General features: G+C 33.4%; 7 protein-coding genes, 2 long non-coding RNA genes and 1 pseudogene across 10 annotated transcripts; 9 read left to right on the plus strand and 1 right to left on the minus strand.

The window, feature by feature from the left end:
* Nucleotides 1–86: 86 nt before the first annotated feature.
* On the plus strand, nucleotides 87–6,152 carry LOC111385801 (phenylalanine--tRNA ligase, chloroplastic/mitochondrial-like). Its single transcript, XM_023010217.1, has 6 exons — nucleotides 87–365; nucleotides 4,093–4,272; nucleotides 4,366–4,410; nucleotides 4,678–4,782; nucleotides 5,594–5,707; nucleotides 5,811–6,152. The coding sequence occupies exons 1-6, from the start codon at nucleotides 189–191 to the stop codon at nucleotides 5,859–5,861; spliced, it is 672 nt and encodes a 223-aa protein (XP_022865985.1). The 5' UTR covers nucleotides 87–188; the 3' UTR covers nucleotides 5,862–6,152.
* A 1,865-nt stretch (nucleotides 6,153–8,017) lies between these two features.
* On the plus strand, nucleotides 8,018–8,888 carry LOC111378295 (annotated as a pseudogene).
* Nucleotides 8,889–18,766: 9,878 nt separating this feature from the next.
* Nucleotides 18,767–24,066, plus strand: LOC111385808 (nucleolin-like). 2 transcript variants are annotated; one of them, XM_023010230.1, is made up of 12 exons: nucleotides 18,767–19,134; nucleotides 19,966–20,522; nucleotides 20,606–20,695; nucleotides 20,788–21,027; nucleotides 21,468–21,689; nucleotides 21,768–22,068; nucleotides 22,140–22,456; nucleotides 22,559–22,668; nucleotides 22,772–22,875; nucleotides 23,226–23,302; nucleotides 23,389–23,482; nucleotides 23,676–24,066. In XM_023010230.1, the coding sequence occupies exons 1-11, from the start codon at nucleotides 18,915–18,917 to the stop codon at nucleotides 23,479–23,481; spliced, it is 2,331 nt and encodes a 776-aa protein (XP_022865998.1). In that variant the 5' UTR covers nucleotides 18,767–18,914; the 3' UTR covers nucleotide 23,482; nucleotides 23,676–24,066. The 2 variants fall into 2 exon arrangements, with proteins under 2 accessions (XP_022865998.1, XP_022866003.1); XM_023010235.1 differs by having other exon boundaries at nucleotides 23,389–24,066.
* Nucleotides 24,067–25,421: 1,355 nt separating this feature from the next.
* LOC111385828 lies at nucleotides 25,422–26,331 on the plus strand. Its single transcript, XR_002701114.1, has 3 exons — nucleotides 25,422–25,563; nucleotides 25,650–25,743; nucleotides 25,937–26,331. It is a non-coding gene; the product is annotated as an uncharacterized LOC111385828 (long non-coding RNA).
* Nucleotides 26,332–30,691: 4,360 nt separating this feature from the next.
* On the minus strand, nucleotides 30,692–32,517 carry LOC111385820 (cyclin-U4-1-like). The gene is made up of 2 exons (XM_023010245.1): nucleotides 32,133–32,517; nucleotides 30,692–31,317 (listed from the first exon to the last, which is right to left on the minus strand). The coding sequence occupies exons 1-2, from the start codon at nucleotides 32,465–32,467 to the stop codon at nucleotides 31,035–31,037; spliced, it is 618 nt and encodes a 205-aa protein (XP_022866013.1). The 5' UTR covers nucleotides 32,468–32,517; the 3' UTR covers nucleotides 30,692–31,034.
* Nucleotides 32,518–57,966: 25,449 nt separating this feature from the next.
* On the plus strand, nucleotides 57,967–69,244 carry LOC111385833. Its single transcript, XM_023010259.1, has 8 exons — nucleotides 57,967–58,357; nucleotides 58,789–58,856; nucleotides 66,166–66,232; nucleotides 66,366–66,496; nucleotides 66,586–66,653; nucleotides 67,346–67,414; nucleotides 68,227–68,327; nucleotides 68,725–69,244. Exons 1-8 carry the CDS (start codon nucleotides 58,091–58,093, stop codon nucleotides 69,019–69,021), a joined length of 1,068 nt encoding a protein of 355 aa, XP_022866027.1. The 5' UTR covers nucleotides 57,967–58,090; the 3' UTR covers nucleotides 69,022–69,244.
* A 10,864-nt stretch (nucleotides 69,245–80,108) lies between these two features.
* On the plus strand, nucleotides 80,109–85,580 carry LOC111391513. Its single transcript, XR_002702123.1, has 3 exons — nucleotides 80,109–80,357; nucleotides 83,512–83,612; nucleotides 85,113–85,580. It is a non-coding gene; the product is annotated as an uncharacterized LOC111391513 (long non-coding RNA).
* Nucleotides 85,581–85,982: 402 nt separating this feature from the next.
* On the plus strand, nucleotides 85,983–93,134 carry LOC111378303. Its single transcript, XM_023001477.1, has 7 exons — nucleotides 85,983–86,138; nucleotides 90,183–90,806; nucleotides 91,240–91,894; nucleotides 91,994–92,094; nucleotides 92,247–92,336; nucleotides 92,421–92,545; nucleotides 93,029–93,134. Exons 1-7 carry the CDS (start codon nucleotides 85,983–85,985, stop codon nucleotides 93,132–93,134), a joined length of 1,857 nt encoding a protein of 618 aa, XP_022857245.1.
* A 250-nt stretch (nucleotides 93,135–93,384) lies between these two features.
* Nucleotides 93,385–98,209, plus strand: LOC111378312 (micronuclear linker histone polyprotein-like). The gene is made up of 10 exons (XM_023001487.1): nucleotides 93,385–94,063; nucleotides 94,163–94,263; nucleotides 94,416–94,505; nucleotides 94,590–94,714; nucleotides 95,658–95,799; nucleotides 95,835–96,180; nucleotides 96,280–96,380; nucleotides 96,533–96,622; nucleotides 96,707–96,831; nucleotides 97,775–98,209. The coding sequence occupies exons 1-10, from the start codon at nucleotides 93,535–93,537 to the stop codon at nucleotides 97,917–97,919; spliced, it is 1,794 nt and encodes a 597-aa protein (XP_022857255.1). The 5' UTR covers nucleotides 93,385–93,534; the 3' UTR covers nucleotides 97,920–98,209.
* A 549-nt stretch (nucleotides 98,210–98,758) lies between these two features.
* On the plus strand, nucleotides 98,759–106,647 carry LOC111385839 (RNA polymerase II-associated protein 3-like). The gene is given in 11 exon segments (XM_023010270.1): nucleotides 98,759–98,848; nucleotides 99,345–99,443; nucleotides 99,740–99,954; nucleotides 100,058–100,182; nucleotides 100,261–100,382; nucleotides 100,472–100,554; nucleotides 102,166–102,324; nucleotides 102,873–102,968; nucleotides 104,632–104,812; nucleotides 105,236–105,333; nucleotides 106,258–106,647. Coding segments are annotated over 7 exon segments (837 nt in total). The 5' UTR covers nucleotides 98,759–98,848; nucleotides 99,345–99,443; nucleotides 99,740–99,828; the 3' UTR covers nucleotides 104,758–104,812; nucleotides 105,236–105,333; nucleotides 106,258–106,647.
* Nucleotides 106,648–124,350: the final 17,703 nt, after the last annotated feature.

Raw genomic sequence — 124,350 nt, forward strand, 5'->3', positions numbered from 1 at the left:
CTTTTTCTCACACACAGAAAAAGGGATAGAAAGGAACGTGGGAATGAAGAGAAAAATAGAACTGAGAAGAATGGTTTCCAAAACCTAAATGAATATCTGTGCAATTATACGGCCACATGACGAGAGAACCAAGTCTAGAACATAGCTCACACGACTGAATTCCTAGCTCTGTCACAGAAAAACCATCAATGTGCCTCCAAATTATTAACATACTACTGTGCCTATTGGCATTTGTTGGATTCAATGGTTTTCAATTCCTCTTCAGCATTGATGTTTGGAATTTTCCAGGGGGTGTGGAAATGCGCTGGATTGACACTTATTTTCCCTTCACCAACCCATCATTTGAATTGGAGATATATTTTCAGGTATTATTCTGGATTACAGCCATTCATTAAGATTATTGTACTTTCTACTGCAATTGGCACTTGGTAAATTTAATGTTTCTTCTTGGAGGCTTATGAAGTCATATGCTAAAAGTGATACTATTATTTGTTACAGAATTGCAAATAAAGTCATTTTGGACCTGGTCTATTGCATAAGCAAACTAATGTGCACTGCTAAAATAGGCTGAAATTTCTAACAAGTGTGAAGTCATTTCAATTGCCCCAAATAATTGAATTATTGGTGTATGGAGGTCTGCCATCATCTATTTTTCCATTTTGGTTTGTCCAGTTCTGAATACTATTAATGCTTGACATCAACTTGAATATGTTCTAAAATTGTATGATAGTGTAATAATAATTATAAGAAATAGTTAAGAGTTGAGCTCATTCAAGTATATGGTGTTTAGAGAAGCTACTTAGAAGTTGGAAGATAGACGAGTGACTGTTCAAAGAAGACAATGACTGAGGTTTTAGGAAGAACTGAAGGAGGAGGGCCCAATGCTAAGGAGCTATAGTAGTACAGCAACAATGTTCTTGGTGTAATCAAGACACTGAGCTTGTATCCAGACATAACAGAAGACTGGGTGTCAATAATCTTGAAAACTATATTACATATCAGCAAGAGAAAGCTAAAAAGTCAGTCTAAGAGGCAATGTTAAGAGCATATGACAAGTTCTATAACTGTGTAGACATTAAAGGAGAGAAAAAGTGCATAGGATAGCTACAATAGTGGGATGGAAAATGAAATGAGACTTTTTATGTGTCAAGCGCATTAAGGACAAGGACCGAGAGTTTTGATAAATGATGAAGATATACAAAAGAGGTAAAGATGCTATTTTGGAAGATTGTTGCATTAACATTAGGTCACAATTATTGGATAGGAGAACCTATTAGGCACCTGTCAGTAATTCTATTGAATTTCGGAAGTAGTTTTTGGGGAAGTTAGCATATCTTGTTTGGCAATGTTATTTAACAAAATCAGTACAACTGAAAAGATGGTGCGCAAGTAGGGAATGGATGTCAATATCCATTTATAGAAATAAAAGAGCTGTTTATAATTATGCTAACCAATAAGGAAATAGGTTAATGAGTCACACAATGATACTTTTTGGAGAGATTGAAAAAGGAACAGTTCAGAGATTCATTTCGGATTTATGCCAAAGAGAATAAACCATGGAAGCTATACCTTAATCGTAGAGCAATATTTTACCATTAAACAAAAAACTACACAGTATGAAGTTCTTGGTTTAATTTTGAGATGACTATTCACTGCTTCATCTTAAATTTTCTTTGATGAGATGGATAGGGACGAACTGGTATTGCACTATTTCTTAATTTTTTTGGTAAAAGATTTACCTATGTGTTTATAATGTAGAGGTAGGTGTTCGAATGCGGAAGCGGAATTATTTAAAAAAAAAAAAAAACTTCATTAATTTAATAAACAAGATCGTTTAGATGTTCACGTGTGTGTTATATCAAAAATAAAGGATTCGAATTTTTACCCAAATTCGATGGTCAATTCTTGAATTAATTTTGAATCATGAATTTCTAGCTTTTTGGATCACGAACTTCTAGTTTTTTAATTCCAAGAATTTGATGCTTCAAACATCCAAACCTTTTATGGTATTCTCCAAAGCTAAAACTACACCCGTGGTTGGCACCTTCTTTTAATTAAACTAAAAAATAACTCTTGAACTAGACAATTGAATAAAGCAAGAAAAATAATTTTCTCTCTCCAAATTTGAATACTATGGAATTATGTATTATGATTATTGTACAATCTCATAGGATGACTAGTTTCCAGTTAATCTCTATTTATAGAGATGGAACAGTAACAATCCTTATACAATAATAATTTTACATTCAAATAAGAGTTCCAACTAAAATCCAAGTAGGAATTTTAATTAAAGTTCAAATCCAATTAGTTTACATTCAATTACAAGTTTAGTTTTAGAACTTCAATTACAATTATAATTAAGTTTACAACTTTTATAATAATTACAACTAAGTACAAAATTTTATTATAATTACAATTAAGCTCAAAACTATTATAATTATTGTAATTAAGTTCTAATACTTTATGGAGCTACCATAGAGACCTGATCGTACATATATTATTCAAGTTTCAATTATTAGATCCTATCTAGTCGACCCTTGACCACCCAATATAATTATTGGTCTCTGCTTTTTCCACTAAAGGTAAAAGACTGAACTTGTGGAATATATAAGATCACAGAAGTCAATAAATCTATAATACTTTTCTCTGACCTGTCGTATATGTATTTTATCTCCGTCCGATATCCGATAATTAGGTACGAGTGTAAATGGCCGTTTTCTTGCTAATTATTCTCACTAACTTAAATATCATTTTCTTCAACGGTCCTATAACCTAATAACAAATATCGAAATTTAGCCATCACTAAATACTGAGCTCAGATTTTAACTGTTCAACATAAAATACTTAAGTAGTCACTTTACCCATTTTCAAGGTGACGGTTCTTGACATGAATTCATGTTCTCTACTCGATTCATTCTCAAGTTCACAACTCATCGAATTTGACCAATCAATTTGATCTCACCCATTGATGAAAAAATAAACCATTAAAATCATGAGAAGACATACATAATCTTGTCAAGGGATTTAGATGAAATACACTTCAGTCAAGGAGAATTTAATTTTTCGCACAATCATGCTATAGAATTAAATTCAACACGTGGTTTGTTCAATACACTCCAAGTGTACTAGCTTCACCTTTAATTATTTTTTTGATAAGGACAAATTACAAATTTTTGTGAATCGATCAATACTACAACCTTTTAGTACCAGGTGCCAACCCTTATAAATCGGTTGTGAACAAATTATTTATGATCGAACACTGTACTTCTCAATGCAAGTATCCAACTTATATTATCACGAGTGATCATAGCACTTTAATTCGCATGCTCAATAATAAATAAATAGATCCACAATTTATTTATTATAAATTATTATTTTATCATAGTAAAAAATACTATCTGGGCATACAACAACCCAACAGTAGGTTCAAAATTCAACTTGAAATGGTATGTTCAATAAGAAAAAGGTAAAATTGATCAAAGAAACCTAAATTAAAAACTATATAGACAGTTCTGTTATTCATATTCCAATTGAAATGGTATGTTCAATGGAAAATCACAAGGTTAATTCAAAAGAAAAGGAAACAAATAAAAATTAGATGTACGTTCTTCATTCTGTCAGCAAACCCTGGAAGCCATTATCTTTGAAATTGTCCTGAAACTCCGGAGTTATTTCTGGTCATTAAAGATAACAAATGAACCTGCATTTATTTCCATGTTTATTCGTAACTCAGTGTCACTAGCATCTGGTACTTGGAGTGTGTATGAATCAACACTTTATGAAGGAGCAAAACATTTGATGTTATCTTGTTGCTTGTTTGAACATATATCTTAACTCTTTCTGAGTGATCTTCTGATTTTGTTTTCTTTTTTAGCTTCCTTTCCCTTTATTGTGCATAATCTATGGGAGTGAAAAACAAGAAGGATGTGTATTAAATATTTTCTGGTTGTTGAGTGTTATACTTATGTTTCTGCAAACATGTCCTTGTTTAATGAGTTTTAACTTTGTATTATATTGATTTGGGGCACTTTGCCAGTCATCTTGCCAAATAACAATTTTGTCACATTTGATAAACTATTAACCGGTTGCCAGGACGGCTGGTTGGAAGTTCTAGGTTGTGGAGTGACGGAACAAGAAATATTGAAGAGAAGCGGGAGGGTGGACAACATTGCTTGGGCCTTTGGGCTTGGACTGGAGCGATTAGCAATGGTTTTATTTGATATTCCAGATATTCGCCTTTTCTGGTCGAACGATGAGCGGTTTACTTCTCAAGTATTTTCTTAACGTATTTTCAGTTATTGTTTCCTTGGCTTTATGCATCATATTGTATTCAACAATTTTTCCATTTTCTTAATTTTTGTCTAGTTCTCTAAAGGGCAGCTTGGTATCAAGTTTAAACCATTTTCAAAGGTATGACTTGACGTGTTTCACAAATATGTTTAGGCTTGCATAACTATCTATTCAAAGAATGCAATTGTTTGTGGGAGTTGGACATCACAAGCACACATTTTAATTCTCTATCCCGTTTCTGGCCTAAATATGATGGCTGTACAAATTTCTTTCTATGGAATGTTGTTTTTACACTCCTGTTTCAAATATTTTATTTGTTTCTAGATCTATAGAAGTAGCTCTAGTGACATTTTATATAGAAACTCAAATATTTCTATGATTTTACAGTACCCTCCATGTTACAAGGACATGAGTTTCTGGATCAGCGATTCATTTACTGAGAACAACCTCTGTGAAGTCGTTAGAGGTATTGCTGGGGATCTTGTGGAGGAGGTATGTTCATTTAATATTTCACTATTATACCCTTTTCCCCTGTAGAAGCTTGGTAAGACAGTGATTCATTAACTGACGTGAAAAATCGTGGTAGTGATAGTAATCTCATGACTTTTAAAGAGCTTGGGACCGGCTATGAAATATATTTAGGGCCATAAGTTCATGTAGGTCAAAAAACAAACCCTTGACGATGACAAAACGTTGACAATCTAGTGTAAAGATGTTCAATGTGGAGTGATTGCCATATAACTATCATCAGGGTTATTCTTTAAATGTTTCTAGGACCACAAAACTTCCATTATGCTTATCCTCAGCAAGACTATGCCGCCATGCTGAGTTTGCAGTAGATTAGCTTGATTTTCATTTCAAATTCAATTTCTAATTTGAGTACCACATGTTTTAGATGACAGATGAATTTGCAGCTTGGTAGTGATGATGATCTTGTAAATGTTGCACATTTTTTGAAGACTTGAGGTTAACTTTTTTAACCGAAGAAAAGCTAAATTTGTCACGTTTGCGTTATTCGATGTTTACTTTTTTCCATTTCTGGTGCCTAATTACTGTGCTTGAGAGAAGAAAAGTGCATGTATGAAGTTAAGCAATGCACTGTCCTTTCACTTTCACTAGATCTTATTCATTATCATTAGAAAGGAGCCAGCCATATGGTAGAAGCTGCTAATAAAAATGTTCTGATGTGTATTTGCCAAAGTATACAAATTTGGAGTGTTGATATTCCTCATCTGCTAGCTGAAGGAAAATTTTCTTCTCGTAATTTATTTAATTCACCACAACATATCAATTTTCTTGCCAGGTGAAATTGATAGACAACTTCACTAACAAGAAGGGAATGACCAGTCACTGTTATAGGATAGCATATCGATCAATGGAGCGTTCACTCACAGATGAGGAGATAAACGACTTGCAGGTAGACCACTAAGGAGATATAGCAAATAAATTTCTTTACTATGTATCTCATCTTTGCTTTTGTTCTAATATAGATGAATTTTTTTTATGATTTTGGTTGGCAGTGGAGGGTACGAGAACAAGTTGAGACCAAGTTGCGCGTTGTTCTTAGATGAATTTCTCTTGTCCCAATTGCCAGCATTGTTAATTTACACTCATCTCATTTTCCAAGTTTCTGGGAGTTGGTTTATAGGATCAAGGAACAAAGGATTTGGTCAAAATGATGGATTTGATATGATGTTCGATGAAGGATTCGTGTTATGTATCCTTGTGCATTCTGTATTTTTTTTAATGATGATCTTACAATATCTACTTTCAGAAAGCTTAAATCCCGAACGTTTTGAGAGAGAGAAAAGAATCTCTTTCTGGGTTTTAGATCATAAAATGGAGTTCAAATATTTCAAACACACATATACAGAAAGAAATTGAAAGTAATATTCATCATGACCTTTAAACATTCTTTTTTTCATCTCTGCTAGGTCATGCTTCTGGAAGCAAATATTTTTACAGCACTACGTTGGTTTCCAGTTCAAAACCCAATGTGAACAATGGCATTTGTAAACAAGATCACAGTGCTAGCAATTAGGCTCAGAGAATTTGATTATTTAAGATTTATTGTGTCACTTTAGTATTTTTGGTGCTCCATATTGCCACTGGAAACAAAAACATTGTGGTAGTTTCTAAGGTTGGGGCTCCAAGGTGTGCTCTATTGTCATAATTTGTTGCAATAGGTTTGAACCATCTCATCCATAGATGGTTTGATATAGTATCAGGGTAATTAGAAGTCTTGAGTTTTTTAAGTCTCCCAGGCACCCTTTATGAAAAGTGTGTGTGGCCGGTATTTGATGAGAAGAAAAGATAATCTGGCCTGCACTTCAGTGGCAAAAGCTGAATACTTTGATCACTTTATTGTTTTCTAGGAGGAGCTATTTTTATTACATGTTATAAGTTGTGTTTCATATTTACAAATTTATGATTGTTAATGAAATTCAGCATGTCGTCCATAAAATTATAAATGTAAAGTTTCACGATTGCATAATATGTTAATAGCGTGTCCAAATGACACACACACACACACAGATATATATATTTTCTTTTTCTTTTTTTGTAAATTTCACGAGTATTAAGTTTCATTTAACGTGATATATTTTACTATAATTTACTCTTTTACGAAATCCACTCTAGAATATCTTTGAAATATCCACTTAGAATATAATTTATCCATGTGTCTTTAGGCCTTTGACGCTTTCATTTCCTGCACTATAGTTATCTGTTTAGTTCTTAAGAACTCGTATTAGAATAAGTTTAAATAGAACTTTTTTTACCGTGTATTTTATTCCTTTCCTAAAGTCATGTAAGCTAGGTAAGTTGCTTCACACTAGTTTTCTGACTGAAATTCCCAAGAAACTACATAGTATTCCATCCATTTAACTAGCTAGATAAGATGAGGTAAGGTTTTTCTATATGTGAGCCTGTGAGATTATTATATTATACATTTCTTAGGTTATATTTGCAATTGAGTGTAATTTAATAAAATAAAATAAATCTTAAGAAGATGGTTTTAACCGCTACAAATGATAGTGAAATTTGGGCAATTTAGTATTGTTTGAGTAGGATCAACCTGGGACAATGGCAGGTGGATCTCAACAAGCTTGATATTAGCCTTCATCAAGCTTCTCTATTTGTTGTTTCGATTGTTTGCCTTTTATCACTAGTTCTTTTCTATTTTGGAAATGTAATTATTTGATCTGAAGAGTTCTTGTCTGATGTCTCGCACACAAGAACTGGACTTGATGAATCCTTAAGCAACAGCCTTTTTCAATAGCAGTAATTGGAAGATGGATAGTCGAGATGAAATATAGGTGCTTTTGTTTATTTCTAGTGGAGAGAATTTTATGTGGGTGCAAGTGTTGATAAAAGAAACTGTACGTTTTCAGTGTTATATAAGTAGTTTTGAAGCACAAAAAAACTTTGGTGTACTTAGCTTGACTGCATGTGATTGTTGTTTGCTTCGAATGAGCTCCTAGAAATCAATGGTGCATTTGTTTGCACTTTATTTATTTATTTTTTGTATCCCATAAATTGGCTGTTTTTGTTTGATCCATGCACCTTTTCTTTCGTCGGATTTCACAGGGTGCAACTTCTCTGAATGGTGCTTTCTTAGTTGATTTGGTAAAACAATATTCTAGGTAGTTGAAAATGAGTTTGATTGGACGACTAAGGCACCATTTACCCTACGGATACTTTAGAAAACCCATTGGAGCTCCTGTGACTACCTTGTTTGATCAACTTATTTGGGGTGATCAGGAACTTTGCTCAACCTGCATTAAAAGAGGAAGAAGGGGAGGAGGAAGTAGAGATAGACCAAAGAAAACTTCCTGCTGATTATAATCCCGAAACTTTTGATCCCACAGAGCATCGCACTCCCCCAACGGATAGAGTATGGAGACTTGTTGATGAAATATCTGGCCTCACACTGGTTGAAACTGCAGAGCTCTCTTCCATTATGATGAAGAAGTTGGGGATGAGAGAGCTGCCAGTTGTCGGGGTCATGAAGCCAGGTGCTGCTGGAGTGGCTTCGGTGGGAATGAAGGCATCATCGACAGCCAAAGAAGAAAAGAAACCGGAAAAGACAGCTTTTGAGCTGAAGATGGGAGTCTTTCGACTCAGCTTCAAAACTCAAGGTAATTAAGGAGATTCGGAGTTTTACTGATTTGGGACTAAAGGAAGCGAAGGACTTGGTGGAGAAGGTGCCTGCCGTGCTTAAGAAGGGGTTGCCAAAAGAAGAAGAAGAAAAAATTATTGAGAAGATGAAAGTAGTTGGGGCTGTTGTCGTTATGGAATGACGTGAAAATAAGTACCGTGATAATTTCATCGTTGACGTCTTTTAAATCTAGTAAATTTTTTCTCAAGGAAAAGCAGCGTTCTTGTACTTCTAATTTCATATCTAGATCTAGACACAGAGATCTCAAAACAGGTATTGAGTCTTCCAGAACTTGGTTTAGGTACTTGTATTTTCTACTTTTTGTTCTCTGTGTAATTGATTATGTGCTTGCAAGCTCAAAATTGCCTTGGAAGTACAGCAACTTTAACACACATTGGTAATGGCATCGAGCTTCAGCAACATTTACACAGCCTAGCACCTATGGGTTTTTACTTTTTATTTTGCCTCCATTTCGGAAATTTGTATATGGTTTATAAAGAGAAATAGTAATGGATCACATGAAATGTCGTGGACAATAATAAATAATGTGTGGTTCGAATTAAAATTTGATTTTGACTGAATTTATTCATTCATAAATTTGTATCGAAACGACTAAAATAACTAATTTGAATAATACACTTTTAAATTAATTAAATCTTTTAAATAAGTAATTAATTCGTTCTAAACTATCAAAACCCCAAACCTATATAAGTAACCTCGATGGAAAACCTCCATCCTCAACAAAACCCGTTCCAGAAGGCTTTAAAGAACAAACCTTCCTCGTCCGCTATTTCTCTCGTCGTCTCCTCTGACTTCTCTTTGAGAAACTCTGAACCACCGAACCTCTAAAAGCCCAAATCGTAACCTTCAAAATCAGAAACTCCCAAATGTTGGTGAAGAAGGAAGTTCAAAGAAGAAAAAAATTTCTTCAAAAGCTTATAAACATAAGGTTGGCCAAGATTGTTCACCATTTAAACTTTTTTTTATGGTTTTTATTCCATTTTATGTTGAAATGTTTAGTTTTTTTGTTTACTATAAGTTGTGTTTTTGTGTTTTATAAGAGCTTTAGATATATTTTGAAATGTTTATTGTCATAAAATCAAGTTGTGATGATTATTTTTTAAAAAAAATAGTGCTGATTTATTCATTTGAGAGCACCTTTTAATTCAGTAAGCTCTTTTAACAATAACAATGGTATGTCATTGAGTTTATTGAGCTTAAGTTGTTAGTCTTTTTAATCAACTAGCAAAACAAGGTCTGATGGCAAATTTTGTATGAGAAAAATAGATTATTAGGAAAACATTTGTGCATTTACCATTAGGAAATAGTTGTTTAGTTCCATCTTAAATAATTTTGGCACAAGATCATTTCAATCACTTTCGGAGTGGTCTCTAATGGCTTTCAACTTAAAAAACCTTTTGAAACATCTAATTGTGTACTCAAATGCTTTGTAGGTAACTCTGAATTTTGAATTACACATGCTAGCTAGCCATATTTTCATTTACATAGCTACTAAGTGAGTATATAGAAAGTAGGATTCTGTTTTCTAACAGTTGAAAGAAATTTTGGTAATAGTCATAAATTAAGCCTTTCTATTTGACCTTTGCAACTCAGTATCTTATACTTCTGTCAATTTTCTATTATGATACAAAGGATATAACCCAACCCAAAAGAAAGTTGGTTTCTAAAAAATGAAAAATTTAGCCTAAATTCATGATGAAATCAAAAAGAATAAGAGATTCAGCCCAGTCCAAAAACTAAATTTAGCTTAACTAACTTCATTCTCAACCCAAACCCAATGTTTAATTATTCAAATACATATTTATTTTATTCACATTCATGATACACAAATGACGCATTATCAAATTAGGTATTTTAATTCACATATATTTAACTAAGTTTAAAGAGTTCACTTATAATCGAATTAGTATATTATATTATAGATAAATTTTATTGATTAAAGTAAAGATTAATGACTTATTTTGACAATATGAGATGCCACATGTTTTATTAAGTTTATAAATAATTAAATTTTTTCTAATTTATTTTTTCATATATTACTTATTTATACCTATGAGTTAAAAATTTATTTATTTCAACCATGAAACGGATCTTATTATCAAAATAAGTAATATAGTCTATATTTAATTTTATTAGTTAAAAATATATTTGTTAGAACTTTGTCACAAGTGTCCAAATATATATTCCAACGCACTTTGTTATGAGCGTCATGAATTTAAACTTTTAAACTAAATCTCATCAGACGTAGAGTATCTTTTATGGTATGAGTTTATTGAAAAAAGAATAAAAAAAATTAAATTTCAGCCCACCCTATTATATCGTTCTGGCTCCGCCCACGATACAACATATACTTCAATTTCAATTGAAATTACTTTTCCAATTTGGTTTATTTTGAGCAAAACATGTTTCATCCATCTTGTTATTTTGGTAAATCAAATATCCTCTTCGAGTGTTGTTATGTTGGGGATGCAACCTCTCTATCAATTTGAGTCACCTGCCCTATTTTCTCTTCAAGTGTGAGTCTTGTGTATTGCCAACTTTTTTAGTATTTCTCACTTTTTAGAATTTCTACCACTCCCAACTAATAGGTTATTGTATTCTTAAAATGAAGTTATGTTGTATGTTTAATTAACAAAATAAAGTATAATAACAAAGAGACAAAGTGTAAAAGAAAATTAAATTTTCCCTTGACTCTATTTTGAGTGTTTGATTTGTGGTGTTATTTTTTTGAATTTCTGACACTTTTTAAAATTTTTGTCACTTTTTTGAAAAGGTAAATGAACGACAAGACAATAATGGTGAAGGCGATTAGAAAGGGGGGGTGGGGTTGTTAGCTTGTTCTAGCAATAGAGATTGAAAAAACAAAATAAAAATAAAAATTCAGCTTGTTCTTCTGTTTGGATCCTCATTAAGTGGAGGTCAATGGATTGGTTGAGTTGGTAGATGACAGTAGCTTGAATTGACTTAATGATGCTTAATGCTGAACGGAGAAGGGGAGAGACGATGGTTGTCTTACTTTTTTTTTTTTTTTCCTCCTGTCACTTTGAATAGATTCAAATGTTTTAATTAGTGTTTTGTTACTTAAAAAATAAATAAAAAAAATTATCATTTGTTTTGAGTGTTTGTCACTTTTTGAATTTCTGTCATTTTTTTAACGTTTGTCTTTTCTTTTTCTTTTTTTCTTTTTAATTTTCTGCCTCCTTAAAATTTCTTTCACTTTTATTAAAAAGTGAGATGCATTTTAAAAAGTGATACTTAACTTCAAAAAGTGTCATTGTGTCGCTATTTTTTTAAAATTAAAAGGTGACACTTGTTTAACACAATATTTTTTACTTTTAAAATGCTTTTTAGATAGTCCCTAATTTGAAGGGTATTTTTATAAGTTGCACTTATAATTTTGTATCCTTTTTAATTGCCTATTTTATAATCATATATTCTCCCAAAAAATCGCTCACAAAATATATTTTTAAGAAAGTAGGGTTCAAATAGTAACGTTTCTCCTCGATTGAAATTCAACGTTAATGTCAACTATGTAAATATACCAACTTCGTTGCTGTGAAATGCATGAATAAACTAATTAATTATGTTAATATTAAGATTAACACAAACCAATGGATGTTGGGCAAACGTTAGTTAGAACCATCATTTTCTATGCATGCTTAGGACTTGGGAGAGATGAATTATACTAATAATTAAATTTCAAGTCTCTATTAGATGTATATAGGTACGTTCATGAATACTTTGAATTAGATTGATTAAGGTCCCAATAAATATTAAAACTAAAGCATTAGGCCACTCCACCGCCTAGCCCAAATAGATGGTAATTGGTACATCAATATATGTGATACCAATATTTATATGAGGGGTAATTAAAACAAAAGGTTACTACCTTTCAATGTTATTATGCAAAATATCCATACATTTTATTTTTTGATATTTTTGTCTTTATTTCAATGTTTTCATTGCAGAAAACGTCATTTTCACCATTTTTAATGTAAGATTACCAAAATATCCTCCCATTTAAATAAAACAAAAAAAAGAAAAGAAAAATAAAAAATTAATTACAATCTCACTCCTAAATGTTTTAAAAAGTGCAAGTGGGTCCAAATAATTATTAAAAGACCTAATATCACAAAACGTCTCTACGTTTGACCGATAGTGTGAAAAATATCACTACGTTTCAAATTAGTGAAAATGACGTTTTTCACAATGTAACGTAGATATAGGAATGAAAACGCAAAAAAATTGAAACGTATGAACATTTTACATTTGTGATCAGCGATGGTATCATCCTTAACATTCAGATTTATGACCTTAATATTTGCGACTAGTATTGTTATTGGTGACATTCTTATATATATTATATTCAATTCGTGACTAATGGTGTTATTTGTAATATTGACATGTGTGATGTTCATATTTGTGATCGGTGCTGTTATTTTTACCTATGCAATTATTTGTGACCAATGCTATTATTCTAATATATCGAGTAAACGTAAATTAACATAACTATTTAATTGTGATGAGAGTTCTGCATGTTTATTGCTGTATAAAAATCACTTCATTATAGTGTATGTTGAGTTAGTTGACCTCTTTATTTTAGATTTGGTGTTAGGTTATGCATTAGTTGCAATTATAATGATGTATACATAGAATTCTACATTGCCTTCAATCTGAATATTGAGTAACAATAATGTTATGACACACTTGAGGTTAAATTGATGGCAATCCTTCAAGTTATCCTATAAAGGTGACTGACCTTCTTAGAGAATCCCTTTTCGAGTGACGGTAGATTAAAACCAAACATGTACTTTCCCTACAGAATATCTCAATTACATCAAAGTCTTCTACTAGAGCAAATATTTAGCGATCCACAATCTTGTTGTAAGACGCAAAAACAGGGTATGATGTAAGTAGATATAGTATTCCAAGCCTCACAAAGTCATAATTTGGATCACTAGACTCTATAAGAAAAACATCTTTGACATCTCTAATTGTGACTACGGTTGAATCATCAAAGTATGTAGTCTTAGTTTTGGATGGTAATGTTTCCAACTTCTTTCGATAATCAACCCCGAAGTATTCAAGTCCTATCACTAAGCAAAATTCAGGCAATGATAATGAAATATCTTCCTTAAATCTTGAACACATTTCAATGCGTTCCATTGTTTAACCTCCTGTAGCAAGACATAAGGTAATAGTTTTGGCTAGACAACAATCTTGTTGTGATGCATGTAATATGAGAAACATGTGGCAGTTAATATCTCCTTCTGGACATCATTGAATTTTGTCAAAATTATATATGTGTGTGTGTGTGTGTGTGTGTGTGATTGCCATGTTATAGAGCTTATAGTAATTTTTCTCAAAAACAAATAGTATTCTGGAATCATGTATATCCATTTTTGTACAAATAAAAACATTAGACATGCCATCAAAATTCACATAAAATTAAGGTCAGACATACAAACATGAAATATTCAGTCCCCTTCATATACCCAAACATGGAACACCCAACTTGAGCAAAAGGTCACACAAAATAACTGTTAATGATTATGTGAATTTAGTATTAGGTCACATTTTATCAAAATTAGGTCACATTTTACCAAAAACTTGTGAATGATCAAGAATTCAATATTATCAGAAATTAGATCACATTTTACCAAAAATTTGTGACCTAATATCATGTCATAATATACAAATATTATATTTCATTTTATCAAAATTAAGTCACAAACACCTCATTCACATCATATTCAATATATCCATATGTTGGATTTAACATTACAGTGCATCTAAACAAAACATAAACTATATCCACAGGATTTACTTTATTGGGTAAGGATTTGCCGCATGAACCAACTTTTTTTTTCAAAGAGGTTCTTGAGGATTTTCTTTCTTTTCTTATATCTTATACTTTTCGAGGTTCTTCTTTCTTATTAGAATGAGAATCACGTCCCACACTTCTGGTCAACACTATTTTCTTCAATACAAGTTTGTGAATGTTTGAATAGTAAAATTTTTCTATTCAACTTACTGACCCTAAAAACTCATCTCCAAGCTCGAATTTGTGATTCAGAAAAACCCACCGAAATTCTTAGCTCCAATTCGAGGCCTATAAGACCAATATCATTTTCCACTGACTTCACATTCTCAATTTCACCTCATAATGGGGATGGGTTGGCTTTTTTACTCATGCCCATGAAGTTTATGCTTATTTCATCTCCTTCCCACAAATTATATAAAAGATTTCTTCTAATAAAATTTTTGGCCTAAATGAAAGATTTTAAGGTTACTGAGCATTCATGATTTGCTCCAATTAACTAGCCAATTCAAATTGGCAAACCTATTTTTGAAAATGGGGGTTAGGGGTGTTCCCTTGAAAAGGGGTTTTGGTTTTTTGCTTTTGGTATTTGTGGGTTAAACTTGTCGATGAAGGGAACATTTTTTGATAATTTAGGCGGTGGTGGGTGGTGGTTTGAGTATGGACTGTCGGTGGCACCATTTTCGAGGAAGGGTGGTGTTTTTCTTCTTCTTTTTTTCTTTTGATTTTTAAGTATATATTTGTGACTGATTTGTAATTTTTTGAAAATTAAATGTTATAGTTGCAATTAACTCTTTCTTTTCTTTTTTATTTTTTTTATTTGAATATGGGGTAAAATCGTATTTTTATTGAAAAATGGGTGAAAACGACTTTTTGAACAATGAAAGGTGAAAATAGAGATAAAAAATCAAAATATAAAAGGTATGGATGTGAAACGTTTTGTGCTATTTACTCTTTTCATTTACAACTCAGAGTCCAAAATATTTCATCTGTGGACAGATTCTGTGGGCTTACAGGAGAGCCCATGATAGCCAAGTAATCCTTAAAATCTCTCTCCTATAACCACTCAGCAACCAGAACTACTGCCATGGCATTCACACTATTTCAATCCACACTCTTCTCAAAGCCATCTCTTTTCTCTTTTCCTTCAGACAAATTCCAGCCCCACAAGAAGTGGAGGCAACCAGTGGCATCAGTTCTCGAGCTTGGTGGCGTCAAAATTGCCAAAGATGGGAACATGCCCACTTCTAGAAATTACATTTTTCTTCAATTGCTTCACTTTGTGATTGGCTTTTTTTGATGTAGTATATGAATTTACTGTGGGTGCTTTATATTGTTACAGTTTGGATCGCATTAATTTCTTGTTGTAATCACTATGAAAGTTCGTATCTTGATTGTCCTACTACGACTTACCCTATCAGATTTTTTTTTTCTAGATGGGTATTTATGCAAATCCAATAATTGGATTGATTATTGTTTCGGAAAACTTGAATATCTTTGACTTAAAAAGGCGGGTTTTGTGCAATTGATAGTGAATAATGGGTAAGCACCACTTACAAATAGCTTTACTCATTAAAGCAACACTTACAAATAGCTTTACTCATTGTTATTTTGAAGTGAGTGGAATAACAACCAAAGAGAATGAGCACCTTTTATTCTAGGATATGTGTTTTGTGTATATGCAGATTGATTATGGCTTAATGGAAGGTTTTGCTTCTTGTGTTGAAAGTTTTTCAATTTATGCATGTGCTGAATTTGGGGGTTGTCAAAAATGGAGTAGATTTTTTCATATATTAATATTTGTTCCCATTTATTTAATGGTTGTGTGATCATGCCATATTTCTCGAATCATCGTTTGTCAACTTATGGAACTTTGAATGATTAAATTTGCTGAAATAGTAAGAGATGACCCAACAAACAATGTTCCTGATTCAATATTCTCAAAGCTTGGAATGCAACTTCACAGGAGGGATCAGCATCCCCTTGGCATCCTGAAGAATGCAATGTATAACTATTTTGATACTAATTATCCCAAGAAATTTGACAAGTTTGATGATTTGTGCCCAATAGTTTCGACTATTGAGATAGGTCAATTGGTCCATAAAGGAATTTGAAGCTTGCTTTTCTTCTTCTTAATTAACATGGCATATGAACTGGCAATGCTCCTAACTATGATTTTATTTTGATAGTGGTGATCAAATGTTTGGTATATTCTCCCTGTGAAAGTTTACCATTTTCTTATTTAATATATTATTTCGGTTTTAATAGGGTTCGTCAATAAGTCCCCCGCTGTACTGATAGTTCTTTAAGCTTATAACAATCAAACGCCAATTAATGCTATAAAGGAAAAAGCTCTTAAAGGTTTAGGTGATTTTTTTGTTCCTTAATTAATGCTAGCATAGAAGAGATGAGGAGCTAGGCAGCAGGCAGGATATTTAGAATGTGGACACTCTATGAAATAACTATGTCAATTGACTTGAACAACACACATTAGACTTAAGTATCTAGGGGACATAAAATCTCCAATATGACTTTGCTTGCGTACCAAAGAGTCTTGGGAACTGAGTAAACATTTTCCAATTCATGACAACTGGACTTCATCTCTTTTGAAGTGAGTGGAATAAAAGCCAAAGAGAATGAGCACCTTTTATACTAGGATCTGTGTTCTGTGTATCTGCAGATTGATTATGGCTTAATGGAAGGTTTTGCTTCTTGTGTTGAAATTTTTTCAATTTATGCATGTGTTGAATTTGGGGGGTTGTAAAAAATGGAGTAGATTTTTTTTCATATATTTATATTTGTTCCCATTTATTTAATGGTTGTGTGATCATGCCAGATTTCTCGAATCATTGTTTGTCAACTTATGGAACTTTGAATGATTAAATTTGCTGAAATAGTAAGAGATGACCCAACAAACAATGTTGCAGATTCAATGTTCTCAAAGCTTGGAATACAGCTTCACAGGAGGGATTAGCATCCCCTTGGCATCTTGAAAAATGCAATCTGTGACTATTTTGATACTAATTATCCCAACAAATTTGACAAGTTTGATGATTTGTGCCCAATAGTTTCGACTATTGTGGTAGGTCAATTGGTCCATAAAGGAATTTGAAGCATGCTTTTCTTCTTCTTAATTAACAAGTCATATGAATTGGCAATGCTCCTAACTATGATTTTATTTTGATAGTGGTGATCAAATGTTTGGTATTTTCTCCCTGTGAAAGTTTACCATTTTCTTATTTAACATATTATTTCGGTTTTAATAGGGTTCATCAATAAGTCCCCTACTGTATTGAAAGTTCTTTAAACTTATAACAATCAAACGCCAATTAATGCTATAAAGGAAAAAACTCTTAAGGGTTTAGGTGATTTTGTTTTTTTCGTTAATTAATGCTAGCAGAAAAGAGAATGAGACCAACGGTTTTCCCAAAAATTATATAGAATTTATAAAAAAAGGGGTTTATATTCAAGTCATAATTTTTTTATAAATAGATCAAATTTAGATTATATTAGAGGTCCTTGACATTTATTTATCATCACACTTATATTTTTAAATTTTTTTTAATTACGTTCTTATTTTTAACATTTTATTGATATTTTTCTCTATCCTTATCATGATTTTTTTTTTCAAAAATAATTTTAATATTTTTAAAATTAGGGTAAAATATTTAATCACAATTTAATATTATTGTTTGTTTTGCTTATTTAAAATAAGAATGGACAAATAAGTCCGTTTTAATCTATCTTAAAGAAAATTTTGAAGAAGAATCATCATCAGGAAAATTTATAGAATCATATTACAATGTTAGAGAGGTTGACATAATTCTTGACATAATATTACATGTCATTCTACCATTAAACTGTTTAAAAGACAGTCAATTTTTTCATCTAATTATATATTGCCAACACTAATTATATCAATGCATCTTTTAACATCGTTCTGATAAAGTAGTTTTATCCAAATTTATATTAATTTGAGAATAAGAATGCGATAAAAGAAGGTTTGAAACATAAATATGATAATGTGTAAATGTTATAAATTTTTAAAGTAATTAAATTTTATCTAGATATGAATATACTCTTTCTGTCCCATTTATATAAATTTTTTACACGAATTAAGAAATATTATTTATGTTATTTAAAAAAGTAATTTTTGCCAATAACTTGCCTAATTTACATTAATTTAGATTTGTATAATTTCAAAATTAAATGAAAAAATTAATTATAATTAGACAAATTAAATAAGAATATATTAGTAAACGAATAAAACAAAGCAAGCTTAATAAAAAAAGACTATATAGTTGAAAGTTGCGACAAGAAAGTAAAGAAAGTAAATTTATATAAATAGGATGGAGAAACTATTTAAAGCTATAAGAAAATAGTAATAAAATTTATTTGTTATTGTTATACCGTCTGTAGAGTACCCCACCCGCGGAAAATTATTCTACACGTAAACACCTTTATATAATACACGGGTATTCCCTGATGACAAATGTATAATTTTTGGTCAGATTTAGGGTTTCTCACTTTACCTCTGTGCGCAGGCACGTATATGCAATAGTTGAATTTAGGGTCTCAAAATTTTAGATAGTTTGTTGGATAGAGGTTAATTTTGATCGGAAGATGCCCCCGAGAACCGCCAAGAAGACGCCGCCGGGACCAGGCACGAAGCGGGCTGCGCGTGCTCGTGCAATGCAGAAGACCCAGGTCCAGCCCGATGAATCGAACGTGAAAGCCAAGGAGGTGGTGGAGGAACAGAAGACCGTGGTTGTGATAGAGGAGAAGGTAGCAGAGCCCGAGAAAGAGGCGAAGGCGAAGAATACTGGAGAGGCTTCCGCTCAGAGTAAGTGAACGATTTTGATGATTGGTAGAATGTGCAAGTTGTTTTTCTGATAGTTTATTTTAGATCCATATAAGTACAAGATGAAACTTTGTTTAATTAGGGCAATATGTACAAACTTCAAATATCTTTGTCAGGGTCGCCCAAACATTCATCGCTTTATTTGTTAATATTTTGAATTAAGAGTATCTTGAACCCAGTCAAGAAGCCTCTTTTATGGGTGTTGGTCTTTAGGGTTTCTCGTTCCGTCAAATTGTATGCTCACAGAGGTCCGTTAACAGGCTATAAGTTGGTTAAAATTGGGGAATCAGGATGGGTTTTTAGATTTGTACTGTAAAGGTGATATTTTATCGGTTGGGTTTGTTGAACGATAAGAAAATGTGTCTTTTGGTGTCGGACTGGTATCCTTCTTTTTTGGAAGTTGTCAATCTGTCTTAAACCTTGCAAAAGTTGTATATAAGAGGATTGTCTAAAGATGGTGGGTAAATTTGAACTTCGCCCTATATTTTTCACATGTAGACTATGTTATTTTGGCAGAGTGATTATTCTAAGCTCCATAAACTTGCCAGATACATATTTTTCGCTCTTCAGCTTGTTTTTCTCCTGTTCCTGAGCTAGGGTGCGGTTTCAGTTTATAAAATTATAGGTTTGGTCTCTTTCTGGCTTACGGGAAAGGAGAGAGATCATAGCTGCAGTCATTTGATTTTAAACACCTTTTCTCTCTGGATTTATGAAACCCTACTGTAGAAAGTTGGTTGCAAATGGTCCTGAACATTTCTGCGGTTTCAGTCAGTTGACTGTCCATTATCTGTATCTCTTTTTCTTGCCTGGCAGAGGATGACGAGGTCAAAGAATCTGTTTATGAATATGAAACGGGTGAACGATTAGATTTGGAGGATAATGAGCCTGATTACGAACCTGAAGAGTACAGTGGTGTAGATTATGATGAGAAGGAAATTGAGCAAGATGCTCAGGAAGAGGGAGACAAAGTAGGTGGAGACTTTGAGGAGGGGGATATTGGTGAAGAAGAAGAGGGTGATATGGTTGAAGAGGAAATGGAAGGTGTGCAGGAAGAACTTGAGCCTGAAGAAGGAGATGAGCATGCTGGAGATGAGCATGCTGAGATGGTTGATGCTGCTGAAGAAGAAGAAGAGCATCATGAAGTTTTTAAAGAAAGGCGCAAGCGGAAGGAATTTGAAATTTTTGTTGGGGGATTGGATAAGGATGCCACTGAGGATGATCTTAGGAAAGTCTTCAGTGAAGTTGGTGAGGTTACTGAAGTCAGACTTATGATGAATCCTCAGACTAAGAAGAATAAAGGATTTGCATTCTTGCGTTTTGCAACGGCAGAACAAGCCAGACGAGCTTGTACTGAGCTGAAGAACCCAGTGGTACTTTCTTAATCATGCTGTTCTCTTAGCTATTTTTTTTTTTTACTGTATTGAATTGTAAATTCTTGACAACCATATTCCAGGTTCATGGAAAGCAATGCGGTGTTACTCCAAGTCAAGACAGTGATACCTTGTTTTTGGGTAACATATGCAAGACATGGACGAAGGAAGCAGTAAGTCGATTAGGAATCCGTAAGCATATTTATGTGCTTTAGATTCGGGGAGTTGCTTAGTCTCTTCTTACTTATATTTGATGTGCTTCCAGTTGAAAGAGAAGTTGAAGCACTATGGTGTGGAGAACATTGACGATTTGACGTTGATTGAAGACGCTAACAACCAAGGGGTGAATCGAGGTTTTGCCTTCTTGGAATTCTCCTCACGATCTGATGCCATGGATGCTTTTAAGCGTCTGCAGAAGAGGGATGTCATGTTTGGAGTTGATAGACCTGCTAAGGTTTCCTTTGCAGATTCCTTCATTGACCCCGGTGATGAAATCATGGCCCAGGTACATACTTGGATGAGCTTTTCTGCTTGGTTGAAAGGATTATGATGCCTGGTTGGTTTAGATCATATTGTAGATCATTGTACACTTGAATTGTGGTGGTAACATTTTGAACAGCTTGAACAACTAGAATTATTTTCTTTTTGATATATTGTCGTTACTTCTATTTGTATGTTTTATAGTAGTTGATTTATATTTTACTTGGTCTTGGTATGAATAGAAAAAGAGTCAAGGCCGAGGTTTAGAATGTTCTGTTTTCTACCTTGCTCTGATATCCATCCACCATATCACCACCTTACTCTTACATGCATGTATTTATTTATTTAAATGTATTTGCAATTATTATTTTTCTTTTGGGAGGTAATAAAGTAGGTCTTTAATTCATATCTCCTTTTGATGCAACATACCTTTTTATGCTGTTGTTACTCATAAGCTTGGTTCAGGTTAAAACTGTGTTTGTGGATGGTCTCCTTGCTTCTTGGGACGAGGATCACATTCGGAAACTTCTTAGAAAATATGGTGCAATTGAAAAAGTCGAGCTAGCCCGCAACATGCCATCTGCTAGGAGAAAGGATTTTGGATTTGTCACGTTTGATACACACGATGCAGCAGTTAATTGTGCTAAAAGCATCAATAATGAGGATTTGGGTGAAGGAGATACTAAGGTTTTGTTCCTAACGATAAGATGTTTCTCTATGTTGTCGTGCCTCTTGCAGCAAGTGCTTAATGGTTATGTATTGCAGGCTAAAGTTAGGGCCAGGCTTTCCAGACCACTCCAAAGAGGTAAAGGTAAACATCCTTCTCAGGGAGATTTTCGGCCTGGCCGTGGGCCGATACGAGGTGTTCGGAGTCCATGGAGCCGTCCAGTTCCACGTAGTATCCCCTTGCACCGAACAAGAGGCTCTGGACCACGTCTGCCACCTGTAGTCGAACGTGGTTTCAGAAGGCCTGCTAGTATTCGAGATAGACGACCAGTTATGACAATGCCTCCAAGGAGCAGACCACCGGCTCCCTTACCGAGGTCCTATGACAGGAGACCGCCTGGTATTTATCGTTGTAAGTTCCATTCAGCTGTAAACTTCTGTCACAGTGTTGACAAATCTTTTTCTGTTCAGTTCCAGTTTATCCCAAGAGTGGTTTGAAGAGGGACTATGGTCACCGTGAGGAGCTTCCCCCTAGGAGCAGGGCTGCCACAGACTATAATTCTAGAGTTCCACCAGATAGACGCTCATCATATAGGGACGACTATTCTCCTCGGGGATCCAGTTACCCTGATCTGCCAAGAGGGGGTGCATCTCGCACTGCAGCAAGAAGACCTTATGTTGATGATACTTACAGTCAAAGGTATGCAAGGCCACCTCCAACTTACCGTGAGGGACGAGGGCGTGAATATGATTCTGTATCTGGGTCAAAACGTCCATATGCTGCAGTGGTAATTTCTCTTTTGGAACATATTTCTGTATAATGCCATTTTCAATCTCATACTTCTGAAACTTCCATCGAAGTGAAATTTGACATTGACTATGCTTGCAAGGACGATGTTCCCCCACGCTATGCTGAGGCAGGAGTGCGCCATTCACGGGCTCGTTTGGATTATGATCTTGGTGGAAGCACTTCTCAATATGGGGATGCTTACAGTGATAGGTCTGTTATCATGTATATGCTTGAAGAACATAAATGTAACTCTGTTTCCTTCTTGGATCCTGTGCCCTTGTTTTTGACTTCACCTTTCTCATATGATTTGCAGGCTTGGTAGATCAAATCTAGGATATGGTGGTAGCCGAAGCTCCCTTTCCAGTCAAGATTCTCATGGGATTTACAGTAGTCGTCAAGGAATGAGCTATGGTGGAGGTACATTCTATAATGCAAATTAACAAGTTTATTGGTTTGAATGAACTGCTTTTGATCTTATGTTCTAAAAAAAAAAAAATATGATTTGCAGGCTTGGTAGATCAAATCTAGGATATGGTGGTAGCCGAAGCTCCCTTTCCAGTCAAGATTCTCATGGGATTTACAGTAGTCGTCAAGGAATGAGCTATGGTGGAGGTACATTCTATAATGCAAATTAACAAGTTTATTGGTTTGAATGAACTGCTTTTGATCTTATGTTCTAAAAAAAAAAATGATTAATTCTTTGGAATATTTGATATGCATGGGTGGTCATTCACGTGACATGTTGTGCATGCTTGTCTTCACTGCAGGCTCTTATGGTGGTAGTGATGTTAGTGGGATGTACTCATCAAGTTATGGTAGTGATTACATGTCCCGTGGAAGTGATGTATGTTTTATTATGATCTTACTTTTCTTCAGAGTCATTACTGTTTTCATGTTCTTTCTAATGCATGCTTGTTTCTGGAACTTTAGGTTGGTGGTAGCTCTTACTCATCACTCTACTCTGGACGGAGCATGGGTGGTAGTAGTTATATGGGTAGTGGTGGTTCCGGGTCATACTATTGAGGTATGCCCTTACGTTGTTTCATATAGTCTTTCTGCAATAGTTAAATAAGGCAAATGGAAGCTTTGTTATTTTATCTATGAATTGTTTTCGTCTAAATCACAATTGCCCAAGTCGTAGCTTACATTTCTTAGTGACAAGAATCGTGCTTGATGGAAAAGGAGCATTGTTGTTACCTTTGATTTGTCTATGGCAGAGATTGGATTGAGAAGAGGCTTCTACAGAATGTAAGATTATTGGAAGGTTGGGAATTTTCATATTCAAGTTTCGGATGAAGCATTGTATGAGTATAAAGCCTCTCTGTGGTTCAATGAGAAGAAACTCAAAGTCAAATTTTAGTAGTACTGGTGTATTACAGCAGACCATCTAAGATCTGCATTTAGGATATTTTATCTTGGTACTTCTCTGCTGTAATGGAACTCTGAGATTTTCAGAGGTTAATAGACTTGTTCAATATGCGCTACCTTATAAATGCATGTTTATTAGTGCTCTCTCCTTGATTTGCTTGTAAAAGAGGTGGTATGTAACATTTGCTTCAGAAGGTGAGCATAATGGAAAACACTGCAAGCTATGTTGCATTTACTTAAGGACCATTGTTTCCATTACCAGATGGATTTTATTGGATGAGCAAGAACTTCCAGTTACAAAGCGTTTTTCTTTTCAATTTATTTTCAAGGTTCTACCCTTGATAATTTGGAGATTCTGGGAACAAGTTGGCTAAGGGCATCTATGAAGCTTTCGCCAAGTTTTCTATGACATTCTCTGATGATTAAGCAATTGTGGATTGACCTTCTTTTACAAATTTTAGACATGAGATGAGTTGGCTTTGTTTTATATATTCAATAAGAAGTTAGAAGATGGGATGTCCTAAATTTGGATCCTTGGGACAACATTTTTTTTTAAGAAGGAACTTGCGTCTTGCTCATTTGAATTAATATGATAAAAGGCTTTGTTCTTCTGGACTTTATTCTATGGCCAAAAGTGTTTGAAAAAGGCAAACTTACCAAGCTAATGGTAGTGATCAGCCTTTTCAAGATCACATATGTTGGGCCTCCATGTGATTTGGCAGGGTACCAACTCTTCTGTTCTTGGTGGCACTGGTTTGTTTAGGTGATTTTACTGTACTGTGCAGTTGTTTCACGTCTTTCTTCAGTACTCATCACGGATCTGTGCTGTATGGTGCTCTTTCCTCGGAATCATTTACGTCAGTGCTAAAGAAAGTATACCAGATTCTACTTGAAATGAAGTTTAAATCCATCAAAATTGTTTGCATCAGTGACATGTAACCGAGTTTCTGATGGACCTATAGTTTCGGTTCACCTGATGATAGGCGTGGACATAGAACATGGTTTTTGGTTTACTTACTGTTGGTGCTGGGCAATTGTGATTGATATTATTCTCCTGTTTAAAAGCTCTGAATGCCTGAAATCTTGTCCCTAAAAACATCGCTCTATGGAGTGCTATATGGGACTAGTAGAGGTTTTCCAAAGGTTACCTGAATTGCAGAGGAACATTTTCACATAAGTCGAACTTCATCATGACCCTTTGGTTTGTGTTGATACTTCATTGCCTAGGATTGTTGAAAGAATTGGGACAAAACTCTCTAAGTAGTTATAATACATCTATAATTTATTGGCCTGGGGGATACGACAATACACTGTTGTACAGTACTGGCTTTTTATGGCTTGCTTGACTAAGCTTTTAAGTAGTGTGCCCCTAGGAATGCATGGTTAAAAATTAGTTAAAAGTTGTGGGTAGTGCGGTTTGTGGATAGGAATAGAGTTCGACAAGCTTGCAAGCAATAGTAAGCTTTCCAAATATGCCCTTAATATGGATCTCCAGATAGGATGTTTGTGGCCGTGTTCATGAGGCTAATATCCGTATTTTACCTCATACTGAAGGTTAGTTTTAGTATAATTAGTTCCCTCATGATTAATTCTTTGGAATATTTGATATGCATGGGTGGTCATTCACGTGACATGTTGTGCATGCTTGTCTTCACTGCAGGCTCTTATGGTGGTAGTGATGTTAGTGGGATGTACTCATCAAGTTATGGTAGTGATTACATGTCCCGTGGAAGTGATGTATGTTTTATTATGATCTTACTTTTCTTCAGAGTCATTACTGTTTTCATGTTCTTTCTAATGCATGCTTGTTTCTGGAACTTTAGGTTGGTGGTAGCTCTTACTCATCACTCTACTCTGGACGGAGCATGGGTGGTAGTAGTTATATGGGTAGTGGTGGTTCCGGGTCATACTATTGAGGTATGCCCTTACGTTGTTTCATATAGTCTTTCTGCAATAGTTAAATAAGGCAAATGGAAGCTTTGTTATTTTATCTATGAATTGTTTTCGTCTAAATCACAATTGCCCAAGTCGTAGCTTACATTTCTTAGTGACAAGAATCGTGCTTGATGGAAAAGGAGCATTGTTGTTACCTTTGATTTGTCTATGGCAGAGATTGGATTGAGAAGAGGCTTCTACAGAATGTAAGATTATTGGAAGGTTGGGAATTTTCATATTCAAGTTTCGGATGAAGCATTGTATGAGTATAAAGCCTCTCTGTGGTTCAATGAGAAGAAACTCAAAGTCAAATTTTAGTAGTACTGGTGTATTACAGCAGACCATCTAAGATCTGCATTTAGGATATTTTATCTTGGTACTTCTCTGCTGTAATGGAACTCTGAGATTTTCAGAGGTTAATAGACTTGTTCAATATGCGCTACCTTATAAATGCATGTTTATTAGTGCTCTCTCCTTGATTTGCTTGTAAAAGAGGTGGTATGTAACATTTGCTTCAGAAGGTGAGCATAATGGAAAACACTGCAAGCTATGTTGCATTTACTTAAGGACCATTGTTTCCATTACCAGATGGATTTTATTGGATGAGCAAGAACTTCCAGTTACAAAGCGTTTTTCTTTTCAATTTATTTTCAAGGTTCTACCCTTGATAATTTGGAGATTCTGGGAACAAGTTGGCTAAGGGCATCTATGAAGCTTTCGCCAAGTTTTCTATGACATTCTCTGATGATTAAGCAATTGTGGATTGACCTTCTTTTACAAATTTTAGACATGAGATGAGTTGGCTTTGTTTTATATATTCAATAAGAAGTTAGAAGATGGGATGTCCTAAATTTGGATCCTTGGGACAACATTTTTTTTTAAGAAGGAACTTGCGTCTTGCTCATTTGAATTAATATGATAAAAGGCTTTGTTCTTCTGGACTTTATTCTATGGCCAAAAGTGTTTGAAAAAGGCAAACTTACCAAGCTAATGGTAGTGATCAGCCTTTTCAAGATCACATATGTTGGGCCTCCATGTGATTTGGCAGGGTACCAACTCTTCTGTTCTTGGTGGCACTGGTTTGTTTAGGTGATTTTACTGTACTGTGCAGTTGTTTCACGTCTTTCTTCAGTACTCATCACGGATCTGTGCTGTATGGTGCTCTTGCCTCGGAATCATTTACGTCAGTGCTAAAGAAAGTATACCAGATTCTACTTGAAATGAAGTTTAAATCCATCAAAATTGTTTGCATCAGTGACATGTAACCGAGTTTCTGATGGACCTATAGTTTCGGTTCACCTGATGATAGGCGTGGACATAGAACATGGTTTTTGGTTTACTTACTGTTGGTGCTGGGCAATTGTGATTGATATTATTCTCCTGTTTAAAAGCTCTGAATGCCTGAAATCTTGTCCCTAAAAACATCGCTCTATGGAGTGCTATATGGGACTAGTAGAGGTTTTCCAAAGGTTACCTGAATTGCAGAGGAACATTTTCACATAAGTCGAACTTCATCATGACCCTTTGGTTTGTGTTGATACTTCATTGCCTAGGATTGTTGAAAGAATTGGGACAAAACTCTCTAAGTAGTTATAATACATCTATAATTTATTGGCCTGGGGGATACGACAATACACTGTTGTACAGTACTGGCTTTTTATGGCTTGCTTGACTAAGCTTTTAAGTAGTGTGCCCCTAGGAATGCATGGTTAAAAATTAGTTAAAAGTTGTGGGTAGTGCGGTTTGTGGATAGGAATAGAGTTCGACAAGCTTGCAAGCAATAGTAAGCTTTCCAAATATGCCCTTAATATGGATCTCCAGATAGGATGTTTGTGGCCGTGTTCATGAGGCTAATATCCGTATTTTACCTCATACTGAAGGTTAGTTTTAGTATAATTAGTTCCCTCGTCAGAAAGGGTAGCATACTTTTCTCCTTTTTTAAATATGTTTTGCATGTCTAGGAACTGTATGATATATGCACTGGGTTGAATATATTTTCTCCCATCATGGAGCTATTATCTTTGTTAAGCTTGTTTGGATGAAGCATCACTTTATGATGTGTTTTACTTGTATTAGGTCGAATCCTACTTTGCAAATCAATTTCTGTTGCGTAGTTAGGAACCAAAAACATGTTTTCATTTGATAAGAATATAATTTGGCTTGTCTTGTGGTGAATTCTGCTTTGACGCATTTCGACTTGACCTCCACTTCCCGTATTTGTTTTACTTTTGCATCCTGTGAAATCATTATTAGCCTGTTGTACACTTGATCCTTTAATGTCTAAGCTGAAGGGTTTAGGAACTCAATTTCTCCGGGAAGCATGGAGGCTTTACAGCATCACTTTTGCTATAGGGTTGTAATTCTTTTATTGTATTAACTTGTGCTTGGGTTTGTAATTCTCTTTGCAACAGAATATAATGAAATGAAATTTATCTTCCTTTCTTTTTTTTTTTTTTTTTTTTAAAATTGAGTGTGTCTAGGTTAAGAAGCTATGATTTTTTGTCATGCTATGATGATTTACTCATTGAAGAATGTGCATGCCTAATTTGGTTCTTGGAAGGTCGTAATTGCTATACACTTTTCGGATTACTTGTTTGGTAACCAATTTAATAAAGAAATATTTTTATTTAGGCAACTCTTTACCAGTATTTGTAAAAACCATATGATTAAACAAGTAAATAAAGAATATGATAAAAAAATTACAAAAAAATAAATTGAAAGCCATGCCACATAACCTCCACAACCTTCCCTCAAAATCACTGACCTGGCATTTATCCTCGAAAGACCAAGTGAAGAACATAAATCTTTCAGTCTAGACATGCAGGTGTTTTTCTGTAATTTACAAGGTTGTGTTGATGACAACTCGTGTTTTCTCCACTTCAAATGTTGTTTTGATTTATTTTTCTGGTATCCTTTTTGTTGATTTCTTTTGGGTTAAGAAGGATTTTGTGGATTTGGTTCTCACATGAAGGGAATGCTCTTAACATTTGATGAGTGTTGTATTTAGAGCTCTGCTTGTCAACAAGAAAAAAATTACAGAACAATGTTGTTTCATCTCGTTGGAGCGCTGGTGGTGGTGGCTGCTTCTACTGACACGGCTGGCGTGGCAGCGATATCAGGGAATAACACCAATCCATGTTCCAGAATTAGGCTAGACTCCACCACTACCACCAGGCCCAATGCAATGGCGGAATTTTAGATAATTCCTGTACCTCAAATCTCTTTTTACTGTCATGGGAAAATGTTCAATGAACGTGTGTGTATTGCCGGAGTTTGTAGCCACCTCACCTAGCCAAGAGCACTCCATTTATGGGGATATGGACGATCCTTCAATGGGCAGCCTGAACAAGGTTCTCGAAATTGGCAATGGCTTGTTGGCAACGACAGCTACAGAGTTCAATGGTGGGTTTGGTGTTGTGCATCAAACGTTTGGTCTACCCAATTCGTTATAGTTTGATATCAATTGGAGACCTTGACATTGAAATAATATTGTAAACCAAAGGGAGCTTTACGATGAGGCGCAAAAGGGACAACTTGGCTTTTCTGCTTTGAGCGAAAGGAACGACCTAACGGTGACGGCTGCCATAGATGCAAGTGACATGGTGAGTACAAATCTTGTGCGTCAATCCACCATAGATTGTGAGTGGGAAGGCGTTGCCTGGTTTTCCTTGACGATGGTTGGAGTTCATGGGTGGCAGTCGAACGAATTGAGTGATAGATAGAGGGAGAACAAATGCAGAATAGATAGATAGATGGTAGAGAGAGAGAGAGCGCGCGCGCCGGGGGGGAGGGGGTGGGTGTTCACAAACTTAGGAATTTTTTGTACTTAATTTTTGAAATGAGAAGTTAAAAAATAGTTTTGTAATTTCCTTTGTAGGGAAGTACATCCAAAACCAATTATAATTTATATTTTGTAATTATATTTATAATTAGTAAATTAAAATTAGGCTCTTCAACATTTTACGTAGAATAGTTATGACTCGTCAATGTCAGTCTATTTTTGGTCTCAACCTATATGAATTTGGAAGTTTGGGTTCCCATGTGTATAAAATCGTCAATTTATTTAGATGTTAAAATTGTTCTCGACTTTAAGTTGAATTGGAGATAAATGTTAAGTGATTTGATAGTTCGGCCGTCTACTACAAGTCATTTGAAAGTCATGCGATATTCAAGTCTAAATTTTCAAGTCCACGACAACGATGTTTTGTATAAGTATGTCTAAATTGTAACATAAATCCATTAATATTTGGGTACATATTATCAAAGATTTTAACTTCTTTTCTTGTTAATACTAATATACAATACTTGCAAATCATTCATACCAAACATGTCATGAATTGTAATATATATGTATATATATATGTATACATAAGTATATGTATGTATGTATGTGTGTGTGCGTGTATTAAGTATCTATATATGAATCTAGATCAAGAAGGATTATTTTGTTATTTCTTGTCTCTGTCCCACTTGGGGTGAAGCTGTCACATGTCCAAGTACAGTTGCATATATGCTTGCACATGCAATGTGTTCCCCGCCAGAATCAAATTACAACTGTCCCACTTGTCTTCACCAGCAAAAACTCAAACCATTCACTTTTCTACAATCAAACCTTTTATTAGAGCCCACTCTCACCATTCATGTCCCTTTCCATATACGGTCTTAGCATCACCCTGTGAATTTTTAGTAACTCTACTGATAAAAGGAGTATTAGAATCTTGCTAGGATAAGAAAAGTTTTTGTTTTCCTTTTTCTTTTTGGGCAACAAACAAGAAAGAGTAGATCGAATCCACTTCCTAAAGTTTTGGCTTTCGTGCTTTATGCCGAGCCATTGAAAGGCGAGTAAAATGCCATAGACAAGACTACCTGGGGGCGGGTCGAGCATTATCAAACTAACTACAATTGTGACGAATCGCTAGATCTAGGAGTATAGCACATAAATTCAAATAATTTACAAAAGAGACTACAATATATGTATATACATATGACTCACTTCCAAATATACCCCAAAACATGGCTAGCTAAAGATCTTAAAAATATAACAGAGAGAAAATAAGGACATGGTACAATTATGGGCTTAAATTGCCAACCCAAAGAAAGAGGAAAAGAAAAGAAAAACTACTACCTCTAAGGCACTAACCTACCTGCATCAAGAATTCAATGACATTGTATGATACATAATACTAGACAATGCAGTAGACAAGATTTTAGCTTCTTCTTTCGTTTGGTACTTTATAGTTGACATTACCAAACACGCTAAAAATGCATTAAGCTTAAACAGCAAGTTGCTGCTGCTGTTGTTGATGGGACGATTCGTCTTCATTGAAACACAAATGGAGGTTTGATGATCTTGCTGTACATAAGGAGGATTCTGCCATGTCAACTTGAGGCTGCATCATTATCATCTCTCTTTGAAGATAAGAACAATATGCATAAAAAGTGTTGGGTTTCACATTCAAATTGAATCCCAATCCAAATAAAAAATCCACTTCAAGAATGTTCATCTCATTTGTGTTGATTCCTCCAACTTTAGCATAGTAAGCATTGTTGTAATATCTGCACATTTTATACCCCACAAATGATATATGTGAGTCATGTTGATTAAATACAAATATCATATTTCGAAATGCTGCATCATAGAAATCGGAAATACAACGAACAAAATAAAAACTAGTTATTTATCTTGATTTTACACAATACACACCATGTCTCGTTGTTTCTAAATATTGTCTAGTACGAAATAGTCGACTTTTCTAAACATACCCAAAAAGAAAATCATTGGTCCAATTTTGCATGCGTTATAGTATTGCATATACTGTTAAATGAAGTATATGACTTCTAAGTCATTGTTGGAATGTAGCTTTCAGAAATGAATGGAAGATTGAGACTTTGATGCGACAATTAGTGGCTGTCTAATTTGAAGAACTGAAAGTATATAATAATAATAATAATAATAATAATAAAGAAATTAATGGAAAGTTGTATTAATCTCTTTGATTTCTGGATCTAACTTATATCTTCTTGAGGTAATCAAGAATTTAACTCAGAAGAACTTAATCACAAACCCTCTAAATGGAAAATTTAAACATTGCTTTAGTTTACTATTTGGGTTCTTGTACAACAATAACAATAATTTAAGTCGACTAAATAAATAATCAATTAAAAAAAATCTTTTTCTGGAGTTCGAGGCGAATTGATGAAAATAAAGAACTAGGATCACAATTGAACACATCAAGAAACTGCATTAATTCCAACATACAAACTAAAATTCCCAAAAAAAATTCGTAGTCCTCTGGATCAAACTGAATTCCAGAAGCATCTACAAGAAAAATATCATAAAAATAACAAAATTTCCTTGAGAGAAAACTTACATGTCATCCATGAATTTTGCAGCAATCATAACACTAGTGATGAGCAGGCGATGAACATTGAAAGAATTGATTGGCAAGGTGGGTTGGCGCTGCGTGAACCGATCAAGATACACATAAGCAACAACGTAACAACAAGGGCTGCAATTTGCATATTTGAAAATTCTGTCCAAATAAGTTTGAATTGAGATAGTTGGTCGTGTTAGGCCGTGAAAGACAGATATTTTTTGGGTTTGGAAACTTGGGTTTAGATCGTTCGACTCGGCAACCCGGTGGAGGAGAGAAGAGAGGAAACTGATGAGCTTAGGCATCACATTTGAGCTCTCTAATTCCGCCATTGTTGATTTGAAGGTGAATCTTGAAAGAGGGATTAATTTGTTATGATGTTGATTATATAAGTGTTTGTTTTTACTGTGCGTATATCTAACAACCTGTACGGTTGTCGTTGGTTGGCAAGGTAGTTGAGTTTACGAAAATGTCCTTGGAAATTTAAAATATGGCTAGAACGTCCTTGTCCATAGTGAAATGATGTGTTAATGGTACTCTTTTGGCTTATTTCACGGTGGTTGCTTAACTTAAAATTGAGATGTGAAAGGGTGAAAAATTGATTATATTGGGCTATGCTTTTTGGTGAGAAAACGAAAATGAAAAAAGTTACATAATTTTAGTAGAGATGATAAAATATTTTCTCTTAGTCTGTTTACGAATTAGGCCAGACGATGGGAACATGTTCTCGACTTCAACTCCTACTCTTATTTTTATTTTTTTCTTTTCTATTTTAAATTTAATTATATTTAAATATAAATAAATAAGTAAACAAATGATAAATAAGGACATTGTTGTCATCACCTTGCAGCCATCCCTAACTTGAAGGATAATAAAGTAAGATATAGTTGGAAGATAAGTATAAGCTAATCATATGTTTATACATGAATCACGGTGAATATGAGGTGAGGATCCACATGAGTTATCTAGCACGTATTCTTTTTTTTTTTTTTTTAATACCCAGGTGTCCACCTTACAGCGACTAATCCTGGGATTTATGATCCAACCCCTCTTCATGCAAACCAAGTAAATCGCGGGTTGTGCCCCAAACAGGCTAGGGTTCAAAAGCCCCCTGAACTGAACTGCCAAAGTGCAGAGCGAGTCAAACCCATGTATGCGCCTTGCCTTCCGAGAAACTCCTGCCTTCCAAAAAATATCCTGCCTTCCTTCTTATTTTAAGGCATGTTTGTCATACACATGGATGACATTGTATTGAATAACTCACAAAGTTTCGACATCTTATTTTTTGTATTAATTTTGCTTTTCTATTAACCAATCTTATTAAAACTTTCCCCGACTTTGTTTGTGAGAAGTCGGTCGAATGTCAATCTTCCCCTTTAAATAGAATGATCGTATCAAAAGAAAGATATAATCAAAACCTGAGTCGTTCAAATGTTAATCTAAGGAAACATCATTTAAACTCATTGGAAACTCTATGAAAAAAGAGCATGAGTTTTGGGCCACTAGCCTGGCTAATAACCAATCCGATTGAATTTTTGACGTATGCTTTCCTCCAAAAGATATTAATAGCAAGCAACACTAATTTTGGTTCGATAGGATCCCATTTTGGGCTTCAATAAACATTTATCACCAGATCGTGTAGAATTTCGCATTCGTAACCACAAATCCGACCAATTAAAAAATTCTTCTTGCTCAAAGCTCGATATAGTGTCATTTAGTACCACGTATCAACATGACACTAATGTACAATTATGTGACACAAGGAGGGCTTGTTTCAATCCACCACAGCATTAGTACATGATTGACTGTAATTAAAATATAATTATTTAGCAGAAAAAATCCAAAAAAATCATAATTATGAGTTGTATTTAGTGATTAAATCTATTACCAAATCCTCAAGCTCAAATCCAAAATTTGTGTTTTAGCTTCAACTTCAACTCCACATGGAAAGATGCAACAAATTTTTTTAATTAATTCTCAAATCAATAATGTGGTTTAGGGCCCGTTTGGTAGCGATTTTGAGAATTGATTTTTTGATCGTTAGAAGAAAAGTGGGGTCCACATGTGAGAGAAGAAGTCAAAAATTACGGCTTGAATAGTAAAATAACGATCAAAAAATTAATTTTTTGGGGCAAAAAATCCCTACCAAATGGGGCCTTAATCTAAATACAATTTTTAAAAGAGAAATTATTTTGTATCAGAATAATATCTTTATAGTGATGTTTTTAATGCAAGAAAGTTGATTTGGCCTTTTCGAGTCACGTGTTCGAAGGTGACTCCTTGAAGAAATAAGAACTTTATATCAATATCTATCTTTATCACATAGTGCATAATAGAGGATATAGTACTAAAAAATAATATATTTAGCCATGTTTAATTTAGTTAAAAATTAGACTTTTAGTATATTTTTGATAAAAATTAGTAAAATGTGTGACTAAAAAGTTGATAAAAATTACAAGTCCCCGTAAAACGTGTAGTTGTAAATGAGTATGAAAAAAAAAAGGAATTTCAAAAAAAGGGAGCCAAATAGGAGCTTAATGTGCAATGACGTGTTTGATAAAGTAAGTGAATATTGGTATACAAAACAAAAGTAAAATTTATTTTGCTCATAAAGTGTACAAGCATGGATCGAGGGCTTGTTTGGTACGAGTCATTGAGTCGGACAAAATTAGATATACGACTAAAAACTTAAATAATATGAAAATTGATTTTTTGATCGTTAGAGAGAAAAGTGAGCCCATATATAAGTGAAGAAATAAAAACTTACAGTTGAAATAGTGAAATAACGATAAAAAAAATCAATTTTTTTGGATGAAAAATTGCTACCAAACAGGGCTATATATTCTCGGAGTTCCGAATAACTAGCTAGGACTTTTAGCCCCCGTTTGGTCCCCATGTAGAAATGAAAAAATAAGTGGAATAGCGTTTTTTTTTTTAAAATGAGTGGTTGAAAATGAAAAAGAGTTTTAGGTTTACGTGTAATATTATTTTATGAAAAATTATGTAGTTGAAAATATGAGAGGGAAAAATGTAATTAAAATTAATGAGGGCCAAACGGGAGCTTATTTTCGGGAGGTATGGCTTGTGCAGTGCCAATGATACAAAAAATTACTATTTTCGCGATCCTTATATTTATGAATTGTTCAGTTTAATTTAACGTACTAGATATGGTAAAAATGTACATGTACAAAGTGTGTCGAATGACAGCTCACTTCAGAATGGATGCAATTATTGGTGACACTTAAAAAATCATGAAATGAAACATAAGTACAAAAAATATTAATACATAGACTTTACAGTAAGTTGTCTATTTTTTTTTCCATATATATTATGTCACTTTAGGACTATCAAGAGGTGAAACTTGAACATGGAATATCATTTTCTTGATGAAGGACCAATTATTGGATGAATTATGAATAATAAGGCGACTAGTCATCCTTTTGTAATAGTTACACTTGTATTGAAAGCTAAGAATTCTGAACATTTATAATTATAGTTATTAAACTTGAATCGGACCGATTGGTTTGATTAAAAAATTGATAAACTAGAGCATGGTTGGATCCGATTAGTATACTTGCATCAATTAACAATCAAACCGACTCATAGACAGAGTCACCCCAGATATTTTGGGGGCTTTATGCCAATTTTAAATACAAGGACTTATTGAAGAAAAATCATCGTATTCTTACTTGAGCCTTCCTATAGAAAGTTTTAATATAATCATGAAGAATTTAATACAAACAACTAAACTTCAAAATTTGAATAGGAAAAAAAAGAAATGTCAAAAGTTAACATACAATACAAATTATAAGTAAGTTTGGTATACTAAACCCCCGTTTGAGCCACATTATTGTAAAAATGAGAACGAAAAATATAGTCGTTATGGACCTCACGTAAGAGATAAAAAGTCAAATACGATGGTCTAATGTGATGGATAACGGTCATATTTTTTATTTTAATGGGGAAATAATGGGGCTCAAATAGGGCCTAAATTATAATGCAATAGCAAAGGGATCTATTCGTTTCTTTGATCATTTTCCCACTGCAACTAATTTAAACAAAATTGAATGTGCATTTCAATGATTTACGTACAAAATAAAAAAAATGTTGACGGAGAGATATTATATAACAAAATAATGAAAATGACGATTAAATACAAATGAGCTCCTGGTTTTATACTAATTCATGCTAAATTAACTTAAAACGAAGAAGTATGAGCACGAACAAAGAATTATTAAATTCAAAGTACCTTTAACAAGCATCTAAAATGTTATTATCATGAGATTAAAGCAACACAATAATGATAACAGCCTATAAACTTTGTTATATATGTTTTGAAGATAAATGATAAATTAAAAAACTTGTAAGGCTACGTAGTGATACTAAACTAATCTGTTAAATTGAATTTTCAAAATTTTAATTCCACATGAGATAATTTATTTCTTGTTTGTTTGAAAAAAATTATAATGGATTATTGTTGGACGTCGAATTTGAGATCTTATGATTGTTTAAATGCTCTTCTTTTTTGATACAAAAATTATTTTGTTTTGATTTTTGATGTGACAATGATCTGTCGATTAATCAATTATCCATAAGTTAAACTTCTAACCATGTGACTGGTGCTTGCAGTATGATAATATACTTCCAACATATTTAATACGTTCTTATCATAATTAATAAGTTCGTGTTACTATCAAGTATCAACAACCAATTTCCATTTATCTGTTTCTTTTATTTATTTATTTGTTTTTGTCATAATTGATATATTTCCGTTATCCATCACATCAAATCGCTAAATTTGAATTTCTATCTTTTGTGTGGGATCCGTAACGATAATTGAAAGTATCGTGGAAATTAAGGATCTGTTCGATAGTGATTATGAAAATTGATTTTTTAATCATTAGAGAGAAAAGTGGATCTCACCTGTAAGTGAAGAAGTAAAAAATGACAGTTAAAATAGTAAAATAACAATAAAAAAATTGATTTTTTAGAATGAAAATTGTTACGAAACGATGGCTAAGCAACATGCCAAGCTGGCTAAAACTTGTTTTTTGTTGGAGTAAAACAAAAGAAAAGCATGTCAATGTCTAATTCAATTTCTGTACGCAACTCTTTTGTTCACTGTATTCACCTCTCAAATTCGTCATCCATGTGCTCTCCATGTGCCTACTCCACCCCGACCATTCGTGTAGAGATGTAAAAGTGATTCGAACCCTCCAAATTTTAATTTTTTTAATATCTTTTATCGTATAAAAATATTTAATTTCAACATTTGATATGACACATGATATCTTGTAGAAATAGATACCCTTTCTTTCCTAATTTTATTCACAGCAACATAATATAACAGCAGAATGGTTAAGATACCACTTAAAAGTAATTAAGGAAAAAAAATAAGTTAAAATTTTATTCATTATCTAATGCAACATTAAATGTGACTGATGCAATGGAAGCATCGAGAACGAAGAATAACACCTTAATCTAAATCCTTTGATTCAATAGAATATCGAAAAAGATCTCATATTGGAGAAATTTAATATTTTGTATTAACTTATAAAAAAAAAAAAATCGATGACGACTATATCTTAATAGAGTTTCAATAGTACAAAACCTTAAAATGAATACTCGGAGGCCAATATAAAAGCAACCACATAGAGGAAATAAAATATCACATTTTATACAGTTATACTACATCATTCTCTTCAAATTGAAGAATATTCGTTCTCGAATCTCATATTGCGTCTTCAACCGATACCTTGTAATGACAATAAGTTTATCATCAACCAATATCTTCAATTGAATTGTTCTCTTCATGCCTCCACATTAAAACTTTTATTTCAAATTTATCACAAGAAGTAGGAATGGGCAAATCTCCCGAACCGAACCCGACGGTTCTTGTCAAATTAAATACCCGAACGGGTATCTGAATTGAGAACCGACGGGTACGGTTCGATTCTCGGTTCTAGACCTAGAACCGAAGAACCGAATCTTTCTACTTTTATTTTTTTTTTATATTGAGTAAATCAAATTATTTTAATTTTTTCTAAACAAATTAATAAATTAACAATTTCTAAATCCAAAATTTTGGTCCAATAATTTGTTTCATTTCTAATTTTTTAATTTTTGGCCCAATTACCCATTTTATTGTTTCATTTCTTAGCCAAGCAAGATCAAATCCACTAAATAACCCTAAATACCAACACCAAAGTGCATAACGTTGTCTTGACTCTCGCACTCACTCTCGCAGCCTCGTTAATAGCTCAAAACCTATACAATTATCGATCGACACTATGACCTCCGATCGAAACTGTGACATTCACCAACCGAAGCTTTGATCGTAGCGATCATTTGAACAAGGTAGTTTACTAGTCCCTGACATTCCAAAATCATTGAATGTATCATTAGTTGTATTTATATAATATTTTTATAAATGTTAAAAAATTTAATTATAGTACAGAACCGAACCGAACCGAACCGAACCCGAACGGTTCCATAATTATATTTGGACCCGACGGTTCCATTTACTAGATACTCGAAAAGTTCGGTTCGGTTCGGTTCTCTTTAGAACCGAACCGACCCGCGCCCACCCCTAACAAGAAGCGGTGGAACATGTATTCTCTCACATGCGGGGTGGAACATGTTTTCTAAATATTATGGCCAAAATTATTTATACATTTGCTCATTTGAATCCAAAGTCCCACATCAATGTGATCCCAATAGTGAGTGAGCCGAAAATAGCCTAATTTGGTACCCAAAATAGTTAAATGTTCCTTTCCTAAAGAGGACCATACTTGTTGAAATAAAGGCATCGAATGGTGCATGAGTGGACTCAAGATAGCCCTATAATTGAGTGGGATAATAAATGATCACATCAAGCACTAGTTCATTAGCCCTTCGACCATGTTTGTCTCTGCTTTATGATATAACTTTTTTCGACAGTGTCAAGCTTATAGCAAGTTTTTTTTTTTTTTTAAAAGATATTCTTGTGATCCAAATATTATAGGAATAGATGCCCAAAGATGTTTTTCTCTAACATTTCCGATATCATTGACATTTGACTCAGCCTTGCTGTAATCTTTAAGGTCCATATAGAGTGTCATCATCACATTAAATGGAAGTGCATCACAAGCATAATCTCTCTTTCCCATTTTCTGAATCGTTGATTCAGCTTTTTCCCTTCACAATTAGTTTATCTATTTTCTTAAATATTCCGAAAAAATAGTTTAAACTTCCATTACCAAATCTATTCAAGCTACCCAAGAACTGTAATGTGCTGTTAAAATTCAGAAGCAAAAGTGTCGCACAAACAAGTTTAGCTAAAAAGCAAGAACACTTTAGGCAGAACGTACACTACACAAGTAGTCGAGGACTTCAAATCGTACAGGTTAAAGGTTAAAACTGTTGGATAATTTAGTACTTTAAATCACCGGATCTTTCATGTTAAATCATCAAAAAATTGAAGAATTAAAGCGGAAGCGTACCTGCATCAGACATGGTTAATGCAATAATGAATTTCGCAGTATAGTCTTCCAAATCTACACGCAGTCTCATTTTCCTCTCTGTGATAGGATGCAGAAGAGAATGAATAATAATGTGCGTGTGATCTGGGGACCATAATTTATTTATATAGGGACGTCCTTTGACCTAATTTGGCTCATCATAGAATTAGGATTTGGGCCCGATCTCTACACATATGTAAACTCACACTTTAATTTGATACATTAAAGCCCAAAATCGAAGCCTTATTAGATCACTTTAATTGGGCTCAACCGAATTCGATAGCCCTTAATTTAACACACAATTATTCACCCATATAAGCCCATCTATTGATTAAAAAATCCTCACAATCTCCCACTTGAGCTATATGTGTCACCTTATAATTGTGCATTAAATATAATCTTATGAGTACTCAGAATTTTGCCATCATTATCGAATGTATCCCCAAACAATCACATCCATCAATCATATCAACATAGGATCAAAACGGCTTTCGCTACTTTCACGTAGCTAAACCCATCAATAGTCACGTATATTAATATAACCGAATGACATGGATCAAGTATGGATGTGTAGCATGGAAATTACATGTAATGTGATATGTAACATGCCTATTTCCAATTGGTTCATCTTAATACCTTAGTGAGATCATTTTAAACAGTTCAGAGATAATAAACCAAATAACTTTATAACTGAAAATAACTTTAACTTCAAACAGTATCCAAAATAACAGTACATGTGTCCAATATGAAAAGCAAAAATACAAACTCCCACTGAAACTAAATATCCTCAAGATATATTATATACATATGAGCAGTGTGTTTATGAAAGACCTTGGGTATCAATCCCTTAGTAAGCGGATCCGCAATCATGAAGTTTGTCCCAATATGCTCTATTGACACCTGTCCACTCTGAACTCCTTATTTAACAGCTAGGAACTTGATCTCTATGTGTTTTGACTTTGTCGAGCTCCTATTGTTATTGGAATACAGCACTGCTGATTTATTGTCACAAAATATCTTAAGTGATCTTTCTATATTGTCCACAATGCGCAGCCCAGTGACAAAATTACGCAGCCATATTCCATGATTTGATGCCTCATAACACGCTATAAACTCCGCTGCCATGGTGGAAGTAGCTATGAGTGTCTGCTTAGCACTCTTCCAGGAAATAGCACCTCCAGCAAGCAAGTAAATATAGCCTGAAGTGGATCTCCTACTATCTTGGCATCCCGCGAAATCGGAATCAGAATAATCGATGATCTCCAACTGATCCGATCTTCTGTATGTGAGCATGTAGTCTTTTGTTCTCTGTAAATACCGCATGACCCGTTTGGCTGCTTTCCAATGATCCATTCTCGGGTTACTTAAATATCTCCCTAGCATTCCAACAATGTATGCTATATCCGGACGCGTACAAACCTGAGCATACATCAGACTCCCTATAACTGAGGAATAAGGAATCTTCTGCATTTCTTTAATTTCCAAATCATTTTTAGGGCACTGACTTAATCTGAACTTGTCTCCTTTAGCCACGGGAGAGTCACTTGGTTTACAATTTTGCATGCCATATCTTTTAAGTATCCTTTCGATATAGCTCTTTTGTGATAATCCAAGAATACCTCGAGAACGATCTCGGTGTATCTGAATTCCTAATACAAAAGAGGCGTCACCAAGATCTTTCATCTCAAATTTTTTTGCTAAAAATATCTTGGTTTCGTGCAATAAGTCTATATCGTTGCTGGTAAGCAATATGTCATCGACATATAAAACCAGAAAAATATACTTGCTCCCACTGAACTTGTGGTATATACAATCATCGACCAAATTCATCTCAAAACTAAATGAGATGATCACCTGATGAAACTTGTAATACCATTGACGAGACGCCTGTTTGAGTCCATAGATGGATTTCTTTAATTTACAAATCATTTGCTTTGCATTGTCCGATACAAAGTTTTCTGGTTGTACCATATAAATTGTTTCATCAATGTCACTATTGAGAAATGCTGTCTTAACATCCATCTGATGTAGCTGAAGATCGAAATGCGCTACCAATGCCATTATAGTCCTGAAAGAGTCTTTCGAAGAAACCGGAGCGAAAGTCTCTTTATAATCGATGTCTTCTTTCTGTGTAAAGCCCTTTGTGACAAGACGAGCCTTATACCTCTCTACATCATCTTTCGAATCCCTCTTGGTCTTAAATATCCATTTGCAACCAATGGATTTCGCACCTTTAGGCAATGGAATGAGGTCTCATACGTCATTGTCCTTCATGGACTTTATCTCTTCATTCATGGCATCGAGCCACTTTTGAGAGTTAGAACTTTTCAGGGCTTGACAGAAGTTGATCGGATCATCTTCCACCATTCCAATGTCAACTTCATGTTCTTGGAGAAATACGATGTAATCATTCGAAACTGCACTTCTCCTCTCTCTAGTGGATCTTCTTAACGGCATTGGTTCTTGAGACTGTAGAGTTTGTTCTTCTGGAACAATTTGTTGATCTTGAGAGGGAAATATGACATTGTCTTGATCCAGAGTTGCTTCTTTAACAATATCAGGGATAGAAACCTAATCATTGTCAATGGCAATTGAAGGAATTTCAAAATATTCCTCCTCAAAGACAAAGCCTGTAACCCTTTCTCCCCCCGCAAACTCAATATCCTCAAAGAACCGAGCATTTCTTATCTCAAAAATTGCCTTAGTAGTGGGATCATAAAAATTGTAACCCCTGGACCTTTCAGAATATCCAATGAAATAGCAACTGATGGTCCTTGCGTCCAGTTTCTTTTCATTTGGCTTATAGGGCCTTGCCTCAGCTGGACACCCCCATATATGTATATGCTTCAAACTAGGTTTCTTGCCCGTCCAAAGCTCATATGAGTTTTTATCAGTGGCCTTAGTTGGAACTCTGTTAAGTATATAAGCTGCAGTCTTTAATGTTTCAGCCCATAGAGATTCTGGTAAGGTAGAATGACTAATCATACTCCTCACCATATCCTTAAGCATTCCGTTTCGTCTCTCAGCAACACCATTCATAGTGGGCGAACCCGATATAGTGTACTGTGGGACGATACCGCATTCCTCTAGGAATTTAGCAAATGGTCCTGGACACTATTCACCTGAACCGTCATGTCTGTCATAGTATTCACTCCCACGGTCAGATCTGACGCTTTTAATCCTTTTGCCGAGTTGATTCTCAACTTCAGCTTTATAGTTTTTGAACACATCCAGTGACTGTGATTTTTCATGAATGAGATATATATAGCCATATCTTGAAAAGTCGTCTATGAACGTTATAAAATATTGTTAACCATTCCAAGAATCCGTAGGGAATGGTCCACAAATATCCGTATGTATAAGTTCTAAGACTTCCGAAATCTTATTGGCTTGAAATCTACTTTTATTGGTTTGTTTTCCCTTTATACAGATGACACACAAATCATAATCTGTGAAGTCAAGAGGGTCGAGAATCCCGTCTGACACAAGTCTCTCAATTCTCCTTTTGGAGATGTGACCTAATCTCTTGTGCCACAACGAGGTAAAATTCTCGCCAGTTAATTTTCGCTTTACACCTCGAGTACTTACATGCAGGGATTCATTAAAAGAAGCAATTGTATCAATTGAATAAAGATTATCGTAACCTGATAAAGAACCGAAACCAACCAATTTTGAATCATGAAACAAACTAAATTTTCCATTTCCAAATGAACAAGTATAACCAAATTTGTCCAAAACAGAAATAGAAATCAAATTCCGTCTAAAAGACGATGCAATAAATGTCTCAACAATATCCAAATAAAATCCAGTCTTTAACAATAATCTAAATTTTCCTATTGCCTCTACTTCCACCTTATTGCCGTCGCTAGCATAGATGTATCTTTCACCATCACTTGGTTTTCGGCAACTCAGACAATCCTGCATAGACATACTGATGTGAGTTGTTGCACCAGAATCTATCCACCATGTATGTCTAGGTACCGAAGTTATATTAACCTCAGAACAAACCAAATGAAGAAGAGTATCTTTCTTTACACGTCATGCGTGGTAATTGGTGCAATTCTTCTTCTTATGACCTGCAGCTCCATAGAAGAAACAACCGCCTTCAGTTGGTTCCTTATGCTGTTTCTTTTGAGGTGATGTACCCGCATCTTCCTTATTAATTTTTCTTTTCTTGTTCCTTTTGTCCTTAGGTGGTGGCCAAATGAGCATTTTCTATTTTCTCATGCTTAGTCTTTCCTTTTCCTGAACACAATGTGAAATCAGCTCATTAAGGGACCATGAGTCCTTTTGACAGTTGTAGCTCACCTTGAATTGATTGAAATGTGCCGGAAGGGATATCAGAACCAAGTGCACTAACAAGTTTTCAGATAAATCCAACTTGAGTGCCTTTAGTTTTGAAGCAACGTGAGACATTTCCATAATATACTCCCGAATGTTTCCTTTCCCTTTATACCTCATTGAGACAAGATTTTCCAAAAGTGCACTTCTTTCAGCTTTTTCATTCTTGGCAAACCTTTTCTCAAGGCTCTCAAGGAAACCCTTAGCCGTAGTCACCTTATCGGACATAGTACCTCGAAATGCTTCTGGAATAATACGCTTCATGACCATTAAGCTTATGCGGTTCGATCGTTCCCACTTTTCCATCTCCCTCTTGTCAGCAGAGGTACTCTTATCAGTAAGTGCAGCAGGTTGATCGACCCGTAAAGCAAGGTCCAGGTCCATGACTCCAAGAACAATCATAATGTTCTCTTGCCATGCTCTGAAGTTTGTGCCATTTAATATTTGAATTGAATTGATGCTAGCAGAGATATTAGCAACAGAACCTGAAACTGAATTAGAGAACGTTTATTATGAATAGCTCACATGAATATCTTTAATATGCAAATAATAATAATCTCAAATAGTGGTAGGGCCCATCACAAGATACCAAGTACAACATCAATATCTAGTCTTTGGACAGAGATATTGACTTGTAAGCGGTACTCTTGGCGTAGTGAGCAAACATTGACGATAAAACGACGTGGCAATCAATAAACCTTTCTTTTGATCGATTTATTGATCATATATTAAACCAAATAATCATCACACGTTTATCACCACAGGTGCACATGTATTCTGCTAAATATTGACATTCCTTGGGCCGACCAATATTCACATGAATAACACATGCACAAACACTTTTTAATATTCTAAGTTAGTCAATTTTCACAAGAGAGGTTGTTTTGGCAACATGTTGCTTCAATTAACCACCTTTCAAATATTATATCTATTAAAAGAGTCCTTAGTACCAAAACTTGAGAAAGAGAATCACCAATTTTGCATATTTTGTTTAGTTTTAAACTTTAGGGGCCTTAGGATTAATAATTCAAAACTTTAAGGGGGGCTAAATTAATTAATTCCAAACTTTAGGGGTTGAAATTAATAAACTTGAAACTTTAGGGATCATAATTAATTAATTCAATACTTTAGAGGATCAATTAGAACAAATTTTAATACTTTAGGGGCCAAAATTGACCAATTCCAAACTTTAGGGATCAAAATTTAAAAATTTGAAACTTTGGGGATCAATTTGAATTAATTATGAACTTAGGGGCCAATTTGAATTAATAATTAAATTTTGAGGGCTTTAATTATAAATTCAAAACTTTAATGGCGCGAATTAATTAATTTTAAACCTTAGGGACTGAATTATTAAATCCAAAACTTAAATGCCCAAATCTTAATATAACTTAAAGATTAGGGACTGAAACCTTAATTTTATAACCCTAACCCTAATTGCAACCAGGGGCCTCAACTTATTTAATTTACATGTGAGGCCCCCGCTCTCAAATCGACCGAAAACTTGAAAGACCCTAAAAAAAATTTCTTTTCTTCCTTTCTGGTGGTGGCGCACTCCGCGCCGCCCGGAGTAACGCACCTGTAGCACCCCTCGGTGCTGCTGCCTGCACAGGCAGCGGCTTCACTGCTCGCTACCGGAATTCTTTTTTTAATACAAAATCGAAATATGAATCTCAAAAAATCTGTATTCTTTAAAACCATAGGAAACCGAAAATTCTAGAAAATTTTAAACTCAAAATCTGTAATCTTAAATTCCTCAAAGTGAATATCAACGATTTATTCCAGATCTATGAAAATAATCAAGAATATCATGCAGTAGAATTTTCAGATTCAACAAAAATTAATTCCGAAATTGTTAAATCTATAAACTTCAAATATATTGCAAGAACCAAATTAAATTATTCGATTATCAATGATTCAACATGAAGAAGCTCTGATACCACTTGTTGGATAATTTAGTACTTTAAATCATTGGATCTTTCATGTTAAATCATCAAGAAAATGAAACATTAAAGCGAAAGCATACCTGAATCAAACATGGTTAATGTAATAATGAATTTCGCGGTATAGTATTCCAAATCTACACGCAGTCTACTTTTCCTCTCTGTGATGGGATGCAGAAGAGAATGAGTAATAATGTGCGTGTGATCTGAGGACCATAACGTATTTATATAGGGACGCCCTTTGACCTAATTCGGCCCATCATAGAATTAGGATTTGGGTCCGATCTCTACACATATGTAAACTCACACTTTAATTGGATACATTAAAGCCCAAAATCGAAGCCTTATTAGATCACTTTAATTGGGCTCAATCGAATTCGATAACCCTTAATTTAACACACAATTATTCACACATATAAGCCCATCTATTGATTAAAAAATCCTTACAAAAACGCCTCTGAGTAAACCCCCTTCAGTCAAAGAGTATTGTGGAAGTGTAAGTCGCGAGGTTTGGATGACACCACAATACAAAGTATTTATGAAGATATCTAAAAACTCTAAAAGATCCTGCAATACTTAAATAGAAAACAAAGGTACTGTTACAACTTACAACGTTATCAAAATCAAATCGAGATTATCATTTGAAGATCAACATTTTTATCCAATATCAAGAATGAAGAAATATAATTTCAAAAGTTAAAGAAAAGAAACTCACTAACTGAATCAAAGCACAAGAATCGACAGAGGAAAATACATTGGATTAAGTTCTTTGTATAATATTCGATGACAACATTGTTCACAATGTATGAGTTGACAAAATACTATTGGTTAAAAAAATAAGTTGTTCAAACTATCAAATGACAATGTGGCATGTTGTCAACAAAATTGTCATCCAACATTATGCACCAATCATGAACGGAAAACGTCATAGTATTGAAAAAACCCATAGCAATAAAATTCATGCTATCACAGACTCGAACTTCCCTTGAGAGCCATCCAATTGATATCAAACACTTCAATTATTTTTTTTAACCTCTAGATCATGTTTAAAATGTGTAACTTCCTGAGCTCCTTGACCACTTTACAAAGTTCCCATTTGGAGAGTTTCTTTAGTTTTAATTTGTCATTTGGGCCATATGTAACTAATTGTGTATAAGTAGGTCTTGACATAGTGTTTGGGTCGGTTTCAACTCCAACCCGAAATCAAATTAATCGGTTTGAGTAGTAGGCCTGGAAGCGGTTTGGTTTGGATCAGTTTCGATTTCGGTCAACTCCAATCCGAAACCGAAATAGAAACCATAACCAACTTAATCATTTTTGGGTAAATTTCAACATAAACCAACCACTCTAACTCTTAACCAAACCAAATAGTCAGTTTATAGTTTTTAATTCAAATAGTGAAATTTTAAAAAAAATATCAGAGTTTTGGACTCACTTCGATTACAAGAACTAAAATAACTAAATAACTTTACATTACAAGAACTATTGACTAATAAATAAATACAGGTTAATAGAGACAAATCAACAAAAAACTTAAGAATTTTATTGCTTTTTTATGTATTATGTAGCATGACTGTTTAAGTAGGAAAAAGGCAAAGCATAACATAATGAGCATGGGCCTGCAGGCCTTGCATACGCAAGGTTCCAAAAATTCACTCCTAAGATCAAATCACATATATTGTGCTTACTCACCACGGTTCAAATCTGAAAAAAAAAATTTGTTTCCTTATTTTGTTTTGGAAACTTTTGATATGTAATCTTTTAGCATCCTATTTATACCAAAAGCCATCCAAAATATGGAGGATGTAATTTTTATCATTGAGAGCCGACTTTTGGGAAAAAAATAAAGAGAATATATATCGAAAAACGAAGAATTCATCGCTTGGATCCAGATTTGAAGGCGTTAATTAAAGATTTTCAGATTTTCTTCATAATTTAATGATTCGGGTGATGACTTTCTTTTATTTTCCTTTATTTCTCGCATTAATATGCTAAGCTAAAATTCGTTGTACTGGATGGATCACAAAATTCTTTGATTCTTAATTTTTAATTTGAGACTATGTCTTTTTATCTTAAATCTTGCGTTGTGATTCTATTAATATGCATAATTACATTGTTTTAATGTTAGCACACCTTTAGGACAAAAGTTGCTTATTCGTAGTGTTGAAAAACTTACGGTAAGTAAAATACTATTTATCAAACACACGGGCAATAAATATTAGGAATAGTATTTATGACATATGCGATCATGTGTGATAATCTTAACATTAATGCATGTTTGCCATATGAATTCGGATTCAAAATAGGATTATTTCGTGGTAATCATAGGTTTATTATATTTTGGGAAAGAATAGTAAATAAAAGTAGAATTATTGATAATCACAATTGCATGAATTGAATTAATTATCACTGGTTGAAAATTAGAACTAAGAGTTGATTAGTAAAATCGAAAATCTAATATGTTCACCCACATTTGATTTTTAAACCAATTTTTATTGATTTCACAGTTATAAAACGTAGTTAGATACCAACCATCTTTTGTTACAATTACTAATTTAAATATATCAAATACACTAGAATTATGCCATATTCTTTGTTGGTCGATAACTCACTCATCACGATTATTACTTGTACAACGAACTCATACACTTGTGAAATTTTGTCGAACAAGTTTTTGACACCGTTGTCGAGGAATAACGGTGTTAATTTTAGTTATTAGATATTTTAGATACGTTTCAATTTTTTTTTTGTTTTTAGGCTATTATTGCATTGCTTAATTCCCGTGTCTTGACTTTTTTCAAGCGAATTTGATATATACAAAATCCTAACGAGCCTGATCCAATTCTAATAGATCACAAAATCAAAAGGAAGTTCATGAATCACAGAAGAGTGCAATGTTAAGCAAGGAGAATGGCTGACAATATGAATTAACCATAGAATTAAGTTCAAGTTCAGGAGCAACTATGGCAACCAAATCAACAGAGAGCTATGGTCTTATTTTAGTTGGGATTATGTAACTCCAATTCCTGCACCAGTGCAACCAGTCAAGTATATCATTCATTCGAACAGCCTAATTTCCACCTCAAATCGAATATCATAAATCTGTTTCAAAATCACCAAGACATCATATTATTTTGGAAAAGCACGAAGAATCCTCATGAACATATTTCGACTTTTCTCATGTTATGTGAAGTAATCAATCATGAAGGGATATCAGCAAATGTATTCCGAATGTGATTATTCTCTCATATCTTGAAGGATGTTGTAAGAGAATGGTTCATTTGTTTACCTCCAGGGAACATACAATCATGGAATGATATGGTTTAAAAATTCACCTTGAGTTCTTCCCACTTTTTCGAGTACACCAAATCAGGAATGAAATCTACATTTTCAAGTAGAAAGATTTCGAGAGCTATCCTGAGGCATGGGAGATGTTCAAAAATTTGCGTAGAAAATACCCTAGCCTTGACATTCCTAAGCAAGCTCAATAGTACCTCTTCTACTATGGACTACACCAGGAGTTTAAGAATATGATAGGTGTTTAAGTGGGAGGATCAGTAATGAAACTTGATGTCGATAAAGCCAATGAGTTGTATGATAAAATAGTTGAAAAATCAATTGATGTGGCTAATTGAGAGAAAAGCTCCAACAAAAATAGCAGGGATACACAACGTGGATACAGTGATAGCACTGGCTGTGCAAATGGAAGTTCTTACAATGGAAATGGACAAATCTATCTCAGTCAGTTAACATGGTACACCAATCACCACTTGTTTGCAAAGGTTGTAGACCTGATCGTGCTACTATACGCTGGCCTTTGACTTCTACACATGTTAATCAGCTTGGGAAGGTGAGCTACGTGCAAAACTTCCAGAGACAGCAAAACACTCCAGCACATATAATTCGGGTTGGAGGAACCATCCAAACTTTTCATGGTCTAACAATCAAGGATAAGCTCAGGGAAAAAACAATCAAAATAGACCATAAGGGTTCCAGCAGCAGCAATAGCATCAGTAAGAGTGAAGGCCGTCACTGGAAGATTTGTTATCTTAGTACACCATAAAGACTAACACCAATCTCCAAAATCAGTAGGCTTCCATTAAGAATTTGGAACATCAGATTGGACCAATAACACCTGAAATAGTCAACAGACCACATTGTACATTGCATATAGATACAGAGAAAAATTTTTGGGAATAGGTAATAACAGTTGAGGTGGTGAGTTCTGATTCTCAAAAGTTACCATCATATCCCCGCCACTCTGGTTTAGGCTATCACCACTAGAAGTGGTGTTCAACTATTGAAATCTATACTAAGAAAGATCAAGACTGAGGGCATCCAAGTATCTACAAAAGGCAATAAACAAGTGGAGTATTCGAAGAATCAACAGAAAAGGATCAGCAAATGTCCTCGGACAATCCACAGGTTCATGTAACAATTTCTATCAAAGCACCTGTATACCCAGTCCGATTTCCTGAAAGATTGAAAAATATCATGCTAGATAAGCGTTTATAAAATTCCTGGAAATCCTCAAAAAGTTGCATGTCAATGTCCCTTTTATTGATGTGATCATTCAAATTTCAAACTACTCCAAGTTCTTGAAGGAGATGTTGATTAAAAAGAGGATATTATCCAAGCATAAAATAATAGCTTTATTTGAAGAATGCAGCGTGGTCATTCAGTGCAGGATCCCTCCCAAACTTAAAGATCTAGTGTGTTTTACTCTACTTTACTCCATAGGAAATTTACTTGATATGAATTGTTTAATTGATTCAGGAGCGAGTATTAATTTAATCCTCTTGTCTCTTTACAAGAAATTGGGATTAGGAGATCCTAAGGCGACATATATTACCCTTTAGCTGGTGGACCAATTATTGAAGCACTCTTACAAAATAGTCGAAGACATGCTTATCAAAGCTTAGGAGTTCATTTTTCCAGCTAACTTTATTAGCCTGGACACAGAATAGGCATATCAAATGCCAATAATCTTGGGAAGGCCATTTTGTCTACAAGTCGAGTTTTGCTGAATTTTGATACTAATGAGATAGTCGTGAGAGTGGAGGATAAATAACAATGTTTCATCATGGAGAATCCAATCAAGCAACCCCAATACTTTGAGAAATGCCAACAAGTAGATCATTAGGAAAGCTATAAAGGTAGGCCAAACGAATGTGGAATTGTTGGCAAGGACAACAATGGAAACTTTATTATGTGGAGGATGAAAGATGAAAAAAAGTGCAATCAATGCATAAAGTGCAGGGGTGAAAATTCCCTTTTCAAGTCACTATGAAGAGCCTAGAAACAACACGTGTCAAGCTCAAGACTTTAAACAAGCGCTTGGTGGAGGCAACCCAATATTTCTATCAATTTTATTTATTATGCTTTCTAGACTTAGGATAATTTAGGGTAATTTATATTTGGTTATTAGGAACTCATCATCAATTTCTTGTTTTCCCTTAGGTTGTCAAGATATTAGTCGACGTACTAGATGTTTGAGCTAAGTAACATATGTTCCAGGTTTTTCATCATTAATACTTTATTTAATTGCATCGTGCAAGAACATGACATCGTGAAATACTCAAACCAACACTAACCAATGAGAGAACGGAGCAATAGGACTACCTCGCCATTGAATTTCACACCATATCAAGAGAGTTTTTTCTTCCATTTCTTTTCCATCCTTTTATATGTGGACTTAAGATTTAAGACATTGAGGACAATGTTTTGATGTGAACCTCGTAGCAATGGAAACTACGAAACCCACAACGAGATTGATGTGGAACCCAAGCACGCCAATACTAACCCGATTTTGGATCTTGAACCCCAAGAATTGAACCAAAAAATCCTAGATTAGCGAAAAACCTAAAACCCCTTGATTACAATTGAAAGAACCCACAATCCGATTGATTAGAATGCCACAAGAAGTTGATTCTTGATAAATTCCAAGATTGTTCAAGAAGAACAATAAATTGAAAGAAGAATTTTCTCTCTCTATAATATTAATTCAAAAGTCAAAAGTTCAAAGGTTCTTACAATCAAAAGTAATCTCCTATTTATACTAATGAATAAAAACGTCCAAAACCATCAAATTATGGTAATAATTTGATTCCATAAGAATTCTACCGAAACTAGGAAATTCGGCCAAAAATAGAAAATCGCCAATTTTTTTGGCATGTACGGCCACATGGTGTAAATCCATGCGGTCGCATGGTTCAACTAAAATTGCACTTTTGATTTTCGAGAACCATGTGTGCGGCCGCATGGAATTTTGCCTGTGCGGCCGCATGGTGTTGTTTTCTGCCTCCGCTTTCGTCGTTTAATAATAAATTGATCCAAGTCGATTCGGCCTTCGACTCAAACATGAAAGTTGCTCCATTTTGAGTCCCGAACATGGTTCCATCAATGGTTTCTTGAACGAGCAATCCCATCGCTTGTTTTACTTGCTTTTCCCTTGATCGCGTCATTGGTCGGCCATCGACTATCAACGGGTCTCGTCTCGCGCTTGCCTTCATCGGGCTCGACTCCTAGATCATATCATGTTTAGTTGAAGTTTAAGGGTGAAAAACATGAGGTTTTTTATTGTGTGTTTTATTGCTTTAATAATTAGAAGACTACAAAAAAATTTTAAAAATTTCAAAAACTCCAAAAATATTTTATTTGTGTGTGCTTGTATAAGTTAGTTGGTCTGGTTGACAATGAAAAATATATTGAATTAAAAATTAATTTATAAATTGTGAATAAGTTTCATGCTCAAATTAATTTTTACTTTTCCATGTAAAATTTGATATATATTGAGCACGTGAATTAAGTTAAGTATTGTGTAGGAATAAGTTGATTTCATAATTGGATAGGTTGAAATAGTGGACCATAAATGCTAAACTTAAAATCACTATATTCTACATCCTTGAACCAAATTTAGAATAGTTTGGTGGATTTCACTTTTGTAGGAAGATATTGAGATAGATATGAATTTTATGTACGAAATTAAAAATCTTTTGTGGACTGTCTATGGTCAATAGGATGAAATCGGGCAACAGTCTCAAGTTAGAGGTCGATTTAATTGGATAGGTGTATAATGAGGGATATTGCACTAATTAAAGCATAAAAAAATTTATTTAAAAATTTCTCTTCGTAGTCTAATGACTCGAATTAATAAGTCTGTAAGGGTGTTAAAACCTGTTACTCTAAAATCAACTGACTTGAGAGTCATCGACCTAAAGCTCGTTAAAGGGATCTTTAGAATGGTTAAGGGAAAGAATGCTACAAATAAAGAAAAAAGTGTTGAAATAAAAATTGAAGTAAAAAATAGAAAAAGTATGTGAACGAAACAGAATAAGCACTTAAGGCTTGATTAAGTCCTAACACTTGTTTAAGAAAATTTGAATTTTAATAAGGGATTATTAGCCTAGTTGAGTTCTGGAGATTGAAGCAATTAAATTATGGAGAATTCTTGTTTATTGACATATTAACTTGCAATTATTGAGATTTACCTAAACTAGAGAGGTGGGGATAGTATAAAAATTCAACTTTAGGTTACACACTTGAAAAGAGTGAAAATAATAAGTTTGGAGTGGGAAACTTATGAGGGATGAAAGAACATAGTTGACCATCGAGGGTAGGGAATTGAAACTACTAAAGACGATAAGTGTAGTTTCTACACTTATTCTAGGTCATAAAAGATGATATTTTACTCTTTTTTTTGGATAAAATACTATCTAACTTATGTTATATTAATATTTATAGGTAAAACTCAACGTTTGATGAGGAATTGGAGAAAAAAATACAAAAATAGTGAAAAATGGGTTAAATTCAAAATTTGGGGACTAAATTACAAATAATCCATGCCACGAAATGAAGATTAAAGATGCCAAGAATCGAAGTAAATACAACTGGAAGATAAAGGAATAAGATTACAAGAGAAAATAGCTGAAATGAAGGAAATTCAAAGTTTTGGACTAAAGTGCAAATATTTATAACTTGTGCTGAACCTTAAAACGATGATTTGAGAATGCCAAAAGTCAATGGGATGAGAAATTTTGGAAGATGATCAAAATACATATGTGAGAAAGTTCAAGGAAAATTGTACCATGTGTATGCATGAGCCTACAGGCCATGCGTTCGCATGGTTCCAAAAGTCCACTTTGGAGACCAAATCATATGTATTTTACTTATACACCAAATGAACCATGCTTAAGTATTGTTCAATTCCTAAAAAAAAAATTATTTTCTTATTTTGTTTTGAAAACTTTTGATATACAATCTCTTAGCATCCTATTTATACCAAGAGTCGTCCAAAACATAGAGGACCTAATTTTTATCATTGAGAGCCTACTTTTGAGAGAAAATGAAGAGAATATATATCGAAGAACGAAGAATTCATTGCTTGGATCTGCATTTGAAAGCGTTCATTGAAAATTTCCAGATTTTCTTCATAGTTTAATGATTCAGGTGACGACTTTCTTTTGTTTCTTTGTATTTCTCACATTAATATGCTAGTCTAAAATCCGTTGTATTGAATGGATGATAAAACTCTTTGATTCTTAGGTTTTAATTTGAGATTTTATGTTTTTATCTTAATTATTGCATAGTGATTCCATTAATATGCACAATTACATTATTTTAATGTTTAAGCACCATTATGATAATAAGTTGCTTATTCAAAGTGTTGGAAAGTTTAAGCTAGGTAGAACACTATTTATGGAATACATGGACAATAAATATTAGGAATAGTATTTATGGCATGTGCGATCATGTGTAATAATCTTAAACATCAATGCATATTTGCCATATTAATTCGGACTAGGAATATGATTGTCGCATGGTAATCATAGGTTTATTATATCTTGAGAAAGAATAGTAAACAAAAGTGAAATCATCGATCGTCACAATTGCATGAATTGAGTTAATTATCACTGATTAAAAATTAGAACTACGAGTTGATTAGTGGAGCCGAAAGTCCAATAAGTTCACTCACATTTGATTTTTAAACCAATTTTTATTGATTCAAAGTTATAAAACGTAGTTAGGTACTAACCAACCATCTTTTGTTACAATCACGAATTTAAATATATCAAATATACTAGAATTGAGCCTTATTCCTTGTGTGACGATAATTCTCTCGTTACGATTATTTCTTGTACAATGAACCCGTATGGGATTTTGTCAAACAGGGCGACCATTATTTGAAATTATTGATCGTCCAATACGATTCCCATGTGAACATGTCATTTAAGTTTAGGTTTTCTATTCGGTTAATTCATCTATTTCTGCAGTATCTGCCAATATCAATTCAATCCATGTGCTTAGACCAAAGTTCAAGGACTGGAAAGAGAACATTTATATCGTTTTTGATGGCATGGATCTTGACGTCATGTTAAGGACTGAACAATCCACTATTCTTACTAATAGGAGTTCTGCTAATAAAATGGGATTCAAATAAGTAAGGTCGTTCAAACTGCACAAGTCTTATGATGATGAAGCGTAAAATTCCATCAACATTCAAGGGCACTGTGTTCAATAAGGTAATTGCCATTGAATTTTTTAAAGAAATATTCAAAAAACGCTTTGCAAAAATGGGATAAGAACAAATTAAAGAATAATAAAGCTGCATCTTATCCTGTTCGAAAGAAACAACAAACACCTGAAAATGATAAAATCATCTAACTATCACTTTTTTGAAAATTTGGGACAAATGAAGAGAGGTTGTACTAAAACCACGCTTGCCATGTAAAGTCAAGTACGCATCTCATTTTTGTCTATTATGATGTTAATTTAGTTTCAGTACTTTGACACACTCTGTAGATAACACTGTTCAATTAAGCGTGTCTATGTGAGGTTGTCTAAACAGCCTAAAACCAATTGATGCTGAAAGATTCATTTATGTGGGATGATGACAAATCCATTAAAGTTAATGCTATAAGAATTTTTAGATTATTATTAAAGATTAGTTATTATTTGGATTTGAACGAGACATTTGCGGTACGATCTTTTAAACAAAATTTGGTTTCTATTTCTATATTGGAAAATTTTGGGTATTCTTGTTCAATTGAAAATATTCACTTTGATATTTTTCTTAATTCAAATATTGTGGATACCAGTTCTTATCTGGTTATGATAACCTAAATTTTCTTAATACGATTACTTCTTATAAAGAAACCTTACATGTAAATTCATGTGGTATTAAATATCAATTAACCAATAAGAATTTTACTTTGTTATAGCACAAGCGATTATCTCACCTCTCTCAAAAGAGATTGAAAAATCTTGTGTCAGAAGAAATATTAGATCCCCTTAATTTTTCAGATTTAAGTGTTTTTGTTAATCACATTAAAGGAAAAACATACAAACATAAGGAGATTGTGTGCCAATAAGGCTTCTTGGACATCTTAGAACTAATTTATACGGATATCTTTGAGTCATTCCCTTTGGTATTTTGGAATGGTCAACAGTAATTTTTTATATTCGCAGACGGATTTTCTCACCATGACTACCTATATCTCATTTATAAGAAATCTCAAACCCACAATCAAGATCCACAATAAAAAATCAAGAAGAAGGAATTTAAGAATCAAGACTATGGATCAAAAAGTAAAATCAAGAATAAGAATTAAATAATCAAATAAGACAAAATTCAAGATTAAAGTGAAGAAGCCAAAGATGAAAAAATTGCAATTCAAGTTTCAAAATTCAAGATTTGGAGTTAAGATCTAGTAATAAATAATCATTCCCAAAAAATTAATGTATGTTCCGCATTATCAATTTTTTGCATTATCAATTTTTTTGGAAATTTAAAATTTAGGTTTTTAAGTTTTTAAGTTTATAGTTTTATAAAGTTTAAAGTCTCTACATCTTTTTCGAATCCATTAGCACTGATAGAGGTAAGTCACACATACACTTGTAAGCATAGTTATTAAAATTGGCCCAACCTTGACGGTCGGCACAGTAAATCGGTGACTCAGGCCCTTGATCGGGCCGGGCCAACTAATTTTATATAAATGCAAGTGGCCTGGTTAAAATTCGGATTTGACCGAGCCAACGGGCGGTTTTTGAATAATTTTTGGGCCAGTTTAGCCCAGTTCGACCCGGTTGATTTTTAAATCAAATTTCAAAACTCTTTTATATTGAAATTGTAGGTACCAAAGATTTGAACCGTTGACCTCTAAGTAAGTAGAACACAACCTTACCATTAGTACAAAGCAACACTTTATCGTCTATTGTTTAATAAATTATATTTAACCTATGAATAATTTGCTACTTCTAGAAACGTTTAAAAAAATTAGTCCAACATTTTCATTCACTTTGTATTTTCAAATAATTATTTAGTTTGAAAAAATTTAATTTTAACTAAGATAAATTGAATAGATAATACACAAAATTTTTGTCAATAACTAATAAATAATTTGTAAATCACAAAAAGGGAAAAATATATTTTTTTAATACAATATACAAAATTATAAAATCAAAATTTAACCTTTATCACTGATAAATGAGTTCAAAAAATCATTAATTTAAATGTATAGAAAAATTAGTGACAAAGTACTTGAAAACTTTAATTTTGTCTCAAACAAAAAAAATAAAAAAGTATACTTTAAAAATTATTAAATCCTTATTTGAGCCGCATTATTGGAATGAAAATACATTTTTTAATAGTGTATTGATGTGAAATATATGATTAAGAAATAAGAAAAAATTTTGAATTTGCGTATAATATTATTTTATTGAAGAATGTGTTGTTGAAATGATGTCAAATCACTGTTGAAAAATATATATTTTTTTAAATGTGACTCAAACAGGGTCTAAATTATTTTTAAGTAATGATCCACTGGTCCGACCACTGGTTCGACCAGTAACCTAGTGATCGGGTCGATGTTCGAGTCAGGTCTGATAACTATGCTTGTGAGGTTATCTGTACAAATCCTCTTACATGTAGCACAATCGACGTTAAAAATGTGTTATTTTAATTTATTTTATTTTATTTTTAACACTATTAAACACTTCTTCATGTCGTGGTTTAGGCAAGATTACTTGAATAATAAATAACTGCCGCTTAGACACAAGTCAACGGTCGTCGTTCCTCTTGGGCGGCTCCAATTTTCCTTCTAGTGTCCAAATACCAAACTTCTGGTTTTTCTACCTGGTTTACTCTTTGAAAACGTTGCCGTTTGCACCTATTATGTCGCTTCTACTTCATCTTCAGCTCTTCACATTCTGTCTCGCCCTCAGCCAACTGCGATTCGTAGCTTCTCACCAAGAATCAGGTGACTGGCACTGCGAACCTGATGCCGAGGCCCGAATTGTGGCCGAATTTAGGCCCGGATTTGTCACTCTTGATGGACATGCTGATGATTGGGCTGATATAGATGGTTTCGATTTTCCACTCCGCCCAGCTCTCGATCCGGATGAAGATAAGGAGTACAAAGCTGGAAAAATGACCGTTAAGGTATCATTGGTAATTGTTGAAAACAAGATACAAACAATATAATTGAATAGACGATATGGAGAAGAATAAAAAACCTAGATTCAAGTCCCATTTAAGAAAAACTGCATAGGAAAATGAATTCGTTATATCTTTTAGATGAATGGTTTTGAGGGAGCCAATAGATGGATATGCATGTTATTGAATTGGAACCAGATTTGAGAATTTGTACTGTATGATCCTTTCCTAAGTTATTTTATTTTATTTTATTTTGTGAGAATAATAAGAAAAATCGAATAATACATAAAGCCCTGGAAAAATTTCAATTGAAACAGGAAATATTATAGAGGAAATTGAATTTATAGAGGAAATTGAATTTGAAATAGATACATGATATAAGTAAATGTGTGAGTTTTGTGTGTTGTGTTAATAAGTTTCTTGATAATGAATTATAGGCTTTGCATGATGGAAAGGATGTTTACTTCATGTTGCAAGTAGATGGAGATTATGTGTACTCAAAAGGGTGAGTTTTCCCCCCATCCAATTTCAACTTCTTTCTAACTATGGGAAATCAATCCTGCCATTTCTTCTTCATTTTTTGCTCCTTTTGGAAGCATTCCTTTTTTTTTTTTTGTCCGAGTTTTTATTTGAAGGTATACTCTTCATTGCAAATCCCAGTAGACCTATGATTGTATGAATATTGTTGGGATTTTTCACCCAAAATGCGGTTTCAATCACCAATCGATCAACCACAACAATAATAAAACCATGCAGAAAATTAAAGAACGCAGAAATTGTTCACCCAGTTCGGCTAACCTAATCTGGGGGGTTCAGTGGCAAAAATCCAAGCCCTCACTATGCAAGAACCACACAAGAGAGAACATGAGTTCGTTTACAAGAATTAGATTACATCAAGAAATCTACAGATCATCCATCTGTAAAAAAACCTCACAATAATAGCCCTAACCGACCCTGACCTGGATTCAAATGTAGTATCAATTTACAGTATAAAATCTGACCAAAATGGACAAAAAAAACTTGCTGCCGGAAACACACAAAATACCGGCAACCAACTGTAAAATAACCAGATCACTGGACCCAGAATATGGGCCTCACAATAGAAATATGGCCGGAAAAATGTACAGGAACTAATCTGAAGAATATCCCTTGGTAAAGGCTAAAAAATCACCAAAATAGAGAGAGAGTGGGAGAGAGAAAGAATTTTCCATTTGAAGAAAATGAAAGAAGGAAAGTGAAAAGTCTAGTCACTCTCTCTCCTGCCGTCTACTTCAAGAATGAGAGAAAAGTGGATGCAAATCTCAGCCCTCCATTTTAACTCAATGATCCACATTATTTCAAACAAACACAAGTCCACGTGAAAGAGTAAGTGGCCAATAGTAGGCTGCCATGTGGCCAACAATTTAAAGATTCTTTTTTTCTCCCTCCAAAGAAACGTTTAATTGGGTTTTTGGAAACATTTTCACAATCTACACCTTATTTTTACAAACCCCTAGCTCTCTCTAGTTGCTACAATTCATGTGACGGTAATATTTTTGCCCTACATCATCACCCTTAGTACCTGCAAAAGAAATTAACCCGTATCAATATGTAGTAAAGATAAACAAGACTTAAATTTACCTACATTCAGAATTTTGCTTCCCATATCAGATGGGTTCACATCGGTATGAATTTTTTCAAATATAACATCACCACAAGCAATTTTTTCACGTATGAAATGGTACTTCACCTCAATATGTTTAGATCTTTCATGATAAACCAGGTTTTTACATAAAAGTAAAGCACTTTGACTATCGGTGAAAATAACGGGTGACATTTGCAAAAAATTCAACTCTCTCAAAATTCCTTTTAACCAAATACATTCTTTTACAGATTCGGTTATTGCCACATATTCAGCCTCCGTGCTGGATAATGTGACGATAGATTGAAGTTGTGACTTCCATGTAATGCAATTATCCCCAAACATGAAGAAATAGGCGATAGTAGATTTTCTTTGGTCCTTATCATCGGCAAAATCGGAGTCTACATAACCCTTTAAAAAGAGTTGTTCAAATCTTTTTTCAAACATCAATCCCACATCTAATGTCCCAGCAATATATCTTAGAAACCATTTTAACCCCGTCCAATGAGGTTTCCCCTGATTAGACATGAATCTACTTAAGAAACTTATAGCATAAGCCAAATCCGGCCTAGTGGTAATCATAGAAAACATGACTGATTCTATGGCATTAGCATATGGGATATTTTTCATTTCTTCCATTTCACTTTCAGTTTTAGGAGATTGAGATGATGATAAATTCATATGGGCTGCAAGAGGTACATTAACTTTCTTAACTTCTTTCATGCCAAATTTGGTTACAACTTTGTTCAAATAAGCACTTTGTGTGATAGTTAAAATGTTCTCTTGCCTATTTCTGTTGATAACCATTCCTAAAATTTTCTTGACATTTCCCAAGTCCTTCATATCAAATTCTGATTTTAGAAGCCCTTTAGGTCTCAAAATTTCAGCTTTACTAGAGCTGGCCAATAGTATGTCATCAACATATAGAAGTAAATAAACTTCACTACCAACTCTAGTGTTATTATAGTACTAACAGTGATCATATTCACTCCTTTTGAAACCAATTTTCAACACATATGTGTCAAACTTAATGTACCATTGCTTTGGACTTTGTTTGAGCCCATACAATGGCTTCTGCAACTTGCACACATAATCTCCATTCTCCTTCACCTCAAACCCTTGAGGTTGATTCATATAGATCTCTTCATCTAATTCACCCTGTAAGAAGGCTGTCTTGACATCTAATTGTTCGAGTTCCCAATTGAACTGAACAACTAGTGCAAGCATCAACCTTATGGTCTTATATTTGACAACCGGGGGGGAGATCTCATTGTAGTCAACACCCTCCTTTCGAGTAAATCCTTTGGCTACTAGCCTCGCTTTATATCTCAAAGGGTCAGATGACCCAATCCCGTCTTTTAGTTTGAAAATCCATTTACATTGAACAACTCTTTGATTTTTAGGTTTCTTTACTAATTTCGACGTGTTGTTTTCAAGCAAAGATTTCATTTCTTCTTTCATTGAATCTTTCCATTTTTCAGAGTTAGAGCTATTCATAGCCTCTTCATATGATGAAGGTTCTGAATACTCTAAAGATTCACCCGAGATAAGGGCAAAGTCGGTCAAATTATTTATTTCATATCTTGGATTTGGTTTGACTTGCCTCCTCTCCCTATCTTTCACCCATTGATAATCTTGAGCATTTGTTTCAATAGTGAGAATATTTGGATTTTCAATTTCAGTTTCGACTTCACTTGGACCTACTTCACCTTCATCCGTGTCAACAACATTTTCATCATATTGTTGTACACCCTCTTCAATATTTTCATGTTGAGTGGGGTTTAGCCTTGCTACTTCACCTCATTCCGTGAAGTAGTCTCATTAGTCTGTTCTTTAGAATTATCAATTTTGTTCTTTAAGCATGGCATTTCAGATTCATTGAAAACCACATTTCTACTATTAATGATTTTAATGCCTTGAACGCCCAACATCCACAACCTGTACCCTTTAACACCTTCCGGGTACCCAAACATCATACACGTAGTAGCTCTAGGGTCTAACTTTTCTTCAACTTGATGTGCATATGCCGCACATCCAAACACCCTAATAGGAGAAAGGTTTGGGGGTCTTCCCGTCCAAAGTTCCTGTGAAGTTTTAAATCCAATAGAACTACATGGAGATCGATTTATAAGATAAGCAGTTGTAGATATAGCCTCTGCCCAAAATCCTTTCGCTAATCCAGAACTGATTATGATACATCTTACTTTGTTCATTAGAGTTCTATTCATCCTTTCCGCGACCCCATTTTGCTCTGGTGTGTGCTTAACGGTTCTGTGTTTTACAATTCCCTTTTGCTTACAGAAATTATCAAACTCAGCATTGCAAAATTCTAATCCATTGTCAGTTCTTAGAGTTTTTAACTTCTTATCAAGTTGATTTTCCACCATCTTCAACCAAGTTCGGAATTTTTGAAGAGTCTCAGATTTAGATTTCAATGGATAAGTCCAAACCTTTCTAGAGTAGTCGTCAACTATAGAAAGAAAGTACTGATTCCCTCCAAAGGTAGAATGACTTTCCGGTCCCCATAAATCTGAGTGGACATAGTCTAGAGGCCTAGAAGTCGTATGTGATCTAGTCTCAAAGCTCGCCCTATGTGACTTGCCCAACACACATGTTTCACAAAATTCAAGAGGCTCAATCGTATCCTTCCCAAGCAACTTTTGATTACTTAGATACTTTAAACCTTTATTCCTATATGTCCCATTCTTTTGTGCCACAATTCGGATTTATTTTCCGTTATGGTCAAAGATTTAGAGTCTTGAGAGGTAACTGTCTCTCCCAAAAGATAGTACAATCCATTTCTTTTTGGTCCCTTAAAGATTACCAAAGTTCCCTTCATAACTTTCAAGGTGTTATTTCAGACTTGAAAGAATGTCCCTCATCTTCAAGAGATCCCAACGAGATTAGATTTCTTTTCAAATTCGGGACATGTCTCACATTCTTCAATTTCCTGACAATGACATTATACATTCTGATGGCAATGTCACCAATACTGAGAACACTTTGAGAGTTATTATCCCCCATATATACTTTCCTGGGCTTAATTTATTTGTAATTATTAAATCAAGATTTATTAGGATACATGTGGAATGTACACCCTGAATCCAAGGTCCAGTCTTTTTCAACTCTTCATTAGACACAGTCGTTACAAGAAGACTGTCTAACTCAAAACCAATCGCAGAATTATTCAAATCTTCATTATTATGATCTTTTGATTTCTTCTTCCATTCAAAACAATCACGTTTAAAGTGTCCCAATTTCCCACAGTTGTAGCACTTCTTATTGCTTTTACTTGTGATTTAGATCTAGTTTTTTATTTCGATTTGAATTTTCTGTTGTTTGAGTTACATTCCTTCTTTTTGGTTTTTCCTGTCACAAACATACTTTCCTCTCTTGAACTTCTAGACTCTCTCTTAATTTTCAATTCTCGAGATCTTAAAGCATTGATGACAATAGATTGCGTTAAAGCATCTCTTGAATATTTTATTGCATTCTTGATATCCCTTTAGGAATTGGGGAGAGAATTAAGAAGGATCACCGCAAGGTCCTCATCTTCAAATTTTTTGTCGTTATGGGAAAGGCTTTTAACTAAAATGTTAAAGTTACTCAAATTAGTTTCCAAGTCCTTTCCAACATCCATTCTGAAGCTAAACAGTTTCTCTAAGAGGTAAATTTTATTTGGCAACGTTTTAGTCAAAAACAAAGTATCTAATGCACTCCATAATTCTCTAGCGGTTTTGTGTTCTTCAACTTGTCTTACAATGTTATCATATAAGTGCAATATAATTGAACTATATGCAATTTCATTCATATCTAGAATTTTATCAGGCTTAACTTTCAATTCATCAGAAAAATTTTCAGGATCTTCAAGGGCTTTAACAACACTTTGTTGGATCAATATGACCCTCATTTTCATTTATATCTAGAATTTCATCAGGCTTAGCTTTCAATTCATCAGGAAAATTTTTCAGGATCTTCAAGGGTTTTAACAACACTTTGTTGGACCAATATGACCCTCATTTTCTGCTTCCAAACCGAGTAATCCCCCTTTCCATCGAATTGAGACAATTCGACCTTCGAACCCATTGCAGGTTCTATAAAAGGGTGGCTACTACTCGCGGACATAAATGATTTTTAATATATCAGATCACTTAAGTTGCAGAAAAAGTTTTGTAGATCATTTTAGATAAGTAGATGACAAAATGAAAAATACAGTTATATAGCATGTACAGATTGAATAACAACAAGATTGATTTTAGATTTCTAACAATTGGTACCAAACAATCAGATTACAGAAAACTGAAATATCCTAATACGTGTTTCTATTTCAATTAAACAATTTATCCAATTCTTGAAAAAATTCAAACCACAATAATATTCATAGGTTCACATATGATTCAAGAACACATGTAGGTCAATACTGTGAACTAAAATGGAACAATCTCACCAAATACTGTCTACAACAGTATTAAATCCACTCTTAAGATTTACTGTAGAGTCAGAATCCAAAACCCTAGCTCCAAGAACTTCTATTCAAATTACTTATTGTATTGCACAGATCAAATGGAACACATCAATACGATAAAAAATTAAACTGTATTCGCAGATCCTTACCCACGCCTTAGAGGCTCTGATACCAGTTTTTGTTGGGATTTTTCACCCAAAGTGCGGTTTCAATCACCAATTAATCAACCACATCAATAATAAAACCATGCAGAAAATTAAAGAACACAGAAATTGTTCACCTAATTCGGCCAGGCCTAATCTGGGGGGCTCAGAGGCAAAAACCCTAGCCCGTCACTATGTAAGAACCACCCAAGAGAGAACACGAGTTCGTTTACAAGAATCAGATTACACCAAGAAATCTACAGATCATCGGTCTGTCAAAAGACCTCACAATAATAGCCCTAACCGACCCTAACTTGGACTCAAATGTAGTATCAATTTATAGTATAAAATCTGACCAAAATGGACCAAAAAAACCTGCTGCCAGAAACACACAAAATACCAGCAGCCAACTGTAAAATAACCAGATCACCGGCCCCAGAATATGGGCCTCACAACAGAAATATGGCCGGAAAAATATACAAGAACTAATCTAAAGAATATCCCTTAGTAAAGGCTAAAAAATCGCCAAAATAGAGAGAGAGTGGGAGAGAGAAAGAATCTGCCATTTGAAGAAAATGAAAGAAGGAAAGTGAAAAGTCTAGTCCCTCTCTCTCCTGCCGTCTACTTCAAGGATGAGAGAAAAGTGGACGCAAATCACAGCCCTCCATTTTAAATCAATGGTCCACATTATTTCAAACAAACACAAGTCCATGTAAAAGAGTAAGTGGCCAATAGTAGGCTGCCATGTGGCCAACAACTTAAAGATTATTTTTTTTCTCCCTCCAAAGAAACGTTTAATTGGGTTTTTGGAAACATTTTCACAAATATATTTAGGAAATTAGTTTTGATTGTAAATAGGGCTATTGCAAGAAAACCTTTGAAAGTTTATACATTTATACCCAATTTCTTTACTGGCGTTTTTCTATCTAAGCAGTTGTATTGCCAGTCATATTACTGATGATCACATGAATATATTTAGAATATTATGGCAGTCTTATTTAATGCTTCGCCAAAACTTTGATATCAAAGAGTGAGAATAGGGAACCTATCATTACCTGCTTCTTAGACTGTGTCAACGGTGCAGGATAAAAGAAACTTTTGTTCAATTTCTTAAAATAATAAACCTTGGAAATAATATTGTTTGTGGACATCATATTAATTTATTTGATTATGTTTCCTGGTACTATACTATTTTTCATCATCATATACTCAATTATATAGATCGTATTCTATCTGTGCTAGAGAACACACTGTAGAGAAATTTTCGCTATACAAGTACCATATTGGGGAGCATGTCATCTAGGTACTTCAGCATACACGATTGTCAATAGAATAACTAAACTTACAATTGAAAACTATTCATCTTTAGCACAGATAAAAATGAAAAATAAAAAAAAAAATCAAACAAACTTAGGGTTAACCACTGTGAGATAACTACCTCAATAGTCAATAGTATACATTGGTTTGTTCAATTTCGCGAGTACATGTTTGCTCATAGTTTCATTCTCAATGTGGCCTTATAAATTAAGGCAAGCTTACTTGCATAAACAATTAATTCAAATAACTCTGTTCTTTAATCATGCAGAGATAACTATAAATGCCCATCAGTAGCCCTGATGTTCCAAGTTGGTGAGAATGCTTCATATCATGATGTAAGTTGTTTAAGGAAACTGATTTTTTTTTTTGGTAGATCGTGACTTCATTTAGTTCAATCTTCCGCTTTCCTTTTTTTGTTCTTTTTTGGGTATCTTCTCTGTTAAAATGGGTGTGGCTTTGTTTAACAAGATGGGTGGGTGTAAAGAATTACCTGGTAAATGCAACAACAAGACATGCCGTGGACATGAAGTTGACATCATGCATTTCTCCATTGGAAATTCTATCCCAGGAAGACTGTATGGCGGAAACAATGCTGACAGGTAAACTATTTGGGTTGTCAATCATTGTGCAGAGATTCGTAAATTAATTAATAGTGGATGTCACATGCTATATGAATTCTCTTTAACAGGATTGGTTTGGTTGATATATTTGCTTGGAATCCACACTGTAGGAACGTTGACGGCATTGGTTCAGCAGGTACTTTTATATTTCATAACATTTTAGAAACTGAACTTCAGCTGTCAACTGATTAAAATCATTTAAAAGCTTGTTTGGGTTTCATTATAAGTTCCTCTTATTTTAAAGGTCAAAGTCATACTTTAATTTTAACCACACATTTCATAGGATCCACGACTACTACCCACTTATCAACCACTCATTTCTATCACATTACAATTTTAGCAACATATAGAACGCTGAAACAAGCATTTAATCTTGTAATCTGATTTAGGACTAAACTTTCATTCTTATGCCACGGGTTATTGAATCAAGAGTTTGTTGCTTGTGTTTAGTATGGTTTTGATCTTGTGCTTTCTGACAACCTAGTTAAAACATAATGAATTCCAAAAAATATGTATGAATCATCTCATGATGCAGAACCTAGATGCACATGTGGACAAGTTAGAGTTGTCAGAAGTTCATATTTGATATTATTATGGGAAGTTAATTTCTAAATTTCTGCTAGAGAAGTTGGTCTCTACATATTTTTAGGTTTTCAATTGGTATTAGTATAAAAAATATGCATTAAAATCTTGTGTTAGTTCACTAGTTAGAACCATATGGATTCATGTAGGCACAGCTTTTAAAATTGTCCTATCTTTTGTCTCGAGCTGACTATATGTGGACCGAAGCATGTAGTAATTAAAAGCTTTTGTTTTCTTTACTTTTAGGTAATGAATCTACAGCTATGAATGACTGGAAAGGTGCATGGTGGCATAGCAGTTTCACCACCCATTCAGGTGAATATTTTGCATGTTTCTGAATGAATTGTTAATTCCTTTTTCCGAACACTGACTGAGGTGCACAGGAGTATCTTGGGTAGAGGGACTTCATTTCACTACCAAGTAGCAGTCCTACCTTTCTGCTTCCTCTTTTGAAGTTTATTTGGTTATCTAGACGTTTTTCATGTCTAAACTATTGTTGAAAATTATTTTTCTCCTCAATGCATCACTATCTTCTTTCTGTCATAAAAGAATTTCCATAACAAAAATATAGTTTTTGTATATTTTTCTCTTAGTTTAGGAAACTCTATTGAAGATAGAAATGTTGACTATACATGAAGGATCCAAATTTCATATCTAAGAGGGGACTATGAGTAGGGTGGTGATTTTTTTTTGGAGAATGTGTGGTTAAAAAAAAAAAAAGGTTTTTGATTTACGTGTAGAATTATTTTATCGGAGAATATGTGGTTGAAAATGAGTTTTAAAAAAATTAATTTTTGGAAAAATGGGACTAACAACTTTTAAGTAGCACGGAGTTATTAAACTATTGTGTTATACTATGGAAATAGGGCCTTATGGGACTGCGTGATCAAGCATGGACTAAATTACAATTGAAAGAGACCAGAGAATCAATTTGGAATTATATAATATAAGTGGTAAAAAAGGACGCACGTAGTGCCGAGTTTAACTAGGTAAGGCCTAGATTGTTCTTGAAGGTAATTCTAGACAGTAAGATGATAATTCCAATGTCTGTGATAAGAATTCCTTTGATGTTTTTAGTAAGCATGGAATCTTTTCTTCTTATCTGTCGTAACAAACTCGCTTGACAGGTTATGTTGAGGAAGATAATCCTTATGCATCATCTGGTCAGAAGGGTACATACTACTTTGAATTCACTAGGTCTATGAGAACCATGGATCGTCATCAGCAGGTTGTTTTATCTTTTCAGTTGCTTCTTTTTTCCTACTTGCTTTCTTGTGCACATTCTTTGCTTGCTCGTTGCAGTCACCTTGCAAATTGATATTAGAATTATGAATTCTCAATTGCTGGCCTTTCAACATTATTTGACAAACTTGATAAATGGTACTAAAATATACGATTTGTGGTTGCTTAAAAGAGGCGTACCTTTTTTGAAACTAGAATATTCAATTTGTTTTGGGCAAGAAGGATGAAGCAATCTGAGACTTTTGAAAAGAAAAAAGGGAATGATGTTATTAACTTCCTCTGACTAACAACTTTACCAGTTAATTAAAAGATTGACTTAGTGTCTTGGCCAGGCTGTCAAAACTTTGAAGACACTAACAAATAACTTCATTTACTTTATTTAGGATGTACAATTTACAATAGGTCAATCGAGCAAATTTTCAGCTGCCTTCTGGTATCCTATTGATGGAAATCCATGGCATGGTTCGGGGCATTATACCGTGAGCTGTGATTGGGTACCATTGGACGTAACTCCTGGTTCCTCTACACACGTCAAAGTAGCATCTGGGAGCTCTTGGGATGCTGCCGCTGGTTTTGCTTTCCTAATATCCGTCGTTGCCTTCTGTGTATCCATTTTTGTTGGGTATCGGGTTTCTAAAACAAAAAGAGCTATACCTTTTACCCCTATTGATCATCTTTAACTGGTTTTCTACATTTTTGAGTTTGCCCTCCCTCTCCTACATTTTTGGTTTTCTACATTTTTGAGTTTGACATGGATTTAGTTGTGAGTTCCACACTTGCAGTTTTGCTGTTGTTGGAGAGAAACGTCAAATTACATACTTCCTCTTGACTTTGTTTTATTTGAACAGATAATATATCATATTAGAGATTTATTTTGTTCTGCAGTGATGCTTCCCATTTGAATTGCGAACTGATGTTCTAGTTTTAAAGCTCAATAATTTGGAAGAGGATATTTTGTGACTGTTTTCATGAGTAGAAACGGATATAGATAGGGTTGATGTCACGAAATTGTTAGGAGCTCTACGCTTAACCTTAAACTTGATTGTTTTATGCAAAATAGTACACGGCAAGTTTGCTTGGGCATTTACCTACAGAGATGTCAAAAAGAGAGCGATTTTTTTTTTTATTTGGTTGAAGAAATTCTGACACAATCATATTTCACTATATCATATGTATGTAAATAATTCTGTAAACAATTATGTACATGCAGTACAATCGGTTTATGATTGGAGAGAACTTTATTTATTTTCTTGTATACTTTGTTTACGGCGGGAAATACATAAAAATAGCCTACAGAAAAGGGCTACTTTTTTCATTTTAACCTTTAACTTATTCAAGTACCTGAGATACCCTTATATAAATATTATACATAAGTCTTTATTTTATTGAAACTTTCCATTCAAGTCCTTAAAAATTTTAAAGAATTTAGTTTGTAAATGGATAGTTAAAGTTTTTAGTAGATTTATAGATTTATTTGATTTTTGTTCGTTCAAAGTAGCACCCCTTAATTGGTATCAGAGCCATAGAGATTATAGAAATTAGATTAAGAAAAATAAATAATTATTGATATTTAGAAGAAGAAAGAGGAAGTTATATATTTTTAAAATTTATTCATAATAAATTAAAAATAATGACATTAACGATAATTAAAGAACTACCCAAAGAAATAAAAGAACAAATATTAGAAAAATTAATAATAGAAACAATAAAGAATAAATATATATGTGAAAAAATTGCTAATTTATATGAAGATGAAGAAATCAATTTATATTATAAAGAGAAGTATGAGTGCAAGTAATAATACAGATTTGAAATTAAATAGATTACTTATAAAAATGAAAAAAATACAAGAAGAAATACGAGGTATAATATTAATACCAGAAGGAATAAGAGTATCAAATAAAAGACAATTAATAAAATTAAAATGTGAAAGATTAAGACTTGAGAGCAAATATTTTAATATAATAAAAGAAAAATTAGTAAATACCGATAATTCTACTAATAAAAGATTTGAAATAATAATAAATAAAAAAGATGATAAAAGATGCAAATTAACTTATATGTTATAAAAATGATTTTAATATGTCAATAAGTGAATATATAGAAGAATTAAAGTCATTAATAAAAATGTTAATAAATGATATACAAAATTTAAGAAATAAAGTTAGAAAAACAAGAAATGATATAAATATATTAAAAATTGAAATTAGAAAAATAAAGAAAAGAAAATAGATAAAAAAATTAATAGAAAAATAAATGACTCGAATAGAAAATAAACATATTGAAAAAGAAAGTGGAGTAATAGAAACAGGAAGTATTGATGATGAATTTAGAAAAAATATTAGAAGAAGAAGAATCTAGAGAAAAAAATATTAGGAAAATTAAAAATAGAAGATAAAGATGAATGATGAATTAGATTTACTAATATAAAATTTTGATCAATTAAGTGTAACTGATATTAGTAAATACCAAGTTTTAATGAATACTGAAGGATGACCTAATCCCATAGGAACCTCTAAACAAGAATTACAAGATTCAGATGAAAGTTATGTACCTATATATAATAAACCATATAGATAATTTTATGATAAAGTAAGAGATAGACAACCACCTAAAGGAAATAAATATAGAGATAAGTTTGAATTAAATGATAATTATGATAAACCTATTAACCATGGACGAACAAAATTAGATTTAAATTGCAAAATAGATACTAAAAAAATCTTATTAACTTGGGCAGATTCAATGATATTATTCTTTTTATATAATAAAGATGATACATGGGAAAATACTGAAAGAAGAATAAATTTCTTAATACCGTCCTTTGAAGGAGATGTTAGAAATTGGTAAGAATGAATAAGTAATGATACGAAAACATTAATAAAAAGAAATGTACAAACAGAGATAATAAAATTAGATAGACAAGGTATAGAAAAGTTAGTAGAATATATTTTAGATGATTTTTTTTAAGAGAAAAGTGGATAAGAAACGCTGAAAGAAAAGAAATAAGAGAAAAAGACAATACTAGAATTAAACTAATAAATTTAACAATATGTGATATATGTAAAATTAAATGATATATGTAAAATTAAATAATACACTTGTGAATTTAGAAATTATTATTATGTCCAATTTTACAGTAATAAAAAATAAGAAGTATACCAAGATATGTACTATAATAAATTACCAAGTTCATAGGAAATATATTTTAAAATATAATTTGAAAAATATGTTAGAGATAATGTTAGAATACCTAGAACTTTAGGTTCAAAAATAAAAATTTTATTTGTAAGACTTGCATATATATATATATCAACAAAGACAATTAATGAAAAAATCAAGAAAATTAACTAGAATATGTTGTGAATATATGAAAAATCCTATACATTGGGAATGTAATCCTGAAAGAAGGGTTAATAAAAGAAAATTTAAAAATAAAAAATTTAGAAATTTTAATAAAAAATATATAAAACTTAGAATAAGATATAATAAAAGAAAAAATATCTCATATGGTCAACAGAAAAATAAAAGTTATAAGAAAAATAAAAGTCAAAGTAAATGCTGGAATTGTGAAGAAATATGTTGTATAAGCCCTGATTATGATAAAAAGAAAGTTAAAATAATACAAAAAGAATATTTGGAAATAAAAGATGAATTAAATGAAATATTAGATATTGAAGAATATTATAATCAAGAATTTTATATGAGTGAAGCAGAGAATGATGAATTTGAATCTGAATAAAGAAATAGAGGAAATAGAAAGCAATAATATAAATATATAAGAATATGAAAGAATAGAAGGATGTGGATTAAAAGTTACTTTTAATAACAATAAACTTAGAAAATTACAAAAATTATCTTTAGATTTAAGAATAGGGAAATGGGAAGTCTGAGATAGAATTTGGAAAAAAGAAAGGATATCAATAAATAAATATCACAAAATAGAAAAATTCATAGATATAAGAACAACATATGGACAACATGAATTAAATCTATTAACAAAAAATAAAATTGAAGAACTATTAACAAAGGTTAGTAAAAAGCAAAGTGAAAAAAATTCAATATGTTTATTTAGTAGGAATACAAATAATGTTTAAATCATTATTTAGAGAGGGAGTAGATTCACCTTTAACTATAATCTTACATGATGGAAGGATAATAAATTTAAAAGATAGTTATTTAGGAACAATAGAAGGAAATCTGGCATATCAAAATATAATGTTTACATGTTACCCAAAATATTATGTTTCATTAATAGATAGAAATCTTAATGAAGTTTTAGGACTACATTTTAAATTGCACAAAGATGATATCATGCAACCAGATGATCAAATTATGATTATAAAGTAGAGAGCTTTATACACATTTACCTATTCTAATTATGGAAATATTTATTCCAATAAACATTTTATTGAAATACATAAAGAATGTAAAGATATTAGCAAAATAATATAATCAAATAAACAAATAAATTTAATTCCAGAAAAATATGAATTTAGCATAAAAAAAAAATAAACGTGAAATAAAAGAATTAAATGAATGAGAATGTTATAATAATATAACATTTAAAGATGGAAAATTAATTAAAAGATCAAAAAGTTTTAGAATACCTAATAAAAATTAGTTATGAGAACTTAATAATATAAAATAAGTAAAACTATATAGGAATGCTGGAAATATAAAAATAGAAGGAAAATATTATAATGAAAGAGAAAATATAAATGGACCAAATATATTAATAGATACAGGAGCTAGTGAATGTCATATAGTTTCAATTAGAAATAAATGAATAATAACTCATAGAACTGATTCATATAGATATGTAAATTTTGATGGGCAGGTACATATTACAGATTTGGAAGTTAATGTACCAATAAAAATAAGAGGAATAAATCTTTTAATACCATGTTCTATTGATAAAAGTATGGATATAAACTCTCATATACTTTTAGGAATGAGTTTTCTAAATGGATTAGAAGATTATCATATAAAAAGAGAAGGATCATACATAATATATGATGGACAAACTATATTATGTAAAAATAACTAAATGAATAATCAAATAAGTTTTCCATTAGTTGTATATACACAAGTTACTAATACAGAAACAAATATAACAATTTGTGTTTTAATAGATACAGAAAGTGATATAACAATATTTAAAAGTTTTCTGATAAAATCATGGAATAATAATAGTAATATAAAAATCACTGGAGTAATAGGAGAAAGTACCCAGATAATAAATAGTGCTGATAAAGTTAGTATAATTCTTGGAATTAAACAAGTTACAATAAATAAAATTTATAAATATGATGAATTAGAGTGTGATATATTATTAGGAAATGACTTTATACAGCAATTTTAATATTATAAACAAAATAATTATATGATAACGTTACAAACACTTTGTGGACACTTATTAAAAATTTCAAGAAAATTTAAACCTTATATAGTTCAGCCAACCCAGTGTGGTGATAAATGAGAGAAAAACCCAATCATGTTTAATGAGATAAAAAATAAAAGAATATTATATAAAAAAATTTGAAAACTGGAATAGAAATAAGTATAGAATAAATTATTGAACAATTAGAAAAAGTTTATGGGAAAAGTCCATTATTATTTTGGAAACCATATCACCCTAAAGCCAAAATAGAATTGACAGAAAATATTATAATAAGAGTCAGACCAATGATGTATACTATAGAAGATACACAAGAATTAAAAAATCAGATAAAAGAATTATTAGAACAGAAACTTATAAGACCAAGTAATGGACTTCATAGTAGTCCAGCATTTATGGTTATGAAACATTTTGAACAAATTAGAGGAAAAACTAGAATGATCATAAATTATAAAGAATTAAATAAATATACTAAATTTGATGGATATTTTTACCAAATAAAGAAGTTTTAATAAACTTGCAAAATGAAAACAATATTATTCTAAATTTGATTGTAAATCAAGATTTTGGCAAATAAAAATGAAAGAAAATAGTATACAATACACTACATTTAGTACACCTCAAGGAAAATATAAATGGTTAGTAATATTATTTGGATTAAAAAATATACCACAAATATATCAAAGAAAAATGGGTAATATATTTAAAAAGTTTAATGAATTTCTAATTGTTTATATAGATGATATATTGATATGTTCTAAGAGTAAAGAAGAATATAGAAATTATTTAATCCAATTCATAAATGAATGTAAAAAAGAATGAATTATACTTTCTAAAAAGAAATCTATAATAGAAAAACAATAGATAAATTTTATTGGATTATCAATAGATAAAAGAGGAATAAAATTTCAGACTCATATATCTAAAAATATAGAAATTTTTTCAGATAAATTAGAATCTAAAGAACAAATACAAAATTTTTTAGGATATTTAAATTATACAAAATGATTTATTGAAAATCTTTCTAAGAAAAGATATAAAATACAATTATGAAAAATAAATACTAAATGATGGAATGAAGAATATACAGATATAATTAAATAATTAAAAGAAGAATACAAAAATTTACAAAAATTAAGATTACCAGATGAAAAAGATAATTTAATTGTTAATACTGATGCCTCTGATAAATATTGGGCATCAATATTAAAAACAAATTTAAATGAGATTTGTAGATATTCAAGTGGAACTTTTAACCAAACAGAAATAAATTATACCACTCATGAAAAAGAATTACTAGCAATTATTAGAGGGATAAAAATGTTTTCATTATTCTTACTATCCAAGAAATATACTGTTGAGACCGATAATTCTCAAGTTGCAAGATTAGTCAGGAATAAATTACCATCAGAACCTCAATACAGAAGGCTCCATAGATAACAAACTTATCTAGCATTTTATAATTTTGATATACTTCATATTAAAGGAGTTAATTATTTTCTTGCAGATTTTCTCAGCAGAAACATAGAATTTGCTGGGATAAAGCTGAGGTCATGGAATTATACCAATCTATTCTACATATACAAAAAAGAACAGATTTTCTTAAAGAAGAATCTGAAGATATAAATACTGGAGCAACACAGATATCAGAGATGTTCAACTCAAATATAAAAATATTGTTGAATATCACTACTGAGCATCATAAAGAAGTCATAGAACTCAAAAATCAAGTTGATGCTATTGTAGCACAATTAAAAGATATATTGTTCGAGACAGCTATACCAAAGAGCTCAGAAATGAGTTTTCCAAATCAATACTAAACAGGAACAGCTGGAAGTAGCAGTTGACCCAGACGTGACAATATACCAACTGATAAAAAATCAGATTTCATTTCAGTATCATCAACCGAAAAAGTAGTGGTACATGGAGCTAAAAAAGATTCCAAAACTATTAGCATCATAGACCAGGATGATACAATCCCGTTAAATCCAGAAGAAGAAGAATATGCAAAAATAGTCAAAATTGCTTATGAAATAAAAATAAGTTATTCATATTTCATCTCTCCAGAAAATAATGTTTGTCTTAGGATAACGGCCATGGAAGGAGGAGATCTTTTGTTTATAGAGATTATGGCAGATTATGGACTTATGGATTTGAATCCAGGAAAAGATTTGATTGAAATTTCGAAATTTGATGACATATTCATAAAAGAAGTATCAAGATTTGCCAAGGGACGAAAAATATATTTAAAATTTTATTCAATAAGCCCTGAATACGATGGAGTTGTTTATTATTCAGTTGAACATATAATATCAATTGAGTATGTAGCAGCTAACTTCCAAATAGATGTGGTGGAAAATCATAGAAAATTTTCAACAATAACAAAATCATGGATTAGACATAGAAGAGTACTTGGAATTAAGGCTGTGTACTATAAAAATTTGTTTGATAAAAAATTTTCATGCTTGTGTCAATATGAAAACTGGATGCTGGTATCAAATGGAAGACATGGAAAATCAGAAATCTTGAAAGACTACATTACAAGATTCGAAATACATTAATTTTCAGGATGTTCTATCACTATAAGAGAATCCTGCCAGTTAAGGGAGTGCCCCAGCTGCATGTGAAAATATAAAAGATAAATGACAATAATAGAGAAAGATGCTCTTTGAATAAAAAGTTGAAAAAACATGTGGAGACATAAGAAAAGGAGGACAATAATAGAGGCTCCTTTAATAAAAATCTAATGCTGCATGTGAAGATGTAGGTCTAAGGAAGACAATAATAGAAAGGCAAGTGTGCCTTTGCTGATGTATTGAATGATGTAATAAGATCAATAATAGAGCCTCATATATTTGTATAAATAGAGGCATTATAATGGATAGAGATCATCTTATCTTGAAATCTCGAAATTGTAATCAATAGACACTTTTAAGCCATCCCCAGTCTTAAAAATCAGTTTTTCTGGAAATTCTTGTATACTAAATAGAAATCTTGTAAAAGTTCTTATACAAATAAAATTTCAATATTTTGATATCAATATGAGTTTCTAAATCTTTATTCACAGCGATTCTTAAAGGATCTAATAGAAAGTTTCCTTCTTATTTTAGCAAAAAGAGAGTTTTTTTTAACAGAAGTCTATAATTTTATTCTTTAAAATTGATACAGTGAGAGCAAGAAACTAAAATAATAAAAATTTCATGAAGGCAGGAGGTCATTGAAAGAAGTATTTTACATATTCAGAGCTCAAAAGTCACTCGATTCTAAGAATAAAGATCCAGATCAAAACTAAGATAAAACTATTAAATTTTTCCTAAAATTAGAATGAATCTTTTTTAGATCTTAGAGAATCAAAGGGATTAATTGCATGATTTAATGATTATTTGTATTAATGTCAGGATATACAATTGAAGGATTACATAATTTGTTAGAAAAAATATTAGAAGAAATAAAAAATATTATTTCTCAATTAAAAAAATTGAATGCGTCTTTTGAAGAATATAATATATTTAATGAAAAATATGAACAGTATGTTACAGATTATTCCAATTTACTTGATCAAAGAATGGATTTATATGCTAAAATTCAAAATAGAATAAATATAAAATAAAATAGTTTTAAAAGATTGGGGTATATGTGACAATATAGAAAAAATCATTTCATTAAGGGTAATATAGATTTTTCTATGAAAAGAAATAGTAATAGGCTACATAAAAAAATCCCCCGTTTACGGCAAACCCCTTTTTATGTTGAGTTTAGCGGTCAGAGTTGAGTTATTTTGTTTATAAAAGTGAGGGCGGTTAGAGAGCGGAAATTTGACTCTAGTACCAATATTTGAGATGGAAAGAGTTAGTGGACACGTTAGTGTGTACGAGGAAAAATATAATCGAATACTTTTAATATCGATTTTTCAGATTTAAAGACATTCAACTTTTCTAGTAATTTTAATGTTTTTCTTTTATATTAATAATACTTTAATTAATCATAATTTTACTAAGGTCATCACCTATGACTTATAATATTTACTTGTTTGAGCCCCAATTGGGCGAGGAAATTGATTTTGAAATAGTGATTCTTTGAAAAAATATGTAGTTAAAAAAAAGAAAATTTTTTCGATTTACGTGTAAAATTATTTTATGGAGAATGTGTGGTTGAAAATAAATTTTGAAAAAAAAAAAGTTTTTTAATAAATGGTGCCAAATATAGATAAACTTGGCAGCATTAGCCCCTGTTTGATCCCCATTACATTAAATTCTATTACATTTCATTTTTCTCTCTCCTATTTTCAACCACGCAATCTTCTATAAAATAATATTATACGTAAATCAAAAACTTTTCATTCTTTTTCAACCACGCATTTTTCAAAAAAGCACTATTCCCCTCATTAATTTTCCTACGTAATGGGAATCAAACAGGAGCTAAAATCTATAACTATATTATCATAAGATAATGTTTTACCGGGATTATTTTCTCAACTTTTTCTAAGCCTGGAACATTTTAAAATATTAAAGTATCTAATGTTTAACATAATTACTCCATTATACAATTAAATATTTATGGAACGATGCGAGCTTGTGCCCAATCCAAGCGTTCTTTTAAGTTGTCCACTTTAAGAGAATTTATCTATCTTACCCCTCACAAACTTTTTATCACTTCTTCCGTGATTCGAACCCACCCTTGACATCTGAGTTGAATTTTAATACCAATTCGAGATTTGATCTACTAACTCGCTATGACAAATTCGAAATGTATGTAAAGTTCAATATTTTATGTTGAATTGTAAACCTTAAATTTTTCTTTGACATGTCAAACCTCAAAATTTCAAGAAAAGATGCCAATTAGTGTCTTGACTAAATTACCTTTGGCAAATAACATGAATGGACTGCACACGACCATTTGAGAGGAAGCAAATGGACGAAATGGGCGTGGTGCCCATATTGTTTATATACTCTTTATTTGAACTTTGTTATTAGATTCCCTTTATGAGTGTTCTCTTTGTATATGAATTTCACATATTCGTATGATTTATACTTGTGACAGAACATTTGATTTTAATAAGGTAAAAAATAGTGCAATATTTATCAGTGTCGTATACATAAATTCGTCGTTTGATAAAAAATTGAGATTTTTAATGAGTTCCAAATCTCGACTCCCAAGTTTCACCCAACTACCTAGCATTTTCGAGATTTCTTTTTTTTATTTTTAAAAAAATCAACATTGAAAACTAGATTTCCCATTTTTATTTCGATGCTACATTGCAAGTCCACTCAATTTTGGCTAGTAATCAAGATTGCCAATTTTTATTTCAAAGCATGCTTGGGTTGTTCCTTTTCTATTACTTATAAGATGACAAGCTAAATTATCTTTTAACTTTAATTCACTCAAAAAAAAAAAATTGATTTTAAAATTTGTATATTTACTGATATTCGAGATCACCTCAATGGAACCTAGTTCTTTTCATTTTCTTCTTTCTTGTGCACAATCTTCAAGTAGGTGGCAAAAATCCCACATACAAGAAGTATTTGGGTAATTTATCACAGATTTTACTCTTCTCAAAACACCATTCTTCTTATTTATTATTATTTTTTTTCGAGCCCCATTTCAGCTCAAGATATTTCTAAACACCTACTGCACGGCTAATTTTTTGTAAATAAAATTAACCATGATAAATGTAATTGAGACTTCTGTGAAGATGCTTGAACAAGAGACTTTGAGGGTAAAATAGGTATATTAAATGGGACGAGCCAAGGAGCAAAAGTGGCTCGCACGAATCGGACACGTGAGCCTATTTGTAATTGGTAAGTGAAATGTGACCTTCATTGAAAAGAATAAAAATATTGTTGAGTAGCTATACCATCAAGGGGCAAGTTGAACCCACATTTGGTGAAGCGAGCTGACTCGCGTGGTAGGTTGAATCGAGTTGGAAGGTAGAAGAGTCGAGTGGTTTGACTTGACGCGATCCATTTAATACTTCAATGATAAATATGTGATTAAGAAACAATTTGACAAAAGGGTAGATGATGTATTGTAATTGGGCCATTCAGTCGTCTCTTCTGTCTTAATTATAAATTTTGGCCCTTATATTTGAATTCAATAAACAACAAAATAAGTATAGTGGAATTACACTAGATGTCAAATTCTCGATTTGCATTTACAAAAATGTCATCTCTTTGAAGTCATTGCAAATTTGGCGGCAATTTTGGACAATTTGCCCCTCTGCATAATTTGAATACCTTACCTATCTTCCATTAAATGAGATGATAAGACTAGACAAAAGGTTGTAAAAAAATTGTGCCAGGATAGTCATTGACGAGTTGTGGGGAAAAAAAAAAAGAAAAAAAGAAGGTTAAAGCCAAACGAACTCAATCACAGATTCGTCTCTCACTGCAATCGCCCGCCCTCTCTCACTGGAATCGTCGAAAATTATTTTTCTGCATCTATGATTCTATTTTTGCTTTTAAATTCTTATTTATGAGATGGGTTTTCTGTTTTTGTTGAAATTTTCAAGTGTATCCAAGGGTGAAACTGAGAAAACAAGTGGAGGAAGATGATCAATGTTTATGAGAAAATTTCTTTGCAGTCCGTGAAGACCTTTGAATGATTTCTCTTCGTCAGGTACAAATTTCTTCCCATCTCTCTCTCTCTCTCTCTCTTATTTTTTTATTTTCCTTTACCCTTTGAATATTCTTATTATTTTGATTTGCATGATGTTCTATGTGCAATTTTATTTTGAATATGCAACTTTTCGATGCTAGGGCAAATTTGTAACCATACTTACCCAACCATGACAAGATTTGATTTTTTTTCTTTGCTTTTATACTCTGATCAGTTTGATTAATTGTTGTTTATGAGTAGACTTGTGGATATTATTGTACATGGTGAGATATAGATAGTGATGGCAATGGGTCGAGCCGAGCATTTAACCCACGAGCTCGGCTCTTTGCTCGGGCCGAGCCGAGCTCAAGAGCAGCTCGTGAGCTCATGATTTTAAAAAAAAAAAATTTGGTAAATTTGCACATTTTGGACATTTTAAAAAAAAAAACTAATATTTTTTGGCGAACCCACGGCTCGTCAAAATGGCTCATGGGCCGTGTGCCCACGAGCACGAGCCGCTCAACCTGTTTGACATCCTTAGATATAGAATGAGTAATCTGCTACCATGGAAGCATTTTTCTTTCCATTTTTTTTATTTGCACACTGTTACAATGAAATTGTAATCCTTCATAACTGCTCGTGCAAGAAAACTATTTCCCTAATATAAATTAGCTTTGGTTCGAAAAGAAGAATTTAGAAAGGGGTTTAATTTATAAATTGATAGAAATTAGTGCTAGATAAATGGATAGTACTTGAATGTCCATTGAAATGGATGGTTGAAAATGTAGTTTGATCATTTATAAATGATTTATAGATTTTAACAATAATTATTATAATTAGAGTTAATTGTTCCAATGATCACTGACTTTAGGTCCATGTCTTTGATTGATCACTGAAATTTAAAATGTCGAGTTTTGGTCACTGAATTTAGGTTCATATCATTGATTGCTCATTGAAATTTAAAATGTAGAGTTTTGGCTACTGAACTTTGAAAAATGTTGTACATTACTCACTAAATTTCGAAAAATAGAAAAATATTGTACATTACACACTAAACTTTGAAAAATGATGTATATTACTCACTGTAAACTCGATATTTTTCAAAGTTTAACAGTTATGCTAGTGAGTAATGTATGACATATTCTAAAGTTTAGTGATCAAAACTCGACATTTTAAACTTCGATGAGCAATCTAAGACATGGACCTAATTTTAGCGAGCAATCGAGGACATTGACCTAAGTTTAGTGATCAAAACTCGACATTTCAAATTTTAGTGACCAATCAAAGATATGAATCTAAATTCAGTGACCATTGGAACAATTAACTCATTATAATTATAACATGTCTCGCCAACACCTCTATGGGAATTGTCATACATATGAAAATACATTTTCATACTAGGATATTGTGTGAGGATATGTTCTCTACACTGAATAAGCTCGAAATCTATAAGCCCTTGTTTGATTTTAATAAAAAAAATTGATTTTTAGAAAATTTGGATAAAAGTTGATGAAATGTTTGGTTAAAAAGTTGTGGTTCCCACGAAATGCATGGTTAAAAATAAATTTGAGGAAAATAAGTTTTAACAAATGTGGACCAAATAAGGACTAAATCTACATCCATTTGTATCGCCCTTGTGATGTGCTTGATGATTACTTTAACCATAATGGCTTGTAGTTGAATATGCCCTTTGTTTTTTTTCCACTGGAATGGTTTATTAGGGAAGAGCCCTTTTGTTTCACTTTTTCCTGTTATATAAGAAGTTTAATATCTTATTTCATTCTACAATAAGATGCACCGCGTGTTCTTATGTTTCCATTTGGTTGGTTTAGTAGGGAAAATTCCTTTTTGTTTCACTTTTTCTCGATGTATGAGAAGTTTAAAATTTTCTTTCATTCTATAACTTGCATTCTTAGTTTTCTAGAGAGAAAAAACTGAGTAATTGAATATATTGGATTTCATTCATTGAGTATAATTTGTTGTTAGAATGTAAAATGTGAATATTAAATATGCGCCCAGGAAATTATAACAAAATAATATGAAAGGGAAATGAAACTTGCGGTATTTGTACGTCCCTTGTGCATTAGAATGTGGGTTAGATTGCATCACACAATTGCTTTCTCAATAACTCACAAAAAACACACAACTTCATGCTACAGTCTTTGTTTTGCTCAGAATTTGTTATTACCATAAAGAGAAAAAGTTTTGTTGCTGTTTATTGAATTTGGCACAGACAAATGTTCATCGAAACTGATTTAGGTTTCCTAACCAATCAGATGATTTTATTTTAACTTTGTTTTATTTCGTGAGAAATCTCACTATGTGCACAGAAAACGTTACATGCAAAATGTCCCAAAAGAATACTATAACAAAGTAGTTACACTATTCGATTTCATGCTGATAAACTTTAACCATATTTAGTTGTTCGAGGGAAAGGGAAGACACAAAAACCACCAATTCTACTCAGGAAGAGGTGGAAAACCACGTTCCTAATGTGGAGGGTTGTTTCACATGTTCCACACTGGAATCAATCTTTTTCAGCACATACCATGTAGTTGGTATCTAAGTATATCAATTTGGCATCCAAAATTTTGTTGATAATAGAAAATGCCACACTTGGCTGGCATTTTACTCTTACACGAATAATGTGTTGTTTACTATTCAATACGTTAAATCGAACAAGATAAATAAAATAATATAGATTTATGCTATTTGTACATTGGAAATGTACACCTATGTTGATATTGAATGAGGTGTATAAAATTGTGTCATCGATTGTTTTAAGTATCGTTAAATTAAATGAGGTGTATAAAATTGTGTCACTAATTGTTTTAAGTATTGTTAAATGAAATGAGGTGTATAAATTTGTGTAATTGATTATTTTAAATAATGTTAAATTAAATTAGGTGTGTGAAATTGCATCATATGTACTGACCTCTAAATTGTTTTCATTCAAATCACTTGCACAGATGTCATTCACTGTCTCATATTGAGACTCTATTTATGGTTACTTGTTTTAATTTATTGCTTGTCTTCAAGAGTAAGTACGGTAACTTAAATGGTTAGAAACCCGTAGCTTCTTTTTGTTTTTTTTCCTATCTTCAAGTTTAATGTAAGTAATGATCATCACAGTGTTGCTGACATTACGATTTTGTTTGATGTGAATAATGTTTAGGGGATCAATTATTGAGGTGTGTTTCAAATTTCGGAGCTGTGGTCATCGTCTGCACACATTGATAACCATTCTATTCCAAGCCTCCCATTTGGTTCTACCCGGTGAGGATTTGAACACTTTCTTTCATTTTCAAATGGATTAGACACGTTGTGATTTTATGTGTAAAGTACATAACAACCTATGCTTGTTATGGTGACATATGCACAAATACGTTTGTCTATTTTTCAGTTTCTAGCATGCGTGTGTGCCTTCACACGATAATGTAATTCATGCTTGTTACAAATGGCTTTACACAAAAATCACAAACTCATATCTGTTGCATACCAATTTATGTGCTGAAACTTGAAGTTGACATACTGTCAACTGACACTACACAGAAATGAGCACGTGAATTTCACATTTCGTAGGGAGGAACATAGTTGCGATTTATGTCTATTCAAATTTAGATTTCTTCTTGATGTTTCATCCTCCCTAAACTGTTTTATATAGAGATCGAAAAATCTATAGGAATTACAAGTTAGAGTCATGAATGTCTTACCTTGATACATGAATGTTGGTCAAACTTATTTATTAGTATGAAGTCAAAATTGAGGAAATTGCACTAGATGTCATTTTTTGAGCTTTTCACTGTGAACAATGTGGTGGATAAATTGTGTTTGCGGTATAAGGATAAATTGAACATAGAGGATTGGATGACATGACCAAAGTAAAGTACTTGAATGAGTAGAGTTTTATTCATAATCTGCTAAATAGATACGCCCTCAAACAAATTTATATTTGTCATCCACTGTTATGTTCATTAATTAAAATTGTCAAGTGTTCTAGAATCGATTACATGTTCATTATTTAAATTTTAAAATTTTTGCTCGTTGTAGGCATTTGGTGGAAATCTTGATTGATACTAGACATATCTTTGGTTCGAATGTTTAAGTTACTCGTGTGATGTGAACAAAACCTTGTTTTCACTTGCAATCCATCTGTTGTAGGTGCTATTCACTACATTCGGGTGGAACTCTCGATAGACACTTGACAACATACTTGTGGATTTAATTTTTTATTCTGCTCAAATATGGAGTGAAAATCTTTTGTATAATACCTATGTGGGAAGGTTTTAAACTAGATTTTTCGTTAGTTCATCCGTCGACAAGTTGTTGCTAAACTTAGTTCATCTGTCGACAAGTTGTTGCTAAACTTCGTTTTCGACAGTAAGCCTCAGTAATTCTCGACAGATGAAGTTGTCGATAGATAAAATATCGGAACAACAGTTCAGTCCTTGCCTCAACTCAATGTATTTCACATTAATTTCAATCTTTCATAAGTAAATTTGTAAAGGGCGACTTGAAGTAATGTGGGTGATACTTGTTTTATGCATTTTGTGGAAATCTTAATTGACACTTGACATATCTTTTGTTTCAATGTATATGATACATGTTTCATAACCTTGCTTTCACTTGCAATCCACTTGTTGTGGGTGGTACTCGTTGTATTCAAGTCAAACTCTTGATAGACAATTCACAGTATACTTGTGGTTTTTGGTCCATATGCAGCTAGATATATTATATTATGGTCTGATGCATTCATTTCTTGTTTTGTCTTTGCAGAGAATGCACGGCTGTAGGGCCATATTTTGCAGAGTAGCAATTTGCGGTACGTAAAAACAGTCATCGAGCATTTTGTTATTTTGTGAGGTGATTGATGAAGATAGCATGGGCCTGAACGGTATTGCATTTCTTCCCCTCACTTTCTACCTGCTTTGTCTCAAAATACTCATTTTACTGATGTATGACGGCCTATGTGCAAATTCATACTTATGACCTGAACAAGCGTCAAAGTGTTGATCGACATGTTCTTGCTATATTGGGAGGTGGAACCAATCGATGTCCCCGTCAAAGAAAGAGCGACGTTGACAATGTTCCACTTTGGGTGATTGCAGAGAATGCACAGAAGAACATTTTGTTTTACATTATTGTATACTTATTTTTTGGAAAATGTTGGTTATGTTCAAGTGACATTCATTGTCAAAGAAACTGTGTGGATATAGTACAGAAAATGTTGGTGCGCAAACTATTTTTGGCGCATTTTCTAAGTTTCTTGCTTTTTGAACTCATTCGACCTATAGATTAGAACTAGTATCCAATTGGAAAATGAAAATTGGTGCATTTTAAAAGTTTCTCTTTTAAAAAGACAATGAGAAAATGATAGTGAATGTCACACCAATACAAGTGCATTTAGATCTTCCAGGCATCACACCAATTGTCTATCAAATTAAATTTGAGATGTGGTGAAACAGGTTGGTCGTTGGGAACTAATTGACCTTAATTAACCATCCTCCAACAAGTTCATTATAAATAGCAGTGTATGAGCACCTTGAAGGACTAGAGAAGCTTTTGTGAGACTTCCATATTGAAACAGTTAGTTGATACGAGATAATAGGTTCATCCACTTTCAACAATGAACCATTCAACCCCAATATGCATCCGTCGATACTGGGTTCGTCCGCTGAATTTTTCATCATTTTATCCTCGGGCGATGAGGAGGTAAACGTTGAGCACCATGGTTCCGAGTTCGTCGAGTGTTCAAGTGCAGAATCTAAGTCACCAAATAGCGTGCTTGATCAAGTCTTCGAGGTCAGGGTCTAATCGAATCACTGTCCGACTCAGATGAGTGGCCGACTTACCTTCCACCTCCAGAAATAATTGTCATAAGCTCAGACGATTTTAATGGAGAAAGTGGGGGAGAAGCTTAAAATATTGATAGCAATGCAAGTGTATAATAAATGGTCATTTTGTAGAAAATTATGTATAGTATTTTGTGGTAGGGATGATTTTCGTCACTTCCTCTGTGTACGTGCAGCAACAGCATGTCCATAATGGGTAACCGCAATAGTGTATTTTTGGAAGCTGTTATTGTTCCCAACTGTTGAAAATTATAGAGACCATTTGTTGGAAACGACATATGAACTGTTGGGACGAAATGTTGGTATTTTGCTTGTGAATTGTCGTCTCATGAAAATCAATTTTCTATTTCGACGAACTGTCAGTCGAAACTAATGGAACCATAATGATCGGCTAAGTTTATAATAAAAATAATGTATTCATCCCGTTTGTGCGAATGGAACCGTAATGATCGATACTATGCTTGCGAAACATAACGATCAATTTTTTGTTGGCATGTGATAATAACAACAAATTAATAATATAAGTTCGGAATGTACATTGCATAAGGGGGAACATTTTCAGGATTATATTTGACAACCACTTTTATACATCACGCTTGTTCACATGGCTTGTGATACAATGGGGTTTGAACATGTGGTCCGATTATAACCAATTCTCCCACATTGAGTGCATTTTCTGAGTTGGGAGAATTTCAAATGATTACTAATACCTGAAATATTGGGATTGCAATGATAAGAATTCTGCAGAATCAATATGTTGGCATTTAATAGCATGAAAGTGACACTGCATAATACGTAAATTCGTACAATAGCAAAATATCAAATCAAGGGTTTTCATCGTTTTAAAGTGTCGAAATTGACAGTAAAACTATATATCCCGACAGCTTGTAAGTTTCGGGTTCAACATTTCAAACGTTTAACCCAACAGTTTGTAAACGTTAAATTCGACAGTTGAACTGTTAACAATGTTGGGAAGCAGATGGCAGTGGATGGAACTCAGGCTTTTTCAGCACAACACAGTACATTAAGTGTGGTCATTACTATTGAGCTACCAAATGACAAAATAAAAAGGTCAAATTGGCCTTGTCATTAAAAAGACATTCAATGAAAACAGTTTTTGGTTTGAATGGAAGAAGTTACTCAAAACCTTAATGGTGATAATAATATTTTGTGAAGGACTCCAAAACGAAACAAATCAATGCATAATAGTTTCAAAAACTTCAAATAAATTTGCCCATGTTGTATTTAATGTTTACAAAACAAAAAGCTATAAAAGTAAAATATAAATAATTGCTAATTGCTAACCTCTCAAAATGGATGAAGAATGTAACAAAAATGTCTTCTTGATCAATAAAAATGAAGAAGATGGAGAAAAGTTAGGGTTTGTGGTTCGTAGTTTATGTTTCATTTTTAAATTTCTTTTACCCTTTTTATTAACAAAATTCATATTAATCAATAAAATAGTAGCATTGAACCAACTCTCATATACCACCTGACTATATTTTTATGACGGATGCAAATATATAAGAATGCATGTGGTTTCGTGAACACTTAAAGATTCACGCAAGGTATAGCGGTATATCTCTATCCCCTATCGGATCTTACGATGATTTATACCATGTCGAACATATTCCACTTCTTTCGAAAGCAAGAACAAGTCACCAAACTCACACAAATTACGTGAACAATAATTGTGGAGAAAATAAGTGCATATAAATCATTCAAATTTCAAACGCATATTTTAATGTCAAAAATCTAAAACTAAAGATTAAAAATTCATATCAAAAAGCTCATTATTTTTCTAGCACAGAAATATTTAGCCTAACATGGTGGGAAGAAGAAAACAAACTAAATCATAAAGAAATGACATCACCGCTTTAAATCTTGAATTGAATATTTGCATCTTGTTGTCAATTTTCACGTTCTTGCCTTGTTCTCCTTTCTAAAAACCCTTATGAATGTGTTATAATGCGTGGTGTAAGTTTTTGGATGACTCTAGGGTTGCAAAATATCTCTAAAGATTTGTTTCCAAAAGAATTTTGATTAGATAGGAAATCAGAAATTTTTCGCCGCGATTGGCTTCGGCGATATCCGAGCAGTCGCCCAGGTCAAAGTTTTCTTCTCAGTAATTGATTTTTGACGTTAGGCGGTTGCTCACTCTAAACAATTGGGTTGTCGCTCAATTATAAAAAACTTTCGAATGTTGCATTTTAGTCCCCTGAAGTCGATTCTTGATTCTTTCAAGTCATTTCTCTTTGCATTTTCAACACTTTGACTTTTAATTACATCCAATTGAACTCGCAACATCTTTAGTCTTTATTTTGTGGTCCGAATCAAATATTGAAATGTTGCAATTTAGTCCTCGTACTTTGAATTTCCTTCTTTTTTTATTCTTTTTCATTTTTTTCTCTTGAATTCCGCCACATTCATCAATATGGTCATACAAAACATAATTATATAAAATTAAGCCACAATTCAAACGCTTTGATCAATAATTAGTCATATTTTGTGGTCAAATAAGTGTGTAAAAATACACTTATCAATAAGCCACCTACATAGTGCGTAGTTCCTATGCACTCCGCATGGGATGCCACGTGGCTTTGTCATAGGGCTTCGGTGAATCGGCCACATGGGACATCGGGTGGTGAAGTGCTACACAATTATTCATACTATTATGTACTTTTTTAATAAATTAGTATGTGAAATATAAAATTTTGATAATCATTATTTCAAAGTTTTGTTAGTTAGATTGATGAATGATGTGTAGTTAAAAAATAAATGAAATTTTTGTGTTTGTTTATAATATTATTTTAGGTAAAGTCTATATGTACATAATTATTGCACACAATATTGTTCATAATGTAATGTGATAATCATCTTATTGTTGATGTAAAAGTGTGAGATTTAATTTAAAAATTAAATTTAATATCATATATAATTATGAACACCATTGCATAAATATTTATGTACACTTAACACTTCTTATTATTTTATTGACGACGTGTGATTCAAAAAGAGTGAAAAAATGAATAATGAAGAACAGGGGCTAAATATGTGAAAAACTCACTCTGATCTAGTCGCGATCAACCGGTAGAAGTCGCTTGATCGACAAATTACATCTACGCCTTTCACCCTTACACCGTTAACGTCTCTGTGTAATCCAGCTCTCTTTGTGCTGTAAGCAGATTTTCTGAGGTTACTGGTGAGTGGTGAGTGGTGAAGATACACCAGGTAAAATCTTCAACTCTGTTGTCATTTGAGGGTTATTTATATATTTATTTTTTTCCAACATTTTTGAAGTTCATTAGAACTCAAAATTCAACTTTTAGATTTGTATCCAACTTGTAGATTTTTATTTTCGAGTTTCTTGCTTTTCCATCCTAACCTTTTCGATGGATGACAAGACCCAGAAGTATACTTCTGCATATTTGTTCATTAGTGGAATTTTTTGTTGAACTTTTAGTATTTCTCCTAGAATTTATCTTTTTTATTTTATTTTATTTTATTTTTTTGCTGTGGGCTCTTATCAAAAAAAATTATTTTTAGTTAATTTCATTGTTTGTTGTACTGAGATTGTTTCATGTTTATGTTTTTTCTGATTATTTCTGTCTTTTTCCAATTGTTTTCCGGATATTTTTGCTTTCAGTATTGTCCTCAACTACTAGTTCGCTTTCTTCTCTGTGAAAGGAATTTTTCATGTAATTAGTATCTTTAGCTGATTTATTTATCTAAGCACATTGAAAGTGCATATTAACTCTCTTTCACGTCACCGTGGTTTATGGAGCTTGTTCTTGAAATATCTTTCTTGTTTTGCATTAATGTGCTCTTTTTTTTTTTTTTTTTTTTTTTGGGGGGAAAATATCCATATTAATATGGGTAGTATTGTTTTCACTGCATATATGTGCAAATTTGAAGTTTGAACGTCTTTTACTTTGCGTTTGTTTTCACGAGAGTTTTGTCTGTTTTGATATTAATTAGGTCATGAATTTTTTAGGTAACTCAGATTTCCAAAGGAGTGTTTTTGGCCAATATGGATAACATTGGAGGTTTCAGGCATGGTAATATGTCCAAAACTGTAAGGAGGAGGAGGAGTAATATGAATCGTCGTCCTTCAAATGAATCTCAGTCTCCTCAGGATGACCATGATTCTCTGCCATCAGATCACCTCAATGATGCCCCAAGTGATGACAGTGCTGGTCATGATGCTATTCCATGGAGGAAGAAACTTAATTTGAATCATTGCATTTCAAGGGCATCGTATACTAGCCTTACTGAAGCTGAAACTGTCCTGAAAAACAATGATGAATATGGAGGATTTGGAGACCTGAAAGAGCTTATGAAATCTAGTGAAGATGATCTTGCAGCAGCTAACAACTGGAAGAGCATGAAAATGAAAGACAAGAAAACAAGTGAAATTATAAGTGGTAACAATTCCGGGGTATCATCAGATGGAGCTGGAAATGAAAACAAAGTCAAGAAAGTAAGACTCAAGGTTGGGGGCGTTACACGTACAATTCATTCAAAATCTAGTTCTGATGGATCCTCTGTGGCTGGAACTTCTTCAGCTAAGTCTTCAAACACAGATGCCATATATCCTCATCATAAACTAAGTCTTCAGGTAACCGTTCTCTGTCAGTGAAACTATCGTTATCATGTTCAATGGCTCTTAAGCTTCTCGTTATTAAAAAAGAATACCAATGCAGTTTCTAGCTCCGACCGGGTTTTTATTCTTGCTACATTCACTGAATATGTTCTCGAGACAAATGATGCTATCTGATTTGATTGTTTTCGTTAGTTTTTTTAGTTAGAATATTTACCGCTGTGAGTACTTTTTATTTTTTTAATTTTTAATTTATTATTATTTTGTCTGTAAAACTGAATTTTCTGCTCCACGTGGATTTGGGATACTGTACTGCATTACAATATGAAGTTTCTATCATGGCTTCTTTTGGCAATGCCCCTTGTAATCAGAGCAACTTCCCTTCTAGGTGGTACATTTATGCCTAAAAATGTTGGGTTTGTACTGATCCTAGCTTTCTTCATTTGTACAGGACAATTTATTAAAGGACGGCTCGCCTGTTAGAGATGAGAAAGGTGGCTTGTTGGGGGTGCCATGGAAAGATTTCTCTAGAAGTGGTTTTAGTTTTGGGAGAGTGGGTACTTCCCAAGGATCGATCATGGAAGCTGATAAATATGGGCGAACTCGAGAAAACAAGTATGTCTCTAGAAAAAGTTCATTTGATGAAGCATCTGAAGAAGAAGAAGACGATGATGAAATTCGGTATCTTCAAAAGCTCAAAACTTCCCGAATGTCAGCTTCTCATAATACAGAGCATGGAGTCGAACCAAGGAGCCAGAAACTTAGGAGGATTTCTGGGGTAATGGATAGAGACCTTGATGGGTATGATGTAGGTGTTAGAGACTATAATATTTCGAGTTCAGGCAAAGAGAGTAAGAAACCCAGACCAGATAGAATATCCGAAGACACTGACTATGCAGAAGATGAAGAGTCGGTATCTGATGGTGAGCTAGAAACCAAGAATAAGAAACAATTAAAGGAGTCATTTGAAGTCTCGGTATCCTCTAAGGGGGAAAGGGCAATAACTACACGCCGGCAGGCCCTTCAAAAGGGTAGAGACATCTCCATGAGTTCGGATGCGAATTTTATTGAGTTTCCAAACGGGTTACCTCCCGCCCCTCCAAGAAGTGAGCATTCCTTCCTGTTGAACTCATTAAATGACACTGGGTCCATAGATTTCTGAGTCCACTTCTTGCTTATGATAACGTGGTTGGTTTGGTCCACAGAGCAAAAGGAGAAACTTTCTGAAATGGAACATCAACTTAAAAGAGCTGAGGCTGCTCAAAGGCGTAGGATTCAAAATGAGAAGGCTGCTCGTGAGTCTGAGGTTTGTACTTTCCATTTACTCCATATTCTCGTTTGTTTACTTTTATATGTATTTTGTGACAATTTTTACCTTAAAGAATCTATGTTTAAATTTACTGAAGGATGGATTATATGATGATATGATTTACTGATTAGCATTCCTGGAATTGACAGGCCGAAGCAATTAGGAAAATCCTGGGTCAAGATTCCAGTAGAAAACGACGAGAAGAGAAAATTAAGAAACGGAAAGAGCAGTTAGCACAGGTGACAAGATGTACATAGATACCATATTTCATATGGCACAGTAGATTTTCCTTTTGTTTACCCTAGTCATGTAAAATAATGTAGGAGAGGGCTGCCAATGCTACTGTTGCATCAAATGTTGTTAGATGGGTCATGGGTCCTTCAGGGACAACTGTGACATTTCCCGACGATATTGGCCTCCCAAGTATATTTGAATCCAAGCATTCCAGGTAATAGAGCAATATAGAGTGAATGATTCATATGTATTATACAGTGGCATGATCTGGCACACTATTATTATCTAGAGCATGTTTCACTCAGCTTAAAATGTTCATTTATAAGTAAATAAACTTTAGAATATGATATTTTTATAACACGAAATAAAAAATAAGTTAAATTGACAAGAAGGTAAAAATTACTTAAAAATAAGTAACTTTTTTTTTATAGTGAGCTTGTTTGGCTAAGCTTAAAAGTTTACTTATAAGTAAACAAGTAATTTAAAATACATAATTTGTTTTATTGGCGAAAGTTAGAAACAAAAGTTACTTATTTTAACACCGAGTAAAATTTACTTTCAAAAATGTAATTTTTTTTCTTTAATTGACGAGCATGTTTTGGGACAAAAAGTTACTTGAAAGTAACTTTACTTTAAGTTTAGCCAAGCATACTCTCTGTCAGTGAAACTATCGTTATCATGTTCAATGGCTCTTAAGCTTCTCGTTATTAAAAAAGAATACCAATGCAGTTTCTAGCTCCGACCGGGTTTTTATTCTTGCTACATTCACTGAATATGTTCTCGAGACAAATGATGCTATCTGATTTGATTGTTTTCGTTAGTTTTTTTAGTTAGAATATTTACCGCTGTGAGTACTTTTTATTTTTTTAATTTTTAATTTATTATTATTTTGTCTGTAAAACTGAATTTTCTGCTCCACGTGGATTTGGGATACTGTACTGCATTACAATATGAAGTTTCTATCATGGCTTCTTTTGGCAATGCCCCTTGTAATCAGAGCAACTTCCCTTCTAGGTGGTACATTTATGCCTAAAAATGTTGGGTTTGTACTGATCCTAGCTTTCTTCATTTGTACAGGACAATTTATTAAAGGACGGCTCGCCTGTTAGAGATGAGAAAGGTGGCTTGTTGGGGGTGCCATGGAAAGATTTCTCTAGAAGTGGTTTTAGTTTTGGGAGAGTGGGTACTTCCCAAGGATCGATCATGGAAGCTGATAAATATGGGCGAACTCGAGAAAACAAGTATGTCTCTAGAAAAAGTTCATTTGATGAAGCATCTGAAGAAGAAGAAGACGATGATGAAATTCGGTATCTTCAAAAGCTCAAAACTTCCCGAATGTCAGCTTCTCATAATACAGAGCATGGAGTCGAACCAAGGAGCCAGAAACTTAGGAGGATTTCTGGGGTAATGGATAGAGACCTTGATGGGTATGATGTAGGTGTTAGAGACTATAATATTTCGAGTTCAGGCAAAGAGAGTAAGAAACCCAGACCAGATAGAATATCCGAAGACACTGACTATGCAGAAGATGAAGAGTCGGTATCTGATGGTGAGCTAGAAACCAAGAATAAGAAACAATTAAAGGAGTCATTTGAAGTCTCGGTATCCTCTAAGGGGGAAAGGGCAATAACTACACGCCGGCAGGCCCTTCAAAAGGGTAGAGACATCTCCATGAGTTCGGATGCGAATTTTATTGAGTTTCCAAACGGGTTACCTCCCGCCCCTCCAAGAAGTGAGCATTCCTTCCTGTTGAACTCATTAAATGACACTGGGTCCATAGATTTCTGAGTCCACTTCTTGCTTATGATAACGTGGTTGGTTTGGTCCACAGAGCAAAAGGAGAAACTTTCTGAAATGGAACATCAACTTAAAAGAGCTGAGGCTGCTCAAAGGCGTAGGATTCAAAATGAGAAGGCTGCTCGTGAGTCTGAGGTTTGTACTTTCCATTTACTCCATATTCTCGTTTGTTTACTTTTATATGTATTTTGTGACAATTTTTACCTTAAAGAATCTATGTTTAAATTTACTGAAGGATGGATTATATGATGATATGATTTACTGATTAGCATTCCTGGAATTGACAGGCCGAAGCAATTAGGAAAATCCTGGGTCAAGATTCCAGTAGAAAACGACGAGAAGAGAAAATTAAGAAACGGAAAGAGCAGTTAGCACAGGTGACAAGATGTACATAGATACCATATTTCATATGGCACAGTAGATTTTCCTTTTGTTTACCCTAGTCATGTAAAATAATGTAGGAGAGGGCTGCCAATGCTACTGTTGCATCAAATGTTGTTAGATGGGTCATGGGTCCTTCAGGGACAACTGTGACATTTCCCGACGATATTGGCCTCCCAAGTATATTTGAATCCAAGCATTCCAGGTAATAGAGCAATATAGAGTGAATGATTCATATGTATTATACAGTGGCATGATCTGGCACACTATTATTATCTAGAGCATGTTTCACTCAGCTTAAAATGTTCATTTATAAGTAAATAAACTTTAGAATATGATATTTTTATAATATGAAATCAAAAATAAGTTAAATTGACAAGAAGGTAAAAATTACTTAAAAATAAGTAACTTTTTTTTTATAGTGAGCTTGTTTGGCTAAGCTTAAAAGTTTACTTATAAGTAAACAAGTAATTTAAAATACATAATTTGTTTTATTGGCGAAAGTTAGAAACAAAAGTTACTTATTTTAACACCGAGTAAAATTTACTTTCAAAAATGTAATTTTTTTTCTTTAATTGACGAGCATGTTTTGGGACAAAAAGTTACTTGAAAGTAACTTTACTTTAAGTTTAGCCAAGCATACTCTTATGGCAGGAAAAATAAATAAATAAACAATTGATCCAAATGCATTTGGAAATAAAAAGTTACTTTCAAAGTGGACAATACTGTTGTTTTCTAAATCTTTTTGATATATGCTCAAATCTTATTGGACACTATTTATTTCCACTTAATTTGGTTTCAATAGGAGGGAGGACTCTAAGACACATGATTACTATTTATTTTAAGATAAAAGCGAGCAATTTGTTTATGTTATGTTTGTTCCTGAAGTAGGAACTGGTCCATTTGTTCCTCAGTAGCTCTTTTCACAAAGGCTTAGGCTTCCTCGGTAAAGTCTAAGTAGAAGACATGATTTCTTGGAACTGATGTTTACTAGTTTTAAGTATGTTGAGCAAGTCATGTTCTCTTATTTTCTAGCTTAACCAAACAGTGTTCCATGATGGATTTAGTAGTGCAGCCTCTCTGTGCGAGAGGTGAAATCCAATCTTATGTTTTGCTTGCTGATTTGGTTTTTTGATGTGGACTACCAGTTATCCTCCCCCACGCGAGAAATGTGCTGGTCCTTCGTGTACAAATGCATACAAGTATCGAGATTCTGAGTCGAACCTCCCTCTTTGCAGCCTTCAGTGCTACAAGGCAATACACGAGAAGACACGACCTCTGTCTGCTTGTTGATTTTCTCCTGATTCTAATACGAGCACCTGCAGCGAGTTCTTGTTTCTGGGGTAATGGATAGAGACCTTGATGGGTATGATGTAGGTGTTAGAGACTATAATATTTCGAGTTCAGGCAAAGAGAGTAAGAAACCCAGACCAGATAGAATATCCGAAGACACTGACTATGCAGAAGATGAAGAGTCGGTATCTGATGGTGAGCTAGAAACCAAGAATAAGAAACAATTAAAGGAGTCATTTGAAGTCTCGGTATCCTCTAAGGGGGAAAGGGCAATAACTACACGCCGGCAGGCCCTTCAAAAGGGTAGAGACATCTCCATGAGTTTGGATGCGAATTTTATTGAGTTTCCAAACGGGTTACCTCCCGCCCCTCCAAGAAGTGAGCATTCCTTCCTGTTGAACTCATTAAATGACACTGGGTCCATAGATTTCTGAGTCCACTTCTTGCTTATGATAACGTGGTTGGTTTGGTCCACAGAGCAAAAGGAGAAACTTTCTGAAATGGAACATCAACTTAAAAGAGCTGAGGCTGCTCAAAGGCGTAGGATTCAAAATGAGAAGGCTGCTCGTGAGTCTGAGGTTTGTACTTTCCATTTACTCCATATTCTCGTTTGTTTACTTTTATATGTATTTTGTGACAATTTTTACCTTAAAGAATCTATGTTTAAATTTACTGAAGGATGGATTATATGATGATATGATTTACTGATTAGCATTCCTGGAATTGACAGGCCGAAGCAATTAGGAAAATCCTGGGTCAAGATTCCAGTAGAAAACGACGAGAAGAGAAAATTAAGAAACGGAAAGAGCAGTTAGCACAGGTGACAAGATGTACATAGATACCATATTTCATATGGCACAGTAGATTTTCCTTTTGTTTACCCTAGTCATGTAAAATAATGTAGGAGAGGGCTGCCAATGCTACTGTTGCATCAAATGTTGTTAGATGGGTCATGGGTCCTTCAGGGACAACTGTGACATTTCCCGACGATATTGGCCTCCCAAGTATATTTGAATCCAAGCATTCCAGGTAATAGAGCAATATAGAGTGAATGATTCATATGTATTATACAGTGGCATGATCTGGCACACTATTATTATCTAGAGCATGTTTCACTCAGCTTAAAATGTTCATTTATAAGTAAATAAACTTTAGAATATGATATTTTTATAATATGAAATCAAAAATAAGTTAAATTGACAAGAAGGTAAAAATTACTTAAAAATAAGTAACTTTTTTTTTATAGTGAGCTTGTTTGGCTAAGCTTAAAAGTTTACTTATAAGTAAACAAGTAATTTAAAATACATAATTTGTTTTATTGGCGAAAGTTAGAAACAAAAGTTACTTATTTTAACACCGAGTAAAATTTACTTTCAAAAATGTAATTTTTTTTCTTTAATTGACGAGCATGTTTTGGGACAAAAAGTTACTTGAAAGTAACTTTACTTTAAGTTTAGCCAAGCATACTCTTATGGCAGGAAAAATAAATAAATAAACAATTGATCCAAATGCATTTGGAAATAAAAAGTTACTTTCAAAGTGGACAATACTGTTGTTTTCTAAATCTTTTTGATATATGCTCAAATCTTATTGGACACTATTTATTTCCACTTAATTTGGTTTCAATAGGAGGGAGGACTCTAAGACACATGATTACTATTTATTTTAAGATAAAAGCGAGCAATTTGTTTATGTTATGTTTGTTCCTGAAGTAGGAACTGGTCCATTTGTTCCTCAGTAGCTCTTTTCACAAAGGCTTAGGCTTCCTCGGTAAAGTCTAAGTAGAAGACATGATTTCTTGGAACTGATGTTTACTAGTTTTAAGTATGTTGAGCAAGTCATGTTCTCTTATTTTCTAGCTTAACCAAACAGTGTTCCATGATGGATTTAGTAGTGCAGCCTCTCTGTGCGAGAGGTGAAATCCAATCTTATGTTTTGCTTGCTGATTTGGTTTTTTGATGTGGACTACCAGTTATCCTCCCCCACGCGAGAAATGTGCTGGTCCTTCGTGTACAAATGCATACAAGTATCGAGATTCTGAGTCGAACCTCCCTCTTTGCAGCCTTCAGTGCTACAAGGCAATACACGAGAAGACACGACCTCTGTCTGCTTGTTGATTTTCTCCTGATTCTAATACGAGCACCTGCAGCGAGTTCTTGTTGGCCTTGGTGTGTAAAAGGTCAATGGATGAGACATGTTTTTACTATGTAATAATGCTTTTTTAATGTAGCAGTAGCAGTAGCAGGGACTCAAGACCAAGATTTCATATTTAGACAAAGCATAGTGGAAATATAGCAGTTTAAACCGTGAATTGGATATTTCTACCTAAGCATATGTAAATTATATGGTCTAAAAATGGGTTTGTGGATCTTTCCTGTTACTTTTGAAAAATTCTTATGTTGAATCATTTGTTTGCTTGAATGGTTATCAGGCTAGTTGGCCTCGAACTAACACGGTACAGAAATGTTCATTTCTATGAGTCCAATGGGACAATTAACAAGTTCGTCTGGCTCACTCAATATTCAAAGCGTTCAATAGTTAAAGTGGGGCCATTTAAGAAAAGGAAGTTTTTCAATCACCGACTTGAATCGATTATCGAACAAGTTTTGAGAAGTTAATTCATATCCATGTTGAAATAAATTTTTATTAAGGTCGTAAGCCTATAAAGTTAAACTTAGTTTTTGGCTCTCATTAATTTTCATTCTATTACATTTTATTTTTCTTTCTCCTGTTTTTAATCACATAATTTGTTATAAAATAATATTACACGTATATCGAAAAAAAATTCTTCTTTTTCAACAACTCATTTTAAAAAAATATTAAGTTTTATCCTATGCGGTATGGCGATAAATCGTGCTTGCATTAATAATAATTATAATAATAACAGTGTACACGGCATGGCTATAGATCGTGTATGTTTCATTTACCAAACCGCGATTTTAACAGGAGTGCAAAACTCTTTAAACGGTCTTTTTGTACATTCTTTTGCTAGGAAATGGGATCAATGGCGAAAGTTCCCGCCAAGCGTACTCGCGATCAATTTCAAGTAATCTCTCTCTCTCTTTCACAATTTTTTTTTTTAATTTTTTGGCCCGTGTTGCTTTTTTTATGTACTTTTTTAAATTTGTCCAGTTTAATTTTGGCTTCATAGGTTATTATTCCGTGCCATTTAGTTTAATGGAACTAGGTGGATTTCTTTCTGAAAGTCTGAAATTTTTTATGAGTGAATGTATCAATGGTTAAATTTTTCAATTTGGTTCATTCGTTTCCAGTCCTTCTGGAATTAAAAAATTAAATCTTAAAAATTGGTCGTAATTTTTTTTTTTTTTTAATTCCTCCTTCCGTTTTCTGCTCTGTTTTCCATGTTATTCCATTTTCTTTTCTTTTCTTTTCTTTTCTTGGTTTTCATATTTTTCATTTCTGATCATTCAATGATAAATTGACTTGGAAAAATTTTAGATGGTTCCTGTTTATATTGGCTTGGGCACTGAGTTCACTTCAGAGTAATTTTATTTCTTTACTGGGATTTTTTGTTTTATCAGGACTTCGAAGGGCTATTGAATAACTTACAGGATTGGGAATCATCGTTCAAGGACACAGACAACAAATTGAAATCACAATCAGTTGGCAAGAACAAGTTGGTAATCTAATTTATATGCAAACTTGCATTCTTCAACCTATTCCATTTTTTTTCCTTCTTTTTATCATTTGATTTAATGGGTCAATAATTACTTCACATCAACATTTTCTAGAGAAATTGGTGCAAAGTCTGCCTTTTTCCTTTTAGTGTCTTCTGGATAGAATTGTTATTTATGTACAACTAGGTAATTACCACTCTCAATATAGTTTCTTTAGAAGTTTAATCGGTTTTCTTTGGCCTTTTGCACTCCTTCTCTAATTGCTATTTATCTCACTCCATGAACTTTTCTTTTCCAAGGATCTTCCAGCTCAGAGACATAGCATGAATAGTGCTAGTCAACATTCTAATGGCACTGGAGTTAATGTGAAACAACCAGTGGTAGAAGTATGGCTTCTGATAATTTAGGTTCTGGCAGACAATATGATTATTTGAAAGGCTACGACGCAATCCTTCATTCATCAGGTGGTTTAACGGTGGAAGAATCTGTGGATGCCAATTCAGAAAACGAGTTGGTATGCTATGCTGATTTTGAAACAGTTCAGTTATTATTGTACAGGATGAAAGGGTGCCTAGGTTCTTCTTGATGTTCATCTGGCCTTCCATGTTACTTTTCAGGGTAATGAGTTTTTCAAGCAGAAGAAATTTGATGAAGCAATAGCCTGCTACTCCCAAAGCATTGCTTTCTCACCAACTGCAGTAGCTTATGCAAACAGGGCTATGGCTTATATCAAAATCAGGAGGTCTTTTCTATTTATTCTACATATGATTTATGAATTTTGCAATGAAGAAGACAGTTATTTTTCGTATTTATTTATTAGATTCCAGGAGGCTGAGAATGATTGTACGGAGGCCTTAAATTTAGATGACTGCTACATAAAGGCATATTCTCGTTGAGCAACAGCTAGAAAAGAACTTGGGAAACTGAAAGAATCCATTGATGGTAGAGCCAAATTGATATGTTAAAACTGAAATATCTTTTCAATCACTTTCCTCGTATGCTCTGGCTGAAATAATTATAGCCAAATGCAGATGCTGCATTCGCTTTGAGATTGGAGCCACACAACCAAGAGATCAAGAAGCAGCATGTGGAAGTCAAATCTTTGTTGGAGAAGGTATAGATCATATCTTAGCAGGGTCTGAATGATATTGTTTCATAGTTTTGATATAAGATATATTTATCGGTTCATGGTAGAAAGTTTAAGCATGCCCCTCATGGCTGGGTCAAAAATCAGAATTGTTTTTACTGCTTGATGTGATGGTGCCCAAGGCACCTCTGGGCATCTGCTGGGATTCTATGGTTATGGTGCATGGCTTATTTTAAACTGCATGGGATGTTATAGTATGTTGCTAATTATTAACATGAACAACTGCAAGTTAGTCTACCTTATGGCATCTACAATTATATCTATAGAGGATAGTGGAGAAGCTCGAAGAACAATCTACATCTTATTTGCAACACTAAGGGGAAACATGCCTTGCTAATATATTGGATGGGTTATGGATAACTTATAACTGCGTTGAGAAGATTAGACTAGGAACTAGGATATTGAATTCTTTTTTGAGCTTGAGAAATCCATACATTTCAGGAGTTGAAAATCTTGGCTTCTATTAATAAGTAATCTAGCAGATGGAGAATGAGGTCATAAAATTCATTGCTCGATTGGATTTGCATTAAGATCGTTAAATATACATAATCATTACGTAAACATAAGAAGGTTCTTTTTCTGTTCTGAGTACAAAAGAGGAAAAGAGAAAAATATCTATGGCCTCCTTATTGCATTTTGTATAAAAAAATTTCATAACTGTAGGAATCAATTATAAAGTTAAAAATTGCTGATTCTTGGAAACAGTACTTTGAAATTGGAGTTGAGGAGAACTAATCTACAAGAATAATATGTCAGTTTCTTGGCTCAAAGTCGATGAAGACTTTTTGTGCACAATTATGCAACAAAATTCAAACAAAGGCTGAAACAAGTCTTTGAACAGTTTGCAGATCAAATCCAATTCTCTGTGCCTAACATCTGAGACATTTTCATAGAAGAACATTTCATAAAGCATGATATACATGTTTCACTATTTTGTTTCTGGTAAAACTTAGAAAACATAAGTGTTCTCAAACTTATGTTGGTTAAGCATAAGGCTAGTATCTTATAAGCCTTATAGCATACTGTGTATGTATATATGTAAGGCAGATGCATCTAAGCCCCTCAATTGTAGACAGCAACCAGAAAGGCCATTTAGGGCTGTCCACGTCAAGGCCTATCACTGAAAATATGGGTAGGTATGGGGTTATGAGGCTTCAAAGTGGTTAACTTTTGATGCTCAAAGAGGACGAGAAGTAGAATTTCTTGGTAGTGAAGAAACGGGAATAGTGTTTGTGGATATTGGGGTGTCCTGAGGTTGTTGGATGAAGGAAGAACATGTGTCGTGACTGTTATATTATGTGAACTGTGAAGTAAGAAATATCTATTATAATTGCTTAGATGCATGTGCCATAGTTTCTCTTCGTTCAACCTTTACTGTTCCGGAACTTCTTTTTGATCATATGGCAGGCTGTAAAGCTCCAAGGTATTCAGTGTGGTTAAAATGCTTAAATATTAAGGCTTCATCTCTGTACCCATTGTTTTTGGTTCTTGCTAAAGTCTTCTTCTAGACACTTTATGTTGCTGCTGTTTCTTTTTCCATTCCTTCTATTATCTTTTGTCATTGTATGTATTCTGTAGGAGATAATTAAGAAGACTTCTAGAGCAGCGGCAGACTCTTCATGGGGAGTACAGAGAGCGGGAGAGTTGAAGGTGGACAAGAGCAAATCTATTCACGAAGTCGAATCTGTCTCGACAACTTCTCCTGCTGGAGGAGTGGATGACATGGATAATTCCCAGGTCTGAACAATTGGAGTTCAACTTATTTTGGTTCTTGATTAACAGTTATCTTTTGAAGGATTAGTTGACTCTGAAGCAAAGTATCATGACTTAGGTCCAGTTAAGGCTTCTATGGGGTCTAACTTTTGATTAGGTGCCTGAAAGAATATAGCCCATTTGGTTCCACTAAAAAGTGGATTGATTCCCAATTCAACCACACATTCCATCAACTTTTATCAAAATCTAATAAAAATCTGATTTTTTTCTCTAAACCAAACAGGGGCATAATATCTTTGTCTTGTTAAGCAATGTCCTGATGCTACTTTTTGGTGATAAGAATTTTGGTTTGCCATGAACACTACAAATTTGGTAGCACATCTAAGGGCAATATTTTGTTATTGTTTGCCTGTGAAATATTTAAGTTATGAGAAGGTTTATTTTTGACTGGTTGGTTCAGGGACTAAAATATAATTATTATTTTTCCATCTTATGCTTTGTTATATCTTATGGCACTGCTTTTCTGGATGATGTCTATTTTATTTTCTTGAACTTTCAAAATTGGTAAACAGGATAGAGAACAACCTTCAAAGACATCTCTGGAAGTCGAAAGCAGTAGTTTGAGAACCCTCGGATCTGATGCGGGCACTGGTTTGGGGACTGTAAAGGTTTATTATGAGATCCTTGCTATGAGCTTTACTTATTGTATGTGTCCTGTGTGGGTTAGGAGTGATATACATAGATACGTTTATACTTTACTCAGAGACACTTTAGTCCTCCACTTATTCTGCTCTTTGACATGTTATATGGTCAACCTTTGGAGGACTATAAAGCTTAATAAAAACTCTCTTGCTTTTTCAGATCTAAAACGAACATCAGGCCCCTAGTTATTTTTTAAGTTACCATATTTCTGTTATTTCACTGTATTGTAGGAGTGTATCTGTACCAGAAAGTGGAACTTAGGTGGAGGATAGCAGTGGCAGGGAAAAATGGAAGGGGGACACAAGGTAGAAAATTATTCAATACAGAATTTTAGGAGCGTTGTATGACATTCAGAGTGACCAGGTTAAGGGCATTTTAGACAATTATCGTAATTTATGTAACTTTCTAGTTAGAAAGCCAAAGGGGTTTTGAGCTTTGTTGCAATAGTACGGTCTTACCCATGCTTGCTGTGTTCCGGGTATGAGGATAAAACATTTTCTGTCATAACATTCAGTAACTTGTACGGGCTCCCTCCTGTTTTGAACAGTGATTCGAAATTGTTTTCTTGATGGATGCTCAGAAATTTACCATTGTGCCAAAGAATACCCGTGGATGGAAAATTGGTCAAATTTTGCAAATTTTACTACAACAGGAAAAGTGGAAAACTGACATGTATACACTCATAATCCAATATATTTAGATGTCTGGCTGGATTGATGGGATGGTGCATTTCGACTAAAATGATTGTGTTGAATGCCCACAGATCACTATTTTAATGATTCATTCCCCTTCATCTTCCAAAAAGGAAAAGAATACAGAATAATTCGATGGAACCAGTTGGCTGTAGGTTAAAAGTTTTAATGAATCAAATCATTTGCGTAAAAGGCAAATGCCTCTTTTTCTCTTGAAGTTGTTGGGATTCATTTGTAATAAGAAGTCGTTGACAATTTGAAAGGTCTTAACATAAAATTTCCTTCTATCTGCAATCTGTGATTTGGTGGTAATCCATTCTATAGTTATTCTCATTACTTCTCCTGGGATAATGATGGATCCCATGATCAAGTCATTCTTTTACTAGCTCAAGAAAAAATATATATGGCTATAATGCAAACAGATAATAGGTCCTATTCTGTGCAGTTTTCATGGGAAAAAATGTTGCTAGACAACAGTATGGAGACTCCCTGTTTTTCATTTTGAAAACTCGAAGCTAGCCTTTTTAATTTCTTAAAAATTGAGAACAATAACTAAGTTACATGTTTGGAATTCACTCTGTACAAGCATTATAGAGATTGCAATTCTTGGTTTTTATTTTGATGAGCAAGTAATCTGTCCATAGGCAGAAAAAATATGGTGAGATGCCCGTGGAGAGTCTTGACAGTTAATGTCAGAAGTATAATATGATGGGGCATCATTGATTGGTTAGATTCTATGATCTTTGGGATTGGATTAAAGCATTATCTTGCTGTTTTTATGTGATATTCATGAATAGAGATTCTGATAGTGAGGACTATTTGTATCATATTTGCTTTTAGATGTAAAATATCACGGTATAACGTGTCTTGGTCTTAAATTTGCTGCTTCACGCTCGCTCTCTCTCATTGTAATCTGTTCTGATTGAAATTTTTTTAGAGTAAACACAAATATGGAAAGCAAGAACTGAAGGCATCCGTGCAAGAGCTTGCTGCCAGAGCTGCTAATCTCGCCAAGGCAAGCTGCAAAACATATTGCCGTGGCAGATTCAGCTTATCAGTTTGAGGTTTCTTAGCGGGGACTTTTGGGTGACCGTAATCTACAGGCTCGCTTATTGAAGGTCAAATTCATTGTCATTTTCTCTTCCACTCTTACTTTTTTTCTTTTTTAGTTACAGGCAGTTTGTCAAAAAATTGAATATAAGTTTAGTTGTTCAAATGTGACCTATTCCATTTATGACAAAACGGAAATGGATAGCATACTATCAAAGAAGAAAAAGATCATTTGATATGTGGCTTCTTATCCTTATTTTTTGTATTTTATTAATTTTGAAATATAAATAAGTGTTGCCCACTTATCAGGTGACACCAGCAACTGCATTACCAGGATATTTAAAAATGCACTGTCTGCTTCGATGCTTATTGACATGATTAGGTGTATTGCCACCTTTTTCATGTAAGTTATATAGTTTTTATGATATGTGGTGGAAATTTTTATGCTTGTAATTGAATGCTAACATATATTTAAATATTCTGTTTGGCAGGGCAGATATGGATTTAGGTGTAAAATACTTGGAGAAGTTAACCAAGGTCCCCAGATTTGACATTGTCATCATGTGCCTTTCACCATCGGATAAGGCTGGTATGTCTAAGCAAGCATTTTAGTGATGTAATTTCATGGATTATATGTTGTCTATACTTCTACTTTAGCAGAGATCTTGTCTAAATGATTAATTTCGTCATAAATGTATTATAAAGAGGGTTGAATTTCACTGCCTTCACATCATAGCTTTTGATATGCCATTAACATAATTGTTGGTTCTTGGTTTTATTATCCATTACATGCATTTAATACTTAATCTTACTAACCACCTCACTAGGGATTCATCTGTTGTTACAGGATTAATGCTGGCATTTATTTTAAATAAATGATTTCTTTTTAGTGTAAAATAAATTGAACTTTGTTACCATATTTAATAAGACTTGTAATTGGGGTTTGACTTTTGTGAGAATGCATTGCTGGATTAACATTTTATCAACCTGTAATATAATACACATCAAATTTCAGAATGGAGACATGTTAGGAGTTAGGAGATAGTACCAAAGAAAATGGTTCATGCATTAGGAAATAAAAATAAGGATTTTATCTTTAGCTGCTTTCTTTTTACACGACGCAACCTTTCTTGTCTCCCTAAATTTCTTTCAATACCCAGATCTTGTTGGTCCTACAATACTTTCTTGGTTAGTGAGAGCTTTTAATTGGATGCTGAATTTTTACGTCTCGCTGACTTACTGCACATCTTCTCTAAGTTTATCGCATCCCAATACTTGCAGCACTTCTTAGTTCCAAAGCTATTAATTGGACAGAAATCTGACTTTCATTATCTTTAAGGTTGATGTCTAGGATTTAGTCCCATGTCAATAACTTTGTTTGCTTTAATTAAGGGTGGCGTTATTGAGAAGTGGATTATAGACAAGTTTTGCAAGTTCAGCTTCTTTTGAGAGTTGGTTTGTACCATTATCACTTCAAATCCTTTTAACCGAATTGAATTTCCTCTGAAATCAGATCTTCATAAGATGTGGGACGAAGTATTCAGCAAGGGAAATCTAGACTGCAGAGAATCTTGGTAATCTGCGCTCGAAGTTTGGTGTAAAACAATGATGGGAATTGTGCTTTGGATGACTGATTTCATTCCAAGTTTTGGTCAATTTCTTTGAGGCAAATCTCTTAAGCGTTCGAGCTGGAAAACAAGTTATCGTCGCTTAAAGTACCTTGTTACTTGCAGATGTATGATAAAACTACTTGAACTTCTTTGGTGCAGAAATCACGAGGCTGGTACATTTTGATGCACACTTAGATTTCATTTTAAATTGATCTATGCGTCATTGTTGTAAATGTCTTATTTCTACATTTTTTCTGAATTTGTCTAATGGGAACTTCTTTTCTCGGGCTGAATGCACTGGCTCGGGCCAAAAACATATCTGGCACCGGCACCGGCACCGGCACTGCACAACTACTGCACTCTATCGTAAGTCATCTCCTTAATTCATGGAATTTCCTTAATTGATAATCAGCCATGCTAAATGGTCAGGACCACATCTAGACAAACCTCCCACCAATAGAAGGCACCACATGGCCAGGGCCCTATCTTTATCCATTGATAATTATGCCGTAAAAAGATGTTTCTTGGAAACACGTCAATCTACCGTCGTGGTGATGAAATGTAAAATTAAATTAAAAGTTTAGAGATGATTAAAATTTTGCTGGAAGATCAATGACCACGGGAAGAAAATTACCCTAATGATAATTAAAATTTATGCATTGGTTTTCTGTTGAAAAGGGTGCCCGAAGAAAACTTTATCCACTTAATATTTGACTACGTAAATTCAATGTTTCCTTCGGATTTTTATTTATTTATTTTTGGCGTTATATTTTTACATATAATCATTCAACAAAATTGAAAATACTAATGGTGCATAATTAGCTAAAATAAGTACTTAGAAGTTGCAAGTAAATTGAATTATAATTATTTTTGAAGATAAGAAAGAGAAATTATTTATTTGGAAAGTCACATTTGGAAGATTCAAAATAAATAAAAAAATTCATGCAATCTTAAATTCATCTCCCAAAATCAACAAAAATAAAGAAAACTCGGAGAGGAAAATAGGAATAGACTAATGATCGTACAATTAGAGGATGATAAATAAGTGTAAAAAATTATAATTATTAGAAACTCTCCCTCGTTGAGATTTCTGGTTTTCTGTAAAATTTGTATAGAAAATTACAAACATGCAATCATTACCAATTTTTTAAAAATAGACTTATTGACATTATAAATAACAAAAGTTTTTAGTTTTATTTAAAAACTGCAAAGTTGGGATATGATTAGATAATTGAATAGCCTTGTAACATTTCTAATTAATCACATCGAGCTTTAGCTGAATTACTCCTCGATGCTTGATTCACCGTGGGTTCGCTAATACAATTTCAATCGTCATTCTTGAATTTCCGCTCTTCAATTTTCCAAATCTCCTTTGATATTTCCAAATTACTTATGACACAGGTGAGTATATATCGAAAAACAAAATATAGACTTAAGAGACCGAAATCACTTCTCTCTCACAGTATATGGTAACTAGGGTAGTCTAGGATATGTCCTAGCCTTCCTCCCTACGTATGCTTATAGATTTTTGTAGGATAAAATCCCCTGTCCCGGCTTGGGGATAGGGTTGAAGATAGGGGCAGGCGCCCCTCCAATAGGGGGACGCCATGTGGCGCCCCTGTTCCTAACCCTGTCCCCAAGCCAAGACAGGGAGCAAACTCCATTTTTGTAATGAAGTCAAATACATTTTTCAGAGCTATTAAAGGGACTTAGTCGGGCCTAGAATAGTTTGAGCTCCAATACTTATATGTTAATAGAACAATCTTACTACGTGTTCAGAACAGGGTTTCACAGAAGCTCTACAGACAACATACAAGGTGGGAGGTCGACATTTTTTTGCAATTTTTTATCGCCCATGGATCCCGACCTCATGTGTCTTTTTTGGAGGGGTTCTGTCTGTACAAATGGTATTTCCCTTAATAGAACAAATTGTCAATATTTGGTCACTGGTATAAGAGAAAAATTCTTCATGAAATACAAGTAGCGTCTCACTGTGCTTCTCTATGCAAACGCTCCATAGTGTTATAACAAAGCGATTGAAAGCAATTATCGGTTGCTTAATAACATGTTTGCAATATCATTTCAAAATACAAATAAATATAAAGCACTTATTTAATAACAATACGAAATGTAAAAATTATAGCACAGTCGTCTTATTACTTTTGGACACATATCTCGATATAAAGTCAAAGAAGCCAAAAAATATATATGAAAAAATAATAAAAAAATCTCTGGTGCCTATCATTGCTCGATCATTTTCAATCCAATGAGTTCGAAATAGATACTTCTATGTAGTCAAGTTTGTGTTGTGCCAGAATAAGGTGGTGAAAGAGTTGTTTAGTAGTGAACAAACAAAGACGAAGTTAGAAAGTTTAAATCGGAGGAGCGTAATTAAACTTTTTTAAACTAGAAAATAAAGAAGAAGTTAGAAAGTTTCATGAAATAAATAATGTTAATCCCCTTTTTTGTCACCAATGACAAAGGAAAATATGCAACATAATCATGAATAACAAAGAACAGAACGCACTACTTATGCACATTGAGAAACCTGACCTAGAGATACACATACATATGTTGATTGATAAACTATGCAAAATCTGTAACAAAAGAATTATTATTATTATTATTATTATTATTATTATTATTATTATTATTATTATTATTATTTTCCTTTTAAAAATAACACATCTTTAAACATAACTTCATGGTATGAAAATTCAAATGACATGACCACATGAACAATTATTTGATTACTTATATAGGTATAATTCATGAATAATGAACTATTCCCACACAGCTAGTCCTAAACTTAAATGGATTAAATTATATAAGTGATCTATGTGTGAGAAGTGCCACTAATATCTTGTGAGCAATAATCAAAATTTTAAATTTGTGAAAATGGACATGCATAAGAAATCACAGGTAAATTAGTATGTCAAAACCAGTTCTTCTAAAATCTTTTAAACAAAATAATTCAAAACTATTTATGTACGACTTTTTCTCCTCCTAATTGTGAGCACATTTTTTTTTCACATCTTATGTACAGACCTTTTTCTTAAACATTTTAAATGATGATTGTATTGGGTTTTAGATCGATGAATATAGAGCACCAGGTTTAGATACCCGAGTAAGCCTAATCACTTGAGTGATAAAGAATACGAAGATAAGTATAAGATGTATCACTTTCTTTATTGACATGGAATTCAAATCTTTTAAAACACATTCGTGTTTTCTTTTATGGGGAATAAACTAAAACTTAGGTCAGCTAGTTAAAAGTTAATCCATATTCAAGGTTACATCACTACACCGATAACCGGTATTCCAAATCTCACTTATGCGATCAAAACTCACTTACAAGAGCTTAGTGTGGTACACTACAGATGATACATGAAGCTTTAAGTACTCTATACAAGTTCTAAATTGAGTCGATGAAAACTTTATTTACCGTTCATTCTTATTACTAGTACTTGATTACATGATTTCAATGACATCAAAGTGTTATAACTTCCAAAAATCCTTTTCTCTCTTCCTTTCTTTTTCATATTTTTTATTATTAAAAATGCAAAAATGATATAAGAAAAAAAAAATTAGAGTGCATGCAGGAATATGCATGCACCCAAAGACCTACTCAAGGAGGTATACAAACATTTTTATCTTTAAGATCAACGTGAGTGACTCCATAATTCATCACTCTGACCTGTGAATTCACTTTTTTTAATCCAGACTTTTCTAGAAAAAGAGGTCATTTAGTTATGTAACTCATCATATCAGTCAAGTGACTAACTTGATTAGTTAATAACCTAACCTAAGTAGTGATATCCTATTTGTTGTTCCTAATCAAGAGATTGCGACGCCGAAGTCTTGTGATCTAACTCACAACAGTTGTGACACATGGAATGAGCTCATGATTAACTCTAGGTTTCAAGTTTTTAACCTTACGTTGAGGAATCTTATTTTATGTTGAATAATTGACTTTCAATTGGTGGATTTTTCGGGCTCAGAATACCAATCTCAACATTCATAACACCCAACCAAATTACGACCAAAACTCAAACTTTCTTCCACACTCCAGTTGCTTTTACCTTGTACCCACTAAGGACCCAAAAATGACGGTGTTTTCAGCCACAAAAGTTATGAAGAAACAAGAAGAAAATTGGTTAAGAGAGCACAAAGCAAAGAGATAGAAAGTTTTCTTCCAAGACAAGACAAAACACACGTGAGTTACAATAGCAAAGGAGGCTAGCTTATATAGTTTAGGTTAGGTCAAATATATGGGCTAAGTCCAATACAAAGAGGTTAAGTGGGCCAACATATATAACCCGTCCAATGAGTGTGGAAGTCGGGTTATGAGCAACACTAATTAATTAGATCGCTTCCAATGGTCCAAATAATTTTAAGGTCGGGTCCTCAATCTTGGGTGTCGATAATTAATTTATCCAACATCGATTTAACATCATCGTCTGAGATTATTGGGTATCAAAAATCCAACAATTTCCACCTTGATGCCCAATAATATGCAAGTAACCAAAGCACAAAGTTTAAACTTGCACAGTCAAGGTAATCCAATAAAATTGGTATCACAGACCTTACCTCGTGTTTCGAACCGAAACACACACCATACTTGCTCCATGTACTCACCAAGGCTAAGGTCCAAAAACACCCAAGTAGGAATAAGTATCACAGTGACACAAATAATCATGTGATGAAGATATTATATAGGATAATATACATATCTTTTCAAAATCACGTTCATACAGAACCACAGATTAACACAAAGTTAATCAACACACGGTCAAACACATATGCAACAAATGCATAAATGACCCCACGAAAGATCTCACCATACTTATCCTATCCCATTTCATGTTACTCCCACCTCGAGAGCACATACCTCCTCTCATCGCCCACCATACTCACTAAACAAACCACTCAATTCATGTCTAATTGGTAAGTCACAATAGATCCTAAGACTTTAGGATAATCCTCTATCACCACATCACTTCTCCCAACCTACGTGGATTATGGGCCTTCACCTTACAGAAGTGATAGAAGTGCCTCTCGCCTCTCTCACACTCCACCTGTACAGGGTCTCTTTTACAAATAAATGATTCTACATATTTGATCGCATCTCCAATTGTGATCCCAATGTCACACTCTACATCCCTCAGTACAAATCACCATGTACCCCTAGACATCTATACTCTATCTTACCAAAAGACATCTAACACACTGCTAATGCATCCTAGCCCACTATGCTGGCAAACGATCACACCAAGTAATCACATTACCTCAAATTTATGCAAACACACATATCAAACAAATTGAAATGCAACGTATAACCATGCAATAATTAAGCAATCAAACACATGTAGAAAAGATCACACACAGATGCATACGCAGTGATTAGGTTTACTCTATCAATAAACCTCACTGGGGCCATAGCTCCACCCGTCAACCACATTCATCTCATCTCTCACATAACCCTTCTATTTATCCTTCTTCTTGGGACAATCCCTAATAAAGTGTCCAAAGTTTCCACAACTATAACACCGCCTACCACTAGACTTGTCATGTCCCTTGCCCTTCATCTTACTACCTTTATTACTCGAGTCACTACTCGAATCACCACTATTTTGAGTTCTGCCCAAATTTATTTGCTTAAACTTCATCATACTCATCATCTCATATAACTCGCCACTCCTCTTATCCTCATTTTTCAACCTTAATCTCCATCTCTTTACGCCTAAAAGAATCTATGACAATTCCAGGTGTCAACGTATTCCTACCATACTTAATTGCATTTTTAACTTCCTTATTAGAATCAGGAATAGCGTTGAGCATGATTATAGCCTTATTAGTTTCAGACACAGCTTCATCACAATTAACGATATTTTGCACCAGTTCGTTAAACACGTCTAAATTGTCATCGAGATCCTTTAAAGGATCCATTTTAAAACTGAAGAAACGCTCAAGAAGATAAAGTTTATTGGGAGTAGATATAAGCAAATGCAGATCTTCCAACTTTTTTCAAAGTTCTTTGGTGGTTTTCAGTTTACCCACATTTCTTAAAATGGTGTTAGAAAGGTGTAAAATGATTGGGGTATAAGCAAGTTCATCGACTTCTTATTTTTATTCTTTTGAAAAATTAGCTGAAAATTGCTTTCAATGGCTTTTGAAACTTTTTGTTGGACCAAAATACCCTTCATTTTTTGTTACCAGATTGAAAAATCACATTTTCCATTGAAAATCCAACTTTGAAATGTGAAGACATTTTTGGGAAAAATGAAGCAATCAAATATACAAATAAATCACACAAAGTAATCATACGATCGTAATATACATTGTTCTATATTCTCAGGATTTCGTAAGACTCGCGATCTTAGATCAAGGAAATGTTCAAACGGGTAAGGTCTAGGTATTCTAACGGAAGTAACAACACAGCGAAATTTACGATACAACAAAATATGTATATCCAGTCAAACGAAATTTTACGGCAATTTTAGCACAAAGCACAATATGCTAATTTATCCAAAAATAAGTACTCAATCACAAAAATTAAGAGCAAGTAATCCTAATTTCTAGTATAAGCAATGGTTGCCAAGCAATGGCAACCTCTAATCCAATTGATCAACCCACGATGATTTGCTAGTGTGATAATGTAAGGATTTCAATCAATTTACCAGAGCGGACGTATTTGAGTCTGTAAATTACGAGGAATGCGAATTTGTTACTTTTGGACCTTTGTTATTCGCCCCAAAGTCACAGCAACCAATTGATCAAAATTGAATCCCAAACACGTAGGGGCAAAATCATCCAAATTTTACAGCAGCACCCAAAATTGAAAGCTAACACCACGGCAGGGTCCATCTCGTTGTTCGGAGAAAACTGCCTGAGGACACCACCGCCAAAGGATGCCCACGCACTTGCACGCTCCTATGTCGGAGCTCTATACGCCACCGATCTGGCCACTTCCCATCCACTTCGGTGCGCCTCAACCTGCTAAACACACTAGTGGTTTTGGTTTGTCCACCAGGTAAGCCGTTTCACAATAAATCACCAAAACAGGTTCGACCAAGATTGAACAAAACTGGACCGCTTTCTTCTTCGATTTTCTGCTGCGTTTTTGGTCAAATTTTGGCCAAAAATTCCACCCAACCTCGCTCTGATACCAAATGTTGAATGATCGACCTTTAATTGGTGGATTTTTCGAGTTCAAGATACCAATCTCAACCTTCACAACATCCAACCAATCACGACCCAAAACCCAAACTTTCTTCCACATTTCGATTGCTTTACCTTGTACCCACTAAGGACACAAAAAGGACGGTGTTTTCATCCACGAAGGTGGAGCCACAAAGGCTATGAAGAAACAAGAAGAAAATCGACTGAGAGAGCGCAAAGCAAAGAGGCAGAGAATTTTCTTCCAAGACAAGACAAAACACACGTGAGTTACAATAACAAAAGATGCTAGCTTATATAGTTTAGGATATGTCAAATATATGAGCCAAGTCCAATACAAAGAGGTTAAGTGGGCCAACGTATATATGTCGTCTAATGAGTGTGAAAGTCGGGCCATGAGTAACACTAATTAATTAGATTGCTTCCAATGGTCCTAATAGTTTTAGGGTCGGGTCTTCAATCTTGAGCGTCGATAATTAATTTATCCAATATCGATTTAACATCGTTGTCCAGGATTATTGAATGTCAAAAACCCAACATTTTGTATAGATGATCTCGAACCTAGGACTCCTACACTCTTGGACTTGATAGAGGTAGGTACAAATGTGGTTTTAGAAGATGTCGCGATGTGAGAACCTGTTTCATTAAAGCCTAAATCCCTCCTAGCTTCAGCTGGATTGTACAATCATAAGATGTTATCAAGTTTCTCAGATCCACTAGAAAAATAGCGAAGTTATACATTAGATTTCTCAAGATCACTTATGTAAGTCTGAACCTTATTTTCTAATGACTCTTTCACAATTTTCAACTCATTCAAACTTTTAGTTGACTCCTCAAGTTTGACTTTTAATTTTCTCTATCTAACTTACGATCATGCAGTTTTATAAAAGCTGAGGTATTTACCTTCTACAAATTAAGATTCTCCTCAAATAACTAGTCATAAACCTTATATATATCCCTTTCATCATCAGGTCCTTCCTGTAAAAAGTCAGATGGCTTTAAGTGTTTCTCAACCCATTCTTCACAAATTGAAACTCTAGGCACCTCTCCCGATCTTCAAAATTCTTAAGGCTATTTGTTAAGGGATTTTATTGGATTTTTTATCTTTTGGTATTTTTGGTGTTTGATCTTGTAGTTGAGTCAAGCAAATTATGAAATTGATGTTTGTATTCTACATAATGTTTTCTTGAATAAATAAAAGCTTAACCCCCAACAGGGATGAAATATGGCTTGGATATGTATAATGGTTACATGCCCCGCTTCGAGTAACGCTAGTGGACCCGGAACGTGACATGTGTCGATAGTAGATACCAAATAAAAGTTGAACCCACCATCAAGGCTACTACAACTACAATATACAACTCCTTATAAATTAGTTTTAACAAAATTTTGGCATTATCTCCCTTGTAAATGGACAAATCAACATGTAATCCACTGTACACAAATCTCGAATATAACAAAACACAATAGAGATAAATTGAAATCTCATCTTTTACCAAGGAAATAGCATGAAATGTACATAGTGGTGCCAATGAGCCGAGCCAAAACTCGAGACTTGGACTTGGCTCGAGTAAAATAGCTCGAGCTTTTTTGCAAGTCCGAGCGCGAGCCAAGCAAACTCGATTTTTTTTTTTAAAAGGTAGCACCATGCTGCCTAAAAAGAGACAGTACTTGAAGGCAGCAGCCTGCTGCCTATTTTAGGTAACAGCATGCTGCTTTTAATTTTTTTTTTCAAAATTAGGCTTGTGAGCTGCTGGCTAGCCCAACACCCCAAGATTGCGCTCGGCTCGAGCCTCGAGTTAGGTCGGTTAGGGCTTTTCTCTGGTCGAGTCACGAGCGGTCTGAGCCAACGAACTCGATTGCCAACCCTAAATGTACATATGGATACAAAATACATAGTGAGCCTCATAACTATTTAAAAATAATGCAAAATCATATCTAAACATGAACATGAGTCTCAAAACACTGACTACATGTTCTATGAAGTGAGCCATATTAGCAAACTATATCATGTGGCTTTGACTCTAAAATCACAGGCTCAACTCTGGAAGATGCCTAGATACTCAACTGCTACCTGATAAAAAAATGAAAAAATATATGAGTTAATAGCTCAGTTAGTAGAGAAGTTCGAAATAATTATACATTTTCATTTATACATTTTTATCGAAATTCAAGTTCATATCATTTAATAATTCACAAGATAATATCATATAAATATAGCCAAAATGTGAGACATTCTCATAGCGTCGTAAAATATCATCTCAAAGTCATGATATAAATATCAACTGGTAATCATACTATAATCTCATCACATCAAGCGTATTGAAAAATCTACCAAAAAGATATCCTCTGACTGAAATCTGTAATCCGCCTCTCGGGCCAATAACTTTTGCCATGGGCTTTTGGCCCCCTTCGTGAACGAAAACAGGTCTCAAGACTTCTAATAATCAATTATAGAGCACGATCAAGGCTCCTATGTGAACTATATGTACACGGTCAAGATCAATGTCCGATCCAGATCCCTCCGTGTAGGATAGAACATGGTCAATGCCTCTCTATGAACGAGAAGAACTATGTAATCACGAGTACTTTTCTGGTCAATTTGAAAATCACATGTCATATTCCAATTCATAAGTAATTCACGTACAACCTTAATGATTTCACATATATCATAATGAAAGAACCTTTCATAAGAAAAGTGTACTTGTGGAGAAAATTCACATAATTGCATATAAGGTAAAAGTACAATTAATATATTAATTTAAATTGTCCCGATATCTATATCACTGTCTGAAATATAATATAATTTTAAAATTAACAGTTAATTATTTTAAGTAATTTCAATAATTAAATAGATGATACCCAAACTTATTCTTTTCTCGTTTAAACGATTTCTAAAGTTTCTTTAATCCCTTAAACTAATTTTTCTTTCATTTAATTAAATTACATAGCTTATTATATTAAATTACATAGTTCCCTTCCAATAAAATTGAATTTTAACTAATTATCTAGCAACTATAAAATTAAACATAATTATACAGTAAGTAACTTTTTACTTACTTTTCGAAATTGAGGGATTCAAGCCTAATAGAAAACATAATTATACAATAAGTAACTTTTTACTTACCTTTCAAAATTGAGAAATTCAAGCCTAATAGCATAAATAACTTATTTTCAAACAACTTGGCGAATTTTCTATATATATATATATATATATATTTTTTTTTTTTTTTTTTTTTTTCCTCCTTTCTCTTTCTTCTCTCGCTGCCTTGTTCTCTCTCCCTCTCTCTCTCTCTCTGAAATGAAATGTGTTTTATAAATAATCGGAATGATATATACCAAACCAATCCACTGCCTCTTGATTATTTTATTTTTATTTTTTTGTTTAACTTTTCAATTACTTAATGTATTACAATAATGAAGTGCTTGAGGTTGTTTATGATTGTACGATGTCATGAAATCGGGTTTTAGTGTTTGGCCAAATGTGTCGTCGACTTGAGCGGTCACCTCCTGGACAGCTAGCGGAGGCCTATTTGCCTGAATGCTTTCTTGGCGAACATCCAACTCTCACTTCACTGCTAAAACCTCGAGCGCTACTCTTAGTGGACTTCGAGCATTTTTGCCTTGACTTGGTCTTGATTTTGACTCCTTCCAAAGACATTGTCAACTACCGACAACTCGACCATAATTACAATTCAATTAAATGAAAGTTTGGATACAGAACTTGCCAATACACTATAGACTTATCAAGCCATTATATTTTTCTTTAGAAATGAAAAAAATCGAGACATTCTTTATTGTATTTTTGGGGTTGTAATAAAAACATCTTAAACTTAATGTAGTATGGAATGACAAAATTCCACATCCACACAACGCCTCACATTTGTTCCATCCCAAAACCATCCCGGTTATTCTTATTTTCTTTTAATTTATTAATATTATTTAATTTAAATCTTATTTAAAATATGTATACTAAAAATTAAACAATATAAGTAAACAAATATATGACCAAAAATGGAATAGGGCAATTTTCTTGGTCCATGTCCATGTCCATGTCCAGGTCCCCATCTTGTTGAGGACTTTTAGGAGGTGGGATGAGCAGGGGATAAATATTCCCATCTAACATCATGTTTAATTAATTAATTAATTATTTTAATATTATTTTTAAATACAATTTAAATTATTTTTGCTAAAGAGAAATATTAAAACTTAAACAAAAAATCTTAAGAAATGAGTAAAAAAAAAGAACGTAGGATAGTAAAATATTATTCGATAATATATTCAATCAGTACCTAAGGGCTAAGGGTAAATTAGAAAATAAAAATATAATTTTGACTATCAAAAGATGAATCCATTATTCAAAACAAACCTTTTATAACCAAAAGAGCTGCCATGCAATAATTTATGAATTATTTAGTACTTATTCTCGGCATTTATTTATTTATTTATTTATTATTATTATTTTAGTTGAAAAAATGTTATCTAACATCAATAGTATTACAATATTAATTTAGGTTACAGTAAATTGATAGCTTTGATTAATGTTACTCATTTGATTAAGTTTATCACTTAATATTAGTCAACGCCACCTGAACTCGTGTCATATCATTGGTAGTTTAAATTGTATTACTCTTTTGCTTGTACTAATTGATATATTTAATAACAACCGAAAGAAATTTTCACAAATGCATCTGCACTAGAAATCTCAATAAGTTATCACTCAATATTTTTCAAATACATTTTAAATCAAGAAAACAGTCTTTTAGATTTTGTTTATTTATTTATTTATTTTTTTTTTTTTTTGGTTGGGAGAAATTGAATACGTTGAATTTAATTGATAATTCCGGGTGAAGACATGTAAAATACTGAAGCGTACTTGTTTAACGTTCTCTTCTTCTCTTTGATGGTACATGATAAATCGTTTTTGAAGGGGAAAAAATTATGTTCGACATTCTAGTTTATTTTATTTTTTTTTTGGTAATTTATACAAATTGATGGTGGTGTGACAACTTTTAGGTTATTACTTTTCCCCAACGATGATTTTGTGGAGCTAGAAAATTTTATATAATTGTAACAATTTTTTATAGAGAAAATCTTGTCTTTTATAATCTATAAAATTTGTTATTTTTCTCCATATTTAATTTTTTCATCTTGTTATATTATATTCTCTGAACAAAGATCATGTGGCAAATTGAGAAATTTGTCCTAATTTTGAGAAGTGGTATCATAGCATTAGGTCGTTCGGATTGTTGGAGTACCAAATACGACACGGAGAGGTTTGATGAAGAATTCTTATTCTTTTCGTAGTTTGTATATAAAGTGTAAAAATAAAAAAACTATAGTAAAACTTCCTTTATTATTTTTTCTACGATATTTGAGAGTTTAAGTGAGTACAAGTTTCCAAGGTTATAATAACTTTTCATAAAGCAAAATTTTTTACATTTGACGGTCCAAAATTTTTGCACTATTTTTCAATCTCTTCATATTTTGTTTAGAAAATTTATTTTGTAGGCAAATTGAGAAATAAATCTCAATTTCCAACAAAGAGCTTGCTCGTGGTTGATAGATGATTTTATTGTCTCTCTTCTATCAACTATTAATTTTGGAATAATTCATTATGTTTCTCTAAATCCGTTTGTATCAAAGTTGAAGATATCGTGTTCGATTCTTGTAAGGAAGACAGTATGATGAGAGAATCGTTCAACATGAAGTGGACCTATTTCCTACGGGGTTTTGCACTCCAAATGAATAGTACTTGTGGTAGATTTTCGGATATGATCATGTTGTTAAGGTTTATTGGGTTCCCATATCAACTATAATTTTTCCAAAAAAAAAAAAAAAAAAAAAAAAAATTACATTCTAGCTCTTTAGAAAATAATAGTTGTAACACAATTAATTGATAAAGAGATAAAGGAATGAACATATATAAGAAATTCATATTCATCTATGAGTGGATCTTTTTAATCGTCATAAGTCCACAATAGCGATCTGAATATTCCTCACAGATCAGCCTTTAGATAGACTTGAAGAAGATTTTTCAGATTTATACATTAAGTTAGGGTGTTAGGTCACCCTAATAATACCTTCCCAAACATGCTCAATGTTAATCCACTAGAAGTAAGTTTGTATCAGCCGGGTAGTACAAAACTTTGATGAATCCGACTATATGATACAATCCGCTTTGATAAGATCTTTACGTTCTCAAAGTTGCAACACGTAAGTAGTAATTTTCATCATCTCATTTGGTTGATATTCATGACATTATTCTCAAAATTTTGAAAATAATCCTTAATTATTTTTCTACTTCGGGATCATTTGAGCCCCATTATTTGTAGATTATAATGAGATGAATAGTATTTTTTTGAAAAATGAGTGGTTGAAAATTTTTTGATTTACGTGTAATATTATTTTATTGAATATTGCGTGATTAAAAGTAGGAGAGGGAAAATTTTAATTTAATGTAATGAGATATAATGGGGTTCAAACGGGGGCTTCACTTGATTCATTCTACTCCCATTAAATTACATTTTTGACACCTTTAGATTCCATCAATTAATGGTAAATCATTCAACAACCTAAATTATGTGGTGAGTTGACCATAGATTTGCTCCCTTTCAAGTTCACCAAGTGTGTCCTCAAAACTATTGAATCGTCACATTCAAGTGTCCTCAACATTACTATCAAAACTTGATTGTTTTATGTTAGTGATCAATTATGTGGATAGTTATGATGCATCTTGATCAATTCCATTTAAGGATCAAAGCGCTAGTCAATTTTTTTCATACCATGTCAAAATTTTATATCTTTACCTTTTCAACCATACTGCATGTACATGGAGAATTGTCAAACTACATTATAGGGGGACAGGTGGCGAGCATTTATTGGATCTAGAACAAAAAATAGTTTAATTCCAACTAATAGGGGGATAGGTGGTATTGGATCTTGAACAAAAAATAGTTCAATTCCAACTAATACACAAACGCTATCTATTTCCCTGGTATTCTCCTTGACAATTTCCCTTGTACAAGGGGGTTAACTTTTAGCTTTTTGATAACAATCCCTAGTCTGATTTAAGGATTGAAGTAATTTTTGTCATTGTGTATTTTTATTCTTACTCATTATGATAGCGTTGAGAACAATTTATTCAGCTCAATTCTACAGACTCATAAACTAGCCATTGACAATGTTTGTCTTAAACAAATATTAACAATACTTAACACAATTTTGGGGTTAATTACATGAATGATTACTAAACTGTGTCATATGCTATTATATAATAACTGAACTTAAAAATTTGTTTCAATGATCAATAAACTTCGTCAAGTGCTACTATTTCATAACTGATCTTAGAAATGTATTTCAATGGTCATTGAACTACCACCATGTTATCCATCCATCACACAAATGAAAAATTCGAGCCTTGAGTGATTGATGGGTAACATGATGCATAATTTAGTAATCATTGAAACATATTTTCGAGTTCAATTATGAAGTATTAACACTTGGCGAAATTTAGTGACCATTGAGATACTTTTTAAGTTCGATTAGTAAGTCGTAACAATTTCTTTTTTCCTTAAATAGACCTATGTGAAGGAAGAAATTAAAGAAAATGAAGGGAAAATATTCTATTTTTATTCGATATATACTATATAGTCTCTATTACAATGAAAAGTACGTTTGATTTTAGATCAATTGGTATCAATTCGCTGTATCTCAAATTTTGTATAAAAATATTGAAAGAGAAACAATACGAACACTGAAAGAAAATGATAGAGAAAAAGTTTTAAAAAAATACAAAAATGTTCGAATTAGTGCTAATATAACTGAGGTCGATTTGATTTTCAACTTTTTTTCCTTGATTTTCTTTAGTTTATTATTTCGTGGATGTTGATTTGCGGAAAAAAGAAATTATTACTATTTAATAGCTGAACTTAGAAAATGTATCTTAATGGTCACTAAACTTTATTAAGTGTTATCATTTCATAATTGAACTCAAAAATGTATTTCAATGGTCACTGAACTATACACTGTGTTAGTAATCCATCACTTAAGTCGACGTTGTTTGTTAAACTTAACGGATTTTTTTCTAAAGATAGCAATGGGCTGAACCGAGCTGGCACGAGCCAAGCTCGTAGTTTGTGCTCAAGGGGCAAGCTTAGCTTGGCCCACGAGCTCGTGGGTCGAGCCGAGCCGAACCCACGAGCTCATTAATTTATTTATTATATATTTTTTTTATGAAAATTTTCAAACTTCTCTTCACATTTTTTACAAGCTCATGGGCTTGTGAACTTTTGGCTCGTGGGCTACGGGCCACTGGCTCGGCTCGTTAGATCCAACTCCTGCTCGACTCGAGCTTGAGCCGCCCACGAGCTTAGCGATTGAGCCGACGAGTCATTTGACTAGTTTGACATCCCTAGATTTTTCTATTTGAGTGATGGATGTGTAATATGGTGTATAATTTAGTGACTATTAAGATACTTTTTTTAGTTCAATTATGAAGTAGTAACACTTAGCAAAGTTCAATGACTACAAAAATACATTTTTAAGTTCAATTATTAAGTAATAACATATAGCAAAATTCATTAATCATTTATGTAATTAACCCCAAATGATAGTAGCAAAAGTTGGGGTTTTTTGCAAGTTAATGCTCATATTTCATTAAAAATCCAGGCATCACGACTAGAGTTGCACAAAAAAATTGTCGAAATCGCAAATCGAATCGAAATTGTTGAGTTGAAACTATTGGTTTGGGTCCACGTGGACCGGTGGTTTTTCTTTCCCTCAAATCGAACCAAAATCGTTTCAAAATGGTTTGGTTTATGTTTTGATTTTTAAAAACAGCATTAAATCAAACTAAACCGTTTTAAAAATTTTTAATTAAAACTTTAATTTTCTTAACTTATAAATTTTACGATTTTCACTTTTCAGAAAAAAATATCAATTTAATAATACAAATTATAACCAGCCTATTGAAAATAATCATAAAAGATAAATTAGTTTCGTCATTATTTGCCTATGATTTAATAAGTTCACAACACATGTGACACCGGGTAGGATAGTGATTATCCTATTAGCTTGTTGTAAGAGATGATTCACAAAAAAAGAACGACAGAAACGCCCAACAAACAGAGAAAATACTCTGAATTCAACTCAATATTATTAATAATGCCGAACGATCAAAATTAACCCACAAATCGGATTAAATAGCTGCGAAATACGAAATTATGAGAAAATTACCAAAAATGGCAAAATTTCGAAATTATACCAAAATAAAATATTAAGTAAAAGAAGTAAGTTGCCAAAAATTTGGCTCAATTCGAGCTTTCTAACATATGGAAAAAAGGAAACGAAATATTACTATAAATAGTAAAAAATAACTTAAAATTGAATTTTGGAAAGGAAAATAGTGGATTTTGGGCTCGAAATTGACGTCCACCAAGCATAGCTGGGTGGCCACGACGTGCGCGCTGAAGAGAGTTTTCCGGATTGGGGTCATAATAGTGATTCCGATAACCGTAACCAAAGTTATGGCCAAATTATCAAAAACGCGTCAAATTTCCCCAATTAAGAAAATAATGACGATTCAATTTTCATCTTTGAACCGATCCGCCATCTCATGGTATCTCAGCGCCATCATCGTGCTATCTAACAAATCAGCATCACTCGACTCGGATCCTCCTGCATCAGTCGCCCCGGGTTTGAAAGAACTCGACCTCGAATTCACAATGAATTCATCGGACTCCACAAAACAAGGGCTTAGGTGTTTTACATTGAAGACGTCAGAGGTCTTCAAATGGCTAGGGAGACGCAACCTGTAAGCATTATCATTGATCTTCTGCAGTACTTCACAAGGTCCAATCTTCCGCTCCTTTAGCTTATTGTATTCCACAGCTGGAAAACGATCATGAGTTAATACTGCCCAAACAAAATCACCAACATCAAACAACACCTGTCGTCCATGACTATTTGCCCGAACTTTGTACTTAGTATTACTATCCTGTATGGACAGCTTCACCTGCTCACGGATACCTCGAAGATGTTCAGCCATCTCATCAGCTTTGTTTATTGAAGCGACCCACACATGGAATTGGAGCCAAATCAAGTACTCCGGATGGGTTCCAACCATAGACAATTTCAAAAGGACTCAGTCCGGTGGTTCTATTCCTCGACCGATTATAAGCAAACTCTGCTTGAGGTAATGCCAAATCCCACTGCTTCGGTTTAGTCCCGGCTAAGCTTCTCAAAAGATTTCCCAAACTCTGATTCACCACCTCAGTCTGACCATCTGTTTGGGGATGGTATGCGCTGCTAAAATTCAATTTCGTTCCAAGTTTCTCCCACAAACTCCTCCAGGAATGACTCATAAACTTAGTGTCACGGTAAAAAATAATTAATTGTGAAACACCATGCAAACGCACAATCTCTCTGAAATAAAGATGAGCAATCCGAGTAGCATCCATTGTCTTCCGACAAGCCACAAAATCAGCCATCTTTGAAAATCTGTCAACCACAACAAGAATGGAATCCATCACCCGCTGTGTATGAGGTAAGCCCAAGACAAAATCCATACTGACATCAAACCAAGGAGCTTCAGGTACGAGTAATGGTGTGTACAATCCAGCATTAGTAAGAGCCCCTTTAGTCCAGCATTAGTAAGAGCTCCTTTAGACCGCTGACATACATAACACCGCTCCACATAATGCGCCACATCACTGCTCAACTTGGGCCAGTAATAATCAGAAGAGATCAATGCCAATGTCTTGTCTCGCCCAAAATGTCCTTCGTTATGAAGTTCACTAATAATCTGCTGCCTTAGT

Source organism: Olea europaea, chromosome 3 (assembly GCF_002742605.1).
Source record: "Olea europaea var. sylvestris chromosome 3, O_europaea_v1, whole genome shotgun sequence".
Taxonomy (NCBI): domain Eukaryota; kingdom Viridiplantae; phylum Streptophyta; class Magnoliopsida; order Lamiales; family Oleaceae; genus Olea; species Olea europaea.

What these genes read in the sequence shown, in the direction of transcription:
- LOC111385801 (XM_023010217.1), top strand. Translation starts at nt 189, where the DNA reads ATGTGCCTCCAAATTATTAACATACTACTGTGCCTATTGGCATTTGTT. An exon ending in AATTGGAGATATATTTTCAG is followed by an intron (nt 366 to 4,092) that starts GTATTATTCTGG and finishes ACCGGTTGCCAG; the next exon opens with GACGGCTGGTTGGAAGTTCT. An exon ending in ATGAGCGGTTTACTTCTCAA is followed by an intron (nt 4,273 to 4,365) that starts GTATTTTCTTAA and finishes ATTTTTGTCTAG; the next exon opens with TTCTCTAAAGGGCAGCTTGG.
- LOC111385808 (XM_023010235.1), top strand. Translation starts at nt 18,915, where the DNA reads ATGCCCCCGAGAACCGCCAAGAAGACGCCGCCGGGACCAGGCACGAAG. An exon ending in CTGAGCTGAAGAACCCAGTG is followed by an intron (nt 20,523 to 20,605) that starts GTACTTTCTTAA and finishes ACCATATTCCAG; the next exon opens with GTTCATGGAAAGCAATGCGG. An exon ending in TGGGTGAAGGAGATACTAAG is followed by an intron (nt 21,690 to 21,767) that starts GTTTTGTTCCTA and finishes TATGTATTGCAG; the next exon opens with GCTAAAGTTAGGGCCAGGCT.
- LOC111385820 (XM_023010245.1), bottom strand. Translation starts at nt 32,467, where the DNA reads ATGGCGGAATTAGAGAGCTCAAATGTGATGCCTAAGCTCATCAGTTTC. An exon ending in GCAAAATTCATGGATGACAT is followed by an intron (nt 31,318 to 32,132) that starts GTAAGTTTTCTC and finishes TAAAATGTGCAG; the next exon opens with ATATTACAACAATGCTTACT.
- LOC111385833 (XM_023010259.1), top strand. Translation starts at nt 58,091, where the DNA reads ATGTCGCTTCTACTTCATCTTCAGCTCTTCACATTCTGTCTCGCCCTC. An exon ending in CTGGAAAAATGACCGTTAAG is followed by an intron (nt 58,358 to 58,788) that starts GTATCATTGGTA and finishes AATGAATTATAG; the next exon opens with GCTTTGCATGATGGAAAGGA. An exon ending in TGACGGCATTGGTTCAGCAG is followed by an intron (nt 66,654 to 67,345) that starts GTACTTTTATAT and finishes CTTTACTTTTAG; the next exon opens with GTAATGAATCTACAGCTATG.
- LOC111378303 (XM_023001477.1), top strand. Translation starts at nt 85,983, where the DNA reads ATGCATCCGTCGATACTGGGTTCGTCCGCTGAATTTTTCATCATTTTA. An exon ending in ATCATAAACTAAGTCTTCAG is followed by an intron (nt 90,807 to 91,239) that starts GTAACCGTTCTC and finishes TCATTTGTACAG; the next exon opens with GACAATTTATTAAAGGACGG. An exon ending in GGAAAGAGCAGTTAGCACAG is followed by an intron (nt 92,337 to 92,420) that starts GTGACAAGATGT and finishes AAAATAATGTAG; the next exon opens with GAGAGGGCTGCCAATGCTAC.
- LOC111378312 (XM_023001487.1), top strand. Translation starts at nt 93,535, where the DNA reads ATGGAAGCTGATAAATATGGGCGAACTCGAGAAAACAAGTATGTCTCT. An exon ending in AGGCTGCTCGTGAGTCTGAG is followed by an intron (nt 94,264 to 94,415) that starts GTTTGTACTTTC and finishes TGGAATTGACAG; the next exon opens with GCCGAAGCAATTAGGAAAAT. An exon ending in AGGCTGCTCGTGAGTCTGAG is followed by an intron (nt 96,381 to 96,532) that starts GTTTGTACTTTC and finishes TGGAATTGACAG; the next exon opens with GCCGAAGCAATTAGGAAAAT.